At 40.4% G+C, this 144179-nt stretch overlaps 1 protein-coding gene, 1 long non-coding RNA gene and 1 pseudogene across 4 annotated transcripts; 2 read left to right on the top strand and 1 right to left on the bottom strand.

Annotated features, from left to right (window-relative positions):
• Positions 1 to 2640: 2640 nt before the first annotated feature.
• SERINC5 (serine incorporator 5) lies at positions 2641 to 102720 on the bottom strand. Of its 3 annotated transcripts, none has more exons than XM_037800695.1 (12): positions 102520 to 102720; positions 55571 to 55738; positions 33817 to 33995; positions 33273 to 33355; positions 31217 to 31310; positions 27021 to 27232; positions 25062 to 25157; positions 22654 to 22780; positions 16597 to 16663; positions 13804 to 13843; positions 12927 to 13071; positions 2641 to 7271 (listed from the first exon to the last, which is right to left on the bottom strand). In XM_037800695.1, exons 1-12 carry the CDS (start codon positions 102544 to 102546, stop codon positions 7124 to 7126), a joined length of 1386 nt encoding a protein of 461 aa, XP_037656623.1. In that variant the 5' UTR covers positions 102547 to 102720; the 3' UTR covers positions 2641 to 7123. The 3 variants fall into 3 exon arrangements, with proteins under 3 accessions (XP_037656623.1, XP_037656625.1, XP_037656626.1); XM_037800697.1 differs by lacking the exon at positions 102520 to 102720 and adding an exon at positions 57884 to 58687; XM_037800698.1 differs by lacking the exon at positions 55571 to 55738.
• Positions 102721 to 102861: 141 nt separating this feature from the next.
• Positions 102862 to 106721, top strand: LOC119508023. Its single transcript, XR_005211382.1, has 3 exons — positions 102862 to 104131; positions 105994 to 106050; positions 106250 to 106721. It is a non-coding gene; the product is annotated as an uncharacterized LOC119508023 (long non-coding RNA).
• Positions 106722 to 127333: 20612 nt separating this feature from the next.
• On the top strand, positions 127334 to 128802 carry LOC119508446 (annotated as a pseudogene).
• The last annotated feature ends 15377 nt before the right edge of the window (positions 128803 to 144179 follow it).

Here is a 144179-nt window from a genome sequence, read left to right on the forward strand (position 1 = left end):
CAAAGTGACTTTAAAAGGAAATAAAATTATATTACCTTCAGATTCCTTGACAGCAACACTTCATGCCAGAAAGCTTGGGATCTTATATCTAGCAAACCTTTCACACATAAAGGGGTCTGTCAAAGTGTTACCAACGTACAAGAACTCAGAAATATGGTTCCCATGAATTCTTCATGAGGAATCTACTAGAGAATGAGCTTCAGACAACCAAAGTGACTAGAAAGACATCAACGTAAGGACTGGTTATTATCATGTTTTAACAGTTAATTGTAGAATTAAGATTAAATTAACAAGGGTTAAAAGGAATGTAGTACATAATAGCTATAAGCACATACAATACAGATGTAGTACAACCATTAAAAAAAGTGCATGGAGAATGGGAATAGCATGTAGAGAATAACTGTTTTTAGTGATCATAATTGGAGGTGGTTGGTATTAGTAGTTATTTTGAGATTGCCATTTTGTGAAATGTGGGATGCTAACAGTAAGTTTAGGATATTCTAATTATACCATTCTATGTTCTAGAGAGCCAGAATTCTTGATATAGAAGGAGGTACTGATGTAATACAGGAAGGGATGTAAAATCTTATGTAGTCCTAAATTAGATTGGAAGTTATTTTAAGTTTTATGAGTATGGTTTATTTTAAAATTTTATCTTTCTGTTCATGGAAAATGCCTAGGGGTGTGTGCTCTGGAGTCAGACTGTCTTGACTTTTAACTCTGAGTCCACCATTTAACTTGTAACCTTGAACAAGTTACTTAACCTCTTTGTACCTCAGTTTCTTCATCGGTAAAGCAGAGCTAATCTACTTTATCTAAAGTATCTATGCTTTCTGCTCACTGGCAGGAACCTCCCCCTGCCCCCGCCCTGACATGTACAAAAACCCAACACATGGGCAGCATGTGTCCTTTAACACATGATATCTTGTTCTAGTCTGCTAATGCTGCCGGAATGCAAAACACCAGAGACGGATTGGCTTTTATAAAAGGGGGTTTATTTGGTTACACAGTTACAGTCTTAAGGCCATCAAGTGTCCAAGGTAACACATCAGTAATCGGTTACCTTCACTGGAGGATGGCCAGTGGTGTCCAGAAAACCTGTTAGCTGGGAAGGCACATGGCTGGCATCTGCTCCAAAGTTCTGGTTTCAAAATAGCTTTCTCCCAGGATGTTCCTCTCTAGGCTGCAGTTCCTCAAAAATGTCACTCTCAGCTGCACTTGGGGTTTTTGTCCTCTCTCAGCTTCTCCCGAGCAAGAGTCTGCGTTCAACGGCGTCTTCAAACTCTCATCTGTAGCTCCTGTGCTTTCTTCAAAGTGTCCCTCTTGGTGGTAGCTCCTCTTCAAAAATGTCATTCTCAGCTGCACTGCATTCCTTCTGTTTGTCAGCTCATTTATATGGCTCCACTGATCAAGGCCCACCCTCAATGGGTGGGGCCACGCCTCCATGGAAATTATCTCATCAGAGTTATCACCTACAGTTGGGTGGGGGTGCATTTCCATGCAAACAACCTAATCCAAACGTTCCAACCTAATCCCCACTAATATGTCTGCCCCACAAGATTGCATCAAAGAATATGGCTTTTTCTGGCGGACATAATACATTCAAACCAGCACACATCTCATGACATGAAACAGGGTATGCAAAACTGCTGACACTGATCTGAACAGTTGGCTTCCTTGGGGATCTATTCCCCTGCTTTTTAGACTGTGTGCTGTGTTGTAATAAAGTAGTCATTTGCTGAAAATCTCTGTTGTGCCTGAGTCTGTGTTCTCATGACATATTATGTAACAACTCACTCCACAAAGACCTTTCGTCTCCCGCCACCAATTGAAAACCTATTTACCTTTTAAGGCCTGACTCAAATGTCTCCTTCCCCAAAATGCCTTTCCTGTGTCCCAAGCCTTTCCATACATACATAGCAACCTCCTACCAGGATTAAAGAGATGGGTCACCATGCAAATTAGTGGTGCATAGCTCCATCTCTGCCTCTCCAGATAAGGAGAAATGATATCCAGGATGTTCTTGGTTCATAGTTGTAGGCTCATGCTTTAGTTGTAGTTAGACCATGCTCAGACATTTGTTGCACTCAACTTGCTGAAGGACATTTCTTTAGTTTCACCTTAATCATTTGCATCTAACTTGGGCTATGAAACCAAAATCAAAGGAGCTTCTTTTGAACCAGAAGGATGTGTTACTTTAACTGGTTTACCCAAAGCAATACTTCCTGGAAAATACCCAGGTATCCCTAAATATTTGCAGAATCAAAAGTCTAAACCCTAATCTTGGTCTCATCCTCTTCCAGACACACAGCAGCCATAAGATATTCAGGTATAATCTTCCTGGGAAAAGCAAAGGTTAAAGTACATAGTGTGGCCTGTATCCAACAATGGTCAATTTTCCAGTATAATCACATAAGGAGTGATTAAAGCAGAGAGGAAAAAGTAAGCATTCCACAGATGCTTTCAAGGAAGAATACAGAAGATGTGAGTTTTCATGTTTGTATATTCCTTGTCAAGAATCACAACAGACTTTATGATGCTTAGGAGAGAACTGATTAACATTTGAAGGCAAAATCTTATGAAAATACCACTTGGGAGACTTTAAATGCATGTATTTGACTGAAGAAAGAAAAGACAACATGGTTTTCAATTTTCATTTTATTAAAGTACAGAGTTAGCAACTTTTTGGATTTCTACATAAGAAAACAGTGGTCAGCTTCAGACACTTTATAGAAAAATAAGCATTCTAAAAACAAACAAATATGAATCTGTAGTTGGTTTTGTGACTAAAAGGAAAAAATAACTATTAAAAGTTACCAAAATCCTAACCACCTCAGAAACCATTATAAATTTCAAACAGTAGATTTACTACACATATTACATTTTGAAATTCTAATTAAGCAAAACATAATCACATAATTTGGCTACAGCTAATTGGTTTCAGAAAAGTTTTAAAAATTAACAATTTTGCAAAATTTACTACCTAAGACTATAAAACTTTTGTAGGTTTTTTTTTTTTTTGCAAAGTAAGAAAACTTAAAATCTTTAAAAAAGGAAGACAAAACAATCCTCTTAAATTTTTTTTATAAATACCTCTCAAGACATATATATTATACATCTGCTGTAAGCTTTCTTTACCTGAAAGAATTTCCCAGGATCTTTTACCCCAAAGGATTACCTTAAAGAGCTCTTTCATCATCTTACTCATAAAGATGATTAAACATCTATAGAAGTGGATGTGGACATATGCATTCTTAATCTTTTATTCTCTGCCCTTCTTCAATCGAGGTTTTTTTTTGAAAATATTTTGCTTTATTTATTTTTAAAGACAAATACCTCTTTGGTAAAAGCCAGTATTTCCCCCTTCAAAAAGGCTGCCTCTCTAAATTTGATATACTGAGAAAAAAATAAGAGTTCTTTAGAATGCCTAGCATGAGTTCTAAAGATCTCTGTAAACAGCTCTCCAGTATTGTGAAGTAGGTCTAAGATTAGAAGCTCCTCTCTAACTACAATGCAAAACTAAATTAAAATAGGACACTTTAAGAATAAAATAAAGGTGGCAGGAAACATGATAGCCTTAAGAACAAAGCCACAGGGAATTCGTTCTATTAGCAAGTTAACAGAGAATTCCGTGAGCCAAGTCCCTAATTAAGGAGGGCCCAGCATTCTTTCTGGTGTGCAAGGTCTTAGTCCAAGATCAGACCCTTTTTAGGTGTGGGTTAAGCCCTCTTTCATTTCCAAAAGGTATAGGACACAGATGTACAACATAATGAGATGCTATTTAGAAAAGCAGTAAAGGAAGGGGAAAAAAAGCCCAGGCAGCTTGAATAATGGGGTCTTGAATTCCCTTTATAGGGTTACATGAAGCACCAATGGTGATAAACTTCTGGAAAAAATTAAATAAGTACATAATTTTAAAAAGGGACAGGGTGACAATTTAGAGTACGGATGAGGGGATTAACACTACAGCAAGGTCATTCATAAAATAGAATCTTCTCAGGAGTTGGAAATAAAAGATGTGCTGGGGGAGCCTCACTGTTGGCCATTCCACATGAGAATCAAACTCCAAAGTCCCAGTAACCCCACACTCCAAACACCCCCCCACCCCTCCAACACACACACAAAGAACTATGCGGACAAGATCACAACTCATGAATCAACCAGTATTAGGGCCAAAGTAGGGTTTCCAAGTAGGTTTGACAGAAATAGTCTCTGACTTCAGCAGGCAGCATCTACATGCAACATTTCCATAAGAATCCATCCCTAACCTTAGTGTTTCTACTCATGAACACGAGAGGGCAAAACAGAGTGGCTCATTCCACTGTTTTCCACGAGACGAATGGCAGAGAGGAAACAAACACCATTTCAAAAATTCTTTTTCAGCTGTCATGGCATTCTGGGAATGCACTTTTTAAATTATATACAAAAAGTTGTAGGAAGCAAAGGTCTATCTTTTAAGAAAGGCATCAGTGAATAATCAAATTAACACCATATAGAAACTTAAAGCAATTGGCACAGTATTTCCAGTTTCTTACAACACAACAGCACAAAAGTATAGGTTCGTGAAACCCATGAATGTTACCTCATCACCTGAGTATTAATAATATTAAAGTCAATTTCTTATTGATGTATTTATGTCTTCTGTTCTCAGAACACATTCACCACACTTTAGAATATCCAGATAAACTTTCTAATGTCTCCAGTTGAGGATAAAAATCACAGTGACTATAACTTTTCCTGCTGGGTCAGACTAACCTTCAGAAGGGAATTTTTATGCTACAAACCAAATCTTAAGCAGCTGGAAAACATGGGTCACTGGGCTGGCTAAAGAAGTTCAAAGGGCCCTGCTACTGGCAACATCCTGTCATTTGTGATTCCCTGAGCTCCCTTCTGCTGGGTAAAGAGGGCCAACAAAGGCCAACCAAGGAATACGTGACGGGACTTTGATTTGGTGCCAGTTCTAAAGTCACACTCAGGTTGCTGACAGACCCAGCTGAGAAGGCAAATCAAAGATTCTACTAGACCCTAGGCAAGAGGAAAAAATGAAACTAGTTACTGATACCATCCTGGCTCCTGATCTACTTCTTCTCATGGTGTTACCTAAAGCTTGCTTGGCCAGTGCCGGCTTACCCAGAGCCCCCGTGTCACTGCACCAACTGCTACAGTGGAGCTGCTATAAAAACAGCCCCATGCTGCACTCCAGGTACCTCTGCTGGATCCATAGAGCTCCTACTGCCCTTGGCTTAATTAGGGTTTCTGAGATTAGCACAATTTTTGTTCATTTTGTGACTTCAGAAGGATCTCTGAACTGCTGAGCACAAAGAGGTCATGCCCTAAAACAAGAAAATTTTAAAGTTCACAAAACAAGGCTCATATATACACATTGGCACCGTGCCTTTAAAAGCAGAATCTCAAACACTGTAAATAAGGCAAGTTTCTGAAGGAATTCATCCATTCTATTTATTTCCTCCCGTATTTTGTCTTGGGAGGAAGGCAAGGGAGTGAATAGAAACAGTATTTGAGTACCTTCCCACGCCAGGATTTTGTTACATCGGAGCCTAGCTTGGGTAGGAACCAATTCTGCCCGACTTGTACAGCAGGGTACAGAAATAAAGTTGAAGCTGAGTCTTTTTATTCTCAGACCCTCTATTCCTGGGAGCTCAAGAGGATTCCTTCTCTCCTTACATGAAATTACAACAGCAGAGTCCCTAGCTCATCTCCATTTGTGTTTTAATGGACTTTCTGCTGAGTCAACCTCTTCACTGACTGAGAACAATACTGAAAACAGACATCCTCTGGGCAGCTGCCTAAAGTCAAATCTCTTGTGAATATTACTTTGTAAGTGTGCACTTTGGAAATTTCTGTGGATGTTGTTCATGGCTTAGTCAAATACCCGCCCAGCCCCCACCTTGCCTTGAGTAATAGGCTGTATCTGGTCTAAGGTGCCGCCTGGCACCCTCACCCCAGGAAATCTACTCCAAGGCAGCCATCACGGATGTTAACAGTGTGGTCACACACAGACCCAGAAAACAAAGGCCCTTTCGCTTCCACAATTTCAAAGGCCTCAAGGTAGAAGGGAAACTGAGGGGCTGACCTTAGCAACCAAAAAGGGTGTGCAGCAGCCTTTAGTCAAGAAGCAACTTTTCAGTGAAGGTCCTTAAAGGATTATTATTAATAGCATTAACAATTAAGAACTATAGTCTTCCATCGTTTAGGCAAAGAAAACTCAATATTGCTCTAGAGTCATGTGAAAACACAAGAGTCACAATTATTGCAGTAACTCAGATCGGGTAGTGACAGCGGTGCGGAGGCCCACACAGGTACTGAGAGAAAATTGTGCTTTTTCACATTATAACAAAGATGCTGAACCCAGAAAGACAAGGGGACCTCTGGGAAGGGCAGTGCAGAGCGAAGTCTGTGATTCCCAGCATCGTAGCTTTACAGGGAAACGTTTGGGGGCCGCAAGGAAACAGCACAAAGGGTGGAGTTACAAAGCAGGTGCTTCCTCCTTCACACTATAAATATCAGAAGGCTGTGAGCAGGGAGGCTTTGCTGTGAGTCCTGTCCTCGGACCCACTGGGGATGAGGCTACAGGAGGCGGAGGTGTTTGAGGAGGTCTCGAGATTTTGGTATGTCTTTCTATTCCAAAGATGAAAATTCTAGATCATAGGAAGTAGGTTTTTAATCCCTGTGAACCAATGTGCCCCAAACTCTGTTTGTTTTGGTAAAATCATGCAGAAGGAAAACAGTAACTTAACTACTATCCCACTTTCTGGGATGTATGTATGTATATATGTATGGATGAATATATATATCATACCATATTCTCTCTATATATATATCTCATATCATATATATGATATACATACATACATACATATATATACACACAAACACATATATCTCTATCACCCATGATCAGAAACTGGTAGTTCCTTTCAAAATTTCAGAATTAAAAACCTAATCAGAAGTTTTGCTTTTTTGTTTTTCCTGAAAGCTTCTTCAGACCCACTCAAGCCAGCAAGGCGATGCCAGCTTTTTAAAGGGCTCCAATCACTGCTCAAATACACACGACATTTGTTCAAATGACATCACTTCCAGAACCAAGGGCTTGCTCAGATCTTCACACAGAGAACTGCCGAGCAGGACAGCAGAGGGGTGCAACGAGTGTCCACAGGTATAACAGGACACACATCCAGCAGGAGGCCATCTTGACCCAGAAGATGGACCAGCTCCCACTGAAGAAAGTTTCAATGTTGGCGCTTTCATAGCTGTGGAAAAAAGAGATGCAGATGTGGTCAGAGCAAGAAGAGAGCGTGTGGGGGAAAGGTCTCTTCCATCAGGTGTCTCCCTGTTCCTATCTTTTTTTTTTTTTAACTTTCTTGAGACATAATTCACATATCATACACTTTATTCATTAAAAGTGTAGAACTCTAGAAGATGGCAGCATACAGAGGAGTGGAAACTAGTTTGTACCCCCGGAACAACTAATAAACAACCAGGAACAACTAGTAAATAATCGGGAATAACTGTGGGGAGACAAATGTGACTGTTCACTCATCATACACCAACCTGAATTGGGAGGAATGCCAAGATCACAGCATAAAATGTGTAAGTAAAAACTGTGGCTCCAAGCCGGGAGACCCCTCTCCCCACGGCCCGAACTGCAAAGCCTCATGGTGCTAGAGAGCAGCTCTCTCCGAGCAAGCGAATATAGCTCAGTTGAGCTCCAACTGGGGGTTTAATTAACAAATGTGGACTGCTCAATACAAGATATGAATCCCCAACAAGCAGAAGAGGCTTTGGGTGATGACTGACCTTGGAGAGCTGGAGGGGGGCCGCAGACTGGTCCTGAAGGGGCTTTCTGTCCCTTGGTTGGATCAGTGGAGAAAGCCTCAGCCATTTTCAGTCCCCAGCACTCTGACCCAGACAAGGGTGGAGATAGCACAGGCAGAGAGACTATTCAAATGTAAATGACCTCTCCCTAGAGGGTGTATCTTCCCTAAGAGGAAGATGGTGGGGCCCAGCTCTACTACCCGCCTTCCATTCAGAACCAGACCCCAGAGCATGGGGAAGACAGCCACAGGCCATACCTCCTTACACCAATCTGGAGCTACAGGCTGACAGGTGCCACCTGCTAGGCAGAAAAAGCACAATGACTTGAGGCCTCACAGGGTATACCAATCTTCTAAGACAGCCTCAGGGAAACCAAATACTATTCCCTCCTTCCAAGACCTTGAGCCCATTCTGGTCTGGGAAAACCTGATTGGGGTAACCAAGGAAACCAGATGCATAGACAACAGAAAACTGCAACCTACATTAAGGAAAACAAAGTTATGGCCCAGTCAAAGGAACAAACTTACACTTCAACTGAGATACAGGAATTGAAGCAACTAACACTAAACCAATTCAAAAAGTTTAAGGAGATATGGCAAAAGAGATGAAGCATATAATGAAAACTCTGAGCTTACATAAGGTAGAAATCAAAAGTTGGAAAAAACAACTGGCAGAATCTGTGGAAATGAAAGGCACAACATAAGATGGGAAAGACACAATGGAAACATACAACAGCAGATCTCAAGAGGCAGAAGAAAACACTCAGGAACTGGAGAACAAGGCACCTGAAAGCCTACACACAAAAGAACAGATAGAGAGAAGAATGGAAAAATACAGGCAACGTCTCCAGGAAATTAAGGACAAAACGAAAAGCAGGAATGTACATGTCATTGGTGTCCCAGAAGGAGAAGAGAAGGGAAAAGGGGCAGAAGCAATAATAGAGGAAATAATCAATGAAAATTTCCCATCTCTTATGAAAGAACATAAAATTACAGATCCAAGAAGCGCAGCGTACCCCAAACAGAATAGATCTGAATAGGCCTAAGTCAAGACGCTTAATAAGCAGATTATCAAAAGTCAAAGATAAAGAGAGAATCCTGAAAGCAGCAAGAGAAAAGTGATCCATCACACACAAATGAAGCTTGATAAGACTATGTGCGGATTTCTCAGTAGAAATCATGGAGGCAAGAAGGAAGTGGGGTGATATATTTAAGACAATGAAAGAAGAAAACCACCAGCCAAGAATCCTATATCTGGCAAAACTGTCCTTCAAATATGAGGGAGAGCTTCAAATATTCTCTGACAAACAGACAATGACAGTTTGTGAACAAAATATCTGCTTACAGGAAACACTAAAGGAAGCACTGCAGACAGAAATGAAAAGACAGGAGTGAGAGGTTTGGAACACAATTTTGGGAAATAGTAGCACAGCGATGTAAGTACACTGAACAAAGACGACTGTGAGCATGGTTGAAAGAGGAAGGTTAGGAGCATGTGGGACACCAGAAGGAAAGAGGAAAAATACAGACTGGGACTGTATAACTCAGTGAAACATAAGGTGCTCAACAACTGTAATAAAAGGTACAAATATATTTTTACATGAGGTATAACAGATGAATGTCAACATTGCAAGGTGTTAAAAAATAGGGTGGGATTGGGGGGAAAATACAATCAATGCAAACTAGAGACTCTAATTAACACATTGTATTATGCTTCCTCTAATATAACAAAGGCAATATACCAAAGATAAATGCATATGGAGGAAGGGGGAATGGGACATAGGGGAAGGGTATGGGACTCCAAGCATTGGTGATATTGTCTGACTCTTTATTCTACTTTAGTTTAATGCTATCTTTCCTTTTGTTGCTTTCTAGCTGTCATGTTTTTTTTCTCTCTCTCTTGTTCTTTTTTTTTCTTTTGTCCCTCTATCTTCTTTGACTCTTCTTCTTTCTTTGTGGAAGAAATGGAGAGGTCCTTATATAGATAGTGGCGATGGTGCTGAATATGTAAATACATGACTATACAGGGAACCCATGATTGTTTACTTAGGACAGAATGTGTGGTGTGTGAACAAAACCATCTTAACAAAAATGGTTTGATGAAGAAACCTTGAGGGCACTATATTGGGTGAAATAAGACAGACACATAAGGATAAATATTGCAAGGTCTCACTGATATGAACTAATTATAATATGTAAACTCATAGATATGAAATATAAGTTACTAGGATACACAACGAGGCTAAAGAATGGGGAGCTGTTGCTTATTATGAGCAGAATGTTCAACTAGGGTGAACTTAAACATTTGGAGATGGACAGAGGGGATGGTAGCACGTTGTAAGAATAACTAACAGTGCTGAATGGTGTGTGAAGTGGTGGAAAGGGTAAGCTCAGAGCCACGTATATCACCAGAAGGAAAGCTGGAGGTTAAAAGATGGGAATGTATAAAACAGTGAACCTTGTGGTGGACAATGTCCATGATTAACTGTACAAATATAAGTAATCTCTCTCATGAATTAGAACAAATGTGTGTCACCATAACTACAAGTTAATAATAGAGAGTCATACAGGAAAAAAATATATACCTATGGCAAACTATATACTACAGTTAGTAGTATTTTAACAAAATGTACTATACCAAAATATGAATCAATAACAGAGGGGGAGGTGGTTAGGGGTATGGGAGGATTTGATTCCTTTTTTTATCTTTATTTCTTTTCTGGAGTAATGAAAATGTTTTAAAAATTGAAAAAAAAAATAATTGTGCTGATGGATGCACAGCTGTATGGACAACTGATTAGACACTTTGGATGTGTGGATAATTGTATGGTATGTGAACAATTTCAATTAAAAAAAAGTGTACAACTCAATAGCTTTTTGTATGTTCACAGAATTGTGCAGTCATCATCACTATAAATTTTAGAACATTTTCATCAACTCTAAATAAATCCTATACTCTCTTTGGCTACCCTCTCTCCCAGTCCCATGCAATCATCAATCTAATTTGTCTCTATAGATTTGCTCTAGATATTTCATATAAGTAGAATCATACATAGACAATATGGAGTCCTTTGTGACTGGCTTCTTTTACTTAACATAATGTTTTCAAGGTTCATCCTTATAGCATGTATCAGAACTTTTTAGGACCAAAAATATTTCATTGTATGTATGCACCACAATTTGTTCATCCATTCATCAGCTAATGGACATTTGGCTCTTTTGGGCTATTATAAATAATACTGCTACAAACATTCATGTACAAGTTTTTGTGTGGAGCCTTTCAGTTCTCTTGGGTATACAACTAGGAATGGAATTGCTGGATGATACATACTTCTATGTTTAGCCACTTGAGGAACTGTGGGACTGTTTTCTACAGCAGTTGCACCATTTTACATTCCACCTAAAGCATATGAGAATTCCAATTACTCTACATCCTTGTCAACACTTGCTATTATCTGTCTTCCCAAGACCAATTGTTTCAGGAATTCCTAGAGCAAGTCAGATCACTAGAAAGCATTAAAAACACCAGTGGTTCCCTCCCCATCCTCCTTCAGGGGGAGAAAGAAAAGGGGAAGAATCTTCTCTGTGCTGTCTTTCCTGACCACTCTGTTTGAATCTGCCACCCTCACCACCCCCAACCCCACTGAGCACTCCTGATTCCCCTTCCCCATTTTATTCTCCTTCCCAGTCTCATCACCATTTGACACACTGTGTTTGATTTTGATCATGGTCTGTCTCCCGCACTAGAACGTAAGCCCATCTAGAATACCGTGGCATATAGTCGTCACTGAAATGTGTGTTAAATGAATGAATAAAAGAAAGTATGATGAACCTAAATGTCTATCTTATATCATCAGTCAAATAAATTATGACACAAGAGAAACTGAATCTATATGAAGAGAACAAATCTCTAGACAATGACAGGGAAAGTCAGGTCCATCATGTTTTGCCAAGTTAAATAAAAAAACCTCAAGAGGGAAAAACCATATATGCTTATATATATATACATCATATATATATGGATACATACCATATTGTTAGCAGAGGTTATCTGGGGAATGGGGGATGGTGGCAGAAGTGAAAGAAGAGTGTTACTTTGTTACTTTTCATACCCCACATCGGTTTGTGTGTTGTTTTTTTTTTAACAACCTATTTTACATTTCTGCAATGATAGAAAAAAGATAAGGACATACAAAATACAAAGTAGGAAAAAAATATTTTCTTTCTTAAAAGCAGATGATCACTTAGGAATTCTAAAAAATGTTTGTGCTGGTTTGCATATATTATATCCCCCAGAAAAAGCCATATTCTTCAATGTAATCTTGTAGGGGCAGATGTATTAGTATTGATTAGATTGGAATCTTCTGATTAGGTTTTTCCATGGAGTTGTGACCCACCCAACTGTAGGTGATGACTCTGATTAGACAATTTCCAAGGAGGTGTGGCCCCGCCCATTCAGCCTGGGCCTTGATTAATTCACTGGAGCCCTACAAAAGCTCAGACAGAAGGAGCTCACCGCTAGTTGCAGCTGAGAGACACATTTTGAAGATGCCTGTTGAAAGCTGAACTGACATTTTTGAGAACTCCATTTTGAAACTCAATCTGGGAGCAAGCAGATGCCAGTCACGTGCCTTCCCAGTTAACAGAGGTTTTCGAATGCCATTGGCCATCCTTCAGTGAAGGTACCCTGTGTTGATGCCTTACCTTGGACACTTTATGGCCTTAAGACTGTAACTTTGTAACCAAATAAATCCCCTTTATAAAAGCCGATCCATCTCTGGTATTTTGCATTCCAATAGCATTAGCAAACCAGAACAATTTTCCATCTTCAATTTTTCCCTCCATTACTATGTGCTTCAAGATTGCCCACAACAGAGTTAATCTTCTATTTTCTTAAAGTTACAGTCAGTATTGACAATTTTCAGGGTTAAAAAGACACTAAGGACTCAGAAACATTCTCTGGTGGAAAGGTTGTATGTACAACAGGAGAAGGAGTGGAGATGAGTTGCCTCTAGGAGATCTGATCTGTGTCTTATATCTTAAAGAAAAGTACTTTATGTCTTTTAACATCTAAGAAAATGGGCAACTCACTTGAACCAGTTGGTAACCGTCATCATCACATAGAGGGAAGCCAGCAAGAACACGAAGTGGAAATAGGAATAGCTATAGACGGTGCCCTTCTTCTCGTCGTAGATGACCCGCGGTCCCTCCTTCACATTCTGCTGCTCTTCAGCATCTGGGGGCACAAAGGACAGAGCAAGCTTGGTGTGGGAATAGATGCACATGTGCTGTTCTTGCAGCCAAACCATACACTCTAATTTGGAACACTGAGTAGAAAAGATGCCAAAAGCCACCTGTACATGCAGGCAACGTTTTGCAGTCAATTACAAAACTCCTGTGCCACCCAGCAACTTCCTACACAGGGCAAGTTACCTAATACCACAACTACTTTAAGAGTAGAGAAAGAGAACGCTTAAAAGTATAAAACTTCTCATAAGCTTAGAAGAAAGGGAGAGATACTGTGGCATTTAGTCGTCACTGAAATGTGTGTTGAATGAATGAATAAAAGAGTTCCCAAGCCCCTGGGATCCTCAACTGAAGGAAAGAAAGGATCCAAAAATGACGTGTCAGGACCTCTTGTTATTTTCCAAATCATTCTTTAAAAAAAAAAAAAAAAAAAAAAAGTACTCTCAAGCTTCTCTAAATCTCACTGTATAATTTAACTTAAACACGAGCCAAAATAAAAACTGCTTCTCCCCTGCCAGAATACTGATACCAACAAACAAAACCCAGCAACCCTCGAGTTAGAATGTACAAAGTATATAAACAGTACACCAGCTTTGGAATAATGTCTTTTCCCTTATTATTCAAGTTATTTGTATCTGAATCTCAAATGGTTACAGATTAGAGCTACGGGTCTTCAGGATCACATGTTTACAGAAGCAGAGAATGAAAGATCTCTACTTACCCTCTCCACCAGGACCAAAACAGAAACAACACCGAGCTACCTGTAAAAGCATAACCCACAGTCAGGCAGCTTGTTTTCTGCTTTTCTATCACCACATTAATGAAGCACTAAAGGTCATCTGCATGCCAAATCTTCACCTACCTGAACTACACCCCAGGCCCTCATTACATGCTTTATTCCTTCTGTTGGGTTTTACTGAGCACTTGCTCTTTCCAGTACTGTTCTGGGTGCTGGTGACAGGAAATACGATGGCCATGGAGATGTGCCACCTATATCCTTTCAAGGCAGGACCTAGGGCTCGCTCTAGCTGCTAAGGGTACTATGAGCAGACAGCCTCCAGATGTCACCTCCTCTGGCTTTGCCTTAGTTGCAGAGACTCCTGACCCAAGTGCAAGCCCTTCCTGAGCAACCCACATCACCTGACTGATCATAGAAGAGCTATAAAGGCCTGGCCATTTGCCTTCCCAGGAGACATCTCTGACAGGCCATATATGTTCTCAACCACTCTGTGGGGTTGGTAGCAGTTTTATCCAGCCTGCACTGCCCCTCAACACCCTTTGCCCAATCCTGCCTCCTCCCCCTTCCTTCCACAAGTATTGCCCTCTAATATTCTGCACTTCAAACTCTGCCTCAGTTTCTGCATCTGGAGCATTCAACCTACAACTCAAAGTGCCTGCTCTCATGGAGCTCAGCTTCTGGTGCTTTGCTCTACATGCCATTTCATTAAATCCTCGTAAGCCTATGAGACTGGGATTATTATTCTGTTTACAGTTGTGGAAACTGAGGTCAGGCAGGTTAAATAAGAGGCCTGAGGCCACAAAACTAGCTTAGTGACAGAGTTGGAATACAAATGCAGGATGATGACTCCATAATTCATGATGGGTGAGAGGCAGCATGCAATACTGGGAGCTGGTGAAGGAGACAGAACCTGAAATGGTAAAAGCCAAGTTTGGAAGCAGGAGGCCTACCCAGATTTCCTATTAAAATCCAGCTACTGAATTGCCTGCCTCTGTGGAGGGGAAGTGAGTACCAGAGATAGGGACAGGTGGGAAGCTTTACACTAACAAACAGTCTTTAGCACTTTCAAATTTCATACCACATGAGTGTTTTACTCAAACCAATACACCTAATTAAATTAGTTTTTCAGGTTATGAAAAACTTAACTGCATAATGACAGAGAGATTCTGGCAAACAGGGTAAGAAACATTACATGTACCAAGACGGTCTAGGAAGTACTGGAGTCCTCGGCAGTTTCCAGCTGAAGATATTTGACTAAAAGAACAGAGCCAGGGATGAGGATGTGGGGGCTTGAGTCCCACCTCATTTATACATCTCAAGGTAAGCCCTTGTTTCCATCCTGAATGGCAAAGGAACTTATAATAATAGAGGTATTAGCCTTGACAGTCTCTTGGACAAAGTGACACTGTCTAAAATTCACTAATTTCATTCAGTGGGCCCAGAACATTGTGTGCTGAGGTCCTAGTTCTTTTTATGCTTAAGTTACCAAAAGAAACTATTAAGTCTCTTTTTCAAAGGTGTATCCTTTGAAATGCAATGTAAAGAGAGCAAATAAACTCCCATTCTGTATGCTCTCCAGTTCAGACAGAAACCCTAGAATGTTTTTCTTTGAAACTAGAGGAGAAAAATATCTTTATTTCCCTCTCTTAAATCTAACTAAGAGACTTGCTGTTCTATGAGCTTTACCTCTGTACACAATAAGGATATTGAAACCGTAACTGCACAACCTCAGCAGGTGGCCACCCAGTCAGGGCTGAGAACAAACACTTGCCTTTAGAGACCATTCTCTTTAGAGTAACAGGCAGTAACCCTTTCAAACAGCACAGTTTTCTACTTCAAGTGACAGAATGAGCTGATGAATGACACTGGCAGACTGACAGCCCTTCACAATGTTTAACTATCTCCAGGTCCGATGCAGGAAAGACCATCCCCAGAGACCCAGCTGCAAAGTCAAGTGCTCATATCTGCAAAGATAATGGGGCTATTTCATCCATAGAAAACCATCAGAATGCAGCCAGTGGCCAAGTGCCAGGGAGGGTCAGCAGCAAAGACCAGGAGACTAGCAGCTGAGCTCTGGGGCAGCAGTGGATAAGAACACAGACTCTGGAGCCAGAATGCACAGTTTAGATACAGGCCAATTGAAACCTGCAGTGTTTTTCTATTCCTCCACTCTGTAAAACAGAGATAATAATAACAGCACCTCATAGGCTTTTTATGAGGATTAAATGAAATCACATATGCAGAGCTTAAACAGTGGTTGGCACACAGCAAGTCCTGTAAGTGTCAAGCTGTCGTTGGCAACCCCAGTTATTTCCATTTTGGGGGCCGAGGCTGAGTGTTTTTCTGGTTGCATCCATTAGATTAGGCTTTGTGGATGTTCCCTAGAGGGTCCCAGAAAAAAAACTTTTGCATAAGTAAGAATAATAGACATTCTGCTGTCTGATGCACAGCTGCAGACCACCTTAATCCTTGGACACACAGGGGAGAAACCTCACATGCTTGAAACCAATGTATTTATTGTTCATAATTCTTGATGGGGCTGCTATACAATTCAGTGAGCTAATGCATGTAAAATGTTAGCACGATGTCTGGCACAGAGCAGTTGCTTAATAGATGCTGTTTCCTTCCCTTCTCTGTCTGTCTTCCTTTAGAACAGTAATTATAATCCCACAGTTGCTATTGAGGGCTGGACAGACGCACGGTCTTGGAATTGAAGGCTTCCTTAAAAATGGGTCTTCTGAGATGAAGGAGGACCAGAAAGGAAAAGGAACTTACTTCAAGTTCAGGAGCTGCATATCGCCCCTGGAGAGCATCAGAACTTGACCTTGTTGTCGACGTCAAACTAAGAAACAAATAAACAGTCCAGCAGGGCATGTTAATGTGAGTGCCACACTGAACTACCAGGAGAGCTGCCTGGCTGGCACTCGAGGCAGAGGCTCACTGTCACCTACGGGGCTGGCTACATAAATAAAAGTCGTCTATCTTAATACCACACTTTATTCTAAAACTGGTAGACCAATTCTATAGTTGTCTTTTTATATGGATTATTCAAGGAGAATTTTGCAGGTAAAGAAATAAGAAGTCTTTTCATCCTGTATCTTAGTTTTCAATATTGTTTTTTTACTTTTTCCTCAAATTCCAAAAGCATTTTCTGATGTAATTTTTATCTTTCCCACCCCCTAACTAGTGTCATTTGGAAGGGGTCAAAAGCAATGAAAGGACCTAGAGATGAAAACATAAAGCAGAGATACATAAAGCAGTTATTGAATAAGGGATAATCAGTTGATGGCAGAACTAAGTTTTCCTGTCCGGAAATCCAACACTGAGTAGCTTTCAGTGTGATAAAAAAAAATCCTTCCCACTACTTTCCCTAAACCTAGAGAGGTAAAATGTTCTATAAAAATTTGGACTATGGGGTTAAAAAAGTTTTCTCCCTGAAAAAGAACTGGAACATTTTAAACAAACAGAAATATACACAATACGTAGAGTTCTGGCTAACTGCATAGACTGATTTAGCCAATACTTACTGAGCACCTGCTATGTGTCAGGCCCCCACCAAGTACTAGAGGTTCATCAGTGAACAAAAAGACAATCCCTGCTCTCCTGGAGCTGACACTGGCATGGAGATGCCCAGGGGGCAGAGCTGCTCAAGAAGCCAGTCCACTCCTGGAGAAGCAGGAATTAACAGACTCATTTCAACCAAATAAACCACATGGGGCAACACTGCCTTTTCTGCTCATTTTCATCCTCTTTCCCAAGGGGACAAGAGATCAATGGGATGCAAATAAACAATAAAAACCCTTCCTCACAAAGAGGTCCCCTGGGATCCAAGCTCATTTGTAGCCCAATCAAGTACAACAGCATCACTTTCATTTCTGCTTTGAACAGATGGATGCTAATACAGGTCCCCTCAGCTCACTCTTCCTGATTGAGCCTCATCAGAGGAATGACAGAAGCATTTCCCAAGGGCTGTGCAGCCAAGAAACACACATATCTTGTTTCCGCATTTAAGTGCATCCTATATTTTCTGCCCAAAGCAGAAATTATGATTTAGTACAGGATATAGTTTTTATGAGGGAAAATGTAATTTTTAATTTTAGGAAGAAATCAATATCTGAAATTTTCATCTAAAAGATGATATCCATTCTTTAAAAGTTATAATAAATATGGAAAAAAATGGCTTCAGAGAAACAAAGCTCTTGATTCTGGCACCTTTGTCACTTCACTCCCACCACCAGAGAGCACTAACAGAGGAGACTTTGTTTTTATTTCTAAAAATCCCTATATCCAGTTCTTCACTAGTGGCAACAAAACTTCCACAAGCAGATATTACCTTAAAGTCTTCAGTAATGACCTTCCCCTCAAAACATTCTACACAGAATTATCAAGGAAATGTTATTTTTATAAGCTCGTTAGCCTAGGAAACTGATATTGCCTACCTTCTGGTTATTAAGACCCATCTGCTTGCTTGGTCAGCACAGTTCTAGCTGCTATTAACCAGTTTCTGGCTTATCCAAAACCTCTTTCTTATAAACAATTTCCAGGTTATCCATAACCTCTTCCTACCAGGGCTAAGGGATGTGTGACTTTAACCCAGTACTTCCTGTGGGAAGGGGAGGGGGTAGATGGAGACGAGCAGCATTAGGTTGAGACAATGCTCCACTGCATGAGAATGTCCAATGCACTGTGGCATGTTTAGTAGTCCTGGACCCCACCCATTAAAAAGAAATAAAAAAGCCTAACTCCCCATCTCTTCCCCTGGAGACCACTGCAGTGCCCAGAACCTCTTCCATATTGGCAGAATGAGTCACACACAGGTGCCCCTAAGCACCTGCTTCCATTGCCTTGGCACTGCTCCAAGTCACAGAAAACTTTTAAGAACATGTCCAACCTTTCCTATTGGAGACCACAGATTCTGCACTGCTCCCCCAATCAAATTTACAGGGTTGGTCCGTGATGGATCTCATGACTGTTCCTAGACTTTGTGTGACGGAAGTTCAATCACATTCCCACTGTACCGTGTAATCTGTGACTCATGGCTTCCAAAGAAGACCACAGTCCTATCGGAGCTATCAGAGGCCATAAAATGCTCCCAGATGCAAAGCCACAAAAGCTGGTTTCCAGTTGGCAGGTTAGGGAGTAGTAGGATTCAATAAAGACAGAAACCAACCCTCTCTTCTTTTTTTTTTTTTCTTAAGTAAAAGTAGCAAGCCCAGGACATACCTAAGAATAAATACTCCTCAATTTGCAAACTTTCCTCAGTTTAAGCCAATCTTCTCTCCAATGCCTTTATACCAACCTTGTATCTATTTCCACATAGCCTGCTGAACTGCTGTGAATGTCTCGTTTCAAACTAGCAAATTATTTGACATTTGGCGTTCAAGGAGACATTCCAGACAACTTAAATAATAAGCAATTATTTTTTCTTTTAAGCATAGCTAAAACTGCAATACCAGTGAACATTTTACAGCACAATGCCTCCTAATACTATAATTATGCAAGTCATCCAGTTTTTCTTTCTCTTAGGAAACTTAGAGCCATCCTAGAAAAAACGCAACTATGAACAAAGGATCCAAGGAGAGGTTTCCTGATATGGGGTGGGGGGTGGGGGTAGTTAAGACCTCAGTTTCCATATGTATATAATGAAGATATTCAATTTGATTGGCTCCAGGGTCCTTTCTAGACTGCCAACTTGAAGTTGAAATTAACAGAGTAACAATTTCCATCATATTCTAGAGACGAAGGAGGTACTTAGGAGCAGTTGCTAGAGACCAGGACTGTATAAGGAAGATCTGGGCAGGGTGGTCAACCCACAGGAGCCACCAGGGACCACCTCCAAGGTGAGGGCCTGCCTGGGCTCCCGGCTGGGACACTCTTTCACAGTGAGGTGAAATAAGCTGTGGAGTAACAATACCTGGTGCAATGGAAGGGGGTTTTCAAGAAAAGGCTACCACAGTCGAAAGCCAGGGAGTACGGTTTTGGCTGGAGCCTTCTTCCAAGCTGAGACAGCAAAGAGTAAAATATACTTATAGAGCCCAGAATCGGGAAATGGGGCAGAAAGCGAGGGACTGAGGATGGGAGTCACCAGGAAACCGCCTAAAGAAATACATTTGGGGGCAGGGAGAGTAGGTGAGGTGGGGTGGGGAGGGAATCCAGAGGGTAAAAGAGAGCTCAGTGGACCTTCTATGATGTTACAAAAAATACAACCCCAGGTGATCTCAGACTTCCACTGAAAACGGATGATTTCTTCTTCTTTCATCTATACACTACCCAGTCTTCTGTAGTCTTGCAATTTCTATCAAGAATTCTAGATATTCCTGTAATCATGTTCAAATGACAAATCTCACCCAGATACACTACAGCCTCATTTTGTAACATCTCCCATACTTTAATTCCTCTGAGTCAGGGAGGAAAACATAAATGCTATAAGAAGTTAAAGATTTGAAAATCCCCCAATTAGGCTGACTCCTACCCCTAGCAGTGTTCCCTCCTTTCAAGGCCCTACAAAGCCTGAACTCACTTTCCTGTGAATGCCAGATGATCTGTTTCTAAAATTCTGAAAGCTGAGTCCTCTACAGTGGATAATTACAGCAAATATCAATCACCCAGACCCTGGCATGGATGCCTTGCTAACTCCTGGGAGGAATAAACTGCCAGGCACCAGGAAGTGTCCAAGCCCACGTGCTGCTACAGGCAACATCCCACAGAGAAACTGGTTATTCTTTATCTCTACTTTGTGTGACTTGCGGTTTTATGTCTCCTCATTCCATTGAGCTCTACAGTTTTGCAGCTTAATTAGTACCTTTCAATAACGTTTGCTGTTGGCATGCAGACAGATTTTAAGCAGCAGCTGTCAGCTTTGAAAATTGACATTTTGGGGGTATATCAGACTAGACCTTGCCAAGCTCCAGTAGGGTGTCTCTAAATTCTAAAAGGGACAACATTTTATCATCTTAGAATCAAAGATGGCTAAAAAGTGACTCTTATACCTGATAAAAACAGTAAGGAATTTGATAAGAGTGAAAATTCCATGCTGCCCAGAGAACTCTACAGATAGAAATTCTACACAGCATGCTAAGTAGAACTTTTGCCATCTTTTCCATTTATGGGTTGATAATAAATCTTGTTTTATCTAAGGAGCAGTATTTTTTTTATTTACTGTTTAGACATCCACCAACCCACAAAAACATACAATTTTATTCTGTCAAATACCTTCACGGTTATTTTTCTAATAAAAGCAATACAAAAACAAACAAAACAAAAAAAATGATAGCTCATTGCAAAAACAACAACAAAAAAACAACTAGGAAAAAAAAAAGAAAACTGGGAAAAAAGTTCTACCTTATACTATCACTACACACACACATACACACACACACACATACACACACACACAACTAAATTTTATTTTTATATGGAATAATCCTATGTGTACAGTTTAGTAACCTACTTTTTCCTCACTTGATTTAGAAACATTTTTTTCCAGGCCAATATAGAAAACCTGAGTGACAACTCATGAAATGTGTCTATATTACTGTCATTTTCCCTCAAAGCTCAAAACAATAAAAGACGCAGGAGGAAAAAGCTTGCTCCAGGAAACCAGGATTCAAAATTTTGGTGGTTTCATGATTTTTCTGAAAGCACTCATTGACTGGGGCCTGATTTGGACCCTGACCCCCATCTGCTACCTCATTCATAATAGTTGCTGAGTGAACAATTTATGCAATTAATAAAAACGAAAGGCCAGAAAGCAGTCGTCATGGTCCCTCTGCTGCAACAAGGAGAATCTGTTACTATGTAACAGACCACTCAGAATCAACGATATACAATAATTATTTTATAAACAACCTGCAACACACTAGAAAGGCCTTTCGGGCTTGATGCATGACTCTGAGCAAGTACTTTATAAAACTCCATTCTCCCATCTCTAAAATGTGTATGTCCTTGTTGTCCCCTTTCTGGCAGTAAGATGTTGGGAGCTGTATGAGAAAATGCTATAATGCTCAGAAAGACATTTTACTTATATAAAGCTATGACCACCAGGATTGTTCAGTTTCAGCAAAAGGATGATTATGATGTGCTTATGACAAGCTGAATTTCTTTCACTGAAATGTAACACACAAAAGGTAGAACACAGAAGTAAAACTTAAGTGTGAAAAGGTTATTGTCAAAGTGAAGCTTAATTATCAGTGTTAAGTACCTAACTATTTCTATGTTTTCCTTTTTTTCCCCTTAGCAATCTTTTCAATATTTTTTTAAGGTGGAATAAACCCCACCACAAGCATCTGAAATATAGCCTGCTTTTATATCACCCCTACGTTGGGAGGAGCTGTTTCACCCACTTAACAATATGGTGGGTTTTAGCATAAAAGAAAAGGGACATTTCCTGTCTTTCCTGACCCTGTACAAAATGAGGGTATAGGCAGTGCTTTGCATTCTTTCCATCAACAACAGAACAAATGCTATTTCCCTTGGATTAGAAAGCTGCCAAAACATTCTGGCACGCACTAATCTCTTCCTCACTTTGTGCTCCTTCTCCCTGCAACCGTGTTTTAGCAACTAATATTCAACTACTTTTTTAATGGGTGTTAGGCAATGGTGCTGCAACATCACCAGATATTTATTTTATTTACTCCATAATAAATACAAGTAAGGTAAATGAAATCCAAACACCTAGATTTCACACTGTAATACTACCTTTTATTTCTAGCTGTTTTCTCCCTCCCTCAGATGATATTTGTTCTGCTGCCTTTTTAGCTGCTGAAACTTTAAATTCTTCCCCTGTGCTTTTAAAGTCTGCAAAAATGGCCTCAAGTAACTCCTAAGACTTACCAAGAATATAAGATGCATAAAATCAGGAGCGTGGTACCCAGTCCAGTAACCAAGTTTTTATCTCTGTACAGGTCCTGACCAAATTCAGGCACACAGATTGTAATATTCTTCCCATGATTATCCAGAACTTGTAGAGAAAAAAAAACAAGGTAATCACAGTCAAGTTAGAAAAGTCTGTTGTAACTCACAGAAGTGTTCATTTTGGGAAAACTCATGTAGCTTTGGAGTACCTCCTTAGAAAAGTGAAGACTGATCACTGGGAACTTCTAGTCTACAGAGATTTGACTCAAGATTACATTTTCGCTATTGCTGTGGTGAGTCAAATAGCTATAGATTTCAAAGCAGCACTCTCCCACATTGGCACATCCTTCGAACAAGGCACTCAGTTTAATTTAGCGCTAAAAGGGTTCTATAGCTCCAGGACTTAAGAAGAGTGTTGCTCTTTTCTAATATTAGTAAAGAGAAGTGTCAGATCGATTTTTGGTTGATTCAACAGCCTCTGAAGAAAGAGAGGCAATGTGCAGATATACCTGAGAGCCTCCTCCATGTATCACCCTCTCTGCAGAAGTAGCCTGAGGCTAATCAATGACCAATCCAGAAAACCAGACAGCAGTAGTCTGCTCCAAGTCCTCCAAACCCCATGAGAAGTCATTTTACTGATGATTGTGACCTGAAGAGGTATGGATGTTTTTAAAAATTCTTTTGAGAGGCTACAGAGTGAAAACTTCTATTCTAATACCATCAGAGGTAAATTTCATTTACTTTTCATCTAACAGAGTCTCTAATTTTAAAAACCCAACCTAGTTAGGTTGCCAATTTTGCCCCCAAGTAAGGAGCATAAACTGAAAATAACAGTCTAAAAACCATTTTACAAACAAGCACATTCTAATTCTAAGTGTTTGAAGTTAAATTAAAGTTATTACTAGTAATCACATTTGAAACAGTAAACATTACTGTGTATGCTGTGGTTTAAGAAATCTTTAATTTTAGTCCAAAGAAAAATGCCAAACTACGAATTTTTCTATTTAAGTGTCACCATCTGAAATTAAACATACTTTTTTTTCTGTTTTTAAGTGATACCTCCCGTTTAAAAATAAAAATTTAGCCAGCCCAAAACACCATTGAGTCACACCTAGAAATTAATATATAAAAAGTCATGAAAGAAAGCCTTAAAGAGACTAGATTTAAATATGCTTGCAGAATCAAAATAGGTGTTTTTTTTTTTTTAATTAAATTCAGGATGGACTATACTTAACATAAGACCTCCAATTATATCACTTTTCACTGTAAATAGCATAAAGAAGGCTCATGCATAGTACATTTATACACTAAAACTTTCAAAATTATCTTTGCATTTGCTTTCTAAATTTGAAAGGAGAAAACTTCAATTTCCAATTCTAGAGAGAACAGACTATGTTTATTTAACTTATTCATACAAAATTGAATATACCCAAACATACATACATTTATATACTCAACTATAAAAGTGATAGAGATGATGAAATATAACAAGTTTGGAACTCAAACAAACAAAATTTGGTCTTTTACTGGCAAGATTCAGGAGCTCATAATAATACTGTAAAATATGCTAGTGCTTTTATAGTTTAAAACCTCTTCTTAAATAATCATCACAATTGCTCTACAATAATAATAGCAAAACATTATACAGCATCTACCACAAGCCAGGAACTAACAAAAGTGATATAAATACTTAAAATATATCCCATATATATATATGTATGTATCAATTACCTATAAAATAGATAGCTTATTTAATTATCTCAGTAAAATCATAATTAAAATTCTTATGAGTTGCCTAGGCAGAGAAAATAAGTAACTTTGTGCAAGTTACTGAAGTGGCAGAACCAGGATATAAACCCAGGCAGTCCCACTGCAAAGCTCATGCTCTAACCACTGTAGTCTCTGTACATAGAGACTGTATTTAAGATGAATGGCTCAAGGTTACATAGGAGCAAATGGCATGGAGCTGGGCTCAAATCCAGCCTCCCGTCTCCTACTCTCATGCTCTTTCAAATTCTCTGTTACAGTCAGAGAAATGATCACTGAAGAAAAGTAAATTAATGACCAATTGAAAAACAAAACAAACAAAGCAAAACAAAAATATTCCTTGTAAGCACAAAACGGGGAAATGCAGATCACCCCCAAAAGCGAACTTAATGGCCCACCTTAGTTCATCTGTCTTTCCTATATGCAGCAAGACACAAAAGAAGGAATTTTCATTTTCGCAGGCCGAGTTTAGGACTTTCTTTAATGAAAAAGTCTAGATCATCTACTTATTTTGATTTATTGCATCCCTTATAGCTAAATAATAGTGTACAGAGACATACGATCCTTCCTCCACAAACAAAAATGTTCATACCACACATTCCCTAACAAGGCGGGCTTACCTACTTCTACAGGTTTGCTGGACAGAGCTGAGAAAGTGAGATATGTGACATAGCAGCTTATGAGTCCCGACTGCAATAACCCAGAGTGTGGTTGTCCTGGAAGATGACAAGACACAAATTTAAGATAGTGTTTTAAATTTCAACAATAAGCAAGCACATTTACCAAAAAAAGAAACTCCCTCTCCATCATCCCACCACCACCACCCCTGCCCACTGCCCAGCAACTGATACTGCTCAAACTGGGGCCCTAACTTTAAAGGGAAGAAAAGTTGCACGTAATGTGTTTCTCAGATAAAACTAAAAAGATACTGGTGGGAGCAGGTGATATACTGAGCCTAACACTGCTATTTTAGAGATAAATTCTAACACCATCAAGTTCTCTACCAACACCTTATTAAGCCTACGGTTATAATTAAATATATTGCATAGTCTTTCTGAGGTTCACAATATTACTTCTTAAATTGCAAGATCAGAAAAAACTTTTACCATCATTATTTATGAGATTACATAGCTAAGTAAAGTGATAGGCAGATTTCATAGGGAATGGAGTCTGGTTCCTATAATTTACAATCCAGGGCAGGGAGAGGAGTGGGGGAGCTCTTATCTGTCAAAGGACAAAACCTTGGGGAATACCAAGTAAATACAAGAGCTGGTCCAGGCTAGAGAGGAAGGCTCAGCATGCATTAGAAGGGCTTCCCCAATGTTACATTTAAATTAAACTAAGTGTTTCAGATGCTTCAGAGTAACCAGGCTATAATAAGGGGATTTCTCTTTTTATGCGTGAAATTTTCAACCACTTGTTGACATGAAAGGATTCAGTTTTACTGTATTCTCTCCAATCAAGCTTCCGGAATTATCATTATTTAATTATAATGACTAATAAATGTGTGAAAACAGACCATTTTATAATGTTGCTCTTTGGCATGGGATTAAGACTGTCTTAGAAACTAATGGCATTAAACCAAATATTTCAAAACATTATACCCATTTCAAAGGAGATTTTAATCTGAATATCAATAATTTTTTTAGGAAGTTCTTAATTGACTAGCTAAAGGGATTGGGAAAACATACTCTCAATTTCAATAATGGACTTGAAATTTTTAGAACAGAAAATTAACTTTTAAAATTATTCAATACAAACTGCCTTTCTAAATTACTTTAGAACGAAGGGGGCTATAAGTTTATTGGCCATATTTTCTTTTCTCTACCTTGAAACATCAGTGTGATGAGTATTTTCATCCCCTGTAGAGTAAGAGGCCTACAAGAAACATTTGACCAAGGACATCTTTCTCTATCACCCCAAAGACAGCATGCTGGCATAAGACATCAGAAGTAGTTTACAAATGACAATTCACACCTATCCTTTCTAAAACACTTTCAAATCCCATTCTCTTCCTTTCAGCTTGGAAGCCACTGTGAGCAAGGTTAGGCTCATGTGTTTGCTGGCTTTACAGTGGAAGAACCTGGGTCTAAGGAAGATTAGCTCATGGAACCGGCTGCTGGGAGCTGGGATCGGATTTCCTGCTTCCTGCTTCCTAGACCACACTGTCCCCGCTTTCTGGTCCACAGTCCCAGAGTGAGAGATGACACCAGAAATAGCTCCTTCCTGGAGCCCTCTCATTCAAGCTTTACCCAGAGATTATCAGGAGGCTCATGAAAACCACATAAACAACAAGGGCATTTTCCATGTAAAGGCTCCTTGAGGAAATTATTCAATAGTGGCAATATCTACCTCCCTATTTATTAACTTCATTAAGTTCAGATTTTCCTAGGTGCTTCCGCCACGAGGCATGCTTGAGCAGTACATTCAGTCCAAGCACGGGACACAAAGAGAAGGCTGACATCCCACCTTTCTTACTGCCAGTCCTTCCATAGTAAGTTAAGGAAAGACCATAGTTTCAAATAGAAAACCACTGGAAAAAAACGTAAATAAGGAATAATGGAAAAAACTATGCTTACGATTTTGGACACAGGGAGAGATGGCTACCAGTGAAATAAGCAGACACAGGCCTCCGTTTACCCCCAGCAGAATTTTGTTTTCCACGCAGCCATCTCTCTGCGTATAAAACACCGCCATCAAAATCAAGCCTCCGGCAGCAATGGAATACATGATGAGCGTCACCAGGGCCAGGGAGGCGAACCAAAGCTTGTTACCAGCTGTGCCTGCAGTCCTGTTTCTCCAAGAAGTAGATAAGAGGGAGGGAGAGAAGACAAGTGAACCAAGCACACAATTCTCTGACAACAGTTACCATCCCTCAGGCATTAACTAATGCTATCAGGCTCCCAGGCAGTTATCACTGAGTTGTCTTGGAGACATATCATTTTAGCCATTAATATGATCCAAAGCTAGAAGGTTCTGGTATATAGGCAAACTTCTTGATTCAAACACATCATTTTCTCTAAACAATGAGAGAATTCCATTTCTGACCCAAGTTTATTCACCTACTAAAATGAATACCTTAAAGACCCCAAATCTAATTTCATTCTAGCTCTTCCATTCTGAATTTGAACCCTGAGATGGATTTTGGTAGTAGTAAAAGTGGTTCTTTGCTGGGAATCTCTTCTAGTTTTCCTCATAAACACAGAGCTCTGAGGGCCTTCCTCTCTTTAGGGAGAGAAACAAATGAACTTCACTCAGTGAAACACTGGCTGATCTCAGCTCTTTTCTCCCTGTACTGGAAAGGAAGATCAGTAATGGGACTGCTTCTGCAAAGTAATACAAAGTAATAAGTGGAACTATCAGACTTTGACATTTAAAAAAACAGTGGAGAACAAAATTAGTCAGGAAACAATTGTATAAAAATGTAGCTTATGAGGGGTGACAATGGGATTGGGAAAGCCATAAGGACCACACTCCCCTTTGTCTAGTTTATGGATGGATGAGTAGAAAAACAGGGGAAACAAACAAACAAACAGACAAAGGCACCCAGTGTTCTTTTTTACTTTAATTGCTCTTTTTCACTTTAATTATTATTCTCGTTATTTTTGTGTGTGTGGTAATGAAGGTGTCGGGGATTGATTTTGGTGATGAATGTACAACTATGTAATGGTACTGTGAACAACTGAATGTACGATTTGTTTTGTATGACTGTGTGTTATGTGAATATATCTCAATAAAATGAATATTAAAAAAAATCAGTCAGGAAAAAGCAAAACTTTTCATGGGATTTACAACAAAGGAACTAATAGAAGGAATTAATGTGCTTTATAGTGTATATAACTATTAAAGGGATGGAAGAAATAAGCAGTGCTTTAAATCTAGAGAAACTGTTCAGAAATGAAAAGTATTTATAAACAAAGTGAAAAGGATAGAACGATAATAAGGGAATGGACTGAATCACTGTCATCTGTCCCATGATTGAATTGTTCTTTGTAAGCACATTCTCACAAACCTTCTCAGAGCAAGCAACCTACTTAATGTTTTCACAGAACTGGAAAGAGTTCAAGCAACTCAGCTAAAATGTTTTAATGGTGAAAATGTTACTGCAGCCAGAGACAGAGAAAATATGGAGAAAGGGCCAAAATGATCATGACCATCGTATCCTTGAAACCACGCCAGGCCACTCCAACGACCACAGAATCATTCCAGTATAAAAGGCATGCAAAGGAAATGAAAGCAAACAAGACTCATGAAAAGAATAAGAAAAATCTAAGACCCAAATAAAATCAATGGCAGGGAGACAGCATGACTTATTTATATAAAAAAATAAATGCTTCTGACCAGTGTGGGCAGTTTCCAATTTTTCTCTACTCATCTTTTGGGTTATGGTATTAGTATATGAAAGACTTTCTTATACTTAATTTATACTTATATTCCCAAAATTAAATCTTCAACTCCAACCTTTCCCCTGACCTCTAGATTCATAATATCAACTGTTTACTCAACCTCTTCACTTGGAGGTCTAATGGCATCTCATAGACCTCTAACTTAGTAGGAACAGACTAACCTCCCAGGATTCCCATCTCCATACCCAAATCTGCATTTCTGCAATCTTCCCAATCTCAGAAAATGGCAATTCCATTCTTCCCATTGTTTATGATAGGAGATAAAAAAGAACCGCAATCGCTCTTGATTGCAGCCATTCTCTCTCTTCCAACCATTCGCCCCTCCCCAACCACCACCCCATCACCCATCAGCAAATTCTACTAGTTACATCTTCAGAATATATACAGAATCTGACCACTGCTACCAATTGGCTCCAAGCTGCCACATCTCTCACCTGGATTATCTCCAACTGGCCTTACTACTTGCACTGCTGGCTCCTTCTAGTCTTTTCCCAACTTAAAACATAAAGTAGCTTACATTTTTCCAGTTTTAAAACCCTCCAATGCTCTCTCAGTTTTAAAACCCTCCAATGTTCTCCCATCTCACTTAAAAACCAAAGTCCTTACAATGACCTCCAAAGCCCTACATGATCTGGCCCAGTGCATCTCTCTGATTTCATCTGCTATACTCTTCCCTCACCAATGGGTTCTTAACAAGCCAAGTGCAGGCCACACACAGCCCTGCTCCCGGCTCTCCCTCACAACTTACCACTAAGCCTTTCCCTGATGGCAAGACAGTAGCCTGCCCCACTCTCCACAACCCCCTCACCCTGCTTTTTCTCCACAGCACTTTTTATCATCAAACATATTACATCTTTGCTGGGTTACTTATTATCTACCTTCTCCCAGGTGAATGTAAGCTCTAACTTGGTTGTTCCATGAAGAGTGATATGATTACTGTATTTTGTAAACTAACAATCTCTATTAAAAAAAAAATCTAAACTAAAAACTGCCAAACTAGATACATTTAAATGAAAATAACAACACTGGTGAGCTTCCTAGCTTAGGCAGACAAACTATGAATAGGTTGACAAAAGGGATTTTCTTGAGACATCAGCCTCAAGGCCTGGGCAAGGGCAGCATCATTTGTTGCAAAGCTCTTGAGCCGTTCTTGTTGAGTGGTTCCTAGAAAATTTTTAAAGCAACCAAATACTTCCAAAATGCCTGTTAAAACTTGGCATTGATATGTGGTCCCAGAAAATGGCTTCAGAATCGATCAAAACATTAAAATCTGAGTGAAGAAGCAAAAGGATTCTCAAGGGAACACGCTATCAATGGACAAATCAGGCACTCAGCACCAAAGATGTTTATGTTTTACTGTGAAGCTCCCTATTGGAAGTATATGTGACAATTTTAGGAAAAATTGGGGATGACAAAATTTATTTTTTCCAACAAAAATTCAGAGTGAAAGTACATTAAGAATTATCATGGAAAGAATAATACTTAATCAATTAAAATGCACTCCCAGCTCATATTTTTTTTTTCTCTCTCTACAGTTTCGAAAACAGAGTCACATAAAACTATCACAAAAGCTTTATTGGGTGCAACAGGCAGGTATTTTTATTTGTATTTTACTAGTAAAGAAAATGAGACACAGAGTACTTAAGTGCTTTGACTAAAGTCATAAAGAGAGTCAACGTGGCCTTAGAACTTAAGGGGCTGGACCCCTCTCCAGTTGTCATTTCTTTAATGTGGCTCACCAAGAAATAAAACTAGCTATTAATAGTTTGGCATTTTCCACTCAGTCTGGAACGTGATTTCTATTTTCAAGGCACTTAGAGAGAGTCTTATCTTTTTACAAAGCAGGATCAGATTTCTGAATTAGCACAACAAATCTTCCTGATGAAGGGTGAGGGGTCTTTCCACTTTCAGGCAGTTGAGAAGGAACAAAAAATGGTGGGGAGAGAAGGTATTTTATATTTTATTCTTTAGGGAAGGTGGTGTAAACCTCTAGCTCCAAAGTATGTTTTCTGTCTTACAAGATGGGTGCATCTGAAGGTCAGCTGTTTCCAGCAACTCATACCATTGGTTGACTTAGAGCCCAAATGAGAGAGTACAGGGGAAAAGAAAACCAAAAAGTGAGAAGAAAGCCAGTTAAACAGAAGAAGGATAGGTAGAAATGACAGAAATAGTATAGGAGAGGAGGAGTAAATGAAGAGGTACAAAGGGCAGGAGTAAAGGGAAAGTGCCAACAAACACTGTTTTGGTGTAAGCAGCCTGATGATCCCTAGAAATACAAATCAGAGTGGAGCCTTTATCACACCTTACCATGGCAGTTTCTCTGAGTCAAGGAGATAGTTCACTTGGAAGCTTTTCATAAAGGCACATACCAGTTTTTGTTCCATTTATGTGCAAACTCCACGAGCAGGATGAGCTGGATGCCTATGAAGATGAAACTTCCTACGGCTCCCACATAGCGCCAGGCTGCAAAAGATGACCAACCAAAAGGAGATGAGGTGATTGATCCATGTGTTTACTTAAAAACAGAGAGAAATGACTACAGCTAATTTTTATTGAATGCTCACTGTACACATAACACATTTAATTCCCAACGAACCATATCACATCACTTTACAGATTAGAAAACTGAGAGTCTGAGGAAGTTGCCAATGTTTTATGCCCAGTAAAAGGTGTAGATGAGATGTGAACACAGGCAGTCTGGCTCCTGAGCGTCCCATCTTAGCCTCCATGCTATAACTGCTAGATCTCTAACAGATGCGGTAATTTATAAAATCCACCATAACCCTGCTCTAATATTAGGTAAAAAGCCACCAATGTCCAGTGTGGGAATGCGTTCCAGACTAGCGGCATGAAGACTCAGATTCTACTTCTGGCTTCACCACAAAGAAGCTGTAACCTTGGATGAACTGTATCACATCTCTGTGATGTGATGCATTACAGATTGCCTGTGAAAATGCCTGCGCTCAGCTAGAGTACCTCTAGGCCTTTTCCCATTCTACACATCTGACTCTAATATATAAAATACCTCTGTGGGGAAGAGATAACTGGTTAACAGTTTTTTGGGGTAAAATCAAGACATATGTCAAAAAACCCAGATCACTTTTTAAATTATTTTGAAATAATTTCAAACTTACAGGACAAATGCAAAAATAATACAAAACCCATATGAAAATTTCTAATATACCCACCCACCCACATACCCAGATCCACCAACTTTAAACATTTTGCCACATTTGCCGTGTCCTCCCTTACCTCCCTCCTTCATTCCTCTTTTTCATCTATCTACCTATTTCCTAAACATCTGAGAGTAGATTGCATACATCATGCACCCTGAATATTTAATGCTGCCATGTTTATTTCCTAAGGAAAAGGATATTCACTATGTAACCACCTTAAGTGCCGTTATCAAGTTCAAGCAATTTAATGTTGCTATAGAGCTTACAGTCTAAATTCCATTTTTTTCATATATCTCAATAATGTCCTTTTGGGCACTTTCTCCTCCGTTATTAGATCCAGTCCAGGATCGTGGGTTGCATTTAATTGTCCTTGCTCTTTAGTCTCTTTTTTAAATTGTGGAAACAGGTAACATAAATTTTCCCATCTCAACCACTCCTGGTGGCATTAATGATGCTTGCACTGCTGTGCACCATCACCACCTTCCATTAATGAACTTTCCTATCTCCCCATCAAAAACCCTGCACCCATTATGCATTAACTCCCCATTCTTCCCTCCCTAGATCACTTTTCAAAACCACATCTAACATCTGTAGACTTAAAACTTAATTTTTCAAAACAGTGGTTAAAAGGGATACAACTTCCTTGCTCCCTGTTTCAGCTATGATTAAAGGCTTCATATCCAAGTTCTCTCAACAAAGAATACAATTTAACAGCACACAGTTTCACACAAAGCAAGTTTACAAATGGACAGAAGGATGCTTTTCTTACCCATTCAGCTTTATAGCAGTAGCAGATTTATAGCTACTAAAGAGCCCTTCATTGTATGTTCTCGGGTTTCAGTGCTAAGAACAGGCTCTCCCTGGACCTCTGACCTGGCTGGTGGTGTCAAGCTGACAGGCCAAACTGGTTTTCAAACAAATTTTAAGTGCCTCATTTTCCCTTCAGGCCAATAACCTTACAGTTGTCATTTCAATTATTCAGCCAGCAGAGTAACAAAAGGTCCTCTTACACCCTGCTTGGAAGGGAGGGTTGTGGGTGAGGATGGAAAGATGGACAGTGAAGAGGGGAAGAGGGTAAGAGTGGGGGGTGGATAAAGGGAGGCAGGTAAGGCAGTAATTGCTTTTTTTTTAAAAATGACAAGAAAACCAGTACTTAAAAGTATCAAAGGCACTCTGGATTACACTTGTGAACCATTCTATAAAATGGGTAAAACAAAATAAATAGGTGCCAAAAATAATCCATTTGTACCGTTCAGAAAGGTCTCCTGATCTGGAATGAAGAAAGCTCCTGAGCACATGGCTCCCAACAGCAGAAGCTTAAAGAACCAAAAGCTGGAAGGGAGAAAAAAGGGAAATGTATTTAAATGCTACTGAAAGGACAAAAGACCTCTTAGAATGTACGTATGTCAATCCATGATTCTGTCATGGTAATGATCTCTCCAAAAAGAGGGGAAGTAATTAACTGACAGACTTGGGATGGCCTCTGATTATGCAAAACAAAATTTCATCACAGGGGTAGAAATGATGTGGAGAAAGACCTTGGTACAAGAAAAAAACAAAAAAACAATGCCATCTCCACAGAATTTATCATTACTGTACCAGGTGTTACAGAAAGGAGTCCAGCTCTCAGGACACTGTATGGAGACAAGTTCCAAGTTCCATCTCCTCTAAAATCAGGGTCAACAATGTCGGCTCGAGGAAGAATTTTAGAAGGGCCTGATAAGTAGGAGGGGTCCTGGGATACTCCTCAGAATATAAGGAGATGACAATCCCCACAAAGACCAGGGACTTACCCATTGTGGATATTGGCTCGGCAACCCTTACTATTGTTGATTTTGAGGGTCAATAGGCAGAAGATAAAGAAGAAGCAAGCCATTCCAAAACAGACTCTGTACACTGCAGAGTACCCCACCAGCTTCTCGCACATGTCACCAGCTTTAATGCCTTTACAAATATCTTCATAAAAAGGAATCTGAGGAAAGAAAAAAAAGTCATCTGGTTAAAAGATGTGCTGTCATGGGATGTTCATTCAGTCTACAAGCAGAAAATCCAGTTGTGGAAATGCATCATCTGCATAAAAAAAGGCTGAGGAAGACAATGTTATGTTCTAAAGACTTTTCCTTAAATGAAGACTTCTTTCATTACCACCCCAAAATTTTACGCCTCTCAGGAGAGTTAACAATTTGGTGGACATTTCTGGAATATCGAGCCCTTATAACCAGCTTATTCAGCCCCCCTGAAAGTGTAGACTATTTCCACATTGTGCTCTGAACTTGCCGCCATTCAGAGCAGCTCCTGAATCCATTCAGAGACGCTCCTGATTTCAGGGCAACAGTGACTCAACTTCCCTTTACATGTCTTCCACAATGAGAGAATGCAGTCAGCTGGATTTAATCCAATCAGTTAGACTATTAACTGTAAAGACTATTACACACACACATATGACACCATATGAATAGTACATATATACTAACAGCTTTTTAAATAGAAGATCTTATATATTCTGCAATTTTTTTCCACTTAACAATAAGCTGTGAGAGCTTTCTATATTAATACATAAAATCCCACTCCATTCTTCCTAAACTATGTAATATTTTACGGTACGTATGGCTAGATCAAAAAGGACAACTGCCTCCACAGTGATCTTGTTACTTTTGTTGGGGAGTGTTTTTTGTTTTATTTTGTTTGTTTGTTTGTTTGTTTGTTTATTGTCATGGCACAAGAGGGCTTTTGTAGCTGAGGGACTGAAGAAAGCACCAGATGTTCTGAGACATGAGATTTTATTCAGGGGGCTTACCTACAGGGTGGGGAAGTTGAGTCACTGTTGCCCTGAAATCAGGAGCGTCTCTGAATGGATTCAGGAGCTGCTCTGAATGGCGGCAAGATCAGAGCACAATGTGGAAATAGTCCGCACTTTCAGGGGGGCTGAATAAGCTGGTTATAAGGGCTCGATATTCCAACAGGTAATGAGAGCATAAGGTGGAGAGTGGGGTCGTGCAACGTAGGGAGGGATTAACTGTAATCAACAGGGAGGAGGGGAGGATTATAGATTATTTTGTAGATAACAGTATCTCAGGGAGTCTCAAGGAGAGGTAGTTTCGGGTATAGATTACATTTGGCACCTGATATTACAAGGAGAATAGGTGTGATGGTTAGTTTCATGTGTCAACTTGGCCAGGTGATGGCACCCAGGTGTCTAGTCAAGCAAGCACTGGCCTGTTGCTGCAAGGTCATTTGTGGCTACTTGGGAAACCAGAAGGCTGGTTTATTAAATCATCAGTCAGCTGGCTGCAGCCGTGACTGATGAAGTCAACAAAGGGCATGTCTTCCACAATGAGAGAACGCAGTCAGCTGGATTTAATGCAATCAGTTAAAGACTAAGCGAGACAGACAGAGGACCTTCACTTCTTAAGCTGACCAGCAAAGCATTTCCTGAGGAGTTCGTCCAAGTTACCAGTTAGTTTCCTGAGGAGTTCATCGAACACGTTCACTGAAGTTGCCAGTTCATTGCCTGAGGAGTTCATTGAACATATTCATTGGAGTTGCCGGTTTGCTGCCTGCCCTAAGGAATCTGGACTCACGCATACCCACAGCTGTGTGAGACATTTTTATGAATCTTATATTTATAGATATCTCTTACTGATTCTGTTTCACTAGAGAACCCTAACTAATACAATAGGTCAAACCTTAACTGTCCTAGGTCAAGCAAACTGCTGTGTGCAGTCTTCAAGACACTTGGGGGCCTGGGGATCCCTCATTCATTCATTCATTCATTCATTTTTTGCTGTTACTAACACTGATTCAACAAATACTGCTGTGCAGGCCTCACTGCATATGTGCCATTATTTAGATAAGATAGACTCCTGAGCTGGAAATGGAATTAGTAGGTCAAATATTATCTAAATTAAGAAATTGCAAGAGATAAAGCCAAATTATACACCAATTTAAATCCCACCAGTAATATCATCTTAGACTATCCATTCTCCCAATCTGAACATCCAATCCTAAAAGCAGAAAGATCTTATTTCAATATATACTGTCCTCATCATTAATGAGGTTCAGCATCTTTTCTTAAATCCATGGTCATTTGTATTTTTCTCTGTGAATGAGCTGTTAATTGGGTTTTATCTTGATTTATGGGAGCATTTTATTTATGGGTCTTAATGTTTCTGATAAATGTTGAGAAATGACACAAAGCCAGAGGTACAATTGAAGATAATAATAAAGAGAATTTACAGCTTCTCCCCCAGAAACGGTCTTAAAGGAACAATAATTAGTGAGGCTATTAAAATCCCCATAAATAAAAAGACTACATTTAATTGGAATTCACCTCTCTGAATAAGGATCCACTCCTCACCACCATAAAAAGGGACTCCAGTCATTACTACATCTGAATCTGAAGCACATTTTTTCAAACACTCCCAAATAAGTATCTTAGGCAAAAATGCACCACTTTTGAAACCCTACTAGTATAGCTCCATGTTCATGAAGAGATGCAAAAGACTTCATAAAGAAATGTCATTTTGTTTTCAGTTTCTACAAATTTTTTTTAGATCAGTAAAGCATAAAGAGAGAAACCGCAGTGTCTGACTGGGTTACAAAACAAACTAACTCATTTGGAGGGTCGCCAGGTAAAATACAGGACATCCAGTTAAACTTGCATTTCAGAAAAGCAATGAATAATTTTTTAGTGTAAGTACATCCCATGCAATATTTGGGACATATACCAAAAAAATATTTGTTGGCAAGAGACAAAGCTCAAAAGAAGTCAAGGCACCCAGGGGAGTGAATCTCCCTGGCAACGTGGAACATGACTCCCGGGGGGGGGGAATGTAGACCCGGCATCATGGGACGGAGAACATCTTCTTGACCAAAAGGGGGATGTGAAAGGAAATGAAATAAGCTTCAGTGGCAGAGAGATTCCAAAAGGAGCCGAGAGGTCACTCTGGTGGGCACTCTTACACACAATTTAGACAACCCTCTTTAGGTTCTAAAGAACTGGGGTAGCTGGTGGTGGATACCTGAAACTATCAAACTACAACCCAGAACCCATGAGTCTCGAAGACAATTGTATAAAAATGTAGCTTATGAGGGGTGACAATGGGATTGGGAAAGCCATAAGGACCACACTCCACTTTGTCTAGTTTGTGGATGGATGAGTAGAAAAATAGGGGAAGGAAACAAACAAACAAACAGACAAAGGTACCCAGTGTTCTTTTTTACTTTAATTGCTCTTTTTCACTTTAATTATTATTCTTGTTATTTTTGTGTGTGTGCTAATGAAGGTGTCAGGGATTGATTTAGGTGATGAATGTACAACTATCTAATGGTACTGTGAACAATCGAATGTACGATTTGTTTTGTATGACTGCATGGTATGTGAATATATCTCAATAAAATGAAGATAAAAAAAAAATAAAAGTGCTTTGAAAGTCTGAAGTAAAAAAAAAAAGAAGTCAAGGACTTGTTGGGAAGGTCCAGGTGTACTCCATGCTGTGAAAGACAACCTTATCCTATAGGTAATGAGAAACCACTATTTAAGCTGGAATACCTTTGGCTGAAAAGTGGAGGACATATTAGAAATGGGACAAATTTGAGAGAGGAGAAGTTAGAAGGACACTAGTTTAATAGTTCAGCTAATAGACGAAGAAGGTAACCCACCAGCAAGAAAAACAGATTCTACAGGTAGAACTCATAGTTGGCAGGACTATATGGATGACAAGAATGCAAATTAAGGATGGGGAGAGGGCTCTTTTCATTTTTTTAACACATTGCTTTTGGGGGTGAGCGGGGCTGGCAAATGACAAAGGATGGACCTGGAAGAACAGATCCGAAGTTTGTTTTTTAACATACAGGGTTTGAGGCACCCTGGGGCATGTCTGGAAATTGCTTCAGAGCAGTGACACAAAGATATAGGAAGCACCTGCACAGATACAGGAAGTCACACAAGTGATTTCTGAAAGAATCTGAAATTTTAGCTGTGTTTTAATCTGAGGAGCAACTGGTATAGTTAAAAGCTTCAGATATTGAAGCAATGAGTGATCATAAAATGAAAGTTTCAGAGACTCTAACCCAAAACAAAAGTTATACATGTAAGAATAGTACTGGTAATGAGGAGGTAAAATTACACTTTTAATATGAAAAAGCTATATTCGTGAAGATGAAACCACACAGTCTCATTTGTGATGCTGTTTGTTTTATTTATAAGGGATTCACTGCTCTATAATACTCAAACTTCCCTCCTTTTTCTCTTCAACTCCATCAGCAACACTACTTGCCCTTAAGCTACTTCCTGTCTCTCCACATCCACAAACAATACAAGGCAGCTGGCATCTCTTTTCATCTACACCAGCCCATGCTTCACCCTCAGGTTCCCCAACCCTAAACCTTTCCTCTCCTCCCTCCAAGATTCATTTCAAGGAGAATGTTAATACCTAATACCAGCAGGCATGAGCTTCTACCCTGTCATCCCCAATAAATCCCCTCCCTTGTTTAGTCCAGGCAAAAGCCCCTTAAGCTCAAAAGGGTAACTATGTGAATGCTGCATATTTCATCCAAACTAAAAGTAGGCTAACAAGTCCCTGCTCCAAATACTAACCAAGACCTCCTTTATGCTCTGTGGGTGACTTAACACACTTAAGCCTTCAATAAGGGCTGAGTATTTTTAGGCAACAAACTTCCAAGTTGAACAAGCTGACAGAGTGTGGCAGGGAGAAACTGCTCTGATTAAATATTTGCTGTTCCAGGCTCCATCCCAGTTTTGGAAAAAGAAAACATACATCACACACAGGTTCTACCACTGGGTGAATGGGACACGCCTGCTAAGGGGGTTGCCTCTTAAGTCTGGCTCTGGGTGTCCAAGGACATGTCCTGTGAGCCGGGCTCACACACTGCTGTCTGTGTTGTTTCTGTACAGACCTTTCTCCCTACCCTCCAAGCAGCCAAATCAAAGCCACAAATTATCAAGTAAGAAGAAATCGTCCAAGAGGACTTCCAATCCTAACTCCACCACTTAACGTGTGAACTTGGGCAAGTTACACACCCTTCCTGAGGCTCAGTTTCCTCATCTGTAAAATCAAATACCACCACCCACTTCATAAAGTCATCATGAGCATGAAATAAAAAAATCCTCATGAGGTGCAAACCACAGGTCTTAACACATAGTAGCCATTAGGTAAGGGTAAGGCACTATCCAGTGTATTAAAAAGGGGAGAAGGACAGAGTGAACCACTCTCCACGAACCACTGACTGTAAGGTGTATTCCGATTTTCAGAAGCACTTAACATGAGGGGAAAGTGAGCATTTTAGAATTGAGGAAATGTTCTACACACTATACCAAAGAATTCACTCCAGGGTAACTATCAGTAGGGTGAAGACTTCCCTGGTGCATATTAGAACCGAGTTCTGAAAAACAGCACCTATCGACCTGCCTTTCAGAGCCCTAGCTACCACACAAATATAAGACGTGTATTTGAACCCATACATCAGGGGAAACATCATCTCCAAAAATGAACACAAGTATTAAGCTCAAGAAGACAGAGCTAGAAGAAATCCCATGTCATTTTATCTACACAGGAGAGTTGCTAACTACACCCTCCAAACAACTTCAATCTCATAGAGAAATGACAGAAGAGTTCTAGGAAGACCTACAGGTCTACTTGGCCAGGGCCCAGGATGCTGCAAATTTAGAATAAAAAGTATAGACTTTGAGAGTGGTTCTTCCAGAGGTGGAGAGGGAGAAGATGAGAGCTGTGTTCCTATAATATTCAATCATTACTTGGGAGAGATAAGAAAATGCATTATTAGCAAAGCTAATTTTTCTTAAATTTCATTGTATCAAATTTCTAGAGCACCTTATGAAAAAAGCTTCAGGCAGCGCAGCATGAGCGACACCTTAGGTTCATGAAAACTAGAAGAACTAAATCTTCAAGTTCTGTTTGATACCGTCACTTAAAAACGAATTTTGGAACTGAGATCCTCTCTCAGAGTGCCAGTGCCGCTCTCTCACTCTCCTTTATTATCTTCAGACTTTCCAGGTGTGGGCCCAGGGCATTCCCCAAGAGCCTTGAAGACTGCACACAGCAGCTTGTGTGACCCAGGTCAGTTAAAGTTTAACCTATTCTCCTTGTAAAATTAGGTGCTAAATGTAATCTTTTACCTGAAACTACCTCCTCCCTGAGACTCCCTGAGATACTGTTATCTACAAGATAATCTATAAACATCCCCTTCTCCCTGTTGATTGCAATCAATCCTTCCCTATGTTACAAGACCCCACTCCCACCTTATGCTCTCATACCCATTGGAATGTTGAGCCCTCATAACCAGCTCATTCAGCCCCCTCAAAGTGCGGAGTATTTCCACATTGTGCTCTCAACATGCCACCATTCAGAGCAGCTCCTGAATCCATTCAGAGAAGCTCCTGATTTTAGGGCAATGTGGCTCCACTTCCCCACCCTATAGGTAAGCCCTATCATAAAAGCTCATGTCTCAGAATGTGTCTGGTGCTTTCCTTAGTCCTTCAGCTACAAAAGCCCTCTTGGGCCGTGACACCAGGACAGTCTTTTTTTACTGTGGAGTAATTCCAGGGTCAATGAAAGTGATGTCCATCCATTACACAACAGTAGACAACAATGGTGAAATGTGAAATACTAAAATCAGCTTCCATCCTCTCTTACACAGCCTCAGAGAAACCAAAGCTCATTTTATCTTTGAGTGACCCCCACTTTGGGATATGGAGGTTATTTTTTTAAAATAACCACTACTTGCTTCTCTTTCATTTGCATATCAACAATTTTAAGAGAAAAGCCAACGTTGTGTCATTATTAAAAGCCCAAAGAGGAACAAAAATTCCACAAAGACTCTGGTTTGATTTGACCCTGTCACCTCCCAATTTGGGAAGTTAATGTCCAAAAACTATCTCTTCAGAATCTCAAAAGCATGCATTAGACTGACGTTAAAGTTCACAGCTCCTCCTCCAGAAGAAATACAGGTTGTTTTGCCAGGATCAAAGAGCCACATATATGATAAACAGCTAGAAAATAACTAATCAAACTGTGAAACAACAAGCTTTCAGTCCAAACAAGACAACCCGAAGGGGACTGACTAATTATAAAGGTAAGAAGGGCTCTTCCACAAAAGGGGGAATCTCCGCTGAGAAAACTAGGTAAAATGGAAAGCAGAATATGCAAACAAGAACCACACCAATTACTGATCTTGAAGAAGGAACAGGAATTTATCCCAGTGAAAAATTACGTCACTCTTGAATAAGGCAACAGCAGTGGGACTGGGGAGATCACATGGACAGGACCTGAACAGAGGCAGAGGGACCCAGAACTAGAAATCCTGGTTTCTAGTTTGGCAGCTGGTCGTATGGTAGACAATCTTGGATGGGGAATCTCAGGAGACAAGCAGTTTCAGGGGAGGTGGGGTGTAATTCACTTAATGACAGGTTGCACTGGGGGTACTTCAATCAAGGGAAGTATGGACAGACGGCTGAGCAAGGGTGCTGTGCTCTAGAGCTAGAGGCCTGGAAATAAGGATTTGGTAGTCAACAGCACAGTCAGCAAAGGAAGACACCAGTGAAAGTTGATAAACTAAGCAGGAAGGAAGGGAGAAGGATGGAGCCAGGGGAGGGGGTTGCCCGGAACTCCGCAGAATGCAAACATTCAGGGGCAGGAAAGAAGAAAAAACTCCAAGGAGGAAAAGGTACAGAACAGGAAAGAAGCTGAAAGACTTAAGGAGCAGCGTGAAATGCTGCCAAGAGGCCAAATGTGATGAGGACGGAGAAGTAACATCGGAGTTAGCATTGAGGAATCCTCTGGGACCTTGACTAGAGTACTGAATAGAGCCCAGAGGGGGTAGCAAGTGGACCCAGATAGCTAAAGAGACTGTTGGGGTACCAGTCAGGAAGTAAACCCAGTGAGTGTCTGAGCATGCTTTCAAGAAACGTAAGTGCAAAGCTAAGCAGGGAGTGTGTCACCAGGGTCCAAAGACTGTTTTAAATTTTATTCGCAATTATACAAGCAATACATAAAATACTGCAAATTATAATAAAGATACAGATAACAGATTTCTCTTGCCCCCAACGCTACTCTAGACCCTTCAGTGTGCCATTATTCTACACTTATGCCTCGTGGATCGTTCCACGACCCAACAGATGAGTCTATCTGAGTCCTTTTTAACTACTATATAAAATTGCACACATGGAATCAACCGTAATTTAATTTCTTACTCCTGGTGGACATTTACATTGTTTCTGATTTTTTACTATTATAAATAATGCATAATGAGTATTCTTGTGTGTATATCTCTCTGTACACATGTAAAGTGTTAAGGATAGACACCGAGAAGGGGAAAGCTGGATCACCCAAGTTAGTACATTTTAAATTTTCATAAATACAACTGACAATGTTAAATTTTACCCAAGCCCTGTGTTTCTGTAAGACAGTTTAGTTTAAGAATTCCCCCATTCTTTGTGTTCTGCAAGACAGCCAACTGCAAAGCACTGCCCTCCCCATACGACTTACAAGACTCACAGGTGCCCTTTGGTTTACCTACGAAGAGGCCAGACACACGCCCTCCACGTTCCCATTCTCTGCTTCATAAATGATTAGCTGAACTGCTTGTCCTGACTGCTCAACTGGAACAAAACGCTTGTTAACCAAACATTGATTAAGAGTCTCTCCTTCCTCTAGATCCCTGAAATTTAAGGGTGATTCCCAGGAAACAGGCTGCTTCAGCATAAAATACTCTCAGATCTACTCTTATCTAGCCAGCCTTTCATCCCACTTCCCTACACCCAGTTGTTCCTCTCTAGATAAGCCCTGTCTGTCTGCCTAACTTTTGAGAAGCTTGTGGTCAGAGAACTCCCCCAACTGCAACAGCCCCTTACCCCAAATTGCAATAATCCTTTTAAATAAAGTCTCTCAAGTCTGGATTTGTTTTTTATTTGACACTGACACACTTTTCTAGGGAGTTATCGAAAACTCTGGGTTGGGGAGTAATAGGGAGAGTAGAAGAAAGGAACAGGGGTGCTGGTGGAGCAGGGGTGCTGGCGAAAGAGGCAGACCCACTTACACACCCCTCTCTCGGCCAGGTACACCCCTGCTGCCACTCCAGGGTGCCTGTCAGGAAGCACTGACCCGCCAGTCAAGGGGTAGCTGGGTGGGGGTCATGAATGGCATCCTTTAAGCATAAAGAACAAATTCGCTCCTAACCCCGCAACTTAAAACCACAGCTATAGAGGTCTGACTTTGTTTTGGCCAGAAAATATGGCTATTGCCCACCCACCCTCACCCCCTACTCCCCACAGATTTGACTATGTGCATGACTCTCCTGTAAGTAATTTTTAAAAAACCCAGTGAAGTTAGAGGTTGCATGTATATTCTTCATTCTGTACTATATACATTATATTTATTATACAGTTACCTTTGTATGTATGTGTGTGTATATATCACAGCACAGGATTTTATCATTCACCTACTATGTCTACTACGTGCAGGTACTGTTCTAGGTTATGGGGATATAAGCAGTGAATAAAACAAGAAAAGCCCTGCTATCACAGAACATACTTTCTAGTAGAGTACTGTACATACAAAATCATTGTGCTCTACTGTATCCATTAGTTCAAGTATTTTCATGTTTAAGTTTAATTATTCATGATTTTTGCCTTAGGTGGGACATTAGAACCTAACACCCCAAAAAAGATGTGAGACACTAGAACCTAACACCCCAATAAGATAAGACTTTCCCCCTTCCTATAACCCTAAGATTCTACGACCCCTGGTTACTTGCTCCCAACCCCAGCACTGGGAACCAGGCACTGGCAGACATTCAGGTTTCTGGCAGCGGCATTGTTCCCATTTTACATCCGACCTGGAACCGAGGGATCCCCCCACAGCAGGGAACTGGGGTGCCCACACACTCATTTCTCCATTCCCATCTCTTCCTGATCGCTAACATGCTTGGTTTGGCTACATAAAATGAATACTGATTATTTTCATTTGTAGATGATTTTATCATTTATTTCAAAATGCCACACAGACCAATAATGAAATATACTGTCAAATGGGTCACACCAAATTTATTGCTACATCACTCTTGCCTAGTTTGGTTCACACAGCCTGGTGCCCTGTAACTTTGGCAAGAACTCTAGTACCTTCAGCACAAATTTGAGGCCAGTGGAGATTCCCCTTTTGAGAGAAGGGGACAATAATGACATAGAACATGCATAGTGCCATTGAAGATCTAATACAGGGCAGTTCAGCACACTACAGACTGCAGGCAAAATCCTCATACAGCCTCTAGTTTGTGTAAATAAACTTTGATTGGAACACAGTCAGGCTCATTTGTTGACATAGCTGATTTTGCATTACAATGGCAGAGATGAATAGTTGGGTAGCCTAAAATGTATACTAGCCGGCCCTTTATAGGAAAAGTTTGCCCACCCTGATCTAATAGGAAGAACTGCTGAGGTGCAGTGCAGGGTGTTAACTGATGAAGTACAAATTAACACTTCAATGGAAAATGACAACTGGTGATAGCTTACTCTACAGATCAAAAGCCCGAGGAATAACAGAAAGCAGGGGTAAGAGCAGTGTGTCTGGACTGATTTCCTGGCAGCCCCAAGCTCAGCTCCAGCCTTCTTCACCTTGCTCACTGCTGTCCTAAACTGGAACCTGTGCTTTAAACAAATCAAGTGGTATATTGCCTATCATTTTTACAGCAGCAAATTAATGATTTTAATTTACCTACCTGCAAAAAAGTTTTATGGAGGGAGTGATAGAGGGGCTGGGGGCTGGGGCTAGGGAAGAACAAGTCATTTGCTTCCAATATTCTATGTGGGTCAGAAGCCCTCAGTAGCTCTATCAAAAAAAAGTCCCCACATCTGTTACACAGACATAGCCTGTGAAACCAAAAATAAAACCCACACTGATGAAAGCCAGCATGTCGTAAGATAATTTTAGACTTATTTTGCTGAAGAGGGCCTCCACTCCACTCCCACCTCCCCTCAGCTCCCAGTCTCCAGACAAGGACGAGGAGAAACCACTCCTGAATTCTACGGATGACCCCAAAGGTGAGAAGAAACAGGCAAGCAGACTCCACTGTCTCCAACATTAGCTAACAGGAGTCCACGTATTTTTAGGTTTTGAGCACACACAAGCGTATGCATATGGTCTAAGGTACAAAACCAAACTCTTTTTTTCCTCCCACCTGCATTCCAGCTCCCTGAGGACAAGGACTATAGGTTATTCATGCTTGTATCCCAGCACCCCACACAGCGCTCGGCACCTGTGTTTGAATGAATGAATGAATGAATGAATGGTGATTTAAAAAGTGTAGAAAAGAATGGATTCAGATTACAATTTAAGCAAGTAACATGATTGCCCTTATTAAATCCTGTCAAGAATATCAAGATTCAACCATTCACGATATATTTATGCGTCGTTTCCTGTTCCCAGCTTTTTGAGATCATTTTATCTTGTTCATTGTGTGCTGTGCCATTTGTGTGTTCTCTCATCCTCCATTTCTGTAAGAACTGACAGGGTCCTCTTCCAACTATAAGCTCTTGTCTGTTCTATTTATCCACTTGGTGCTCCAAGGCCCCTTTTGCGGACAGTTGCTGAACACATGCTTTTGATCATTAAAAAAAAAAGCATTAGGAAAACTTGAATTCTCACGGCTTCTCATTCTCCCCCACCCACAGCCAAATCAATCCTGAAACAGAGATCCAGTTAGTATCTGCTCCCCCCAGAAAGCTTCTGCGTAAGGGATCCTCATAAACCAAGGACAGTAACTATTGCCTGTTATTTTCTGGCTCCTGGAAGCTCATTATTACTAGACAGGCAGCAAACCTCTTTGTCCTTGTTTCAGACTCTAAAAAAGACTCCCAGCAGGGTGTCCATTAGTTCAAATTGCTGCCTCCAGTACAAAACTATTTCCCACCACCATTTTCCCAGCATTCGTTTGTGTGTGGAAGGGTGAGGCCTGAGCAACGAGCAGTGGGAGGGTTGTAGGGACTGTGGCTTTCTCCCATATGGTGTCATGTCTGGAAGGAATTTAGACCAGAGGTAGAACTGTTTAGAAACCTGTGTTCCAAGTCACCCTAACTTAAGGAGAGGGGACCCACAGGATTTAAGAGGTAGAACCTCAATGCCAACTCCCCCAGCAGGGACACTGATTAAGCCATAGTGATAATTTTTTTGGTATTTTCGACAAAGGGTTTGAGGTTCAATAGCCCAAACCCACTCTCAACTTCAGAAACTTATTCCTCAATACATCTGACATACATAAGGCACAACAGAACGGGGAACCCGGCTGCTGTTTCGAAAGAGAATTTCTGAAGAGCATTTGATCTCGGCTGAATCAAAGAACCGTGTCGGCAATATTTTTTGTTAATCTGACACATGTTCTAACACTAAAACATAAAAAGCCAGCAAAGAACAGAGAGTTCTACTTGGGGCTTAAACGTTCCTATTAATATCAGCCTGAGTGTAGGTGTCAGGTACAAAGTTCTCTTCCCATTCAACTAGGGGATACCAAATTCAGAACAAGAGCCCGACTTTCCAGCTTCGCCTGAATACCTGTCATTCTGTGCTGGGACAAACTATGTGGTCTTTTGGATCAAAGTGGAATATTTTTCACGGATGATGTTTGCTTTGAAAAGATGGCTACACCAAACACAACTTGAAAGTAGGCTCTGTTTTACGTTCAGAGTCACTGAATAAATAAACACACAGTTTGTGGCCACCCCTATTTTCTACTTCAGATTAACAGTCCTGCCTTGAACCCAGCGTTTAACCTCCACAACAGGAAGGTGGCAGTGAGGAAGATAAGCCAAGAAAGCTGCAAAAGGCCTTAGCTGGTTCTGTTCCAGGCAGTATGTTGTCTAAGGGTCATTCATCTGACCCACACCCAAACCTACTCATACAGCCAGAAAAGCACTGGCCAGAGGACCAGGATCCCGGATTCCAGTCCCAGGTCTACCTGGTGTCATGGCCTTGGACAAGACACTTTACTTTCCAGGGCACATCCTCTCACTTGTCAAATGAGGGGTTCAAGTGACCACTTAGGACTCTCCCACTTTTTAAAAATTCTAATGTTTTATTCAAATTTTACTTTAAAAGAGATAATCATTTTCTTCCGGGTAATACTGAATAACATATGATATTTGCTGTGTCTTCACAAGGCAGATCACTTACCGTAAGTGTGGGTTACATCCACCTCCCAACCCCTCTCTTCCATTTCTCACCCAACTAGATCCTTTAGGAACCTTGTTTGGGATATTTTTATATCCTCTGGGATTAGCACAGGGAGGGCTTCTCACAAACCAGTACTCAGTGTCATGCTTTCACATTCCTCTTATACTTCTAGTTTAAAAATAGAAAGTAAAGTAGTTACCTACCAAATTTCAGAGCCTCAAACATGTTGGATCAAAAGCTCTGTCAACCCTTTTTAGGTTCTAAAGAATTGGGGTAGCTGGTGGTAGATACCTGAAACTATCAAACTACAACCCAGAACCCATGAATCTCGAAGACAACTGTATAAAAATGTAGCTTATGAGGGGTGACAATGGGATTGGGAAAGCCACAAGGACCACACTCCCCTTTGTCTAGTTTATGGATGGATGAGTAGAAAAATAGGGGAAGGAAACAAACAAACAAACAGACAAAGGTACCCAGTGTTCTTTTTTACTTCAATTGCTCTTTTTCACTTTAATTATTCTTGTTATTTTTGTGTGTGTGCTAATGAAGGTGTCAGGGATTGATTTAGGTGATGAATGTACAACTATGTAATGGTACTGTGAACAATCGAATGTACGATTTGTTTTGTATGACTGCGTGGTATGTGAATATATCGCAATAAAATGAAGATTTAAAAAATAAAGGGAGGGCAAGCATTGTAGGCGAGAAATCTTAACTGGTACTTTGATTCATCTACTAGCTTTAAAAATATGATAAATGACTGGTTCACATCTTTAATCAAGTTCATTCTTTGTGTGTCATTTTATGAGCCAACTCGGAATATATCTTCAGTTTCCCTGCCCTTAAACATGAAAAAGTTTTGATACAGTTTATAAAAGGATGATAGCTTTCCAGGGCTAGGGTGTATGTGTGTACAACTCCTCTCCTTTACTTTCATTCAGTACTTGTTCATTGAATATTTGTTGAAAACATCCTGAGACCTAGACTACCTTTTTCTCTTTCTCTCCTTCGCTCCCTGAGTCTTCCCCTCATCCCCTTCTGCCACTTGGGTCTCCTTCCCTAGACACTACCCCCACCCCCCACCCCCAGTCTTCTTTGTGGAAGAAATCTTTTATTTACCCAAAGGACACAAACTCACGCGGTCATTTTGCCTACCGTCTAGTGAAGCAGTACCAGTGCTGTTCGGGTCAAGACAAGGAAGGAAGAAAACTTGAGAGTGAGGGTTAGGAAAGGGTATGATACAAAGACAATGAAAATAACCTCTAACAAAATGCAGATGGTACCAAAACAAAATTGACTTCAATCTTAATAAATGCTTACTAAATGCAGAAATGACCCAGGAAAAAAAAAGCTCCGTCAACAGGAACACCCTAAGTGCTATAAAATGTCACTAAGACGAACGGATGAAGAGTCTTTTGAAATCTAAGTTGTTTTTAAGGAAAGTGGCTTCTGTATTCATCTGTAGTCACCACTCTATGGTGACCCCAAAATTTGGAAATGGGGTAACATCTGGGAGAAATACAAGTAACAAATAGCACTCTCAGCTCTCTCATGGGATTAGTTATGTGGAAAAAGGAGTCTGAGGGATATGGACATGTAAAGCTGGGGACATTCAGGAATAACCCAAGGCCAAATAAAGTGACTGGAATGCAACATCAGGAGTCTGGAGTAGCTGGAAGACAATTGACCAGACTGCAGAGTAGAAACCTAACACCACTATGACCTTTCAGGGGAAAATACGTTCAGAGCTGGAACCAGAAAATGGAAGGTGAAAAAAAAAGTATCTCAGTGTGTCCCCTGCCCTGTCCTGAGAAAAGGGTGTCCTAACTAGCTGATACATGTATGAGAATAATCAAAGCCAGAAATAAATGAGCTGCCCCAGAGAAAGCAAGGAAGTGAGAAGGGCAGAGGGCAGTGTTAAGACAAAGAGGAGATGAACACTTCACACCCACTAGGTTGTGTGATAATTTGGAGGCTGCATGTACCCCAGAAAGGATCATGTTCTTTTAATCCATTCCTATGGGCACAGACCTGTTGTAAGTAGGATCTTTTGATTAGGTTATTTTGGTTGAGACCTGCCCCAGGGTGGGTTTTGTCCTCTTACTGGAGTCCTTTTAAAGAGGATAAAAGAGAAATACCCAGAGACCCTGGAGAGAAAAACCCTGGAGAAGCTAAGAGAGGACCCACAGAAGCTTACAGAGGCAGCCACTGGAACCAGAAGCCGAAAGCAATGAAACCCGGGAGAGAAGGACCAGCAGATGCCAGCCATGTGCCTCCCCACATGACACAGGAACCCCAGATACTGGCAGCCTGCCTTCAGAGTCCAGGTACCATCCTATTATGCTTTGAGTTGGGCATTTTCATGAACTCAGAACTGTAAATTGTCAGTTAATAAATAACCATTGTAAAAACCAATCCTCTTCTGATATACTGCATTTCGTTAGCTTTAGCAATTCAAAACAGATGACCATAATCAAAGACTAAACATGCTGGTGAGGATGTGGAGAAAATGAAACCCTCATACACTGCAGGTGGGAGTGTAAAATGGCACAGCCACTTTGCTAAACAGTCTGACAGTTCCTCAAAAGGTTAAATGCAATTACCATATGACCCTGCAATTCCACTCCTAGGCATATACCAAAGATAAATGAAAACCTATGTCCACACAAAAACTAGTATGCAAATATTCACAGCATTATTTATAATAGCCAAAAAGTAGACACTGAGGTCCATTAAGTGATGGACAAACAGAATGTGGTATATACATAAATTGGAATATTTTTTGGCAATAGAAAGGAATGAAGTACTGATATATACTGCAACATGGATGAACCTTGAAAATATTATGCTAAATTAAAGAAACTAGACACAAACCTATATGGTTCCATTTATACAAAATGTCCAGAATAGGCAAGTCTATAGAGGCAGAAAGTAGATTTAGTGGCTGCTTTGGGCTGGGCGTATTGGGGGGCAGTAGGGAGTGACTGCTAATGGATACAGGGTTTCTTTCAGGGGTAGCCAAAATGTAACTTTCTGAATATACTAAAAAACACTGCCTTGAATTCTTTAAATGGGTCGACTGTATGGCATGTGAATTATATCTCAACTGAGCTATTACAAAATATTTTTTAAAAACAGAGGCGATCCTCACCTGGGGAATTCCTGATATTCCCACAAGCATTAGGGAATCCCAATTTAATAAGTCAAGCACTCAATCTTGGGGCTTGCCCTTATGAAACTTATTCTTGCAAAAGAGAAGCTAAGCCTACTTATAATTACACCTAAGAGTCACCCCCAGAGAATCTCTTTTGTTGCTCAGATGTGGCCCCCTTTTTCTCTCAGCCAACTCTGCAGGCAAAATCATTGCCCTCCCCGCTACGTGGGACATGATTCCCAGGGGTGTAAATCTCCCTGGCAACAAGGGACAGGACTCCCAGGGATGAGCCTGGCCCTGGCATGGTGGGATTGAGAAAGCCTTCTGGACCAAAAAGGGATAAAGAAATGAAACAAAGTTTCAGTGGCTGAGAGGTCTCAAATAGTGTTGAGAGGTCAATCTGAAGGTTATTCTTATGCATTATATAGATATTCCATTTTAGTTTCTAGTGTATTAGAATAGCTAGGAGGAAATGTCTGATGTTGAACTGTAACCCAGTAGACTGACTCTTGATGATATCATACAACTATATAGCTTTTATTGTTTGACCATGTGACAGTGAAAACGTGGTGACTGACACTCCATTTAACCAGGGTATGGGCAGATGAGTAATAAAATAATGACAAAATAAATACAAATAATAGGGGGGATGGTTTGAGTGTTCTTTTTAATTTTTTTAATTTTTCAGTATACATTTTCATATTTTTTTTCTTTATTTTGGAGTAATGAAAATGCTTGAAAATTGATTGTGGTGATGAATGCACAACTATATAATGATACTGTGTGCCACTGACAGTATACTTTGTATGGATTATATGGTATGTGAGTATATCTCAATAAAATTGCACTTAAAAAAAAAAAAGAAGAGATGAGTTCACAGGTCTTGGAGAAGGCAAGGCCAGGTTAGAGTAAGAAGAAAGAGCAGGAGAGGAGGAAAAGTCAAGGAAGATACTAAAGGAGGAGATTCTCAGTGTCAAATGCGGAAGAAAGGGCCAGTTAGATAAGGATTTTGCAATTAGGAGGTGTCTGCTGAGTTTAAGGAAGGCTTTGAGAGAGAGAAAGAGACAGATTTGAAAGAAAGAGAAAGAGAGAGAGAGAGAGAGAGAGAGAGAGAGAGAGAGTGTGTGTGTGTGTGTGTGTGTGTGTGTGTGTGTGTGTGTGTGCGCATTCACCCATATCCCCTGTAGACTAGAGTTTTAAAAGGGGGCAGAGTGGGAGGGATTGGAGAAAGCAGAGAGAGAAAGAGTCTTTCTGAATGAGAAGGGAAGAGAGGTAGGATAGGAGCTGAGGGAACAGGTGTCAAGATTAAGTTTTGCTGTTGCTTTTGATGCTGGAGATGTCATTAATGCTGGTGAGGAATCAATGTGCCAGGCGCTGTCATGGATTTGTCATGGGTTAAAACACTGAATTTTCATGAAACAAACCCTATGAAATAGGTTACAGTTATAATATCCTTTTAGGTAGGAAATTGTGGCAGAGAGATCAAGAAACTTGGTATATGGTAGAACCAAGATTCAAACTCAAGTAGTCTAGCTCTCAAGTCCAAACTTCCGCACTACTCTATGCTGCCTATAAGCAGAAAGAAGGAATGTGGGTGAGGGAAATGCAGAGTGACAAGAAGCTGAAGACCATCCCTGGTGGCTGCAGAGTCAGTGAGGAGGAAAGGGATGTGGAGGGATGCTTGAGGAAGGTGGCCAACGTCTAGAATGGAGGAGGAGACAAAGGAAGGAAGCTTGGTGCTAAGGACCCAGTACACTGAGCTCTCGGGACAACTGCCCTTTCTTCTCCATGGAGCCTCAATTTTAGAGGCCTCTATTTCTGATCCCTGCCCTAGAAAAACCTTCCTTCCTCCTCCTTCCCAAAATGCCTGTTTAGCTTACCAGGAGGCAGTCATCATCTGCCTCTAAGCATAAAAATTATATCTGGAGTTAGTGGGGCAGGTCAGGGGGCTTAAACCTCTCCCAAACTCATTTTCTTGGGGGAGACATTCTACATTACAAAATGGATTTTTAATTCCCTTAGGCATCAAAAATTAAGACTGAACCTGCTTGAATTACATGCTTAATGACAAGAATTACCTGTAATATAATGGCTCCTGGGTTTTGAGATGGGAAAAAGCTCCAAGAGAAGACAGAAATCATGCCCTATTCACCCGGCACAGTAGAGCTTTTTCTCTGAGCCAAGTTCTCATGGGAAAGAAGAGTTTCCCTGGTGAAAAGCAGCAGGACAAGGCTTGGCCCAGCATCTCCTAACATGGTTTTCCTTTTGCAATTCCTTCTTGCTCAAACTTCACAGGCCACATTCTAAAACCAAGGCAAAAAACTAAAAGGGGAGCTGTCCACGTGTTCTTAACCCACATATCAAAGGCCCATGTGACCCTGGGCAGCGTCACATCCACTATGCATAAAGGAGAGAACACTGGTGGGAGGCAATTACGCACTCCCATCCCGCCATTATAAGCACACAGTTCTTTCTCCTCTTCCAACCACAGCCTCAAACCTCTCCACAGGCCAACAAAGAGGGGGCGAGGACTCCAGCAGAAGCCCAATATGCGTCCACACAAGGGGGCCTTTCAACGCCCACCCTCCAGCCCTGGCTGAGGATGAGGTCAGCCTCTAGTCCATAGGCCACAAAACAAGCTGACTTTGTGATGCGCTGGCCAACCCCCCGTGAGGCCCTACAGAAGGAAAAGGGTTGGTTCTGCCCACAGGGACTTCATTCTCCATGCAGGAAGCCCAACCAAACCATTTTTAAATAGGAACATTCAGGTGACAGACATGGAAACGTTTACAAGGGCGTCTATGATGCGTCAGGGCTGCCTTTCCCTCCCTCCCTCACCCCAAATCACCCTGTGCACATACCACTGTGGGGCTCCCCTTCTTAAACATCTCCCTCTGTTTCCAAGATGACAGCCTTCTGCTCAAGAATCTAGAATGGTTTCTCATTCAGCATCAAGCAGACCATGTTCAAACTCCTCACCTGACTACTGAAATCCCTACAGGATCTGGTCCATTTTACCTACCCAATGTCTATTCCCTGTTCTTCTATCTATACCGTGTCCTTGCTCTTTTCCCTTCTTTTTACCCACACAGCTTAGTAGCTGAAAATATACTCAGCCTGGGTTCAAATCCCAACTCCAGTACTTAGCAGCTGGAGATCCTGGGCAAGTATTTAAATGACTCAATGCCTCAGTTTCCTCACTTACAGAGCTGGGATAATCTTCATCCTCAGTAAGGCAGGGTTTGAGTGCAATGGTGGTGAAGTAAGGTGATACAGGTAAAATGCACAGAGTAAACCTAGCACATGGTATCATCCAATGAATATTAGCTATTAACAAACTTATTTTTTCCAGAAGCAGTGTTTTTGACAAGTTCACCAAAAAAAAAAAGATTACATTTGTATGGCTTCAGATTTATTTGTTTCTACTGAGACAAATTCTCTAGAGCAGGGACTAGACCACAGAAATATGACATACAGATTTCCTATCACAGAACCACAGTGTATCCTCAAACCAATGCTCGTTGAATTTAAAAGAGAACATTAAGCTACCTCAAAAACAAAGGTAGAAAATGAGAGATTAATGGGCCCTCAGAAAAAAAGTTAAAATCTACCTATCAGTTTCCCCCTTCTCTAATGCCTTGCCCTCTTAAACCATGGTAAGAGAAAGAGAATCAGTGGCAACCACCACTGAGGTGGAATAAAACTTAGTTTAGAACAATGAGCCTGTGAGTTCTTGGTCTCCACTGCCTACAAACTTTCACAGCACTTCACTCATCCTTTCATATGGCAGCTATTAATTCCTACCTTGTCTTATGCCTCAGAAGACTTTCTGTCTTCTCTTCTGGATTATATTCTCCGTTTCTCATGTTTGAATGCCCCATAGCTCCCAATACAGTGCCTGACCAAGCAGAGATCCAATGTTTAAAGCAATTACAGGAGAACCTAAAATTTGTAAGTTTTGAAAAGTTTCCACTATATTCAAGACCATACAACCACAGTTATAAAAGCACTACCCAACAGAAGTATGCAAAAAGGCCTACTAATTGATTAGAATATATCCTGTGCTTTTAAGAAAGTGGTTGTTTTGAAGTACTTCAGTGTCTTTTAAATAGTCCATTTCAGTATGTTAGGGAAAACTCTTCAGAATTTCCCTCAGGGATAATAGCTTTATTGTGGAGGGATTTCCACTAAAGTACTGCTCCCGGCCTTTCTCCCACTCCTCACCCATTCTGCCCCAGGAAATGGAGTGCTGAGCACCGAGTTCCTAAGGGGAAATGGGGTGTGTGTAGCCAGGCTATCCCTTCTCCCTCTGCTCCTCCAGGGCAAACCAGCACTATTGGGGCCTGGGTGATTGTCAGACTCATTCTGGGGTTCAGTAGTAGAAAGGCCACCTCCCTCCAGATATGGGCCACACTGCCTCACATCAGGTTTTTGAGCAATAAAGGTGAAGTTCTGGTATCTACCTGCTGACATTTTAGTCTTTTTTGTCAATTGGTTCAGAATCTGGGAGTGGAAGAGTGGTGTTATTTATCCGGTTCCTTCACATACCACCCCCACCCCCCAATACAAGAGGCCTACAATGGGGAAAAGAGGGAAATCCCAGAAAGAGGTCCTATATCTGTCTCCATCAGCATTATATATCAGGCCTACTTCTGTAAACATTGCCCAAGAAATGGCCGGAAATTCATCCTTCACCACTAGAGACACCCACTTCACAAGTATACTATCCAGAAAGGTAAAAATCACCCATACCTCATTCCCCATTATCTGTGGGGTTATCTAAACTGTATCATAATCTCCACATAGGTCAAATTAAGTGTTTATAACAGCTGCTACTTGAAATACTGGCAGCCATCCTTAATGACATGGGCTAAGTAAAATAGTCTATGAGAAAAGACTATATATGAAACAGCTATGAATTAGGCTAGGACAAAATACACAATCCTCTGATTTAAACATTCTCCATCAAAAGTATCAGACTTCAGCTAGGACTACTGCTAAGCACCACACCATTAAATGGTCCACCACTTGGCAGGAAGGCATGGAAGAAACCCTGCCTCCGAGGCTCAGAAGGAGCAAGTAGGCTCCAAGCCCCGCTGAGGTGGGTGGGTACTGTCCTCCAAATCAAACGCCTCCCATGCACTCCAATCAAACATTAAAGCAGGAAGGGGAAAGAAGAGGCCAACTTACATGTTCCTTCATCTCCATGGCCACAGTTTCTGACATCATGATGCAGCAGAGGACGACAACGAGAATGAAGTAGAGCGCGTACATGAAGCGGGTGCCCCGGGACTGCCGGATCTTAGGGCAGCAGTCGCAGCAAAGCGAACAGCCTGCAGACCCACAGCAGCAGGCCAGCTAGAAAAGGAACACAAACAGCCTCTTAGAGCCACAACTTCACGCACATACTCACACCAGGCTTCCCAAGGTGGCCTTCCAAGCTGTGAGATGACCATTCTACCGAGGCACCTAACATGCCTGAGCATGTAGGAACTAATAAATTCACTTATTAGTTCTAGTAGATTGTTTTGGTTTTCGTAGACTCAGTTGTTTTAGGCAAATAACATGTCATTTATGAATGAAAAGGGTTTTAATTTTTTTTTTCTCTTCAGTGTTTATTTCTGTTTCTCTTATTGCACTGTCTAGGACTTCCAAAATAATATTGAACAGAAGTGGTGTGATCAGGTATTTTTGCCTTGTTCGTGGCCTCATGGGGATTGATGAAGAATGTTGTTATTGGGTGTGATGTTAGTTATGTGTGTTTGTTAAATGTTTTTTATATTTGTAAAAAAGTCTGACTCCTTAAAAAAAAAAAAAGCACAGGTGTGCAGTCAGCCTGCCTGGGTTTGGTTTGCAGCCTGACTCTGGTACCAGCTAGCTATGTGACCATGAGCAAGTGTTTACCTTTTTAAGACTCAGCCTCCTCTTTTAAAAAGTGGGTATGATAACAGTTCTTAACCATCACAAAGTCATGTTCCCTTCCCTTCTATCAAACAAGGGTATTTGCACGTTAGTAGCAAATTCCTAAGACAAAAAACTTTTTCAAGAGTAAAGGAATGCAAATACAATTTCCCCATGTGTCCCACATATCACCCTTTAATCTCCAATCTCCAAATGGGAGAAACACAAAAGACCCCAGAAAACGATTTCAGAACTAATCACACTAAAATATACCATTCCTGGTTACCAATTCTAAAGAAATATGATCAACAAGAGAGTCATTTCCTGAAGCATCTATAATCACAGAGGTGGCAGACTTATCACCACCACCAAGGTTACATTTCCACTTTGCCTCCTTTTTTTCCCTCCTGGTTGGTTCCCTCTTTTCCTAACCATCCCTAATAGAAGTGAGTTAAAATCCACATGAAATCGTACTGAAATCTTTCCACTGAGGGAAATGATAGAATGTGTATTTGTCAATGGGGGAAATCTCAGTGGGTGGCATGGAGGTGTGCCACACAGACCTCCCTTCCAGAGAACCTGCAGTGAGGAGCCGACCTGGCACCTTCAGATCGGCCCCTGCCTTCCCACCAAGGCCGTGCTCTCTCAGGGTGGCTGACCACGTACAGTGGGCACACTGAGGCCAGGCGTTCCTGCCCACTGCTCCTAACCACTGCAGGACTCCCTGAACCAGCAATCTCTGAGCAGGGTCTCATGCGGACATGGCTGAGACTTCCTTAGGGCTGCTCCTCAGGCTAAGGCTCTTCCAGCCTTCCTTCCCTCTGTCTTCTCACAGATGTCGGATCTGCATCACCATCTGAAGGCTCTCCCCACCTAGGCCTGCCCCCTCTCCCCTCTTCAACCTTCAGGAGCTCTCCCCAATACACCTCTTGCACATCTAACTCTGACTTGTGTCTGTAGTCTCAGAAGATCTAAACAGACACACCTGGTACTAGGAAGGATTTCCATTAAGCATATAAGGAATTCACAAGACATGATCATAAACTGCAAATAACAACCAAACATACACATATTCACACTACACAAGATATAAGCCTAAAACCTTGATAATGATCCGGAAGGAAGTTCAGGACTTTGCATCTAATTGATGCAAACATCAATTAGAATGCCACATTATGAACATTATTTACAATGAGGCAAGACCAGAGGTATAAAAAGGTACAAGACAACAGGCTGCAATCACAACGATGTTATGACAGACCTTTGAAATGCAGCCATTTCTCAAGTTATTTCATCTATGTCATGAAACCATCAGTGTCTGTGACTGTCTTGGCTCCCTTTGCATAAAATGACCTGGGTTCAAGTCCAGACCACCACCACTAACCAGCTTTATTATCCTCAACAAGTTACTCACCCTGCACTCATTTTCAAAACTGGAGAAATCAATTCCTGGCCAGCATAATTTCCAAGGCTGTCACAAGATGGAGTAAAGTGCCAGCATCTTGCCACACCCCGGCTCCAAAGAGCCTAACCCAGTAGGTGATGTTTTTTATACTGCAGCCAGGATATAAAAAACAAATAAAGGAACAAAACAGTACCTACCAACAGCTCAATGAATGGATGCTGAATGAATAATGGATGGTGATGTCCCCATGACAACACCTCTCCAAGCTCACAAGTTTCCACTGTTCGCTAGCATTATGTCACAAAATATCGAGGGCTGAGATTTGTAGATACTGCACCAAGAGGTTCTCCTTGTCTACAAAAAAATTATATATTCAAAAGGGAGCCAAGACACTTTGGAGGGCAAGCTTTATGAATTTAACATTTTCTTGTAATTCTATGAATTCACCGCAGATACACTTTCACAAGGACAGAGATTTGGGCATAATGAGGTTCCTTACAAATACTGGAAATAGCCTTATTCTCTAACTACAAAGAACTTGTTAAATGATTATGGCTATCTATACAATGGAATATTGTATAAAAAAAAAGATATCAATATGCCCTGGCATTTATGTACATATAAATACACGGGGTATGTGTTTGCACACACACACAACATGCACCTTACTCAGAAAACCACCCTTCCCTCCATCTCATTTTATATGGTTCTAACAGCCCTGGCCACCAGGTTCTTGCCCACAGCAAATAGAAGAGACAAATGGGTGGGAAGAGCACAGATCTAAGAACAAGAGGACTTGGATTCAAACTCTTTGTGGTTCTGAGTAAGTCACCTTCCCCCTCTGGGTCTTGATTCTCCTCACCTGTAAACTGAAGGAGTCTGCAGACGATAGATGGTAGATTGCTAACACTGGTTACCCCTAGAGTGGGCTAGAATGCAGGGAGGAAAAAGGAGACATCTACTTCTCACTGTTCTGCTCTCCTGTCTGGATTTTTACCATGTGCATGTATTACTCTTATAATTAAAAAAAAAAAAAAAAAAAGAAAAATAGGAAAACAAATTTTAAAAGGAATCTAAGTCTGAAGATACCAATATAAAAGCATCTTGCAGGTGTGACATTTATTTATGTGAAAGTTCTGAAGAACCTTCCCCAAACATACCAAAAAGAATAAATCTTCACCCAAAGAGCCCCTCACCGCCTCCCCCAGCTAACTTCAGACTCTGCCTTTGAAATAGCAATAGTGTGAACACCAAAGACTTTTCTAAATAGAAGGTTCTTTGTCCTTGCCAGGGCAAAGGGTCAAAATGAAAGGATAAGCAGCTGCTTATTACTACCTGAAGCTGGCCCTCCCCCTTGGTGTTATTTTTCTTCCTTCCTGTCTAAGGACCACCCTACATACATGCACACGCACACACCAACAATAAACAAACATCAGTCTCTCCCTGCCCTCCCTACCAGCCTTGGGCACAGATGGTCCTTCCAAGGACTCAACCCAGTTGTGGAGGAAATGCTCACAGAAACATGAGCAAGGCAGGTAGTAACTTTCCAGTTTTCTTGTTAAATCAAAAAGCACAATACCTTTATTATCTAGAATCCCCAGCTGGCAACAACACCAATTGGAAACAGCAAAGAATCAGGAAGAAAGCCAAGCAGATGTCACAGAATCGGCATGCACACATGCACGCATGCACATACACACATACACACACAACATGCACCTTACTCAGAAAAGCGAGTAAGGTGCGTTTCCCCCTTCCCTCCATCTTGTTTTATACAGTTCTAACAGCCTTGGCCACCAGGTTCTTGCCCACAGCTGAGAGGAGAGACAAATGAGTGGGAAGAGCACAGATCTAAGAACAAGATGACCTGGATTCTAACTCTTTGTGGCTCTGAGTAAGTCACCTTCCCTCTCTGGGTCTTGATTCTCCTCACCTGTAAACTGAAGGAGTCTGTAGACAATAGATGGTAGGCAAAGAGGTTTTACCTCACATGTCACAGCCAACTCATAGCAGTGGCTTCCGATGCTGTGTTGAGGTGATTCTAAGGCTGAAGGTCTCAGCAGGGAAAATGCAATGATTAATGAGTACAATATGTAACAAGTATGGAAGGGAGAGTGGGTGACATCCATGCCACAGTCTTGCCCTCCCTGCAAGACTTGACTGGACATCCCTAGCAGTCCTAAAATCCTTACATGATGGAGGAAAAGCACACTGTGATAGACAAGCACCCTGAGTTAACCCCAAAGAAAGAAAGAAAAAAGGGGGGGCACTACCAAAAAGAGAAGAAAGCACTAAAAAGTGGAGCAGTTGAAAGCTCTTCAAGCACCCCACAGGAAATATGAACATCATTATATTGATGGAGGGTCTATGAACTGCCTGGGATTCTATCACACATGGCAGAGAGAAGACAGTGGCTGTGATGGTGGAGGTAAAGAACAACTATTCACTGAACTCTTGCTGCCATGTGCCGGGTACTGCCCCTTGTTGATAACTGTGCAATGGAATGATCCAGTCGGAAAGCTAGAAGAACAAAAACACACAATTCCTTTGCTCAATAAAGGAGTATTTTACCGAACAACCAGCATGGTTGCAGGTAGTCCTAATTCACAAAATAGCTGCGTCTTAGAAAACTCAGCATCTATTAAACATGTTAGTAAGTTGGTTTGTTTAAAGCTTACAGTGGATTTTTCCCATACAAAAGAATATAAGGAAACCTATTAAAGCTTACTTAATCCCTCATAACACTAGCCCTCAATAGCTAATACCTACTGATCTCTTACACTCGACAAGATACAACAACTTATGGGCTATCATCATCACCCCTATTTTATAGTGATGAGACAGAGGCTCAGAGAGGTTAGATAAATGAAGACCACAAGGTTAATTAAGTGGTAGAGCCAGGATGTGAGCCTGGCAAGCTGGTTCCAGAGTCCACGCTCCTTGCCATGCTGTTCTAGCTTCAGCTGGTTTAATGAGGATGAAAAGAATGGATTAACACTGGCCTGAGATCTTGCTTTCCTACAGAAGTGGCTGCCATGGGAAGGAGGAAGAAAAGGAAGCAGTTTTCTTTTCTGCCCTGTAGCAAGCATTCAACAAATATCGGAAGAAGTCATTTCACTTCCTGTGCCTCTTCCTCTCTCCTAGGCAACTTCTGGCGTTAGCAGATTAAACTGATCTGCCACAGGCAGCTCAACCACAACAAGCACTGCACTCCCTACCTCACCACCCAGCACCATCAAAAGCCCTACTCCTTACCCTATGGAAACAACCAGCCCATTCACCCACTCAACTAGTTTTCACTATACTATATACCTACTACATGCAATGTTAAATCCTGGGAGTACAGCAGTAAACAGGAGACTTTGTTTCTACCCTCACTAAGCAAGGTATAAAGATATACATAAGAATGAAGACATACTTGATGTTTAGAAGACAGTAAGGAAATAGGGATATTCCATGAAAAAGCACTGATCACTTAAATTACAACACATTCGTATTATAGAATACAGTAACCCACTGGTATGATTATACAGATTATACAGGTAAACTTATTGCCCTGGAAAGAGGTGCACACTGCATTAACTGAAAACAGTTGAAAACGCAATAATATACAATGTGACAGCATTTTGGGGTAAAAACATAACAAGACATAGCAACAACAACAACAACAACAAAACAACGTAGACAATTTCTAGAAGATAACACAGGAAAAAATCTAGGTGACCTTGGGTTTGGCAATGACTTTTTAGATACAGCACAAAAAGCACAATCCATGAAAGAAAAAATTGTTAAGTTAGATTTCACTAAAATGTAAAACTTAAAACTTCTGCTCTGCAAAAGACACTGTTAAGAAAATGAAAAGACAAGCCACACGACTGGGAGAAAATATTTGCAATATATATCTCCTAGATGATTTGTATCCAAAATATACAAAGAACTCTTCAAACTCAAGAAAAGAAACAACTTAATTACAAAATGGGCAAAAGATCTGAACAGACATTTCAACAAAGAAGATATACAGATGACAAATAAGCATATGAAAAGATGCTCAACATCATGTGTCAGGAAACAGCAAATTAAAGGAACAATGAGGTACCACTGCACACCTATTAAACGGCTAAAATCCACAAAACTGACAACACCAAAGACTGGTGAGGATTTAGAGCAACAGGAACTCTCATTGGCTGCTAGTGGAAGTGCAAAATGGTACAACCACTTTGGAACACAATCTGGCAGTTTCTTACAAAACACAGCATAGTGTTACCAAATGATCCAACAATTGCACTCCTAGGTATTTCTGCCAACACAAAATCCTCACACAACCTTTATGGTAGTTTCATTCAGCATTGCTAAAAACTTGAAGCAACCAAGATGTCTTTCAATAGGTGAATAAATACACTGTGGGACATCCATACAATGGAATATTATTCAGCATAAAAAGAAATGAGCTATAAAGCCACAAAAAAGACATAGAGGAACCATAAATGCATGTTGCTAAGTGAAAGAAGCCAGTGTAAAAAGGTTACATACTACATGATTCCAGCTCTAACACATTCCAGAAAGGCAAAATTGTAGAGACAATAAAAATGTCAGTGAGTGCCATGGGATGAAGGGTAAGGGAGGAAGGATGAGTAAGTGGAGCACAAGACATTTTTAGAGCAGTGAAACTATTCTGTATGATACCATAATGGTGGCTACATCACATTACGTATTTGTCAAAACCCATGGAACTGTATAGCGACTCCTAAAGTAAACCAGGGAATCTGCGATTGCTTATTAAGAACATCTCAATCTTGCTTAGTTCACCAATTGGAACAAATTATCACACTAATGCAAGATGTTGAGAAAGGAAGGGCAGATATGTAGGAACTCTACTTTCTACACAATTTTTCTGTAAACCTAAACAGCTCTAAGAAATAAAGTCTATTAAAAAAAAAATCTAGTGCTGTATGGACCCCACCCTGATCAAGATGGTGGAATGAGACAATTCAGGGCTATGGCCCCTCACAGAAACTGAACAACCAGCAGGAATGGGCAGAAACATCGTTCTAAAAGCTCCAGAAAACAGTTAAAAGGATTGCAGAAACAAGGGGACCACTGAATCAACAAAAAGACCACTTAAAAGCTGCAGCAGGATCTCATGGTGCCCTGGGTGGCTCCTACCATATCCCCTCACCAGCTCAGCACAGAGCCAGCTTCCCGTGCAGATCCCCAGTCCCAGTCCCGGAGGGAGCACAGTAACTCACGTGCACATACTAGAAGTATGTATGTTTGGACTTATCTGTCGTGGTGGCCTGAGGGACTCACCATCCTAGAACTTGCTTTGCATGCAGCAGGTGGCTCAAAGAGCTCTCCTATAGAGTGCTGTGGGAAAGCAGTCAAATCAGGCTGCCTGGGGCAAGGGACTGCTGTCTGCAGGGCATGTGAGTGCAGTTCCCAGGACCATGAGGAATTGTTACTTAGGCTAGAGGGAACATTCATAACCTGTGAAAACAGGAATTCCTAGAGCCACACATGCCCGCCTGAACTAGTCACAAGCACAAAAATGATCATGGAGGTCCCTATGCTTTGGCCTGGAGCTATTTCCCAAACTCACCAAAAGGATAAGCTCTGAAAGAGCACTGTCACAGATCAATCTGCAAAGACTGGGAAAAGTGTTTACTTTCTTTCTTTCTTTTTTTTATTTTCAGTGCCTGGCTTTCAAGGAAAGCTCTGTCATAATACTAGCCGGATACAAGCCTAAGGAATAGACACCCCAGAGTCCAAATTCCAGCAATGACATTAAAATATCAAAATGTCCAGGTTTCAACAAAAGTTTACAAGACATACAAAGAAACAGGAAGCGATGGTCCAGGCAAAGGAAAAAATTAAAGCATTGGAAACAACCATCAATGGCCCAAAATATGCTAAAATAATAAAAGGAAAACATGGACAAAGAACTAAAGGAAAACTTTTTAAATGAAAGATGAACACAAAGGGAATGTCAATAGAGAAAGGGAAATTACTAAAAAAACCAAGCAGAGCTGAAGACCACAGGAAAATAAATTAAAAATTCCTTAGAAGGGCTTGGCCTTGCAGAGCAACAAACCCAGATTTGGGAAGTACCCCTTCTACAGTTTTTGGCACCCAACGTGGGGCACAATGTCTGAACGACATGCTGCTCAGTGGATTCCTGGACCCCTGGGGAGCAATCCTGAGTAAAATTTTTCAGCAGCAAAAGGAGCCTCTGAAAGGTCCAGCTTTATGAGCAGGCCTACAAACTGCATTGAAAGATCCAGGTAAGCAAAAACTTCCTAACGAAGAAGGGCCATGAAAAATCCTCAAGGTGAGCCAAAAATGTGCAAGAAGTCATGGTGTACCCCCTTACACCATTACCAGCCTAGAAACTGTCTGGCTTTGCATCTGAATAGACCAGCATTCCCAGATTCAACTAAATTCTAAATGGAACTCCTGCCAAGGGCGATCCATTCTCCCTCAAAGGAAATAAAAAATATCTACAAGTTGTGGATCAGAAATTCTACCAGGTGACCCCTTAGCTACATCTCCCCATTTTTCAGCAACAAGTAGCCAGAATAAATGACAGCCCAATTCCCAAAATTGAAAATAGATATTGTTTTAAGAGGGAAATTGCAATAGTAATTTTTTAGATATAATCTTGAAACCGTAAGCAAGCTGGAAATTGTCAAGTAGGCTTAAAATGTAACGTTCAAAGCTGAAAGGAGGCTATAATGAGAGCTCTTAGTCCCACAAAGGAGCAATATGTAAATGTAAAGTCTGCAGCAGTATGTAAATATAAAGTCTGAGCCCAGACCTGAATAAGCTTTAATCTATTACCCCAAACTTCCCAGATACGAATAAGCCTTTCATTTCTCCCCCTAGACAGGGAGGCACCTTTCTCAGGTGTAAAGACGTAAATCCTGAAGGAGGCAGGCTACATTACTGAAATTCTCCAAAGCTGTGTTACCTGTTAACTAAGATGATTCTCTCTCTTTGTCTCTGATGGGTATAAAAGCCAACTGAAAAAATCACCTCGGGGAGGTTGATCTGGGAAACCTTTCCCCCTGTACTCCTGCCAGCATAAATAAACTCTCTTTTTCTACTAATAAAAAACAAAAACAAAAACAAAAACCTTAGAAGAATTCAACAGCAGAATAGAGCTGGCAGAAGAAAGAATCAGTGAACTTGAAGGTAAGACAATTGAAATCATCCAGTCTGAGGAGAAGAAAGAAGAATGAAGAATAGTGAACAGAGCCTGAGGTAACTGTGGAACAACATCAAGCATACCAGTATGTGTACTGTGAAAATCCCAGAAAGAAAAGAAAGAGGGCAAGAGGCAGAGAGGATATACTAAGAAAGAAAGGCTGAAGACTTACCAAATTTAACAAAAGACATGAATATACACATCTAAGATGCTCAAGAAACTCCAAAGAGGATAAATCCAAGTAGATCCAAACCACACAATATTACAATCAAACGGTAGAATGCCAAAGATAAAGACAGAATTCTGAAAGCTGACAAGAGAAGTAACATGCCATGTACAAAGGAACCTGAATAAGAGTAAATGTCCGTTTCCGAACAGATACCATGAAGGCAACAAGGCAGTGGGAAGATGCTGAAAGTGCTGAAAGCAAAAAACTCCAACCAAGAATTCTATATCCGGCAAAACTGTCTTTCAAAAATGAGGGAAGAATTAAGACATTTCCAGATAATTAAAAGCTAAAGAACTTCATCAACACTACATCAGCCTTACAAGAAATGCTAAAGGGAGTTCTGCAGGTTGAAAGGAAGGACACTAGACAATTGACTGAAGCTATATGAAGAAATAAAGATATCCAGTGAGGGTAATGACATGGGGAAATGTAAATACTAGTACTAATATATTTTTTATTTTACTCCACATTTTACATCCTATGGAATCTAAATGGCAAATGTATCAAATGTAATGATAAATCAGTGCTTTTGAACTCATACTGTATATAATTTGTGACAAGAACTACATAAAGGTGGGGTGGGGTGGGGAGTTATAAGAACACAGTTTATGCATGCTATTCAAATTGTTAAGTTCGCATCAAAGCAAATGAGACTGTAATAGATTTAGGATATTAAATTTAAGATCATGGTAACCACAAAGAAAATATCAAAGAGTATGCAAACTCATAGAGACAGAAAGTAGACTATAGGTTGGTTACCAGGAGTGGCATGCAGGGGCAATGGGAAGTGTGCCGGTTTGAAACTGTTTTATATCTCAGAAACGCCATGCTCTTTTAATCCAGTCTTGTGGGTGCAGACTTATTGTGGGGGAGATCTTTTGATTAGATTATTCCCAAGGTTGTCTGGTTTGCTAATGCTGCCATTATGCAAAATAACAGAAATGGATAGGCTTTTCTAAAGGGGGTTTATTAGGTCACAAATTTACTGTCTGAAGGCCAAGAAAATATCCAAATTAAGGCATCAACAAGAGGATACCTTCACTGAAGAATGGCCGATGGTATCCAGGAAATCTCTGTCAGCTGGGAAGGCAGATGGCTGGCATCTGCTGATCCTTTGCTCTGGGGTTCTGGTTTCAAAATGGCTTTCTCCAAAATGTCTCTGGGCTAGCATCTCCAAACATCTCTAAGTGTCAGCAAGCATCAGCTCTTAGCTCTTTTAAATACTCCAGTGAACTAATCAAGCCCACCCTGAATGGGCAGGGTCCATATTTCCATGGAAATAATTTAATCAGACTGTCACCCACAGCTGGGTGAGTCACATCTCCATAGAAACACTCAATCAAAAGATTATTGTCTGCTCTCACAAGATTGCATTAAAGAATATGGCTTTTGGGGGGACATAATACATCCAAACTGACACACATGGAGATGTGACCCTACCCATTCAAGGTGGGTCTTAATTAGTTTACTGGAGTCCTTAAGAAAGCTCAGGGAGACAGAGAGAGCTCAGAGCTGACAAAGATCCAGATAGTTGGAGAGGCAGACAGAAAGATGTTTGGAGATGCTAAGCTAAGAGATGAAGCCCAGAGTTTGCCCTGGAGAAGCTAAGTGAGAACCCACAGAACCTTAAAGAGAAAGACACTGAAATCAGAAGCTGAAAGCAACACAAGCCGGGAGCAAGGGACCAGCAGATGCCAGCCACATGCCTTCCCAGCTGACAGAAGTGTTCCAGACGCCATCAGCCTTCTTCAGTGAAGGTATCCTCTTGTTGATGCCTTAGTTTAGACACTTTCATGGTCTTAGAACTTAAATTTGTAGCCTAATAAATCCCCTTTATAAAAGTCAATCCATATCTGGTATTTTGCATTCCAGCAGCTTTAGCAAACTGAAACAGGAAGTTAATGCAAAATGAGTGTAGGGTTTCTGTTTGGGGTGAAGGGAAATCCCTAGCAATGGATGGTCATGAGGGTACTGCAACATCATGAATGTGATTAATCTCACTGAATGGTATGCCTGGGAGGAGCTGATATGAAAAGATTTGTTGTATATATGATTCCACAATGTAAAAAAAAAAGAGAAACTAAAGAGATAATGATAGTTAAATGCAAAACATGATACTGAATGGGATCTAAGAATGGAGAAGAAAAGACTCAAAAAGACATTATTGGGACATAAGAAAAATTTGAAATACAGCATGCAGGCTTTATAGCAACATTAAATTTCTTGAACTCGATAACTGCACTTGAGGTGATTACGTAAGGGTATATATACTTGTCGCAGGAAATGTAAGTGAAAGTATCACGTGCGCAATCTGCTCTCAAATGGTCAGAAAATAGATAGCTGACAAATAGATGATAGATAGATGATAGAATGATACAGCAAATGTGGGATCTGGTGGATCTGGGTATCTGGAGAGGTAGGAGTATGCCGAAGTTCTCTGTATGGGGCTTGTATTATTTTTGCAAACATCCTATAAATAAAAAAAATATCTAAAAGGATATACCAATATGCAACAGTAGGTATCAAGGTTATAGGATTATGAGTTATCATGCTTTTCTGTATTTTCTGATCTCTTTGCATCGAGCAAGTTATCTTATAATTAGAAAAACATTGCCACAAGTTTCTATTTTGGAAGAAAACAAAGCAACATTCCTCTTCTACCTCATAGGTGGTAAGCACTCAAATATATTTGTTCCACAAAGCAGTCAATGAGTAAATGAAACCTACCTCCCCAACGTGGTTGGTAAAAAACAACCAGTGTAGACTATCACTATAAATAAGGCTTTCCTTCCGGTACTTAAAAATTCATTTACATTTTAAATTTTTTAAATTCTAGTTAATGCAAATAAACCTCTGATTGATAGAATTTCAAGCAATAAAAATGAAATGAAAAAATTTTAAGTTACTTAAAGTTCAAGAAGTTGAATAGGAGGCTATATATTTGCTTAGCCCAGCTCTCATATTTGCTTTAATCTCTGCTTCTTAAATTTTCCTCTAAGTTCAGACAGACCCTGGTACTCCAAAGTTTTCACAACAGTTCACATAACCATGACTAAAGGTTCTGGGGGATTGTCAGCAAGACATTTCTGACAGGTGGTTTCTCACATAAGTTTCAACATACTAGAATGAGCTATTTTCCACCTTCAATAGTTTCCATGAAAAGCACTGTCAAGGGTCAATGTCCTGCCTTAAAAGGCACTTTGTACCCACAGCCATTAGAACAAAGTCTGAAACAGGACTAGGACACACTGGGGATACACTCAAAGCTGGCTAGGCTTTTGGGTTATAAGGGGCCTGAACAAATTATTCTCCTTTTTTGGAGTATCTGTCCCACAAGGCTAGGGTTACTTTCAGCACCAAAAGAATGTTTATCAAGTTCTGTTCTCAGACAGTAGTTGGAGAACAGACAGTAGCTGGATTCTTTGAATCATTCAATCACACCACCCTTTACTTACATACTTACACACACACACACACACACACACACACACTCTATTTTAAAATACCACACTTAGCAACTTTCAGTGGTTTGGTAGAGAGAATATTTAAGGTTTAAAGTTAAAATTTAAACAAACTCCACTCTCTTTGTGACTTTTCTCAGAGGGAGATCATTGAGAGCAAAGACTCTTTACTTTGGCACTGTTGACTTGTGGTCCAGATAGTTCTTTGTCATGCGGGGATGTTCAGCATGTTGCAGGATGTTCAGCAGCACTCCTCGGCTCTACCCACTAGATGCCAGTAGTACCCCCACCACCCAACTGTAATAATCAAAAATATCCCCAGACATTGATGAAAATCCTCTGGGTGGAGAACCACTGATCAAGAACAAGGACTGTGGGGTCAGACTGCCTGCATTCAAACCCAAGCTTAACAGTGCCTGGCTATGTGCCCTTGGACCAATTCACCTCTCTAGGTCTCAACTAGCTCATTTGTAAAATGGGAATAAAAACACCTACTTCACAGGGTTGCTCTGAAGATTAAAGTGAGATAATTCATATAAGATTGTTAGCACAGTGTCTGACAGAGTACTCAAAATATATATATATATATACATACATACACACACACACACACACATACAACATGCAAGCTGTTCTCATCATCTTCATCATCACAGTTGTCCATCTCCTTTGTGGTGGCTTGAAGCTGTATATACTCCAGAAAAACATGTTCTTAAAGTTAACCCATTCCTGTGGGTGTGGACCCACTGTAAGTAGGACCTTTCATGAGGCTACTTCGGTTAAGGTGTGACCCACCTCAATCAGGATGGGTCTTAATCCTATTACTGGAGTCCTTTATAAATGGGATGAATACAGAGAGAGAAAGAGAAAAAGCTACAGAAGCAAGAAGCTGAAATCAACAAAAGCAGACGAGGAAGACCAGCAGACACTGCCATGTGCCTAGACATGTGGCAGATAAGCCAAGGATCGCTAGCAGCCGGTCTTCAGTAAGAAAGCATCGCCTTGATTTGTACATTTACCTGGACTCTAATCGTCAGCAAATAAATTCCTATTACTTAAGCCAAACCATTTCATGGTATTTGTTTAAGCAACACCAGAAACTAAAACAACCTTCCTCCCCAGGTAAGCCCATTCTCCTCAACCATCATGGAGGTCAATAAGGAAAGAGGTGAAGATGAGAGAAAGATAGAATCAAATAATGAATAACTGATTTAATAACAATGTTCTTGTTTTCTGCTATAATATGGATGATAAGTACATCTGTTGAAGAAAAATACTTTTAGAAATAAAACTCCTAAGGTCTAAACCCAGGCGAGCATCCTAGAAACTTGGGAAAAAGCTGTTCCATGTGTGAACACACTTCCCACATGCCAGAAAGCTAAAGCCATCCTTGTACCTTTAGTTCCACTAAGGAAATAACGAGGCTGTCAGAACTTTTATTTGCACTCATTGAAGCTGCAAATACCCGCAGCTGATCAGGGCTGAGAAGGGTGAGCTAAGCAAGTTCTAGAAGAAAAAGGTGTAAGAAAATGAAACCTCAAAATTCAAAATGGAAAAATGAGGGATAATGGGAGGAAAAAGTGCTCATTTCAATCAATATACTTTAAAAATTAGTTTTAAGTATTTTCATAAAAAAAAGAGAGGGAGGGAATTCCTGCTTTTCTACGTTATGAGCAAAAGCTATCAACCAGCAGTTCATAAAACACAAAACCCCAAATTTGCCTATTGTGTCATGGAGATTATGACACAATGGAGAAATCTGCCCAAGCTCTTTCTAAAAGGTGCTTTATGCCAGCCCAACCCCCAAACACAGCCAAGCCACCGACTGCTTCATAGGCTGGTGACTTGTGGCCCACAGAGCCAACTAGATGTAATTAAGTCCCAGGATGGGAAACAAACACCAGCTCACTGGGCTGGTTCATCAAGCAGAATAACCTCAGAGCTCAAGTGAGCCAGCGGTTTTTCAAGGGTTTAACAGTGAGCTCCTTTCCCCACCAAATGAAATTCCATGCAGAACTCCAATATATAAAACATACAGAAGCACATTAAAAAAAAAAAACCTACAGATTTAGTTACATTTCATGCAACAACTATTAACCAAATGCTTACTAATCATCAGGCACTGTTCTAGGAGCTACGGATACGTAAGTCCCCGTCTTCAAGAAGCTTATATTCTAGTAAATTTATATCAAACTCAGCATCTAGAAAATTCTACTCAAACTGGGGCATGTCACAGAACCTACGTTCAAAGTCCAGTCCCCTCACTTTACTGATGTGAAAACTGCCCAGAAAAGTTAAGTGATTTGGCTCAAGAACAAATCTAAGTGATGGGCATCAGCGGACCAGCTAAAAATACATCAATCAGTTCAAACAACTCAGGGCAGTCTGCAAAAGTGACAAGCTAATAACTCAGCCTCTGGGACCCACACTTTTGTTTCTGTAGGGCAATATTCTAACAGATATTCCAAATAACAAAATTAACTCATCATAAATTGGTTTAAAAGATACCTTCTTACTTGTAAGAAGGCAATAAGTGTGTAGTACATTTTGAAAGGTTTCCATCACAGCAGTTAAAATGAAAAGCTAGCACATGATGAATTAACCACTGGGATGGCCACAAAACTGAAGGTTCTTGAACATACAGCCTATACCAAGGCAAATGCTAACCCCACTATGGCTGCCTTCCCCACCTTTCAAGAGTCAGACAGCAGAAAAGGCCCCAGCCCCCTACCTCCTCCACAAAGCCCTCGTGCAGAGTCAACTACTGACCACTCTTGCTCCCCCCCAGAAAGAGGACATTACTCTACTTCTAACCCACTGCCCAATGATGAGATGTTTCTCTTTCAAGGTTAGTCTAGCACCAGTGGACTAAGATATCTTAGATTTTCCAAGGCAGTCACGATTTCAGGTGATTCTCTTCTTTTCCATTCACAAAATGCTCAATAAAACAAGACATTTCAAATCTTTTTAAGAATTTTCATATAAATAAATATATAAATCAGAAAAAGAAATATCAAACAGGCCCTAATCTCTGGTTTGGAAAAAGTAGTGCACCACCCGGAAGGCCCCAGCACTCAGGAGCAGGAGAAGGGAAACAAAGGCTGACACTAATTTAGACTCCTGTTTCTCAGGGGAAATTCAGGACCCATTTCCCTCCTACAGGGTCTCCCTCATGCCTCTGACTCACTGCACGTTCCTGATGAAAGCCTGGCGCCAACATAGAAGGTCGCAGTTTATAACAGCTTTTAACTAACAGCTGCACTGTTTTCCTACAGCTGAGAAAACATTTTCTCACAGTTAATTTCAACATTTATCAGCCCCTCAACTTCAGAAAGCCTTCCTTCCAGCTCTCCTCTCCTCTCCCCCTCAAAATTCATCTCCTTCTCTTAACTCGAACTTGAAGAGGAAAGAATGAAAGGTGTGTGCCTTTCTCCAAAGTAGGGGAAATAATCTGCATTTAATTGCCTTTTTCAAATGAAGTGCTGCCTGGGCGCCAAGTAGATTTTATCAGCATTCCTCCACCCACTTCTGAAGCAGGTCCTCATTAAGCCAACTGACACAAAACCCTAGACAACCTTTCTGAGCACGCTTGCACGAGGTAAAAGGGCTGCTTTGCAGGCACCAACTGGTAGAAAACGACCACACATGCAAATTCCCCTTGTATCCCCAATGTTCTGTTAATGTTCTTAAAATACATTCGCAAAAGGATCCAGGGCCAAATAAAGGGGCACATGAATCATGTTTCCTCTATCGAACACCAACAGAAATGAAAACAGCTTTATAGGGGATCCTCCACCCCAACCTTTACCTTCTTTGTTCATCCAGGGAACTGGCTTTGGGTGAGTGTGGGGTCTAAAGAGTGATTTCCCCTGGAACATTCTTTTTAATAAAGAAGTCACTAATGTTAGTAGCAGTGTTCCCTTTACTCTTTACAACTACACACACACACACACACACACACACACACACACACACACACACACACACACACACACGAAATGAACTGTTACTGGGCTTCAAGGGAAAAAGGCCTAAACCCCTTATCTGCTAAAGTGTAAGCAGGTCAGGAAACAGACCTTAATTACTGTTATTTGTTCAGTCAAACCCAGCATTTCTCAAGTCAGCTGAGCGGAGCAGATGTGGGGGCTGAGAAATGAGGTCCCCTTTGAAGAGTCAAGATCTGTCTCTGCTCCTTCCTTTCTCCGGGGTAATTCAATTGAGGCCTCCAGATTCAGGCAGCTCCAAGGAGGGAGGCTGGGGCCGACAGACGGCACCTCAGAAGTAGGAAGAAGGAATCAGCAAAAGACCTGAGCTCCCCGAAAGAAGGCAATAAAGTGGTGAGCAACTAAGAGAAAATCTATCGGGACCCTGATCTGGTGGAGGGGAATTGAAAAGCTTGCCGGAGAAGGGCAGCGGTTTGGAGGCAGGGCGGTGTTGTGCAAGGGACAGCAGGAATCTTAAGCAGCCTGGATAATGGCACTGTGCAAGGAAAGCCCCAAAGCAGACTAGCCCAGAGTAGAACATGACAAAAAGCAGAGATTGCTTTGTAGCAAAGGCGAAGAGTGCTTATAATAAATAATAATCTAGAACGCCCTAGCTCAATGCTACTCCAAGGGTGGTTCATGGACCAGCAGTACAGACAGACTAGGGGCCTGACGGGTTTCACCCAGACCTACTAATCAGAACGGCTGGTGGCGGAGCTGCATTTTAGTAAGATTCCCAGGTGACCTAGAGGTACCTTCAAGTGTGGCCTTTTATGATACAAGGTCACATTCACCAATTAAAAAGTTCTTAAGAAGTGCTTGATAGGCAGGCATTTTAACCAATATCTGGTATCTCCAAAGAAGTAATGGGAGAAACTGGGGAAAGGTAGAGAAAACCCAATAAAATGGGCAGCAGAAACAACAGTAACAGAAGCGATACCTGACAAGTGTGTACACATATCAATTTACTGAGCACCGCGTATGTGGGTCATACACTGCACTAGATTCTTCATGTACATTATAGAATTTAATGTTCATCACAACCCTATGTCCCTATGTTATCATCAACCTCTATTATAGGTGAGACACTAGATCAAATAATAAAGAGACACCAAGTAAGTGGAAAAACTGGGATAGTCAGGTAACTCCAAAGTCCATGATCTTTCCACTCCTTATGCTCTTTATGTAATGCTTTGATCAGGATCACAAACCTCCTCTCAATTCATCCTTACAATCACCCTACATGGTAGGGAGGGAGAGTAGCACTGTTGTCATTACAGTGATGAAAATTTTGAAGGCTGGATAAGTTACATTATTTTAAAAACTCACACACATTCTTTCTAACATAGCACCCTACAGGGATGACAGTAATGAGCAGTAAACCCTTGGTGGTGCCAACAGGCAGCCAGGAACAAGGACGAAGACAGCAACCTTGCTGCCTTGATACTGCTTTGACAGCACAGGGTTATTCCATGTGCATGTGTAATACGTGCTTGCATTTGCACGCATGTGAGTGGGCACCCAAGGGCAGTGAATAGAGCCCCAGAGACAGAAAAAAGCCCCAGAACTCCCCTGAGGGCAGCTCAGCAGGTCCAATTCAGTGGTTTGGCCCAACTGTCCTCATCACAAGAAAGGTCAGTCAACCCTACTTCGAAGTGTCAATCTTTCCAGCAAGTTCAACAATTTAAGAAGGCACAGAATTACATGCTGTGCTTCCATCAAAACAACAAAAATTTAAGGTGGGGACATCCTGGAGAGCTGAGGAAATCCTTCCACCCAGTTTTCATAGTAAATAATAGTTATCTACCATTTCCCAAATACTTCCTCTCTACTAAGGCACTACACTAACATTCTTTCAAGATGCTCTTTCATTTCATAACAACCCTATGAAGCATGTATCACAATCCACATTTCACAGTTGAGGAAACCTGAGTCTCAGGAAAGTTAAGTGACTTTCCAAAAACACCTTTGGGAAAGACTTAAATCCCAATCTCTGATCCCATCAGAATTAAATAAAAGTTTTTATTTCACTGGATCTCCAGGATCTAAGTACACTGCTGTGCCTCTTCACCCACTTACCACTCTCTACCCCCATACAAAAGCAAAAAGCAAGACACTCCAAAACACTCGCAGCAAGGCCAGAGGCAGTCAGAAAAGCCCATTAGAAGCTGCCTCTTCCTCACCACCCTTATTGAGTAGTGCAGACCTCAGAGAAGTGCCATTTCAAATGCTTTCTCCGGAAACACAGCCATGGCCTTAAGTATCCCATCACTTAGGCATTCTTCATTATTCTAACATGTGGCAGAAGTAGTAATAATTTAAAAAAATACATTTGTGTGTGTGGTAATGAAAATGTTAAAAAAAATTAATTTTGGTGATGAACACACAACTACATAATGGTACTGTGAACAACTGATTGTATGCTTTGTATGACTGCATGGTATGTGAGTATATCTCAATAAAATTGAATTATTTAAAAAAAATAATGCAAACATTTGTGCATTTTCCATGTGCCAGGTTGAGTCCCAAGCTCTTGGCATGGACCAATTATTTCATCCTCCAATGATCCCATGTGGTAAATACTCTTATTGCCCCCATGTTTTGCAAATGAGAAGTAAAATAACTCTCCTAAGGCCCTGACATGTGAATTCCAATAGACAGTCCCTAAAACTTCCCACACTACTACGGCATCATCTCTAGAATGAAGGAGCCGTCAAAAGAGTTGCTGAACAAACACGTGGGATAAAATCATGTTCTAACAGGGGTGATGTCAGTTTAGAAGTTTACAGCAATTATTTTAGATTCTAGTTAAAAATACAGACACTAAGCATAAAATTCAGTGAAAACTGAGTTTAGCCCTTATCTGAAGCATAAACTTTAAACTACAAATCTCCTTTTATCATTAGCCTTCTTCATCCAGTTATCACAATAAGTAAAAAATTTTAAATTTGCCTTCATCCTCATTGGCCATTATTCTGCCACAAAATGTCCATTCCTAAAATGTCCCTTTCTAAAATGTCTCACGTGATTCACATGTTTCCCATCAGTAACATTTAAATACCTCCCACTTTATCCAAGATAAATTTTAAAAAGTCATTCCCAGGTTAACCATAGAAACAAAATATAAGCACAAAAAAGGGAGAAAAAATTATACTTAGGCTTAACACAAATTTAGTGAAAAGTTCAGAAAATTTCTTTTCCCTCAAAATATCGCCTCAATATTTTACAAATAATCGTAAACACATTTTTTGTTAATTTAACATCCTGGGAGTATCTCTTTAAAGGTACTGCTAGAATATGATAGTTTTGCAAACAATCTTTGTAGTTATCAAATATCTGAAAAAGGATCAATATAAACAAACAAGAGTCTGAACTCACCTACATTAAACATTCAAAGTTTAAGTCAATACTAGGAGAGGGTAAAAGTAAACAAATAACAGAAACTGGTTCCCTAATAAAGAAAAGAATCTCTTGACCAGTGAAACAATACAAAAACATAAACTTGTTCACCCGTAAAGTTATAATGATGAATCTCTATAAGGATTACATGAGATCAGCCATATCTGGAATAAAATGCTTGTTTTTAACCTTCAGTCATTAAGGCTACTTAATGTCTCTATGCCTCATCTACAAAACAAAGATAACAGTACCTCCTACATCATAGGATTATTAGCGTTGAGAATATATACAAAGCACTTAAGCAGCACTTGGAAGCCAGTGCTTGATGTCAACTGTCAATATTATTCCTAATGCCCCCGAACAGGAAGCTCGGAGGTTTACAAGACTGGGACCTGAACCTAGTCACCCCAAAGCACTAGCACTTCATTTCCTCAGACTCAACCCACAGCGCTAAAACACTTTCTCAGGGAGATTTACCTGGTTGCCAGCTCCTTCCCACTGCTCAAGTTAATTCTAGAGACTAGGAACTGAGATTCTCCTGATCCCTTGGCAGTCCAACCTGCTCCAGCAGCTCCCAGCTCTAGCATCTTGAGCTCCATCACCCAAACTTCACATCTGACCAAAAAGCTGTTCATCTTTGTACTTTTGTTTCCCAACCACTGGTTTGTCCTTTTCCAAAGAGAGATGGGGGTGGAGTCTTAAAACCACCTAAACAAGCAACAGCAGCAGACCCTCTCATTTATGGAGCACTCCCTGTGCGCCAAGTGCTTTGATAGACTATTACTTGTGTGCCATTTCTCCCAACCTATGAGGTAGGCACTATTTATTATTAATCTCACTGTAACAATGAGAAATTTGGGATCAGAGAAATAAAGTAAGTTGCCCTAGGTCATAGCCCATAAGGGTTGAGGACAGGGCTCAAACCTATTTGTGATTTCAAAGCTGGCTTCTGAACTCAGCAGTGTGGAAAACAACAAAAAGAGGGAATGGCAACTTTTTAAAAATAATTACTTCGGAAAACTCAACCAAAATTCATTTTCCATTTAAATTATTGCTTAATATATGAAAATATTAAATAAGGAACCACTATTGCTCCATGTCAAGGAAGTGTACTTGAGTACTGACAACTCCATTACTCAGGAGCACAGTTGAACTGTAATATATGGATGGTTCCAGCTATTATGGCCACAATATTTATATTTTGTGATTTGTATAAACAAAATCATCTCTTATCCCTCTAACAGCATCCACTGTAGCCCCGTGTAACTTACAATTAACACTCTGTAAATAACTAACCTCATGATCACACAGAGATGAGTCAACCATCGGCTGGTCACCCTTCCCTGAACTGCAATCTTCAGCTAATGACTGCCAGTCACTGTGTCTAAATACCAGAAGAATTATTCCTCCAAAGTATACTCATTAAAAAAAAAAAAAAAAGAGTTGAGAATCCAGAGTCCGGAAATAATCCTTACATTTATTGATTTTCAACAAAGGTGCCAAGGCAATTTAATAAGGAAACAAGTCTTTCCAATAAATAATGCTGAACTAAATATCCAAATACAAAAGAATGAAGCTGGACCCCCTTCCTCACACCATCTACAAAATTTAATTCAAAATGGATCTAAGACCCAAATGTAAGAGCTAAAACCATGAATGGAGAAATTTTCATACGTTGTTGGTGGGAATTTAAAATGCTGCAGCCACTTTGAAAAACCATTTGGCAGTTCCTCAAATGTTCAACGTAGTTACCGTATGACCCAGCAATTCCACTCCTAATTCTCCTTCAACTGACAGATGGAAACAGGTGCGCACACAAAAACTTATACTTGATATATTATATTTCACAATAAGGAAATAACTAAAATTGTGGAACTGTAGCCCATAACATTCTTTGAAATTTGCTCTATAATTACTTGTTAAATTGTACTTTGAAAGTTATCACTTTTCTATACATGTTATATTTCACAAAAAAATGTTAAAAATACACTGTTCCTAAAAATTAAAAAAAAAAAATTATACATGAATGTTGATGGCAGCATTTTTTAAAGTAGCCAAAAAGTGGAAACCATCCAAATGACCATCAATTGATAAATGGATGAGTAAAATGTGGTATATTCCATAAAAGGTATGAGGTACTCATATGTTCTACAACATGGATGAATCCTGGAAAAATGCTGAGTGAAAGAAGCCAGCCACAAAAGACTGTATGAATCTATTTACATGAAATGGCCAAAATAGGCAAATCTATAAAAACAGAGAGTAGATTAGGGTCCTGAGAAAGGTTGGGGGGAAGTGAAGAGCAATTGCTAATGGTTACAGGGTTGACAAAAATATTGTAAAATTAGATTGTGATGACGGTTCCACAACTCTGAATATGTCAAAAACTACTGAGCTGTACAATTTAAACATGTGAACTATACAGTATGCAAATTATATCTCAATAAAGCTGTTTACAAAAATTTTATAAAGAATTTATTTAATTTAAAAAGAAATTAAAATTTATTGTGGTAATATTTTTAAAACTCTAAATAAATAATAACTTTAGAAGTTTGGAAATTTCTGCTCAATGGGAAAGGAGGAAAGGCTGTTATATTACTCCAACTCCACTTTAAGAATAAAAATAAAACTTTGAGGTTTTTTTTGTACACCTGCTAATTTAAACAAGAATATGATGTCCCCAAAGGCAAATTCCCAGCATTTTAGGAGCTGAAATTGTCGCATGTGTTTCTCAAGGTATTGGTCTGCTGTAAAATGCTTTGCAAAGTTTACATAAAATATTTTATGGATCTTTCAACATTAAGTTTCCTTAAGAGACTGAACATTTGAAATGGCTGAATCTTTGCTCAGGAGGTCTCATTTCTCTAATAATTTTCTCATCTTGTACCAAAGCAACCCTTTTAATAATACTTCCTAATAATCCACAGCAAGCTAGACCGTCTGACAAAGTTTGATTTGACAGCTTAACTATAATTTTGGTACCCACTTTCATGAATGGCATACATCTTTTTTTCCAGTTCTATTCACCTCAGTACAATTTAGTTAAGAAAAATGTTCATTTGTAGATATAAATTATGGAAAATGCAGGGGAAAAAATAACTTACACCACATATCAATATTAAGTTGATAATCTAAGTTTTCTTTCCTCATACAAAAATGAGTTAAATCTGTAATCTCCAAAACTACCCTCCTAAATATACAAGACACACCCACACATTCCACTTTCACCTCCAGCAGCAGGGATAATATCAAAAGGAAAACAGAGCTGGAAAATGCAATTACACAACATATTGAATTTCACATATTTAAGCCTGCTAAAACAAGTTTTTTAAAATTAACCAACATATTCACATAATAAATTCAAACAACACAGCAAAGTGTCAAATGAAAAACAAATATGCCCAACACTACCCACCCCCACCTCCCTCCCCACATCCAACAGCCATACCCCACCACAGTGACCACTGCTAGTGTTCTTAAAAACATGCTCGGAAATAGTTACATAAATGCAAGCACCTACATAAATAGATGCGTATGTGGCTATCCCTTGTGAAAAGTGGGTTCATTTACTGTTCAACTTCCTTAAAAACAAACAAAAAAAAAACCCTACTTAAGGCTGTCTCTTGGACAGCTCTCACTCTGGACAGACACAAGTTTACTTCATTCTTTTTTATGGCAACACAGTATCCACTGTATGGAAGGCTAGTACCTTTTAACTTTAAATTAGTCTGCACTTATAAATGATCAATTAAGATATTCAAGCGAAATTGCTTAATGCTAATTTAAATATTTCTCCAAAAGTGAACAAACATGACTATTTTTCTGTCACATTGCCAATTCTGAGTAGTATACTTTTCTGATTAGTGGAAACTATCTTGTTTTCAATTGTAATTAATTATTAGTAAAACTTCTTCGGACATGAGTAAAACTGCATCTTCTGACATGTTTATTGGGCATTTGCGCTTTTTCCTAAACTACCTATCCCTGTCCGTTTTTATTGGGTTGTCTTTTCTGTTGATTTATAAGAACACTTTGTCAATTAAGGAAAGCAAATCTCTGTCCTATGAATTAGAGTGTGTCATTTGTGTTTTGACCTTATTTTGCTATGGACAGTTTTTTTATAGTCTAATGCACTAATTTGGATTAAAAGAATGTTGGGTCATGCTTGAAAAACCTTGGCCATTCCAAGTTTTTTTTTTTTAAGTCAGCTATCTTTTCTCTTAGCTCTTCTGATGGACCCATTTTTAATTTTTATAGCTCAATATTGGATTTACAACATTATTTTACTCTAAGGAGTGTGGATCAAACTTTAAAAGACGCTTATTCACAATTTACAATTTGGATATTGTTATTCCAAGGGAAAGTGGTAGCCCTTCCATAACAACAATTAACATTAACTCATGAAATGGGCACCAGCTACTGTTGCATGTGCTTTTTATGCATCAACCTGTTTAATCCAAACAAAAATCCTATGAAAGAGGTACTAGTGATTCCCATTTTACAGATGTGGAAACTAAGGAAAAGACATATGAATTTGATCCAAGACAAACCACTGGTAAGTTGCAGAGCCTGGATCCGAACTGGGGCCACCTGTCACCACTCAGCTATACTGCATTGGGTCTAACTAACAAAAGGAAACTAAAAATGAACACCAGAAATGTGTTTAAATGAATTCTCTCACTAAAAAGCATGCTTTCCCTTTTTTTTTTAAACTAGCTTAGCTTAAGCACTAGATTGGAAAATGGGCAACATTTAAAAGTAAACCACATATAAAGTACATCTTTGGTTATATATGTTAAGGCAGTGCTGTGGTGGAATCATCTACCTTGCTTATTTTTGTCCTTTTTCCTCTCTATAGATTCAGTTCTAAGTCGTTCTAAGCTGTATTTTAAAAATTACTAAGTTAAAACCAGTGAGGGGTCCTTACTAGAGGCAGTACCATCCTCGTAAGGCCTTGTGGGTAGTTGCTTATAAAGGTGGGGGCAGTGTTTTAACAGCAACTGGTGAGAGCTATGGCATCTGGGGGGGACGCTAAATACTAGCTACGCACAGGACTCCTTTATAAAAAAAGAATTGCCACACCCAAAATACCAACAGTATCCACGTTGGGAAACAATAGCTGATATCACTCCTTCTAAATGCCACAGCTCAATTATAAATTTACAGCTTTTTCTTTACATGCTTCAAATAATATGCTTGTAGAATAATACTTTTTTTGATCTGGATCTCCTGCTTTTGTTTATAGTACCTACTTTTCGTTTGTCTCCAAGTCTTGCAAACATCAGGAAAAGGGAATGGAAGGCTAATGCTCAGCGGAAGAAAGGAAGGGGCATCTCTAATAACCCAGGAATACTTTCAAACCATTAATGAGGGGCAAATGGAATGAGCATCAGCCTTCCTCCGAAGCATTCTGAGCCCTGCTTTCTTTGTGCCACATCACAGGAGGAAAAGCAAACCAGAGCCACAGCTCTCTCTCTCTCTTCCAAGAAAATTCAAGAAAATTCAATCGCGTGACAATCCTCATCCTCCCTCCCCCCATCATAAGGAAATAATTTACTGCTTCATGCTGTTCAAACCCCCCAGCCAGAAGCTGCCGCTGGGCAAAGAGATTTGCATACAGTGCCTCATTGGTTAACGGCTCTTTCTAAATGGCCAAATACTCCTTACTCAGCAACCTGCAGCTTCTACAAACTACAGTTGCTGGTTAAGAAAACACATTCTTACAAACCACTTTTGGTTACATTCTATGATCCACACACAGAGCAAAACTTTCTGGGGAAAAAAATTTAAACTACTTGGGAGTTTAAGGGAGAAACAAATGATTTTAAATGATTTTATGTATTATAGCAAAATACAGTATAAAATAAACTGTTTGAGATGTAAACCATAAGAGTATGTTTTTAATCTGTGGCCATGAACTCTGTTAGACTGCTCTGCAAACACAGCAGATACCTTCTGAAAAAAAGCCAAAGTGTCAACTGTGTGCTGGGCACCGGGGAATGGCAAAGTCCAGGAGAGCAGAATGGCCATCCCCGCTGGGAGCTCCTTGGCTGGGAGAGGGTCCTCCACTCTGGGGGCTTGTTTCCTTCTCAATAATATGAGAGGGGTGGACATGGCACTCCCTTGAGGATCCCTCTAGCTCCAGAAGGCTGTGTGACTTCCTGGATTCTCAGTACCACTCCTCCCATTCACAGTGCATAAGGCGTCTGAGAATGGTAACCCACAACCAGGAGTGACAGGCATCAGAAACCCCATCACCTGCAGAGAGACTCTGATTTGACGCCAACCACAGACCTCCCAAGATGGTTCTTATTTCAAATTGCCTGACCATTATCCTTAAAAACTAGCTGAATGTATTAAAAGTTGTAGTGTATCAAAGTTAAACATATTTTAAAAATGTATTCCAAGTGAAATTTTTCATACTGAGACAAAACTCTTTGTCAGTGTTCCAGTTTGCTAACGTTGCCGTAATGCAAAATACCAGAAATGGATTGGCTTTTATAAAGAGGGTTACTTGGCTACAAATTTACAGTTCTAAGGCCATAAAAGTGTCCAAACTGAGGCATCAACAGATGATATCTTCACTGAAGGATGGCAGATGGCGTCTGGAAAACCTCTGTTAGCTGGGAAGGCACGTGGCTGCCATCTGTTGATTCTGGGTTGCGTTCCAGCTCCTCTCTCAGATCCTACAAGTTCTTGGTTCTTTCTCTCAGGACATTTTTCTCTAAGCACCTGGGGGTCCTGTCTTACCATAATCTGGGGCAAACTTTGGGCTTCATCGTGTAGCTACACGTCTTCTGTCTGCATCTCCAAGTATCTCTAAGTGTCAGTGTCAGCAAGCATCTGGGTCTAATCCTTTTAAAGGACTCCAGTAAACTAACTAAGACCCACCTAAAATGGGCGGGGTCCATATCTCCATGGAAATAGTTTAATCAAACTTTCCCACCCTAACCAACAGACTCATCAGTCTGCTCCACAGGTTGCATTAAATAATACAGCTTTTGGAGGACATAATATATCCAATCCAGCACAGTCAGCATGGTCCAATTTCCAGTTAATTATTTGGGTGGACGGTGGAAATTCTCGTAACCAAGAGCAGGAACATCAGCCCAACTGCAGTCCTCTATGACCCATGAGGACCATGTCCACCTTCAACACTACCTCTTCAGACTTTATTATCCAAAAACTATGTATCGGCAAGTTATGTTAGCCTTGGCAGAGTGGATTTTTAGGATGGCAGGAGGAAGAATTAAATCACAGGTCTCTAAGAATGAAGTAGAGCTGCCTCCAAGATAGGAAGTTCCTGTCTCTGGAGTTGTTCACTTACTGTAGAATAAGATACCTGAGTGCAGCTGGGTCAGAGGAGCAGATGATCGTTCCAGACACTTCCAGCACCAACTTTCTGTGAGTTGGTCCAAAGGGAGCCAGCATGGCCAGTTCCCTTCCTCTCACACAGCTAATAGGAACTGGTGACGCCTATCTAAAGAAGGTATGGCAATGGATCCAGGGCTTCTGAGCCACTCATCCTATAGTCATTCTGCTATTATGCTTGCTTTAAAATGCAAATCTGCTCCAACAGGATTAATACATTAAGGAACAATTAGCATAACGGGAATGCTAATGTGCAATTTTGTCTGTGAGAAACATCAGATGAAGTTAGAAAACTGCAGACAGGCAAACCGAGGTACATAGGAACACACGAAATGCACAAACCTGAGTTCACCACGTGTGCTGAGCCACACTCCCCCATATCTGGTGTACCACTAACTTTCCATCCAATTTCAGATAACCCCCCAACCCCGACCTCACAATCACTCATTAGCTATAATCCTTCCAATGCCCAATTCCACAAGCAAACTTCAAGTCTTTTTCAGAAGAAAGTACCAATATTTACTGCAGCTTTTGTGTATTTCTTAATTTAAAATTTATTTGGAAAAACATAACACCATTTTATTAGGTTCCTTTTATTTCAGGTGTCACCACAAAGTTTTTGAGTGCTGTGTCCCTAAACCCGTTTCCCCATAAGATTTGTGGGTTTTACTGGGCAATTCTGCATAATGCGGTGATTTTTAGGAAGGTACATATTATGTTCTGTTATGGCAGAACTCACTGTACTTTTAAGGCCCCAGCCTAAATAGGCACAGGCAAGAAGAAAGATCACATAAGAGTTATTTATGATAGTTTTTAAAAAAAAGTGTACTGAAAGTCCAGTATGATGGTTAGGTTCATGCGTCAACTTGGCCAGGTGATGGTGTCCAGGTGTCTGGTCAAGCAAGCACTGACCTAACCGTTACTGCAAGGACATTTGTAGCTGGTTAATAAACCAGAAGGCTGGTTTATTAAATCATCAGTCAACTGGCTGCAGCTATGACTGATGACATTAGCAAAGGGCATGTCTTTCAAAATGAGGGTATGCAATCAGCTGGATTTAATCCAATCAGTTGAAGACTTTTAAGCAAGACAGATAGGGGACCTTTGCTGCTTCTTCAGCTAACCAGCAAAGCGTTTCCTGAGGAGTTCACTGAGGTTCCCAGTTCATTTCCAGAGTTCATCAAACATGTTCACTGAAGTTGCCAGTTCACTGCCTGAGGAGTTCATCGAACATCTTCATTGGAATAGCCAGTCTACTATGGAATTTGGACTCATGCATACACACAGCTGCGTGAGACACTTTTATAAAATCTTATATTTATAGATATCTCATGTTGATTCTATTTCCCTAGAGAACCATAACTAATACGGTCCAGTAAAAGGCAAATGGTGAAAAAAAAAATGCTAACATCAATTTAATGTGATATAGCCATTAAAATGTTTGCTTTTTAAGAATTTTTATGATGTAAAAATGTTTACAATGATATGTGAAAATAAGTTAGTATATAAAAGAGTACATATAGTATGGTCCTATTTATTTTATCTTAAATACTAACAACAAAATGCTAACAGGGTTTGTTTTCTCTCCACACTAGTATTACAGGTATTTATTTCCTTCTTTGCACTGTTCTATATTTCCCAAATATTCTATGACAATTATATATTATTTTTCAAAGCAGAAAATATTGTTTTAAAAACGCTTTCTCTTATATGTCACCACAGGAAAGCCAGAAGTTAAAACATGGGACTGTATAGCTCAGTAAATCTTGTGGTGGACGATGACTGTGATTAACAGTACAAAATATAAAAAATTTCCTCCATGAACTAGAACAAATGTACAAAACCATCACAAGGAAGGAGTTAATAACAGTGTCATAGATAGGGGAAAAACACACCTACTACCTATTGCAAACTATGGACTACAGTTAGCAGTAATATTTAATATTCTTTCATCAACAGTAATAAATGTACCACACCAACACTAGGGATCAATGATGGGGGGAGAGGGATATGGGATGTTTAGGGTTTTCTCTCTCTGTTTTTTTTTTCTTTTATTTTCCCTGGAATAATGAAAATGTTCTAAAATTAATTGTGGTAATCCCTGCACAACTATATGACAATACCATGAGCCAATGATTGTATACGTTGGATGGACTGTATGGTATGTGAATACATCTCAATAAAATTGCAATTAAAAAAGAAGAAAAAATGGACTTTCATCTAATGTTAGTACTAATTCATCATCTGGTATAAAGATTCAACCAGTACTGAAACTGATCCACCCATAAGCTCTTCCATCACTAATTGTGAAATTCTGGCTCTCATTCCTTCTTCAAGGTGCTACATACTCTAGACTATCATCTTTAAACAACAATTAGAAAAAGCAATAGAGGAGATAGAATACTGAAAAGCATTTGTGCTGGTTTGAAGCTGCTTTGTACCCCAAAAAAGGCCAGGTTCTTTTAATCCATCCCTGTGGGTGCAGACCTGTTGTGGGTGGGACCTTTTGATTAGGTTGTTTCACTTGAGATGTGACCCAGCCAATTCAAGGTGGGTCTTAATCCTTTATTGGGGTCCTTTATGAGAAGAGAAAAGGCAGAAAAAGCCAAGAGAGAGCTTAGAGAGAACCCTGGAGATGCTAAGAGAGGACTACAGAATCTCAGAAAGCAGGCCACTGGAACCAGGGGCTGAAAGCAACAAGACTTAGGAGCAAAGGAGCAGCAGATGCCAGTCATGTGCCTTGCTATCTGACAGAGGAACCCTGAATGCCAGCAGCCTTTCTTCAGAGAGGGCATCTTCCTCCTGATGCCTTAATTTGGACATTTTCATGGCTTTAGAACTGTAAATTTGTAAGCTAATAAATCTCCATTGTTAAAAGTCAGTCCATTTCTGGTATATTGTACTCCGACAGCCTTAGCAAACTGAAACCGTGTTCAGTTAAGACCCCTCAAAAAAAAAAAAGAAAAAATGAAGAATAGAAGAGGAAATGGAAAATTATTAGCAAAATATAAACTTCAGGTCTGTGCTGGTTTGGATGTAGTATGTCCCCCAAAATGCCATTATCTTTGATGTAGTCTTGTCTGGGCAGGAAATGTATTGTTATTGATTGGGTTGCAGACTTTTGATTGGATGTTTCCTTGGAGATGTGATCACTCAACTGTCGGTGAGATCTTACATCGGATAATTTCCATGGAGGCATGGCCCCGCCCATTCAGCATGGGCCCTGATTAGTTTATTGAAGCACTACATAAGCTCAGACAAAAGCGAGCTTGCTACAGCCAAGAGGAACACTTTGAAGAATGCACAGAAGCTGAGAGAGTAGCTGCAGATGAGAGATAGTTTGAAGACGGCCATTGAAAGCAGACTCTTGCTCCAGAGAAGCTAAGAGAGGACAAACACTCCAAGAGCGACTGAGAGTGACATTTTTGAGAAACTGCAGCCTAGAGAGGAACAGCCTGGGAGAAAGCAATTTTGAAACCAGAACTTTGGAGCAGATACCAGCCACGTATCTTCCCAGCTAATAGAGGTTTTCCAAACACCAATGGCCATCCTCCAGTGAAGGTACCCAGTTGTTGATGCATTACCTTGGACACTTTATGGCCTTAAGACTGTAACTGTGTAACCAAATAAACCCCCTTTATAAAAGCCGATCCATTTGGTGTTTTGCATTCCAGCAGCATAGCAAACTAGAACAAGGTCAATAATAAATAATTATGTTAAGTGCAAATGACCTAAATAGCCAATTAAAAGGCAGAGATTGTCAGATTCAACTATATATAATGTTTATAAGAGATACTTTTAAATATAAAGACACAGATGAGTTAAATTTCAAAAGGGTAGCCTGACCATATTAATATCTGACAAAGACAAAAAGACAAAGAGCATCACCAGAGATTAAAAAAAGGATCATTTTGTAACGATAAAAGGACAACTTACTAAAGAGACATGACAATCTTAAATGTGTGTACACCTAACACAGCTTTGAAATACATTAAACAAAAACTGACAGAACTAATGGGGAAAAAGATAAATCCACAATCATACTTGGAAAATTTAACATCCTTCTCTCAGTGACTTTTCAAGTTAGAATCCCATGCACCCACCCCCACCCAAAAAGAAAAAATCATTAAGGATAGAGAAGATTTGAGCAACAAACACTATCAACCAACTTGAACACTAATCCCAATACTTGTAGATATACATTCTTTTCAAGGGCACATGGAACAAGCCATATTGTATTCTGGGCCATGAAACAAAAAAATATGAAAGGATTGAAAACACACAGAATATATTTTTTGACCACCACAAAATTAAATTCAAAATCAATAACAAAAACTTGAAAATCCCTAAATATTTGGAAATTAAACAGCATACTCCTAAATATCTCATAGGTCAAAGAAGAAATCACAAGGGATATTAGGAAATATTTTGAACTGAATGATAATGAAAATACAACATATCAAAATGAAAACACAACATAGCAAATTTATGTCTTTACCTGTTTATTTTAGGGGGAAAAAGATTTAAAATAATAATCTAAGCTTGCACCTTAAAAATCTAGTAGAAGAGCAAATTAAACTCAAAGTAAGTGAAAAGGTGAAAATAATGAAGAACAGAAATCAATGAAAAAAAAAACAGTTAAACAACAGAGAAAACTAACAATGACAAAAATTGGTTCTTTATAAGACTAATAAAATTGATAAATCCCTAGGCAGATTCATTAAAAAAATAATAATACAAATTACCAATAACTTTAATGACTGAGTGGATTTCACTACACAGATGTATTAAGCACACTGCTATTCAGAATAAGAGTTTTCTTGATACAAACTCCTAACAGAGTCCTACAAAGGTCTTAAATTTTAAAAATCCATTATATTCATCCCCAAGTGGGTTGAAAAATCAGACATGAGAATGACATGAGTAGAATTAGACTTTAGTAGAGGGATCAATCTGCTGGTGGTGAGGAAAATCATCATGCAGTAAAGGAAGGAAAACCAATAAGGAGTCATTTCCTTAGTGCAGGTGAGGAATGAAATGTTTATACGATACACATTTCAATCTGCCTGTCTCCAGACCCAACCCCCTCAATACTTGGGCCTTACTTTTGCAGCTGCCATTTCCCTTTTGGTCAAGCTATGCCTGGCAGCAAGTGTAGTATTCACTGTGGGTAGAGCTTAACATAATTCCTCGGTGCTTCTGCTGGACATAGCCAATTGCCTCATTCTCTCCATCCCTACGTCCTTCTGTGTGTCTTCCAGTACTGCAGAACCTGGAAAGTTAAACCACACTTCCCAAACTCCCTTGCTGTAAGAGTCCTGGCAATTTCCAACACCCACGATATCCATTAGAATACAGAAAGTGAAAGTGAGGTAGAGGCCACTTTCCGGCTGTGGTGCCTGCTGCCAGGCAAGGTCCTGGGAGAGGACAGGCAGTTGCAACAGCCAGACTCCTGTGCCGAGCCACCAGCTGCACAGGTGTCAGGTGGCAGCAGCTTCCTGACCTCTGGATCAGGTGGTATGTTCTTGCTATGGGAATGTGTTCTTAAGTACAGGAGTTCCAGGAGTGACCCCCCCCAATTCGTGCTCCTTTTTTTTAAATGCCTAATTGCCTACATTAAATCCCCTTCTGGTTAAAATACCTAGAGACAGCCTCTTACCTGTATTTTGATCCTTTCAACAATCGCATGAGAGAGGCAAGAGAGGAATCTTCTCCCATTTTACAAAGAAACTAAAGTTCAGAAAAGTTAAGAACTGGGAACAATAGTGCACTCCCCCATCACTGGAAAGGTTCAAACAGACCAGATGAACGCTTAGCAGCAACATTAAAAAGAACATTCAAGTATCAGATGGGGACTTACCAGGAATGATTTTTAAGGCCTCTTCCAACCCAGAATTTCTTCAACTCCCTGATCTGCCTCAAATCTCACCAAGCAGTAAGCAAACCTAGATATCTTTAGATATGCCTCCCTAGCATTTTCCAAAGAAGAAAATCTCAATCAATTAGATTCAACAAAAATAAAAGAAAAAACGGGGGGTGGGGGAGAAAACTCGAGGATAAAGGCTCCCTCTGGACTAAATTTTGGCAGAGTACATGTGAGGGGGGAATTTAGAGTAAATGAACTCCAGCAACCTGTGACTTGAGGGTAGGAAGTAACCTTGTCTCTTTTCTCACCCCATTCAAATACACCCTCCTTCAAGGGCTGGCCAGAAACCTCCGCAAGCTTGTGGATGGCCTTTCTCTTCACTTTGGCAACCTGCTCAGATCCCTCTCACCTGAAATGCAGACTCCCTCCTGCACTGCCACATCTCAAAAGATAATAATCTACCTCCCTTCTCCTCAGCTCCCCAGGACTCCTCAACTCCCTGCACTCATAGCTTGTTCCCTGGAAACTACTGCTGCAAAAAACCCAGGGTACTCACTTCGTGGACTTCTCCGACTCGACTTCTCTGACTTGTCTTCTGACAAGGCCCACAGCTCCTTCACAGCCCTGCCCCTGCAGCCTCTTTCATCTCCTGGCAGGTTCTACTCTCACTTCGTTTTCTTTCTCTCCTTATTTGTTACAGGAAAAATCTGTCCTGTAAATGGAGATGTCTCTCAGGGTTCCATTGTTGGGTCTTTCCATTCTATATCGTAAGATTCCTTGGAGAGGCACCTGTTAGGTGCCCCTTGAGGAAAGGGAGGGTGGGTGCATGGAGCCTGCAGCCCGGGTGCTTAAACACCTCATTTGGACACCTTCTGTCCCAGCAGAGCCAGGTGAGAATCGTACTCAGGTGATGAGGGACCCTTTGCTCACCCAGCGCAGAAGGCCACTGCCGCAGGACACCTCCACCGTTTGACCACAACAAGGGCCGGCCTCTCACCCAGGATCCTAAGGCTTCTGTAGCCCTTCGGCCACTGTGGGACCTGCCTCTGCCTATTCTTCTGGAACGTCTTGGGGGCTCTGACTCCTGTTACTGTGATCTGCAAATCCAAGTGACACATCTCCCTGGAAGATAAGAGAGCTTCATTCTCAAGATAAAAAAGGAGACTGGAGTGATTCCTATGTAGGGAATCCTCACCAAGAAGGATTGATGTACGTGGAATCCAAAGAGCTTGCTTTCTGGAAACACTGCTTGTCTGATGTGCAGGAGGCAGAACATCACACTGACACTTCACATGGAGGCTGTAGGGCATCAGGACCAACAAGCAGTACCTCACCCTCAACTATAGGGCACTGGGCAGCACTTTCTCTAGACGCGAGAAGTACAAGATTATTCATCAAGAAGAAGAGTATAAGGGCTTAAAGAATTAAGGTTCACACTTGGGGAGCCCCTTGGAATACTGACCACTCAGGATCTAAAAGAAAGCTCAATATTAATGACATGCAGAATTCCTGGGGAAGTTAATGTCACTTTATAATCAGTAATAATACTGAGTGAGGAACACTATGCAGGAAGAAGCCTTCCATAGAAAGACAGGCAGGGAAAAGCTTAGGCCAACCTTAAAATCACCGAACACAGCAAGCCTGAGATAAACTGCCAAAATGGCCAAATAAGAGAATTTATGAAATAGCAATCCTGTAACTATAGTAGTTGCAAGGAAAATTTATCCTCTAAATCACAATACCAAATAGGAAAAATGATCTACAAGTGCCCCATGTGTAGGGAATTCTTCTGAGAGAGCAGATCTTTTTATGCATCAGAATATTCACACAGCTGAGAAGCCCCATAAATGCGACAAGTATGATAAGGGTTTCTTCCATATATCAGACTTCATATTCACTGGAGAGACCACACAGGAGGGAAGGTCTATAAATGTGATGATTGTGGTAAGGATTTTAGTACTACAACAAAACTGAAGAGACATAAGAAAATCCACACAGTGGAGAAACCCTATAAATGTTATGAGTGTGGAAAAGCCTTCAATTGGAGCTCACATCTTCAGATTCATATGAGAGTTCATACAGGTGTGAAACCCTGTGTCTGTAGTGAGTGTGGAAGGGGCTTTAGTAATAGTTCAAACCTCTGCATGCATCAGAGAGTACACAAGGGGGAAAAACCCTATAAATGTTATGAGTGTGGTAAGGCCTTCAGTCAGAGTTTGAGCCTTTGCATCCATCAGAGAGTCCACACAAAGAAGAGAAACCACCTCAAAATTTCAGTTATATAAAAAGTTTAGCTAAGAGTTAAAAAATCTTAAAACCCCTAAGTGCCACTAGGAAGGAAACCCTGTAAATACCCACATTGACTCAAAAAAATACTTACAGCAATCCCTAGCAGAACATTCTTTTTGAAGAGGCATATAAGAGGTTGATTTTTTATTCATGCCAAGTGTGATCCACAACTTAACTTTGAATACAAGATCTCTCTGAATATCAGCCCAAGACAGGGCCATCAGGTTCCAGTCACAAATATGTGTTTCCTGAAATTCCAGCACTATCCCTCAAGAGGTGAAATATTACATAAAAAATCATGATCATTGCCCAACTTCCTGTGTCACCTTTGATCTCTATTTAAAAATTACCTCAGGCACCTCCCCCTTTAGGAGCTCTTACCCTTCATTCCTCTTAATTCAAGCATACTGGTTAATGCAATTGAAACGGACAACTCCCACTAAGATAGTGTTCTGGTATTTCTAAAGTTACCACTTTAGATAGCTCCTGTGTATCTTCCATATATTCCATTATTTCTGAACCCAAACCTAACTATATGTTCTCAAAGTACCCGTAAATATCCACCCCTTTCTAGATGGCATTGGATTTCATTTTAGGTTTTAGGTGACTTATCCATTCACTTGGCCTATCAGAGAAGTCTGTGGCCGGCATAATGCCCTTGTACTTTTCTTGAACTTTTTTTCTAATTTTGTGATTCTGCTAATCACTGTGCCTCTATATTAGACTTATTTTCTAGTGGCTACATCACATTTTTAACTTGAATTATTTTTGGAAATAGCTGAACGTAAACAGCAGGGAGGAAGAAGCAAGCAAAGTTATAACTTTTCTCCACACAGAACTGCCCTCTTCAGCTGCTTTTATACCAAATGGGAGCCCCTTATGCAGCTCGGGGGAGACAGTACGAGAAGTGGATGGTAGGAGGAGCCACAAATAATATGTAGTCTCCGGTTCTGTAATTTGGGCAATAATGTGTCAAAGTCCTCTATGCCGCTTCACTGAGGATTATGTATCAGTTCCTTTTTAAGCCTGATTGTCCACTGTTAATCCATCATTCTTTTCTTTATTCATTCATTCATTCAACAATTATTTATTGAATGCCTCCACTGTGCCAGGCACTGTGCTAGGTGCTGGGAACACCACTGAATAAGACAGACAAGGTCCCTGCCCTCACGGAGTTTACTTCTGGTGGAGACAGATGATAAGCAAGTAAACAAATAAATAATGTAGTTTGCGATAGTGATTAAAGTGCTATGAAGAAAATAAAATAGGGTGGTGATGTAGAGTGGGGGGTGGGTGGGGGTGGGGCAACATTAGGTAGCAGTCAGGGAAGGCCTCTCTGAGGGTGGCCTTGGAGCCAAGACAGAAGGATGAGAAGCACCAGCTGGCAGAACGCCAAGGCCTGGGCCAGAGAGGACTCACTGGCGCAGTGATGGGGGAGAGGGCGTGGGGCTGGACTGCAGTGAGCAACGGGGAGGGGCATGGTACTGAGTTCTCAGTACCTTTTTATAGGCCTTTTTTATTTTTTTTATTTTTTGGCTAGATTGATATTAAGAACTCATGTGGAGGAACTCAAGGAATGTTTAGAAGACCAAAAGTCTCCAATGACAAGAACAAAAAGCAAATGATTTTTAACTTAGTTTCTCTTCTCATTCCTGTTTTCACTGATTTCCCACATGTAGTCCTTTTGCTCAGGAGTCTATGGGGAAATTAAGGATCTCTGAAGCTCTGAAATGGGTGATCAGGTTAGCAATGTCTGTCAGCTGGAAAATGAACTACTCAAAATAGTCATTGAAATAGTGAAACAAAGTTTGGTTTTCTCTCTGTATTTGAATTATTTCTTCTGTTGGACTGGAAGGGGTTTTTGTATAACTAAAACCTTAACACATAAAGGAGATTTAAAAGGAGCACATGATTCAGTGGGTGGGCCATGAAACTAGAGATGGGATTTTGGTGGTGAATTTGTCAATATCTGGATTTTAATCCAGACGTCTCTCCTAACAAGCCTTTGGTAAGTCACTTCACATACATTTCCCCTTGAAAAAGAGAGGGCTGGCTTAGTTATTTAATAAAGCCCCTTCCAGGCCTGCATTCTGAGACTATGATTTATGGTAGTGTCTTATCACTCCTTCATGTCACAGTAGTATGGAGAATTAGAGAAAAGCCTAGACTTTTAGTTAATAGAGAGCCTGTTGAAATATCATTGATAGAACTTTAGTTTTAGGAAAAATTGGTTTGATTTATAGCCTTATTACTAGTAGGTATGTGAGCTTGGGCAAATTATTTAATCTTTGAGTCTAGTTTTCTCACTTACAAAATGACAGTATTAGGCTAAACAATTTCCAAGTTTCCAGCTAGTCCTAGAGTTCTATATTTCTACATAGTTGAATTATTTTATCATGCTGTTGCTGGGAATATGACTAACACTTTTGAAGCTACTAATTTTATGTCACACTTTGAAGTCCATAATTGTTATCTTTGGGAAATATTATTTGACCTACAGTATGTCTAAATCAATTTGATAAAATCACTTTATAACAGGGGAAAAAAAAAGATTCCTCGGAGAAACTGAGAAATGGCATGGACCCACTCCTTGGTAAAGTATTCAGAATGTAAACACACATATGCAAAGGAGTACGTAAGTACAGGGCTGCATGGAATCCTATACTGGTTTCCTAGAGCTGCAGAACCAAGTACTGCAAATTTGGTAGTTTCAAACAACAGAAATTTACTCTCTCACAGTTCTGGAGGCTACAAGTCTGATATCAAGGTATAGGCAGGGCAGTGTTCTCTCTGAAGGCTGTCAGGGGAGATGGAGGATTCTCCCCAGCCTCTTTCTAGCTTCCGAGCCTGCAGGCAATTCTTAGCTTTCCTTGGCCTGTAGACACCTCACTCCAATCTCTGCCTCCACGGCCACAGGGCCTTCTTCCTGTGTTTGTCTGTCTGTGCCTATATTTCCCTCTTCTTCTAAGGATACCTGTCATACCTCCTGATCCAATGACTCATCTTAACTAATTACATCTGCAAAGACCCATTTCCAAATAAGATTATATTCCCAGACTCCAAGTGGACATGAGTTTGGGGGGAAAGTATTCAACTCAGTACAAATCCCTAAGGTCTATTAGTGGGGATCCTGGCCCTCCACATGTTCCCCTGAGTAGGCTCATCTATTCACTGGGGTAGTGTTACCCCAAAGGATCGCCTGCCTCCTCCCCTTTCCTGGGGTAAAAGGTACAAAGCTGGGGTACACACACCCTCTGTCCAGTTTGTGAAGTTCTGACCCAGGACAAATCTTATATTGCTAGAAAATCCAGCATCAATTCACACAATACTCCCAAGCATAAAAGCAGGCCTAGTCTTTAGCTAATAGTAGGATTATAATATTATTTCACCAATTGTTAACAAAGGAACCACACTAACACAAAATGTTAAAGGGAAAACTGTGTGTGGGGAGGGGGGGTGGTATATGGGAACTCTGCATTTTCTGCTTGATTTTTCTATAAACCTGAAACTGTTCTAAAAAAAAAATTTAGAAGGAAAGCGAGCCTAGTGACTGCCTTTGAGTTCTATTATTCTAAGTACCCAATGAATATTTATCAATTGAATACCACTTTAAGGGTTTTGTTGGCTTTTTTTCCTAAAAACAAAACAAAACAAAACCAGCAAATGAAATGTCAACAATTTCCTAGAGTCTTTAGGAGATAATGCTGCCAAAGCCAAGAAAATTCATACTGATATAGAATACTATCACAGAGAACAATTTCATTACTCTGGTTGCAAAATACTGCCATTGTTTCCTAAAGGCCACTGGAGGAGATCAATGAGCATCTAGTCAAGAACAAAAGATGCTGAATTCCTCCCCAGTTTTGGTGAAATGCACATGTCATGGTTCAGAGCGTTAAGAGACTCAACTCTCCATTAAATTACTGAGATTTAATGTGAGAACAAAAAAGCTGGAAAATACATTCCACAAAGACCTCGTGGGCTTTGTTTCAAAATACAATTGGCAGGTTTATAAAAAAGGTACTTAAACAGAAGTCTGGTTTTCCATCTTCCCTAGTTATCTTTGCATAAATAAGATTTAAAGGGTTGTATATATGTGTTTTTCCTGCTTTTGTTTTGACTAGACAATAGACAGTTTTCATGAGGGGAAAAGTGCTGTCTAATCACTATATACTGTAAACTTACTTCAAACCCACAAGTTTCAAAATTTGTTCTTTGATAAAAACCCACTCGAACTAAAATTTTCCATAACAGCTGCTTTCCTTAAACACAAGCTCAAGTTTTAATCTCACAAGGCATGCCACAGAAGAAAAACCAAAAGTAAAATACTGTTGCCTTTAAAAGTCAAACAGATGTTTTATGTAATCAAACCAATCCACTATTTGAGTTTCCTACACGCACTGCTGACTCCCAGATTACGTTCTAAAATCTTTTAAAATATCAATACATAAGCTAGACAATATGACGATATGCCCCCGGGAAATCTGTTTTAAAATACATTCTAACCAGGGTTGTAAGGGTTTGCTTTGAACTACTTAGGAAACCTGATATCTTGGGACAATCACAATGGTTTACATCTGTAACTTGATCAACATTGTTCTAGTCATCCAATCTTAACCCTCATTCAACTGACAAGAACAATATGTAATGAAAATTCTCTAATAGTGTTGCTGGGCTTAGGACAGTGACAGCATACAGGATAATTAGGGCAGGATTACAACCTTTTTAAAATACATAAAGCAGCTTAGTCCAGGAGCATAAAAAGGAGTTGCATCCCAATGGCTAGTTCTGCAGACATACCAGCTCATATAAGGACTTCCTGTTAAATATTAAATTATCTTAGATGAACTGGCCAGGTAACTGCCATGTTCTGCTCTGAAATACAAGTAAACGATGCTATAACTACTGCTATACCTTTTCTGTTTAAGTGGTGATTTACATTAAAACACCTGGGAAACTGAAACGTTAAGCTTCCCAGTCTCATAGTGGACTCACTGTCAATAGTCAATGTCTGTGGGAAATCTACACGCAAAGTTTATTCAAAAAAACAGGGGCGGAGAGCAAGCAATAGGGGCTAGGGTGTTTCTCATTAACAAAGAGGGATGCGTCAGGGGCTGCCTCCCCTCAGTCCTCCCAGCAAAATCACCCCACTCAGACTTGCCGCAGCCCAAAGCTATTTGTCAGCTTGCCCAGGTCAGCTATAAAGCAGCCCAAGAAAACAAATGTGAGTGAGCAACCTGCATGCTAACTGTCCAACTAATACCACAACCTCCACTCTACTTACTGTTCAAAGTTAAGTGAGAGACCTTTCCAACAACCTGAACTTGACTACACTACACAAGACTTCCAAACAGTCTTCCTACATCAGCTCACCAAAGAGCTATAATAGCAACAATTCAACTTTGGCAAAATCACCACCTTCCTAGGTACAGTAAGAGCAATTATGTGGGCATTTTATTGCATTTTGCCCTTGTTTTATAAAAATGAATAGAAAAATACAAGTGCCCATACTAATGATAAGAAGCACAGGGCTCAAACATAATGCAACTGAGACCAAAATGGGCATGATACAGCAGGAAAACAGTGACTCTTAAAACACCATTTGGACAGACAGTATCTGTGTAAGCAACTGAAAAAATTAAATATAAAGAAAATACTGAAAATGAAATATATTGTTGAAGATGTCATCTAAAGAGGGTGTAATTAGGGATTTTTTTCATTACTTTTAGTTTTGGGGGAATATAAACACACATCCATACCTATTAACACACAAGCCTCTTAACTGACTTTCACACATCCAACTTTCTGAAGGAATCATCATGTTCAAAGGTAGGGGAATACCTATATCTGAATGTAAGCCAGAAAACATGTTTGCAAATTAGTAGCTAAGGCATGTTAAAAACTTCCTTGATCACCCCATAATTCAGCAAAAGAGAACAGGATCAAAAATAGATTCTACAACATAATCCCAATTTTGCTAAGTAAAGTTATATATATTAAATATGAGTGGCTTGATTACAAAACATCAAAATACAGTTCTCTCTGGGTCATCATCACCCATGACCTGTGTAATTTTGCCCCTGTATTTCACAAATATCCCCCATTGTTCGGAAAAGCATCAATCATGGAAAGAATGAATTTGAGGACCTGGTTCCCTTCCATGAGTGGAAGTAATGTGCTATAATGAGGCTCTAACATTTCCAACCACTATAAACAAAGAGCTGTAGGGAAAAAGTTTTGTAACCAAAAGCACTCAAAAAGCGGTTCAGCTAAGTCATGGTAGGTGCTCTGCCTAGGAAGAGAGAGGAAATGCATGCATGCAGTAAACAGGAAACAATCCAGTGTATCACATGATCAAGTACTTGGTGGTGTGGACAGGTCTACGTTTTAAGGAACTTCATCCTGAGTTGGGCCTTAAAAGTACTAATGTGGTTTTTACAGAGAAGGAAGGAAGGGCATTTCAGGGGAATCATTACTATCATATGGTCTGTAATTTACTTTTTAAAGCATTCTACATTGACACTGTATGAGTTTTAATCTACAATCTGCAGGTGGTGGTCAATTGCCCCAAAGGGGAGGACCCATTCCAGCTAATATTTAACCAGATGCTATACTCTGGAGGAATTACCTTTATCTCAGATCAACATCAGAGATACTGTTAACCAGCATAATAAAAATGAGAAATGGAGAGTCCCTAGTGGCATTTCACAGCTTTGTTAATTAACCTAACAGCTATTAGAAACAGGCTTTCATTGAGGAAAATCTAAGTGTTCAAGAGCTGTGAACTGGCTGAAATTTCTGCCCCCGCATGAACTGGCTATAAGGATCGAGTGAGTCTTCACCCTGTGAATGGCATGGTGGACTTCTGCCATCAGTGCGGTCCTCCTGGTGGGGCAGGTGCTTGATGCCGGAGTCGAACCAGAATGTTAGCCAAGTCCTGCCAATAGAAAGTAGTCACATCTGCCTTGGGTGAACTTTTCACACAAGGTGAATGTCAGAGCATCAAGAAGGGCAAACAGCTAGAAGTTCAACATGCCTCAGAACAGGCTGCATCACTGTTTTGTATCCTGCCAATAAATGTCTGTATGGGTGGCAGAATTTGGCCTGAGACTTGCTTTCTTTATAACCTCGGACAAGTTAAGAGGGAGAAGCTAAACCTCACCTACCCATAACTAGTGGTAGCCACCAATATCTACCACAAACAGCCTAACAGCTGTGCATTCAAAACTGCCATATGGCCATTCACAAGAGTTACTCATTATTTCTTCATATTGTAGTAGTAATAGTAGTAGCAGTAGTAGTACTAGTAGTAGTACTAGTAGTAAGTAATCTAGTAGTTAAAGCCCCAACTCTACGAGTCAGGCAGATGAGTGTTCGAGGCCTGGCTCCATCACTAAGTGACCCTGGTCAAGTCAATTCATTTCACTGTACTTCAGCTGCCTCATCTGTAAACGAAGGCCAATTAGAACGTTACCCACCACACAGGGTTGTTGTGAAGAATGAATGACATGATATAAAAGCAAAAAGAATAGTGTAGGCATGAAATAAACTTCAGTTATTATTATCATTAATACTGACACTTACTTACAGTAAACCCTGCCAAGTCTTATTCTCAAATTGCCTTAGAAGAGTTGCCTACATTGTTCATGTACACATTTCACCTCTGACAGTGTGTACTGTCATTTTCTGTGGCTAACTTCCCCCACACCTCCACCCTCCCAAGAGGGCAAGGAAACTCCTTGGTTCATCAGCGTCTCCTCAGGGGCTTGTCATAGTGCTCTGTCCCCAGAGGTGGAGAGTGACCATCCCCCTGTTATCTCTGCCTCCATTATCCATTAGCCAATAACTAAGCACAACCTACAAAAAATAAAATAAGACGACCTGGGGACTCTCCTGGAACAAGTGTCCACTTACAAACTAAGATTTGGGGAGTTCTTACTATGTATTAGAGATCTGATGTCTATTATCACATGTAATCCTCATAATAACCCTAGGAAATATCACACCCATTCTACAGTTAAGGAAAACTGAGGTTTAGGTTTATAGCACCTAAGAAACTTTGTCCACAGTCACGCCAGCCCTGGCTGTTGGATTTCCCAATTCAAACCCAGGTTTGAGTCCAAAGCACAGGCTCTTTCCCAACGGTACATTATTCTGATGGCTCTCAGCAAAAGAGGACTCAAAATGTCTATCTCCAACCTCAAACTTCTCTCCTGACTTAAATATCCAACTGTTGACTTGCCACCTCCATTTAATTTATAACAGGCATCTCAAATACAGTATAATAAAGCCAAAGGGAAACTGTGGAAACTCCTCACCAAATATGCCCCTCCCTACAAGCCTCCTACCCCACCTGAGGAAATGGCACCATCATCTATCCAGTTGCTCATGCCAAAAAACAAATCCCTCCTCCTAATTCCACACCTCATATCTAATCTATGTAAAATTCAACCTCTACCTTCAAAGAATATCCCGAAGCCAACAATGTCCCACTGTATCCACTATAACCACCTTAGCGTACAACTAAGATACACACTCCCTTCTCGGACTACAGCAACGAGCAGACTGCCAGGACTCAAGCTCCATCAAAGAGGGGATGTTGTTCACCACCGAATCCTAAAACAGTGCTTGCATGCAGGAGGCAGCTAAAAAATATTCACTGAATGAACAACCCTGACAGCACTCTTTCCTCTTATTTCTGATGCAGTCCAGTCTTCACAGCACCCAAAGTGATCTTCTAAGTGTGACTTTAGCTTTACACTTACAAGTAGTTGTATTTACTTAAATCTGCAGATTTAGACTTAAAATTATACCCCCACCACCCCCACCCCAAATCCTCTAAAGAACTTTCACTACAAGCAGAATAAAATCCAAATGCCAATCATGGCCAATAGTCTCTGGCCACATCTGTCTCCGCTCACCTCTAGGGCCATCTACCTCATCTATGATACTCTGGTCACCCTGGCCCCCATTCAGCAACTCTAACATCCCAAGCCCAGAAGGCTCCATACCCAGTTCCTGGCGTGGGTGCCTGCTCTCATTGATCGGTCTCAGTTCCAGGGGCATCTCTTCAGAGAGCCTTCCCCAACAACCCTACCCAAGGCCGCTGCATCGCACTGTCCTGTTATATTACCAGTACGTCTTCCTATTTATTATTTACATGTGGACAGAATGCCCCCCCCTCCTCCATTTAAAATGACTCACTGCTATATCTGCAGCTCCTGGCACATAGTAGATGTTCAAGCGAAGAAAAAAAAAAGAATTGGTAGACTTAGACAGCTTTGATGGTGCTGTGAGTTGTTTTGTAATACTCAACTTCTTCAGAACCCCACCCACATTAAATCATGGGATCGCCACCTAGCTGCAAAGGAACCCACCATGCCTCAAGCAGCCCAGAAAAGCAGAAGTTTACTTTCCTGTGATGAATGGCCAGGACTTGGTCCTTTCCAAAGTCATGGGATGGGGGATTTTAGAAACAAGTTGTTAAATACCGCCAAAATATCAACCATACCAATATTTTTTAGAAGATCCATTTAAGCAATTGTAATAATTTGCCAAGCATTAAATTAGGCACTTGAGGGGGGAGGAGGTCACAGAAAGGCTCAAGAGGTTTCCAAGGGATCAGAGGACAGAAGATGCCTCTAAATATTCATAATCTAATTACTACATAGTGAAAAGTGTTGCATCAAATTGGATATAAAGTGCTTGAAAACAAGGACAAAAGATCTGCAATGCTTTCTTGAGATTCTGAACATTCAGAAAATAGCTTTTTCCGTTCCTCCTTGGTCTCAAAAGCCCTGGTAAGGTGGCAGACACCCTCGGTCTTGCCTTGTATGACTGGCAAAAATCATTTCACCTCAAGTCAATAGCCTCAATTTCCTCATCTCTGAAAGGTCAGTTCGAACGCAAGCCAAGGAAAGTTTTAGACCCCGGAAACCAAGCAATAACTCGACAGAGCCACTGGAAACACGACGGAGTATATTTAATGCCAGTTTAATCCGAGGGTTCCGGAAGCCCACAGCTTCAAACCTTTTATCACTTAAGGAGTGGTCTCAATTGTCGTAAGGCTGCATTTATTAGAATGCAAAAACACCCTTATATCTACCTGAATGCCGCCGGGAGCATTCATTGGTGAAAATACTCCACTCAAACTGTACGCAAATGCTGATCTTCAGTATGGATGGGAAGAGAAGACTAACCTCGACATACAAAAGATTTTACCCACTTCGTTGTTTGTTTTTTTCTCAGATTCTGCAGGAAGGCATGAAATTAGCCTTGAAGGGGTATATCTATTAATTCTGCTTAGTAACAAATACGAGCTTGTCTATGCCAACGAGGCATATATGTTTTAAGATATCATCGGTATAACAGGCAAGAGTTACAGAACAGGTTCGGGCAAGTTCTGTAGAAAAGAGAGACGGGAAGGCTCACCCTTTACCCAGGCGGCCGCGTTCGCGCGAAGCCAGGGTTGGGTCGTTAAACTCGGGAAGCAGGGCTGAGTCTTCCGTGCTCTCAAACCTGCGCCTGGTAATTAAGGAATCCCGCGTCAAGACGTTCTCGAGGTACAGGGTCAACGTTCTAGCCTTGCGAGATGCCAAGCGCAACCTGCCTGAACTGCTTGACCTGAGTTTGGGAAAGGAGACGTTCCCCAAACCCACGTCTTTTCCTAGGTTCACCTGGCAGCCAGAGCCGGGTTCGCTACGGAGTTCAGCTCCACTCACCAGCGCCCGGGTGGGAAGCGACATGCCCCTGAAGCATTCGGAATCCTCCGCCTGAGCCCTGCCTGAGCCCTGCCTGATCCGCCCCCGGAGGCCAGGCGGGAAGGTCTCGGGATTGCCACTCGGGCTGCCCCGGTCCCTTCCCACCCTCCCGGCGGCAGAGGATTTCCCCGACAACTGAGCGTCGCGCTCCGACCGAGGCGCTCACTGAGGTGACCCACCACCAACCACATCTTCGGCCACGGGCTGGAGCGCCTGGGCTCCTGGCCCCGTCTCCAGATCCGCCGACCCCCGCGCGGCGCCCAGCCCCGCTCACCTGGCCAGCACAGCACCGCGCAGACATCTCCGCGGCCGACGGCCACGAGCGAGCCCACTATCTGCACCCCTCCGCGGCTCGTGGTTCTCTCCAGCCGCCAGCGGTCCTCCCCAGACCAAATCACCTTCCCACGCCAAAGAGCCCCTGCAGAGCGCCGGGGCACCAGCAGCCAGGATAAAAACAACCGCCGCCAAGCCCTGCCCGCCGCTGCAGGCCCCTCCCCGCCCGCCCCCTCGAGCCGGGGCCGTCGACAGCCCCGCCCCGCGCCCGCCCCTTCCCGGGCGCCCCACAACCGAGCAGGCTCGCCCGGAGCTCGCACTTCCGCTGGCGTCAGGCGGCGGGGCTGTGGCAATTACTTCCCGGTGGAGCCCAGTGCTCCGAAGTCCGCCCGCCCACCGACAGGCGGGCTGGGCGCCCCGGGTTCGCGCGTGGGGTTGGCCACCCTCTGCCTCTGGTGGAGGAGGGCGCTCCGACTTCAGCTACGGCGGAAGAACTGGTTGCTGACTCCAGACTTGCAGCCTTTATTGATCGCTCCCCGAATACCGCGCACTGAACCGGCGCCGTGGGGTCTCCGAGGATCCGCGGCTGCTGGTTTGCGCCCCGCATCGCCCAAACTGGGACATCCATGGAATCCCTGTACCTGAAATCCCTTTACCTCCCTCATCTGCCACCTTTTGGACCGTCACTCGAGCTTTCTCGAGTCCCCGGGCACTTGGCTGTTCTGCCCTGACGTTCCCACGGCACTTTGAGGGATCCATGGAGAGCCCTTACCGTGTTCCTCTGGATATTGCTCTGTTTTTTGAGCCTTTCCTCCCGAGCCCAGCTGACAGCACATCCCGGTCCAGAAGGCGCATCTTTGCCCAGCGACTCAGTATGCGTCCCTGCTGCCTCTCACCCGGCCTCGTTCGGAGGGTGGAGGGTGCCTTGAAAAGGCAGGGAGGGCCTCCCTAGCTTTCCTCCCTACCGATATCTACTCTCCTCTCCTCGCAGCCACTTACTCAAGAAGAGTAAAGGAACTTTTATAACTTGCCCAAAGCCTCACAGCTGGGAAAGAGCCTCAGCTAAAACTCACGTGTTTGGTCCGCATGCGCAGGATGTAAGGCTTGACCTTAACTAGACTCCCTTGCAGATGGAGCCTTTGGCAAGGAAGTGTCTTGATGGACAGATTAGGAGTTGGGGACTAGGAGGAAAGTCACGTGGGTACCAGTCCTCGGGTTATGAGCTGCGCAGGATCTCCCAGAATCTCAGATCCCCGCATTTAGAGGGAGAAAAGTAATGGAGCAGGCCCTACGCAGATCCACAGAAAGTAATGAGAGGAGTTGGCTCTAACTTAAAACAACAGCATGAACAGAATCCGACCAACGCAGCAACCTGCTTGGCGACGGTCTGTGACTCTTCAGAAGCCGAGGGTCTCACCAGGACTTTCTAGCTGGCTTTGCCAGTCTCTTCACTTACCCAGTCCTCGCCCGATGAGACCGGTTCCGGAGCCTGGGGACTAGCCTGGCAGCTTCCAGGGAAAGAGACCCGGTGAAATCTACCTTGTAAATTTACATTTGTTTGAGCCATAAGGAACTCAGAGGTCTCCTCGCCTTTTAGGGAAACTGGAACTCAGGTTGGCAGGAAACCCTCAGCATAGACCACAGGGTTGAGGGCAGAGCTGGTACTAGAATCCGGGCCTCCTGACTCGCAATCTTGTGCTCTTTTTGCCAGATCGATGCTAAAGTGGAGGGTTCTGTGTATATGTCAATAAGAGCCTGGGGGTGGGGGGCCAAGTTGGTATAGACAGAGACAGAGAGAACCTGCAAGTCTTAGGAATTGTGGGGATTTGCAGAATGTGCCCCAAGGTACCCCAAGGGGATAGTGAAAGCCTGAGCTTCAGGAGCTAGGAATAAGCAAATTCTAACTCCCAAGTACTAGCTGGGTGACCTTTCTAAGCCTCAGTTTCTTCAACTGTAAGAAGGGGCTAATAGTACATTCTCTTAGGATGAGATAAATTTACCCAAACAAACCCTTCTGTGCAGGACCTTGCCCCGTGGTAGGCACTGACTAAATGGTTCCCCTGATTAGTATTAATAAACAAGTTACAAAGACGTTAAGAAATAATCTGTGCACACTCATTCCCTCTCCCTGCTGGAATATCTTAAAGGAACATGGCCAGATTTGGAGGTTTACCAGCTCCTGGCTCTGAGGGCTGAAGAGTTACAATTGAAGGTCTGATTTGTAGCATACTTTGCATCTGTAGTAGGTTAACAAGAATAGAAGTAATGTAAGCAGACATAACATGAAATATTGGCACTTTAATTTTTATTTAAAGTACTGTACAGACTTTTTCAAAGAAGACAGTTGTATGTGATGTTCATTGATCTCTTTTGATGTGGATTTTTCAGGACTGAGCAGTAGCAGTCCTGTTTTGAATAAGACTGTGGCACTTGGCAGACCATGTGAAATATTTCTCCCTCAAAAATTTTCTTAAATTAACTAAATTAGCTTCTTTTCTACAGCATAATTATATATCTCTACATAACATATTATAAATAACACACATAATTTGCATTTTTCTTCTTGAATTTGAAGATTTTTCGGTTATTTTTTTATGAGGGAGAGGTCAGTTTTGAGTTTATAAATACATAGTGCACACTTAACTGAAAACAACAGTGATACACATATATTAAAGAAAAATAATAATCATAGATGCCCACTTTTTCCCTACCTTTAATGAATTTAGAAAATTTGATTACAAATTTAATTTCCATGTCAAGAATGATTTAAAACCAAATAATTATTCTAATTCTCCTTTTGAACTTACACAATTTTGAAGAAACCTAGTTCTGTGTTCTTTTGGGTTTTAAATGTAGAAAGAGAAATTTCCCTAATCTTAACTTATAAAGTCTCTAGGGACCTCAATCTAGTGGTTGAAGTTTAATTAATTTCAATTAAAAGTAAGCAAACTATTTAGTTGGCAACAGCCATAAATTTGGGGCCCCACCAAAAATAATCGGAGCCCTGTAGTGCTCTCACCCCACTATTCCTTCTGGTAACTGTACTCTCCTTTATTTCTATTAAATTAAAATATGCACAATGTTTTTAAGATGTCAATATTATCACCAAATTTAAAATGACTAACACCATCTTTCTCTATACCCTACCTTGCATTTCACTCCCCAGAGGCAACCACTTTCAATTATTTTAGCAGCTTTTTTCTGTTACTTAACCTCCATATTTTCAAATAACATTCTTATCCTGTTATTTCCTGATTTGTTAATTGTATTTATTGTATATCATCTTTTTGTTCTGTGTGGACTGAACTCTTAATTCAATAAGCATCTCCCCTTAACTTCCTCCCAATCCAATTATATCACAGTTTTTCATAAAATTAACAGCCAACGTTTGTATCATTATGACTAGACTATTCACTGCATAGCCACAAAGCGTATAATGATAGCATTCCTTTCTTGTTAACTTTTTATTTTTCAGCCCCATCCCTCTCTCCTGGAAAGGCAGCATGCCACTGATTAGCGCTGGGACTTCTAAGTAAGTGATTAATCTCTCTGCATCTCAGTTTCTGCCTCTATAAGATGAGGATTCATAAATTTACACACATTAAAGCACTTCGAATAGCACCTGATATGGATTGAGTGATTGTTATGTTTTACTCGTATGATTTTCCATCTACCTATCTTTGATTTTTCTCCATATGTCCATCTGATCTGTCATTATTCTTTTTTCCTAGATGATCAACCATGTCAGATAACCTATCAATTCCATTCTCCCCAAGAGCCCTTCTCATGTGAAACTACTCCAATCTTGGTCCCTCCCTCTAGGCTACTGCTATACCACCATCATCCTGAGACTCCCCTTTGTCATTCTCCTTGGCTGGATGTCTGACTTTCTGGAACCCATATCCTCTTTCTTGGTTTTCTCCCTTGTTTTGGTGGAGTACATACTCTGGTAGCTTCCTGACTCCAGAATCCTTGCTTGTAACCTGATACTGACCTTCTTTGAGCTGCCCAACCTAAAATTGGTCATCCTTTTTAACAGTAATCCTTTCATTGTCCCCTCATTCAACCTTCAATTTGATTACCTCCTGCTTCCTCAATTTTCCCTCTTCAAAACATTTTCAATCTTCCTTTCCATTGGATCATTCTTCTTAAGCTAAAAACACGGTCAAATTTCTCCCAAATTAAACAAAAACTACTCTTTGACTTCCCTACTACCCTCTCTCCTCTTCTTTGTCTCAAAACTTCTAGGAAACAAAGATTAATGCTTGCTCTCCTGAATCCTTTCTAGCCTGCCTTCTGCCCCTCCAGGCACTGGAACTACTTCTTCCAAAGGCACATGTGTTCCCTGTTTGAGCTCCTCAGCATCCCACTAGCTTTTTTTTTTATAATTCAGTTTTATTGAGATATAGTCACATACCCTACAATCATCCACAGTGTATGTTCTAGTTTGCTAGTGCTGCTGGAATGCAAAACACCAGAGATGGACTGGCTTTTATAAAAGGGGGTTTATTTGGTTACACAGTTACAGTTTTAAGGCCATAAAGTGTCCAAGGTAACACATCAGCAATCAGGTACCTTCACTGGAGGATGGCCAGTGGTGTCCGGAAAATCTCTGTTAGCTGGGAAGGCACATGGCTGCATCTGCTCCAAAGTTCTGGTTTCAAAATGGCTTTCTCCCAGGATGTTCCTCTCTAGGCTGCAGTTCCTCAAAAATGTCACTCTTAGTTGCACTTGGGGTATTTGTCCTCTCTTAGCTTCTCCAGAGCAAGAGTCTGCTTTCAATGGCCGTCTTCAAAATGTCTCTCATCTGCAGCTCCTGTGCTTTCTTCAAAGTGTCCCTCTTGGCTGTAGCAGCTTGCTCCTTGTGTCTGATCTTATATAGTGCTCCAGTAATTTAATTCAGACCCACCCTGAATGGGCGGGCCAACACCTCCATGGAAATTATCCAGTCAGAGTCATCACTCACAGTTGGGCGGGGCGCATCTTCATGGAAACACTCAAAAGAATTACAATCTAATTAACACTGATAGGTCTGCCCACACAAGATTACATCAAAGATAATGGTGTTTGGGGGACATAATATATCCACACTGGCACAGGGTACAATCAGTTGTTCACAATACCATCATATAGTTGTACATTCATCACCACAATCTATTTTTGAACATTTTCCTTACTCCAAAAAAAAAAAAAGAATTAAAATAAAAGTGAAAAAGAACACCTAAAGCATTCCATCCCCCCATCCCACCCTATTTTACATTTAATTTTTGTCCCCATTTTTCTACTCATCTGTCCATACACTGGATAAAGGGAGTGTGAGCTGGGTTTTCAAACACACTTACACCGTGTAAGCTACATAGTTATACATTCATTTTCAAGAATCAAGGTTCCTGGGTGCAGTTTGATAGTTTCAGGTATTTCATTCTAGCTATTCCAATGCACTAAAAACTAAAAAGGAATATCTATATAATGCATAAGAATGCCCTCCAGAATGACCTCTTGACTCTATTTGAGATCTCTCAGCCACTGAAACTTTATTTTGTTTCATTTCATGTCCCCCTTTTGGTCAAGAAGATTTTCTCAATCCCACAATGCTCAGTCCATGCTCATCCCCTGGAGTCATGTCCATGTTGCCAGGGAGATTTAAACCCCTGGGAGTCATGTCCCATGTAGGGGGGAGGGCAGTGAGTTCCCTACCAAGTCCCCACTAGCTTTTGACTGTAGAACAATGCCTCCTTAAACTGTTTTTCTTTTTAGCTCTATTTATCCAGAGGCAGAAGGAAAATTGACTGTAACCCCACTAATTCCTCTTGAGAGGAATTTTTAAAGAGAAGCACTGTTGTTTTCCAAGTTCAAGTAGTGACTGCAAAGAGGTTACCAATGTGTCACCTGGTCAAGATTTTTAGGGGGATGCTTTAAGGAACTGGAGACATATTCTGTAATTATCATTAGTTATTTTGTAAGTATGGGAAAGCGAATGATTCTTAAGCACTGGAATCATGATTTAAGAATTTTGCATCAGTAGTTTAAAGATTCTTCCTTTAGTTCACTTCACATTATTAATTTGCTTGACAAATCCTTTGAGTATGGATAGTACAAAGGAAAACACTGCTTTATAACACCCCAGGGAACCTAAATTCCAAGTTAATGACCAGAGTTGCTCAACAAGTTCTTCAGCCCCGCTCAGCCCTCTAGGAACAAATTAATTTTTTAAACCCTCTTAGAATTAGAGCTAGTTTGAGATTAGTAGATGGATATGCACACACACATATATCTACATCAATAGTGCTTCCCACTCCCCTTCTCTGAGTTTTATCAGGGACACTCAGATTTTAAGTTAATCCTTTGTGTTAGGAAAACAGGGTAGGAATTTTTAGAGAGGCTTTGCCTCTTTAATTTAATTAAAATATGTATTAGTCTTTCAATAGATTTTTAAGTCTCCATTTTCTTCTCAGAAATAAATGTTTGGGTAAATCAGACAAATAATCATTGAAGTCACTATTATATTCACCTTTATCATAACATTTTAAAATCATTTCTGAAAACAGTTGATTTCTGTCCTGCACATCAAGGAAAACATTCTGGCTTCTGTAGTTTTAAAATTCAATCCAAGAAACTTTCCATATCCTGACTTCAAGTAAACACATTCTTATGATAAGTCTGAAGCTGAGAGAAAAAAAGAAAACAAAAAATGACCAGAGAAAGAGCAGTTACTCTCTTCAGTTTTCCTGGTTAACTGAGGACCAGTGAGACCACTTCTTCAAATAAAAGCATTTTGTGTTGTCTTTCCTTTTTAATGTTTATTTTAAAAGACTACTCCTGTTGGTTTCTTTTAAATGCACTTTTTATGCTGCATCTTTTGAAGTAAGGACTTCTCAGAGGTGATTGGTTTTAAAAGAACCACAGCCAGCTAACTGCCTGTGCAACCTTATATTTTCACAAAAATCAATAAAAGGCTTTCATTGAGGGATTCACTTGAAAGATGCTTATGTTGTTCTGTAAAGGAAAAGTGGAGGGAGCTTCCTGAAGTTTTACGGGAAGACAGCCCAGCCTATTTATTCAGAATGGGATTTCGGCTACAGAAGATCATTTTAGATTCAACAGTAGTGGAATTTTAAATGCTGAAAAAGATGTTAAGAAAAACTTTTTGTTCCAAGACTATTTCATTTTTGTTTACCTCTTTAATGTAAAAGGAAGAGGAAATGAAAACACTTGAAGAATGATAATGACTCTGAAACCCAAAGGAGAGGTTTAGAAACAGCAGCTTTTTAAAAAAAGTACACATTTATTGAACTGACATCAATCAACCAATCGATCAATTGATTGATTACTGTGGATATTTTCTTTTGGAGATTTTTTTCCTTCCCAGTTCTACAAGTTGAAAGCAAGATTGAACACTCCTGCTCCTTTGCTTTATTTAAGAGCAGTGGCTTCCATTCCACAACAGGACTAGATTTTCTGAAGAAGTAAATGGGGCATGTTCCTTTCAGATCCACCAGTTAAAGAATGAAATCCAACATGGGGTTGTGTGACTGCAGCCACAGTAAACTGAGTCAGGCAACAGGCACCAAATATGTTTTGTTTTGTTTTGTTTTTGTTTTTGTTTTTGTTTTTGCTGGGACATGAGACCAGATAGTGGAAAACACAGAGTTAAAGCCACATTGTAGACTTGGGGGTGAAGAGGTAGAGATAAGAGGAGAAAAGCAAAAGACTAGGTTTTTTGTAGAGAAAGGGCTCACTTGAAATCTCTTCCATTTAGCCTTAGGGAGCAATTTGTGAAAGGCTTGTGAGGTTGTCAACTTCCAGATTTATCATCTAGCTTCTGGAAGGCCAATGGTGATGACTTCACACCCTCATCAAGAAGATAACTTTGGGAGATTTCTCTCTTAGATGAACAACACATCTTGGTGCTGTTATTTTAAAATTTCTTTGGAGCACAAAGGCTTTTGAAATAGTAGGAGAAAGAGTGGAATGTTTTCAGTTCTACCCTAAGAATAAGTGCAAGATTCAGTGCTTGGGAGGAGGAAATGCCAGTAGATGTAAAACCCTCTTAGTTTTATGTCTTTAAGAAAGTCAGATGCTTGCTGCCTCTATCTATATGTCCACTGCAACTAGATGTTTAGGCCAAAGTGGAGGTCATCCTGGATCCCAGGAGAGTTGTAGAGTAGGTGATTTTTGCCTCCATCTTCCCTCTAATCCTACTGCAAGGGAATCCCTGAGAGGAGATGATGCCTTAACCCAATTGGGTATTCTCTAACTGGGAGTCATTCACACACGGAGTCTTTTGAGGCAGGCAGTTGAGCATCTGTTTGGGAGGGATCAAAATGTTAGGATGTGAATACCAATGGGCTCTACTTACCATAGCTTATATTGGGGCCCCCGGATTTCAGGGATGAGCCTGAACCAAGTACCACCTCTTGTTTGAAGAGAGACTATAGCAAGGGTATCCAATCATGCCCATTTATTTCCAAAGTTATATCTAGTGCCTTCTTTCAGTTCTTGTTGTCCAAGCAGAAACGGGTTCACAAATGCACAACATCACAATATTGCCTTATATATTTTTTTCTGGTGAGGTAATTTGGAAACAAAGAGGAAGAAGTTTCAGGTTTAAAATGGCAGAATGAGTGACAATATTTTTCTCCTCTTTTTCCTAATATGCACATTTATTCTTTTAATATGATAAAGGAATAAGTTCCCTTCATTAAAGCAAATGGGTGGATGAGTGATTTTGACATATTTCTGGAAAACAGAAAGTCTAAAAAATGATAAAAATTAAGTGTAGGCATACTAGCTCAAGTTACACAAGCCAAGGGAGATGCCTCCTGGAAAGTCAATCGTCTGACAGAAGAACCCTGGATAGGCCCTTAGAAATAGACAACAGAAGACCAGGATAAAAGGGGATGAAAAAGCAAGGAGAATAATAAGAATTCTATAAAGAGCAGTAGGTGCTCCACCACCCGTCCCTATCTCCACCTCTTGTGGAGAAAGCACTTAGGGGCAGGCCTTCTCCTGCATCCCTACCAGCCAAAAAAAAAAGAAATAATTTTAGCATCAGACATCTCATTTGCAACACCATATGTTAGTAAACAATGACAACACCTTTAAAATGCTGAGGGGAAATAATTTTGAGCCTAGAATTATATTATATAGTTACAATAAAGTAAACTCTGTTTACTTTTCAGCTTTTAGAAGGAATCCAGAAACAAAACACAAAAGATTCCTTTTCTAGTTGGCTAATGCTGCCAGAAGGCCAAACACCAGAGGTGGATTGCCTTTTATAAAAAGGGGTTTATTTGATTACACAGTTACAGTCTTAAGGCCATAAAGTGTCCAAGGTAATGCATCAACAATCAGGTACCTTCACTGGAGGATGGCCGATGGCGTCCGGAAAACCTCTCTTAGCTGGGAAGGCAAGTGGCCGGCGTCTGCTCCAAGTTCTGGTTTCAAAATGGCTTTCTCCCAGGATGTTCCTCTCTAGGCTTCAGCTCCTCAAAAATGTCACTCTTAGTTGCTCTTGGTTTGTCCTCTCTTAGCCTCTCTGGAGCAAAAGTATGCTTTCAAAGGCTTCTCCAAAATGTCTGTAAGCTGAAGCTCCTCTCTCAGTTCCAGTGCATTCTTCAAAGTGTCCCTCTTGGCTGTAGCAAGGTCAGTCCTTCTGTCTGAGCTTATATAGTGCTCCAGTAAACTAATCAAGCCCATGCTGAATGGACGGGGCCACACCTCCATGGAAATTATTCAGAGTCATCACCCACAGTTAGGGAGGGCACATCTCCATGGAAACACTCAAAGAATTACAATCTAATTGACACTGATAGGTCTGCCCACACAAGATTACATCAAAGATAATGGCATTTGGGGGGACATAATACATTCAAACTGGCACAATTCCATTATGGCTACAGAATGATGTGTAAACAATACGGAGTTTGACAGGGTCAAAGTATAGAGTAAAGAAGGCAGAGGATGGGGAAGATAAAAAAAGGGTAGAAGCATTTATATCCTTGTCTTACTCACTGGGAGCCAAGAGATATTCTCTATAGTCTAAGAAATGATAAAAATTAAGCGTAGGCATATTAGCTCAAGTTACACAAGCAAATGCTTACAGGTCGTAGGCAGGTGATAGGAATGTGTGAAGAAGGCAGGATATAAGACAATAGAGACAGTGACAGTCATGACCAACTGACCAGTGACTGTGCACTACTACCCCATCTAAAGACTTGAAATTTAATTTTAAGATAACTGTGGATAAAATTTGGCCAGAAGATTTCTGTTCTGAGACCCCAACAATAAAGAAAAGTAAATGGTGATAAGTTCATTGGGAAGAGAGAGGCAAAAGAAAGACAGGGCGCTAGTGAAAGTGAATAATTTCTCATCTGTCACAGCAGGAAGTAAAAGGATAATGCCAAAAATTTAATTAACCAATGAATACTGAAATAGAGACATTAGTTTTAGATAAGGGGGTAACCACCCAAAGAACTAAAACAGAAACAGTTCAAGATTAATTATTTGCCTCTAAGAAGTAAGACTGGTGGTGAGAAGTGGGGTAGGGGAATTTGCTTTTCAATATCAAGCTCTTTTTTACTGGTTGATTTTTTAACCATTGTGCTGGTTTTAATCTATTGTGTATCCCAGAAAAGCCTATGTTGCTTTAATCCAGTCTTGTGGGGAAAGACCTATTGTGGGTGGGACCTTTTGATTAGGTTGTCTCCATGGAGATGTGACCCTGCCCATTCAAGGTGGGTCTTAATCTTTTACTGGAGTCCTTTATTTTTTTTTTTTTTTTTTTAATCATCATTTTATTGAGATATATTCACATACCACGCAGTCATACAAAACAAATTGTACTTTTGATTGTTTACAGTACCATTACATAGTTGTACATTCATCACCTAAATCAATCCCTGACACCTTCATTAGCACACACACAAAAATAACAAGAATAATAATTAGAGTGAAAAAGAGCAATTGAAGTAAAAAAGAACACTGGGTACCTTTGTCTGTTTGTTTCCTTCCCCTACTTTTCTACACATCCATCCATAAACTAGACAAAGTGGAGTTTGGTCCTTATGGCATTCCCAATCCCACTGTCATCCCTCATAATCTACATTTTTATACAACTGTCTTCGAGATTCATGGGTTCTGGGTTGTAGTTTAATAGTTTCAGGTATCCACCACCAGCTACCCCAATTCTTTAGAACCTAAAAAAGGTTGTCTAAAGTGTGCGTAAGAGTGCCCACCAGAGTGATCTCTCAGCTCGTTTTGGAATCTCTCTGCCACTGAAGCTTATTTCATTTCCTTTCACATCCCCCTTTTGGTCAAGAAGATGTTCTCCATCCCACGATGCCGGGTCTACATTCCTCCCCGGGTGTCATATTCCACGTTGCCAGGGAGATTCACTTCCCTGGGTGTCTGATCCCACGTAGGGGGGAGGGCAGTGATTTCACCTTTCAAGTTGGCTTAGCCAGAGAGAGAGGGCCACATCTGAGCAACAAAGAGGCATTCAGGAGGAGACTCTTAGGCACAAATACAGGGAGGCCTAGCCTCTCCTTTGCAGCAACCGTCTTCCCAAGGGTAAAACTTATGGTAGAGGGCTCAACCCATCAAACCACCAGTCCCCTATGTCTGTGGTCATGTTAGCAACCATGGAGGTGGGGTAGGCGAATACCCCTGCATTCTCCACAGGCTCCTCAAGGGGGCACTACATCTTTTTTTTTTTTTTTCCTTGTTTGTCTTTTTTCTTTTTTTTTTTTTTTTTTAACTTTCCCTTCTTTTTTAAATCAACTGTATGAAAAAAAAAGTTAAAAAGAAAACAAACATACAATAAAAGAACATTTCAAAGAGACCATAACAAGGGAGTAAGAAAAAGACAACTAACCTAAGATAACTGCTTAACTTCCAACATGTTCCTACTTTACCCCAAGAAAGTTACATAATATAGCAACATTTCAGTGAACTTGTTCCTACTACATCCATCAGAAATTAACAGACCATAGTCATTTCTGGGCATCCCCAGAACGTTAAATAGCTTATCTGTTCTTCTTGGATTATTGTTCCCCCTTCCTTAATTGCTCTCTACTGCTAGTTCCCCTACATTCTACATTATAAACCATTTGTTTTACATTTTTCAAAGTTCACATTAGTGGTAGCATATAATATTTCTCTTTTTGTGCCTGGCTTATTTCGCTCAGCATTATGTCTTCAAGGTTCATCCATGTTGTCATATGTTTCACCAGATCGTTCCTTCTTACTGCCGCGTAGTATTCCATCGTGTGTATATACCACATTTTATTTATCCACTCATCTGTTGAAGGACATTTGGGTTGTTTCCATCTCTTGGCAATTGTGAATAATGCTGCTATGAACATTGGCATGCAGATATCTGTTCGTGTCACTGCTTTCCGATCTTCCGGGTATATACCGAGAAGTGCAATCGCTGGATCGAATGGTAGCTCTATATCTAGTTTTCTAAGGAACTGCCAGACTGACTTCCAGAGTGGCTGAACCATTATACAGTCCCACCAACAATGAATAAGAGTTCCAATTTCTCCACATCCCCTCCAGCATTTGTAGTTTCCTGTTTGTTTAATGGCAGCCATTCTAACCGGTGTTAGATGGTATCTCATTGTGGTCTTAATTTGCATCTCTCTAATAGCTAGTGAAGCTGAACATTTTTTCATGTGTTTCTTGGCCATTTGTATTTCCTCTTCAGAGAACTGTCTTTTCATATCTTTTGCCCATTTTATAATTGGGCTGTCTGTACTATTGTCATTGAGTTGTAGGATTTCTTTGTATATGCAAGATATCAGTCTTTTGTCAGATACATGGTTTCCAAAAATTTTTTCCCATTGAGTTGGCTGCCTCTTTACCTTTTTGAGAAATTCCTTTGAGGTGCAGAAACTTCTAAGCTTGAGGAGTTCCCATTTATCTATTTTCTCTTTTGTTGCTTGTGCTTTGGGTGTAAAGTCTAGGAAGTGGCCTCCTAATACAAGGTCTTGAAGATGTTTTCCTACATTATCTTCTAGGAGTTTTATGGTACTTTCGTTTATATTGAGATCTTTGGTCCATTTTGAGTTAATTTTTGTGTAGGGGGTGAGGTAGGGGTCCTCTTTCATTCTTTTGGATATGGATATCCAACTCTCCCAGCCCCATTTGTTGAAAAGACCATTATGGCTCAGTTCGGTGACTTTGGGGGCCTTATCAAAGATCAGTCGGCCATAGGTCTGAGGGTCTATCTCTGAATTCTCAATTCGATTCCATTGATCTATATGTCTATCTTTGTGCCAGTACCATGCTGTTTTGGCAACTGTGGCTTTATAATAAGCTTCAAAGTCAGGGAGTGTAAGTCCTCCCACTTCGTTTTTCTTTTTTAGAGTGTCTTTAGCAATTCGAGGCATCTTCCCTTTCCAAATAAATTTGATAACTAGCTTTTCCAAGTCTGCAAAGTAGGTTGTTGGAATTTTGATTGGGATTGCATTGAATCTGTAGATGAGTTTGGGTAGAATTGACATCTTAATGACATTTAGCCTTCCTATCCATGAACATGGAATATTTTTCCATCTTTTAAGGTCCCCTTCTATTTCTTTTAGTAGAGTTATGTAGTTTTCTTTGTATAGGTCTTTTACATCTTTGGTTAAGTTTATTCCTAGGTATTTGATTTTTTTATTTGCTATTGAAAATGGTATCTTTTTCTTGAGTGTCTCTTCAGTTTGTTCATTTCTAGCATATAGAAACATTACTGACTTATGTGCATTAATCTTGTATCCCGCTACTTTGCTAAATTTGTTTATTAGCTCTAGTAGGTGTATCGTTGATTTCTCAGGGTTTTCTAGATATAAGATCATATCATCTGCAAACAATGACAGTTTTACTTCTTCTTTTCCAATTTGGATGCCTTTTATTTCTTTGTCTTGCCGGATTGCCCTGGCTAGCACTTCCAGCACAATGTTGAATAACAGTGGTGACAGCGGGCATCCTTGTCTTGTTCCTGATCTTAGAGGGAAGGCTTTCAGTCTCTCACCATTGAGTACTATGCTGGCTGTGGGTTTTTCATATATGCTCTTTATCATGTTGAGGAAGTTTCCTTCAATTCCTACCTTTTGAAGTGTTTTTATCAAAAAGGGATGTTGGATTTTGTCAAATGCTTTTTCAGCATCTATTGAGATGATCAATTGATTTTTCCCTTTTGACTTGTTAATGTGTTGTAATACATTGATTGTTTTTCTTATGTTGAACCATCCTTGCATGCCTGGAATGAACCCCACTTGGTCATGGTGTATGATTTTTTTAATGTGTCTTTGGATTCGATTTGCAAGTATTTTGTTGAGGATTTTTGCATCTATATTCATTAGGGAGATTGGCCGGTAGTTTTCCTTTTTTGTAGCATCTTTGCCTGGTTTTGGTATTAGATTGATGTTAGCTTCATGAAATGAGTTAGGTAGTGTTCCATTTTTTTCAATGTTTTGAAACAGTTTGAGTAAGATTGGTGTCAGTTCTTTCTGGAAAGTTTGGTAGAATTCCCCTGTGAAGCCATCTGGCCCTGGGCATTTATTTGTGGGAAGATTTTTGATGACTGATTGGATCTCTTTGCTTGTGATGGGTTGGTTGAGGTCTTCTATTTCTTCTCTGGTCAGTCTAGGTTGTTCATATGTTTCCAGGAAATTGTCCATTTCTTCTACATTATCCAGTTTGTTGCCATACAGTTGTTCATAATATCCTCTTATAATTTTTTTAATTTCTTCAGGATCTGCAGTTATGTCACCTTTTTCATTCATTATTTTGTTTATATGGGTCTTCTGTCTTTTTGATTTTGTCAGTCTAGCTAGGGGCTTGTCAATCTTGTTGATCTTCTCAAAGAACCAACTTTTGGTGATATTTATCCTCTCTATTGTTTTTTTGTTCTCTATGTCATTTATTTCTGCTTTAATCCTTGTTATTTCTTTTCTTGTACTTGGTTTAGGATTGGTTTGCTGTTCATTTTCTAGCTTCTTCAGTTGATCCATTAGTTCTTTGATTTTGGCTCTTTCTTCCTTTTTAATATATGCGTTTAGTGCTATAAATTTCCCCCTTAGCACTGCTTTTGCTGCATCCCATAGGTTTTGGTATGTTGTGTTCTCATTTTCATTCATCTCTATATATTTAGCAATTTCTCTTGCTATTTCTTCTTTAACCCACTGATTGTTTAGGAGTGTGTTGTTTAACCTCCAGGTATTTGTGAATTTTCTAAGTCTCTGATGGTTATTGACTTCTAATTGTATTCCATTGTGGTCAGAGAATGTGCTTTGAATAATTTCAATCTTTTTAAATTTATTGAGGCTTGTTTTATGTCCCAGCATATGATCTATTCTGGAGAAAGTTCCGTGAGCACTAGAAAAGTATGTGTATCCTGGTGATTTGGGATGTAATGTCCTGTAGATGTCTGTTAAATCTAATTCATTTATCAGATTGTTTAGGTTTTCAATTTCCTTATTGGTCTTCTGTCTGGTTGATCTATCTATAGGAGAGAGTGATGTGTTGAAGTCTCCCACAATTATTGTGGAAACATCAATTGCTTCCTTTAGTTTTGCCAGTGTTTCTCTCATGTATTTTGTGGCACCTTGATTGGGTGCATAGACATTTACGATTGTTATTTCTTCTTGCTGAATTGCCCCTTTTATTAGTATGTAGTGGCCTTCTTTGTCTCTCAAAACATCCCTGCATTTGAAGTCTATTTTATCTGAGATTAATATTGCTACACCTGCTTTCTTTTGGCTGTAGCTTGCATGAAATATTTTTTTCCATCCTTTCACTTTCAGTTTCTTTGTGTCCCTGTGTCTAAGATGAGTCTCTTGTATGCAACATATTGATGGTTCATTTTTTCTGATCCATTCTGCGAATCTATATCTTTTAATTGGGGAGTTTAATCCATTTACATTCAACGTTAAAACCGTGAAGGCATTTCTTGAATCGGCCATCTTATCCTTTGGATTATGTTTGCCATATTTTTCCCTCTCTCTATTAATATCCTTTATTGTACCCATACCGAATCTCTTTAGTACTGAACCTTTCTCCAAGTCTCTCTGTCCTGTCTTTGTTTCTCTGTCTGTAGGGCTCCCTTTAGTATCTCCAGTAGGGCAGGTCTCTTGTTAGCAAATTCTCTCAGCATTTCTTTGTCTGTGAAAAATTTAAGCTCTCCCTCAAATTTGAAGGAGAGCTTTGCTGGATAAAGTATTCTTGGCTGGAAATTCCTCTCACTCAGAATTTTAAATATATCGTGCCACTGCCTTCTTGCCTCCATGGTGGCTGCTGAGTAGTCACTACTTAGTCTTATGCTGTTTCCTTTGTATGTGGTGAATTGCTTTTCTCTTGCTGCTTTCAGAACTTGCTCCTTCTCTTCTATGTTTGACAGTGTGATCAGTATATGTCTCGGAGTGGGTTTTTTTGGATTTATTCTATTTGGAGTTCGCTGAGCATTTATGATTTGTGTATTTATGTTGTTTAGAAGATTTGGGAAGTTTTCCCCAACAATTTCTTTGAATACTCTTCCTAGACCTTTACCCTTTTCTTCCCCTTCTGGGACACCAGTGAGTCTTATATTCGGACGTTTCATATTATCTATCATATCCCTGAGGTCCATTTCGAGTTTTTCAATTTTTTTCCCCATTCTTTCTTTTATGCTTTCATTTTCCATTCTGTCATCTTCCAGGTCACTGATTTGTTGTTCAACTTCCTCTAGTCTTGTACTATGAGTGTCCAGAATCTTTTTAATTTGGTCAACAGTTTCTTTAATTTCCATAAGATCATCCATTTTTTTATTTAGTCTTGCAATGTCTTCTTTATGCTCTTCTAGGGTCTTCTTGATTTCCTTCATATCCCGTACTATGGTCTCATTGTTCATCTTTAGTTCTTTGAGTAGCTGCTCTAGGTGCTGTGACTCTTCTGGTCTTTTGATTTGGGTGCTTGGGCTTGGGTTATCCATATCGTCTGGTTTTTTCATATGCTTTATAATTTTCTGTTGTTTTTGGCCTCGTGGCATTTGCTGAACTTGATAGGGTTCTTTTAGGGTTTGTAGACCTATTGAAGTCCTTATCTCTAATTTATCAGATTTACAGCTTCGTGGAGTACACTTTCTCTAACTAACCAGTAGGTGGCGTCCACGAGCCACCTGTTCTCCACAAGCCAGTTCTCCCCTGCTTAGCCTTTTTGGTGAGTGGGGGAGTGAGTCTTGTGGGGCCCAATTGGTGTACCAAGCTTGCGTGTGTAGTTGGTGTTGCCTGCCCTGTATGTGGGGCGTGTTTCTGGGCAGTCGGGGAGGGGGGGTGGCCCTAACAATCAAATCTCCCTGATGATCCTAGAGTTTTAAAGCTGCTGCAATAGTCTAATCCTTCAGTTCAGTCCTGCCACAGTTTGTCTCTGCCACTGACCCACAAGTCTTTGGTATTGGCGTATGGCTCCTGAGACTTGCAAGTGGGCCCCTCTTCCAGGCTGTGCACCCCGGGTCCTCTGTTGAGGGATGACTGTGCTATGTCACAGGTGAGTGCCGTCCCCCCAGGGCAGTTCTGGGCTGCTGGGCTATGTAGGGAGGCTCCCAGTCTGCTCAAATGATGGCTGAATGGGGCTTTGTTAATTCACACTGCTCCACCTTCCCAGCTCTGGGACATTCAGCTGAGGTTGCAGGGAAGGCTAATGTCTACGCCCAGTTTTGTGGTATGTGCCTGTTATTTGAAGCACTTCCGTCACACTGGATTGTCTGGGGCAGCTCTGGGCTATGGGGCTGGCGATGGGCAGGAGTGTTTCCTGTCCACCAGGATGGTGGCTGTGAGTGGACACCCCCCTTTTCTTGGGAAGTTGTGTTGTTTAGTGAATTTTCTCAGCCACTGGATTATTGCCTTTTGTCTCAGAGCTCTCTTAGTTCTGCTCTTGACTTGACGTGCCCAAATTGCAATTCTTTGAAGCTTTCTGTATTGAGCTTCTTAGAGTAATTGTTTTAGAAAAAGAAAAAAGGATTTAAAAAAAAAAAAAAAAAAATGGCCCTCCTCAGAGATCTAATGGGTTATTGAAATGCTAATAGACAAAGCAACCAGGGCCATTAAGGAAAGGTGCACAGGGCAGAGAGATCAGCTTTGCTTCGGGATTTGCATATGCGCCTCAAGGCCTGAGCTCCGCCCTTCCCCTTTCTGTGTTCACCAGAACTCCAAAAATCCTCTGCTTTTATTTTGGAGTTTTTCGTGTTGTTTTTTTTTCTATGCCTGTCTCCTCTCTGCTGGGCTGGCTGCTCTCAGAGTCTCTGGTGTCTGGTCTCAGTCTATCTATGGTTGGAGTTTGAATCAGTAGAATGAGTTTTCGATAAGAGTAGCCACTGCAGTTCTCCCTTCTCCTTCCCGGAGCTGACAGCCCCTCCTCCCCCGGGACTGAGCCTGGCAGGGAGGGGCGCGGGTTCCCTGGCCGCAAAAACTTACAGATTTCGCTGATCTCAGCAGTTCCACGTTTTCATGAGTGTTGTATGAAGTATGCCCAAAGACAGATTGCTCTGTGGTGTCCAGTCCACGCAGTTCCTGGCTTTTTACCTACTTTCCTGGAGGAGTAACTAAAACTTACAGCTCACCAGTCTGCCATCTTGCCCCACCTCCTGGAGTCCTTTAAGAGAGCTCACAGAGAGAGAGCTCAGAGAAGCTAAAATATGTAATCCAGAGTTTGCCCGTGGAAGAAGCTAAGAGAGAAGCTAAGACAAAAGACCAGGGACATTTTGGAGAAAGCCACAAAAAACAGAGGCTAAATCTGGGAGAGGACGAGCAGACTCCAGCCATGTACCTTCTCACATGACAGAGGAATCCCAGATGCCCTCAGCCTTTCCTCAGAGAAGGTATCTTACTCTTGTTGCCTTAATTGGGACATTTTCATGGCCTTAGAACTGTAAATGTGTGAACTAATAACCCCCCAATGTAAAACCAATTTATTTCTTGTATATTGCATTTTGGCAGCTTTAACAAACTGAACAACCACATGCAGGTGTAACTCTACAAATAAAAATAAAAATAAATAAAAGACCAGGTGGAGGTATAACCACTGGTTTGAAAAAGGGCATCACAAAGGCCCAAAGGATTTCAGATTTTCCTAATCCCAAGATTGACTCTATCTGGGAACTTCTTTAAGAGGAGGTTGATCTCAGACCTGGAGACCAGAAACACACTGTAAGTTCTGATGGATATGGCAGGTGAATGACAATGCATTCCCCAATGTTTTCTTGGACATAGGGAAATGAGTGGAGCCAGAATTGCATATTTCTTTGTTATGCCATGGGAGGTGTCCCAGGAGTGAACATGATCCGTGAGGGATGTAATGACCAGAGCCCAAGAACTGTTTTGCCAGAAGACTTACCCTAGATAAAGGGCTAGGATAAAAATCCACCTAAAAAAAGAATTTCACCCACATTTCCATCCCTGAAACAGTCTTCAAGAGCACATTGTTTGGGGGTATATTAGTTAGAATTCTCTAGGGAAACAGAATCAACAAGAGATATCTATAAATATAAGATTTATAAAAGTGCCTCATGCAACTGTGGGTATGCACGAGTCCAAATTCCGTAGGGCAGGCAGCTGACTGGCAACTCCAATGAAGATGTTTGACGAACTCCTCAGACAGCGAACTGGCAACTTCAATGAACTCCCCAGGAAATGCTTCACTGGTCAGTCAAAGAAGAAGAAGGTTCTCTATTGGTCTCGCTTAAAAGTCTTCAACTGATTGGATTAAATCCAGCTGATTGCATCCTCTCATTGTGAAAGACATGCCCTTCACTGATATAATCAGTCACAGCTGCAGCCAGTTGACTGACAATTTAATAAACCAGTCTTCTGATTTATTAACCAGCCACAAATGTCCTTGCAGTAACGGTCAGGCCAGTGCTTGCTTGACCAGACACCTGGGTACCGTTAACTGGCCAAATTGACACATGAACCTAACCATCACAGGGGGTACCTGTCTAAATTTGTTTAAGTGTAAAATATATCATTTTTTGTTTAAAACATATTGGTAGCATCTTGTGTTCATGGATTGGAAGACTTAATATTGTTAAGATGTCAATACTACCTAAAGCAATCTACAAATTCAGTGCAATCCCTTTAAAAATTCCAGCAGCCTTTTTTGCAGAAATGGAAAAGCTGATCCTCAAATTCATATGGAATTGTAAGGGGCCCCAAGTAGCCAAAAGAACAAAGTTGGAGGACTCACAATTCCTGATTTCAAAACTTACTACAAAACTACAGTAATTGAAACAGTGAGGTCCCAGTATAAGGATAGATACATAGACCAATGGAATAGAACTAAGAGTCCAGAAATAATCCTACACATCTATGGCCAGTTGACTTTTGACAAGGGTGCCAAGTCCATTCAATGGAGAAAGAATAGTCTCTTCAACAAATAGTGCTGGCGCTACTGGAAGTACACATGCAAAGAATGAATTTAGACCCCTTCCTCTTACCACATACAAAAATTGATTCAAAATAGATAAATGACCTAAACATAAGAGCTAATACTATAAACCTCTTACAAGAAAACATAGAGAAGTATATTCAGGACCTTGTATTAGGCAAGGGACATTTGGATTTTACACCAAAAACACAGGCAACAAAAGAAAAATATAGATAAAATGGACTTCATCAAAATTGAAACTGTTGTGCTTCATAGGACATTACCAAGAAAGTGACAAGACAACCTACAGAAAGGAAGAAAATACATGGAAACCATATATCTGATAAGAATTTAATATCCAGACTATATAAAGAACTTCTACAACTCAGCAACCAAAAGTCAAACAACCCAATTTAAAAATGGGCAAAAGACTTGAATAAACATTCCTTCAAAGATATGTTTATGGCCAATGAGCATATGAAAAGATGCTTAAATCATTAGCCATTAGAGAAATGCAAATTAAAACTGCAATGAGATACCTCCTCACATTCATCAGGATGCCTATTATTTAAAAAAAAAAACAAAAATAATAAGTGTTGACAAGGACATGGGGAAATAAGAACCTTGTTGGTGGGAGTAGAAAATGGGCAGCCACTATGGAAAACAGTTTGTCAGTTCCTCAGGAAGTTACATACAGAATTACCATATGATATCATATTCCTAGGTATATACCCAAAAGAACTGAAAGCAGGGACTTTAACAGACACTTGTACACCAATGTTCATCACAGTATTATTCATATATATATACATATATATGTATTTTGTTGAGATTGTTCACATACCATACAACTATCCAAATATCCAAAATATACAATTAATTGTCCACGGTACCATCATACAGCTGTGCATCCATCACCACAATTAATTTTTTTTCAATTTTTAGGACACTTTCATTACTCCAGAAAAGAAATAAAGACAAAAAAAGGAAACCCAAATCCTCCCATACCCCTAACTGCCACTCCCCCTCCATTATTGATTCACAGTTTTGGTATAGTACATTTGTTACTGTTGATTAAAGTATGTTAAAATACTACTAACTGTAGAATATAGTTTGCAATAGGTATATATTTTTTCCATATATGCTTCTCTATTATTAACTTCATTATACTGTCATACATTTGTTCTAGTTCATGAGAGAGATTTCTAATATTTGTATAGTTAATCACGGACATTGTCCACCACAGATTCACTGTTTTATACATTCCCATCTTTTAACCTCCAACTTTCCTTCTGGTGACATACATGACTCTGAGCTTATCCTTTCCACCACATTCACACACCTTTCAGCACTGTTAGTTATTCTCACAACATGCTACCTTCACCCCTGTCCATTTCCAAACATTTATGTTCACCCTAGTTGAACATTCTGCTTATAATAAGCAACTGCTCCCCATTCTTTAGCCTCATTCTATATCCTGGTAACTTATATTTCATGTCTATGAGTTTACATATTATAATTAGTTCATATCAGTGAGACCCTGCAATATTTGCCTTTATGTGTCTGTCTTATTTCACTCAACATAGTGCCCTCAAGATTTCTTCATCAACTCATTTCTTTTAAGATGGTTTTGTTCACACACCATACATTCCATTCTAAGTAAACAATGTTGGTTCCCTGTATAGTCACATATTTATGTATTCAGCATCATTGCCACTACCTATATAAGGACTTCTCCATTTCTTCCACAAAGAAGGAGGAAGAGCCAAAGAAGGCAGAGAGACAAAAGAAAAAGAGAAAAGAAAGAGAGAGAGAGGAAAAAACAAAACAAAACATAACAGCTAGAAAGCAACAAAGGGAAAGATAGCATTAACCTAAAGCAGAATAAAGAGTCAGACAACATCACCAATGCCAGGAATCCCATACCCTTCCCGTATTCCCACCCCCCTATGCATTTAGCTTTGGTGTATTGCCTTTGTTATATTAAAGGAAGCATAATACAATGTTTCTGTTAATTGTAGTCTCTAGTTTGCATTGATTGTATTTTCCCCCAATTTCACTCTATTTTTAATACCTTGCAATGTTGACATTCATTTGTTTTACCTCATGTAAAAACATATTGTACCTTTTATTACAATCATTGAGCACCCAGGTTTCCCTGAATTATACAATCCCAGTCTTTATCCTTCATCTTTTGTTCTGGTGTCCCACCTGGTCCCAACCTTCCTCTTTCAACCATACTCACAGTCATCTTTGTTCAGTGTACTTACAATGCTATGCTACTATCTCCCAAAATTGTTTTCCAAACCTCTCACTCCTGTCTTTTCCTTTCTGCCTGCAGTTCTTTCTTTAGTGGTTCCTGTAGAGCAGGCATCTTGTTCACAAACTGTCATTGTCTGTTTGTCTGAGAAGATTTTAAGCTCTCCCTCATATTTGAAGGACAGTTTTGCTAGATATAGGATTCTTGGTTGGTGGTTTTTCTCTTTCAGTATCTTAAATATATCACCCCACTTCCTTCTTGCCTCCATGGTTTCTATTGAGAAATCCACACATAGTCTTACCAAGCTTCCTTCGTATGTGATGGATCTCTTTTCTCTTGTTGCTTTCAGGATTCTCTCTTTATCTTTGATGTTTGATAATCTGATTATTAAGTGTCTTGGCATAGGCCTATTCAGATCTATTCTGTTTGGAGTATGCTGCACATCTTGGATCCATAATTTTATGTCTTTCATAAGAGATGGGAAATTTTTATTATTTCCTCTATTATTGCTTCTGCCCCTTTTCCCTTCTCTTCTTCTGGGACACCAATTACATGTAACTTCCTGCTGTTTGTTTTGTCTTTAAGTTCCTGGAGACATTGCTCACATTTTTCCATTCTTTTCTCTATCTATTCTTTTGTGTGTAGGCTTTCAGATTTCTTGTTCTCTAGTTCCTGAGTGTTTTCTTCTGCCTCTTGAGATCTGTTGTTGTATGTTTCCATTGTGTCTTTAATCTCTTGTGTTGTGCCTTTCATTTCCATAGATTCTGCCAGTTGGTTTTTTGAACTTCCAATTTCTACCTTATGTATGCCCAGTGTTTTCATTATGTGGTTCATCTCTTTTGCCATATCTTCACTAAACTTTTTGAATTGACTTAGTATTAGTTGTTTAAATTCCTGTATCTCAGTTGAAGTGTAAATTTGTTCCTTTGACTGGGCCATAACTTCATTTTTCTTAGTGTAGGTTGTAGTTTTCTGCTGTCTAGGCTTGGTTTCCTTGGTTACCCCAATCAGGTTTTCCCAGACCAAAATGGGTTCCGGTCCCAGAAGGAAGAACAATTCAGTAACTAGTTTCCCTGAGGGTGTGTCTTAGTAAATTGGCACACACTGTGAGGCCTCAGGTCACTGTGCTTTTCTGCCCAGCAGGTGGAGCCTGTCAGCCTGTAACTCCAGACTGGTGTAAGGAGGTGTGGCCTGTGCCTGTTTCCCCCCAGGCTCTGGGTCTGTTTCTGAATGGAAGGTGAGTAGTATAGCTGGGACCCACCTCCTTCCTCTTAGGGAAGATAGACCCCCTAGGGAGAGGTCATTAGCATTTGAATGGTCTCTCTCTGCCTGTGCTATCACCACCCTCATCTGGGTCAGAGTGCTGGGAACTGAAAATGGCCAAGGCTTTCTCCACTGAGCCAAAATAGGGACAGAAAGCCCCCTTCAGGGCCAGTCCATGGCCACCTCCAGCTCTCCAAGGTCAGTCGTCACCCAGTACCTCTGTCTGTTTGTTGGGGATTCGTAGCTTGTATCGAGCAGTCCATGCTTGTTAACTAAAATCCCAGTTGGCGCTCAGCTGAGCTGTATTTGCTCGCTCAGAGAGAGCTGCTCTCTAGCACTGCAAGGCTTTGCAGCTCAGGCTGTGAGGGGAGGGGCTTCTGGCTTGGATCCACAGTTTTTACTTACACATTTTATGCTGCAATCTCAGGCATTCCTCCCAATTCAGGTTGGTGTATGATGAGTAGACGGTCACATTTGTCTACCCACAGTTATTCCAGATTATTTACTAGTTGTTCCTGGTTGTTTATTAGTTGTTCCATGGGGATTTATCAGCTTCTACTCTTCTCTATGCCTCCATCTTAGATCTGTCAGTATTATTCCTAATAACCAAAAGGTGGAAGCAACCCAAGTGTCCATAACAGGAGAATAAACATAGCCATACAATGGACTATTAATCAGTCATAAAAAGAAATGAAGGGCTGATACACAGTAGAGCTTAAATGAACCTTAAGACATCATATTGAATGAAATAAGCCAGACAAAAAAAAAAAAAAGAACAAATATTGCAAGATTTCTCATACTTAGAATAAGCAAATTCATAGAGGCAGAAAGCAGAACAGTGGTTACCAGGGGCCAGGGGGAGGAGAGAATGGGGAGTTATTGCTGAATGGGTATGAGTTTTGGTTTGGGATGAAGAAGATATTCTGGAAAGTTACACAATATTGTCAGTGTTCTTAATGTCAAGAAATTGTTCACTCAGAAATGGTTAAGATAATTTTTTATATTATGTATATTTTACCACAATTTTGAAAACACATATTGGTAGCAGTTTAAGTAAAAATGAGACTCTGTGTATATAAAGGTTTTCAAAATTTTTACAACTTCCACAACAGCTTCTGACACCAATTATATGGGTACAAAAGTTAATCAGTGAGACAGCTGACTGTCACCCACCGAGCTGCCCCCTTCGCTGGGCCGAGAGATGCAGGCCTTTGTTTGCCCTTCTGGTCAAGGGGGATGCCTCCCTTAGCAGGATGCCAGAGTGCTGGGATGGGGAGCATGACATTGGGACACCTTGTGGCCTTCTGCATGTGGTAATCTGGGGCTCCATCAAGGGGAACTACCCAGTCATCCTTACCTACCATGACATGGGCCTCAACCGCAAGCTGAGCTTCAACACCTTCTTCAACTCTGATGACATGCAGATCAACGAGCACTTTGTGGTGTACCATGTGGGCACCCCCAGGCAGCAGGTGAGGGCATCTCAGTTCCCTCAGGGGTACCAGTTCCCCTCCATGGAGCAGCTAGCCACCACGTTCTCCAACATGGAGCAGCATTTTGGGTTGGAGTATGTGATCTGCATTGGAGTGGGAGCCGGAGTCTATGTCCTGGACAAGTTTGTGTTCATCTTCCCAGACCTGGTGGAGGGGCTGGTGTTAATGAACATCAACTCCAACAGCAAAGGCTAGATCCACTGGGCTTCCACCAAGCTCTTCAGCCTGACCAGAGCTTTAACCCTACATGGTGCTATCCCACCTCTTCAGCCAGGAAGAACTGGTGAACATGGAGTTGGCCCAGAACTACAGGCAGCAGATTGGGAAGGCGGTGAACCAGGCCAACCTGCAGCTCTTCTGGAACTTGTACAACAGTGACAGAGACATGGATATTAAAGGGCCTAAAAAGGTGCCCAATGCCAAGATCCTCCGCTGCCCCATGATGCTGGTGCTCAGGGGTAATGCATCTGTGGAGAATGGGGTGGTCCAGTGCAATTCCAAACTGGACCCAATCACCACGACCTTCCTGAAGATGGCAGACTCCAAGGGCCTCCCTCAGGTCACACAGCCTGGAAGACTAATGGAAGCCATCACCCAGATGGCCTGCTCATGTACCATGTCCCTCACCAGTGCCAGCTTGGAGGACAGCAGCCACCTGCAGGCCTGTACCCACTCAGAGAGCAGTGAGGGCCTGGGCCCAGATCGACCACACTGTGGAGAGGTCCTCTTGAAGCCTCAGCCCGCTGAAGATGCCCACTCACCCACTCACCCTCATCCACTCGCCATTCCACTGCTATCCTTGTGCCTGCTCATTTTCCCTTTAGTTTATTTTTGTGAGGGTGTAAGGGAGGAAGCAGGGTTACTTCTCTTTTGTTTAAAAAAGTGAAAGATCCATTATAGATGCTGCAGCAGAACAGTCTCCAGATGGTTTGAGGGGCTTGCTTCCGCCTCCCGCCAACTTACTCAACTTGTTAACTTGGCTGAATTAGACCGTCTCGTCCGATTCCCTATGGCCCAAGCACAGACAGACAGGTGGTGGTACAGGAAGGAAGGGGAATAGCTAAGGAAAGAATTGGAATCATTCTCTGGCTAGGATCCAGGATAGTATCCTAGATGCAGAAAAGAGCACAGACAGGAAAAACCTTGGACAGGCAGGTTTGAGGATGGGTGGGGTTTTAGGGAGTGGTGGATGCTGAGACCACAGAAACACGGGGTCCAGTTTAGGCACTGCCATGAGAACCAGGAGACAGCAGCAGAGAGCACTGGATGGTGAGGAGCCCTGGAGCTCTGAAGACCACTCCTCCAGCCCCCTCCACCAGCACACCTGTGTTGGTTTTGTAGTAATGTGACAATCATCTGAACAATAGCCATAAGGGGGCGCTCCTAACAGGCCGCCATTTTTCTGGATTTGTGCTGCAGGACCTAGCAGGCAGGGGCTGAAGGGAGTTTCGTTGTCCAAGAAATCAGAATGTGGAGGAACCTGAGGGCAAGAACCTCACAAAATGGCACTTCCAACCTGAACACTCTGCCACCTGCTGATCCTGCCCATTTCTAAAACAAGGTCCTGAATGCTTGGGCCTTCCTGAGGCAGAAGTCTGCCCAGTCTCCATGGTGACCTGACAGGGGGCTGAGGGAAAAGGCTGGGATCACACACGCGTGACTGTCTTTGCTGAGAGTTGCCATAGATTCCTTTTTTTGCCCCCAGGTTCCACAGAGAACATCCTAATCAGCAGGCGGTGGTCTGTGGTGTTTCTAGGGAGAGTTCTGATCAACCTATGCCAACCTTTCACAAAGGTATCACTGAGGAAGGAGAGTTGACCTGGGGAGAGCTGGTCCAAGGGAGAAAGCCTTCTGCAGACCCACATCTTCTCCATCTCAGGTTGCTGAGACGGCTGGGGCTTGAGCCTGGGCTTGCTGGGTTCTGGGGCAGGAGATGAAGGTTCTTGAAGCGGACAAGGACCATGTAGAGAAGGAGGGTCCACACACACCTCAGACCCCTCCTGCCACCTGAAGCCCAGGACTGTGCCGTGTACTTCCCATCCACCTGCCTTACCAGGTAGAATCTCCAGCAAAGGAACCAGGAGCTATTTCTCTCAGAGCCAAAAACAATTGCCACAAGACTCCAAATGATTAAAAAAGAGAGGGAAGTCAGCAATAAAAACCAAAGGGCTATGTGTGGGATGTTCTGAGGCTGAGAGGATACCCATATTCATGTTTCCTCTGCACACGTCACGTCCCCTTTATAACCTTAAGCCATTACCAGACCACTCTAGAGCCTGGTGGAGTGTTAGTCTGCTCCCAGTTCTATTCACTCTTGTACTTCCTTTGAATATTTAACATGACTGAAAAGCTGATAGAATTAATCCCCTTTATTGTAGATAGCACTACCAACCTCAGCATTTTTTTCCTGTTCTTTCAGATGAGATATCTATAAATATCTATACATTCTTTATATATATATATATATATATATAGATAGATAGATAGATAGATAGATAGATAGGTATAGATATATAGGGTCCTCCTGTGTGTGATTTTCCATCAGCGGTAGTCTCTGCTTTCTTTGGTCAAGGTGAACTTTTACTGGAGTTCATTATTTTCCTCTCTGTACAAAATGAAGGGTGTAATTTTGTGTATTCTGTTGGCTAATGTCATGAGACATTGAGATGAGAAAATGTAAAACAAATAAAAATCCTTGTCAGTGTAGAGTTAACTCTGCTGAAAAACTGATAAGCAAGAAGAAAGCAAAAAGTTAATCAGTAACTGCAAAACTATAGTAACTCAATTCAGTTCAATTCTGACTCTACCCAAAGTCAGGCGGGACTCCACAAGCTAAGGACAATCCTCTACAACATTGTCCTTCAGGCACAAGTTGCAAGTTTGGGGCCCAGCTCACCTGCACTTCAGACCAACTGACTACAAATTCGGGGATTCCCACCCTCCCCGTCAGGTTTGATAATTTGCTGAAATGACTCACAGAACTCACTGAAAGTACTGTATTTAAAGTATAGCTTTATTATGGTAAGTAGATGTAAATAAGAAGCCAACAGAAAAGACTCATAGGGTGAGGTCTGGAGGGTCCTCTCTACGTGGAGTCAGAGCATGTCACCCACGTGGCACAGCGATGTATCTTCTCAACCATGGAAGCTCACCCTTATGTGCCTATTTGATGTGGCATTTCATTACATAGATATGATTGGTGGAATCAATGCCTACCTGGTTGGACTCAAACTCCAGGCCCCCTCCGTTCCCAGAGGTGAGGGAAGTGGACTGATAGGGGTTGATGTGACTTGGCTCAAAGCCCCACCCCCTTAATCACATGGTTGGTCATTCTTGTGTGGCTAGCCCCCATCCCAAGGCTGCAGGCTTGGCTGGCCCCACCCTTTAGCTATCAGGTGTGGTCCTGGGACCACAATAAACAACAAAAGATGTTCTTATCACAGGAAATTCCAGATCCAGAGATTGCTTCCACAGGAACTGGGGTCAAAGACCAGCCAAGTTTTTCAACACACTAGAGTGTATATCCTCTTGTTCTCTTCCAAAAGTAACTGCTATCTTCAATTTTACCTTAATCACCTCCTTTGCGTCAAAGAAACTACTCATTGAATACATTTTTAAGATCAATCTGTTTATGCACATAGCCGTAGTTCTTTTTTTTTAATTAGAGAAGTTGTGTGTTCACAGAACAATCATGCATAAAATACGGGCTTCCATTTACTACCTTATTATTAACACCTTGAATTGGTGTGATACATTTGTCACAATTGATGAAAGTACATTTTTATAATTGTACTATTATATATATATACAGTCCATAGTTTAACTTAGGGATCATTGTGCACTTCCATGGATTTATTTTATTTTTATTTAGTACCATATATACAACCTAAAATTTTCCCTTTCAACAACATTCAAATATATAATTCAATGCTGTCAATTACATTCACAGTGTTGGGCTACCATCACTACCATCCATTACCAAAACTTTTTCATCATTCCCAAAAGAAATTCTGTACATTTTAAGCCTTAATTTCTTTTCCCTATTCCCACCCCAGCTCCTGGTAACCTATATTCTAGATTCTGACTCTATGAATTTGCTTATTCTAATTATTGCTGATCAGTGGGCTCATGCAATATTTGTCCTTTTGTCTCCGGCTTATTTCACTCAACATGATGTCATCAAGGTTCATCCATGTTGTCACATGTATCAGAACTTCATTCCTTTTTATAGCTGAATAACATTCCATTGTGTGTATATTTGCCACATTTTGTTTATCCATTCATTGGTTGATGGACACTTTAGCTGCTTCCATCTTTTGACAATTATAAATAATATACTCTATGAACATCAGTGTGCAAATATCTGTTCAAGTCCCTGCTTTCAATTCATTGGGGTAAATACCTAGAAGTAGGATTGCTGGGACACATGGTATATAGCTCATTAATTTTCATGGCTGTAAAATATTCCATTGTAAGGATAAACTAATTGATTTATCCTTTCTACCATTGATGGGCATTTAGGTAGTTCACAAGTTTGAAGAATGCTGCTATGTACATGTTGGGAGAGGCAATTTACTCTGAGCCTTTAGTGTCCCTGCATTTCATTGCTGGGTATGCAAAGAATACAAGGCCCTGATTGCTCTTTGCCTGAGCCATTTCTCAGGGTTGTGCTTGCAGGGATCAGTCTTTAGAGATTTGATAATGTCTCCCTCTGAGAAAAGAATAGGCTGCTATAAAAGAGACTGATTCCTTAAACTCAATTTCCGAACATCACTCAGCTGCTGTATAAACCCATTATGTGCTCCGTATCCATCTGAAATCCCCAGTGTCACCTCTTTGGGACTTGGGGGACAAGAGGAACCCATATGAATATGATACTCATACTGATTGCTGTGCCGTGAGTAATAAACTCCTTTGTCTCAGACCCAGGAGTCTCAAGTTTTCTGCCAGAATCCATGAAATAGTAACAAGCTAACTTCTTAACTTACCATTAGGGTAAAATCTCAGATCCTGTCATTCTTGTCCTTTTCTTTTGGTGCACATGCACAAGGAGTACAGAATTGCTTGGCGGTAGTGGAGTTTGCACATATTCAACTTTACTAGGTAGTGGCAAACTCTTTCCATAATGGTTATACCAATTTTTATTCTCACCAGCGTGGATAAAGACTCTGGTGTGCCTAGAGCTTGTAAATTATGGTTAGATACTATTATTATATCCTTTCTCTACATAAAGGAACTGAAGGTGAGAGAAGTTACATATTTGCCCAACTTTGGCATTCAAGTAGTAAATGGGGGAAGCCAGGATTTGAATACAAGCAGTCTCACTCCAGAGTCTCTGCATTTAACCACTGCACTGTGCTGCCTCTTAGCAATTGTGCCATTTTGTACATTTATATCCCCCCAAAAAAGCCATATTCTTTAATGCATTCTTGTGGGGGCAGATGTATTAGTGTGGATTGGGTTGGAACCGATTGGTTCAGTGACCATGGAGATGTGACCCACCCAATTGTAGGTGATAACTCTGATTGGATAATTTCCATGGACGCGTGGCCCACCCATTCACCATGGGCCTTGTTTAGCTTACTGGAGCACTACATAAGCTCAGACAGAAGGAGCGCAAAGCTGGCTGGAGCTGATAGAGACTTTTGAAGATGGCTGTTGGAAGCTGATGCAGACATTTTGGAGAATGTCATTTTGAAATGTAACCTAGGAGCAAGCAGACACCAGCTATGTGCCTTCCCAGCTAACAGAGGTTTTCCGGACACCAATGGCCTTTCTCCAGTGAAGGTACCCTTTGTTGATGGACACTTTATGGCCTTAAGACTGTAATAGTGTAACCAAATAAACCCCCTTTTATAAAAGCCAATCCATTTCTGGTGTTTTGCCTTTTGGCAGCATTAGCAAACTAGAACAGCAATACACTGAGTGACAAAAAGACATACACAAAAGATATATATAAAGCTTACAATATTTAAAGCACTCTTAGATGTCAATAATGGAAGAAAAATCTACTTTAAAAAAATTACCAAAAGAGGCATTACACAGAAGAGGAAACAGTAATGGCTCATAAACATAGGCAAAGGTGCTCAAATTATTTAGTAATTAGAAAATGAAAATGAAAATCACAATGAGATGTCATTTCACATCCACCAGATTGACAACATTTTGTCTTATTTAAGAAATTCTTCCCTATATGGGATGGTAAAGATAGTCTTCTGTATTATTGTTTTAGTTTTCTGGCTGCCAAACAAATACCATACAGTTGTGGTTTAAACAATGGGAACTTATTGGCTCACAGTTTTGAGGCTAAAAGAAGTCCAAAATCAAAACATCCTTAAAGCAATGCCTTTTTAGAGTAGACTATGGCATTCTGGGGTAAGATGACAGCAATTCTTGGTCCTTGGCTTTTCTGTCACATGACAATGCACATGGCAGCTTCTCCTGGCTTCTTTGAGCTCTGTTGACTTCCAGCTTCCTCCTGTGCTTTCTTTCTATGTGTCCAAATATCACTCTGCTTATCAAGGACTCCATGAATAGGATTAACACCCATCCTGATTTAATTGGACCACCCCTTACTTGAAATAACCTCATCAAAAAGTTCTATTTGCAATAGACATATTGATCAATGGAACCAAACTGTGAGTTTAGAAATAGACCTGCTCATTTATGTTTAGTTGAATGTAACATAGTACAGCTTCTATGCAAGACAGTGTGGTGGTTCCTTGGGAAGTTTAAGTATATAACTGCCATATGAACCAGCAATCCTGCTACTAGCATTATACCAAGAAGAACTGAAAGCAGGGACACAAACAGACATTTGCACATCGATGTTTGTAGCAGCATTATTCCCAATTGCCAAAAGATGGAAACAACCCAAGTGTCCTTCAACCAAGGAATGGATAAACAAAATATGGTATATACATACAATGGAATATTATTCAGCTGTAAAAGGAATGAAATCCTGATGCATGCAACAACATGGATGAACCTCAAAGACATCATGTTGAGTGAAATAAGCCAGACACCAAAGGACAAATATTGTATGATCTCAATAATATGAACTAAATATAATGAGCAAACTCATGGAGTTAATATCTAGAATATATGTTTCCAGAAGATAGAACAAGGGTACAGAATGAGGAGCTGATGCTTAATTTGTGCAGAATTTTTAATAAGGTTGATTGTAAATGTTTGGACATGGATAGAAGTGATGACAGCACATTATTGTGAGTGTAATAGTGCTGAATTGTGTGTGTGAATGCAGTTGAAAGGGGAAGTCTAGGGTCTTCTATGTCACTACAAGGAAAGCTAGAGGATGAAACATAGGGTTGTATAACATAGTCAACCCTGTTGTGGACAAGGAAGGTGGCTAATAGTACAAATATAAGAATGTTCTTCCATAAAGTAGAACAAATGTATGTCACTATTACAAGGTATTAATAACAATAGGGTGGTGTTCCAGTTTGCTAATGCTGCCATTTTGCCATTTTGCAAAATCCAAAAAAATGGATTGGCTTTTACAAAGGGGGTTTATTTGGTTATGCAGTTACAGGCTTAAGGCCGTTAAGTGTCCAAGGTAAGGCATCAACAATCAGGTACCTCCACTGGAGGATGGCCAATGGCATCCAGAAAATCTCTGTTAACTGGGAAGCCTCGTGACTGGTATCTGCTCTGGAGTTCTGGTTTCAAAATGGCTTTCTCCTATGACATTCCTCTCTGGGCATTTGCTTGCTCCTGGGTTGGATTCTCCAAAATGTGTCTGTAAGCTGTAGCTCCTCCAAAATGTCACTCTCAGTTGCTCTGAAGTCCTCTGTCTGTGAACTCCTTTATAGGACTCCAGTGATCCAATTAACACCCACCCTGAATGGGCAGGGTAACACCTCCATGGAAATTATCCAATCAAACATTTCACTCACAGTTGATTGAGTCACATCTCCATGGAAACAATCAAAGAATTCCAATCTAATCAACACTAATATGCCTGCCCCCACAAAACTGCATCAAAGAACATGGCATTTTGGGGCCCATAATACATCCAAACTGGCACTGGTGGCATATGGAAAAAATTCACCTAATGCAAACTATGTATTATAGTTAACAGTCGTATTTTAATATTCCTCCATCCATTGTAACAAAGGTACCAGACCAATGGTAAATGTTAATAATAGGAGGTTATAGGGAGTATAGGGTGTGTTTTTTTTTTTTTTTTTTTTTTTTTGGAGTAATGAAAACATTCTAAGATTGATTGTGGTGATGAATGCAGAATTCTGTGATTATACTGAAAGCCATTGATTGTACAATTTGGACAGATTGTAAGCTGTGTGAATAAAACTTCTTTAAAAAAACTATGATGGTGCTATGAACATTCATGCTCATGAGATTTGTGTGTAGTTTCTGGAGGACAGGTGCAAAAATTTTACTAGAAAAAATATTTTTCTAGAAAAATTTTTTAAGTATGGTCTGAGGGTGCCTGGGAGACCTCAAGATCCCCTCAAGGGGTCTGCAAGGTCCTCCCTTTTCCAAATACATATCTGTGTGCCTTTAGATTTTCTTCATATTCTTAAATCAAAATAGTATATAATGACAGATTGAAAGCAGAAACAGGTATGAGAATCTTGCTATCTTCTATTAAGCACACATTGAAAAGATTACTTAAAATATAAAACAATGCCACTTTCTAACTAACTTTTGTTTTGGAAAATATAGATATTTTTCCATAAAAATGTTATTTATGCTAGCATGTAATGGGTTTATTATTATTTTTTAAAGCACTAAATTTTCTGTTTTAATTTTTTATTCCATAAATATCAAAAGATGTAACCCATATAACCTAACGCTCTTGGGGTCCTCAATGATTTTTATGGGTGCAAAAGGGTGCTGCAACCAAAAAGTTTAAGACCTGATCCTCTAAGGCCTGGTCTTCATGCTGGGTGCACTATCCAAAATGTATACAATGTATGGATAGTTTTAAAGGGAATGTATTTCCAGATCCCTAATTTCCATTTGTCCTCTGGTCTATACTTTTCAATTTTCAGATGTTCTTTTTTTTTACTCCCTCACATTTTAGTATTTCTGAAATCCACAGGCCATTCTCTACTGGCCAAATGGCAGCGTTGCCACAGTTGTCTTTGCCTGACACCTTCTGGTAAGAATAAGAAAATGCAAGCATCAAGACAAAAAAAGAGGTTTCTGCAACTTCTAAGAAAACCCCTGAAACAGGAGTGGACCAGATTTTAGGAAATTCTGCTTCACCAATTTGATCTTGAGATGCTGAGACAATGTTGTTTGAAAAACAAAAAGATATTGATGCTGAGTCAAAGGGTGATTCAATGAGCCAGACTACTATGAAGACATATTAAGAGTACTTTAGCTTATTTTACAAGGTTAAAAAAACAGCAGCAGCAGCAACAACAACAGTAACAAACCTATGTCTAAATAAGTTTTTAGAAACTCTTTTAACAACTCATTTATTATAGTCTAATTAACAGTGTTTTTTTACTTCCTTATTGGTCCATAAAATGAGAGTATATTCTACAATTAATGGAGTTTAGATTCAATGAACTACAATAGTGCTTCTCCCATTTTACAAATGAAAGACATTCCCTTCACACATTCTGCATCTGCTTAAGGTTCACTGCCTTGCCCTGGGGGGGGGGGGGCTGCATATATAATTTTATTCTCTCCCCCAATTATTTTGGATGTGTTGCTATTTCACACTAACCTGTACAGACCTACAATATCTCACTTCCTATTCAAAGTTCTATGTAATTATGGTATTTGTACAAACTGTATGAGTTAAATTGTTTAGGAAATATAGAACCTGCACCAAATAAACATCTCTTCCCTTGGTCAAAAAAACAAAAACAAAAAACAAAAAACTTCCAGGGAAGCCTCCTCCAATGGTTAATCCCATCAAAGGTTTCCTGCCTTTCCCAATCTGGAATGGATGCCAAATGGCTTTTTAAACATATTCTTTTTTAGTTCAATAGTCATTTGTAGGTCTGGGAATGCAAAGCCATGAGCTCTGAACCAGTACAACACAGTGACACTGCTTCTTTTAACTGGAACAGGCAGTTTTCTTTCACTACCAAAGAGTTGCAATGGATGTGAGAAAACCCACAGGTAAAATTTTCCTGTGATTTCTTTTAGATTGGAAGACATCATGCAATAAGCTAATTAAAACACATTTATTAAATCATTTCACAAAACATTTGTTCTGATAATAGTTAATCCTCAATTTATTTCATTTTAAAAATGTTTGATATTTTCTACCACCTATTAAAAAAAACTAAAATTAATTGCTAGCTGGGGGGGGGGGACTCAGTCGTTTTATTTACACTTACATATAATTTTAATTCTTTCATTAAGTACATAGAAAAATTTTTATCATAACAGCAGATGGAACTGATGTTATTTCTGAAATTGTATAGGTCTTTTATTTAATTATTTCCAAAGGTTAATACCAAAATTCAATGCACACATTCATATTTATGGAAGAAATACTACATTTAAAAAAATCATCTTGTCCTTTCATAAATAATGTATAATTTTGGCCATGCTTTATATTAAATAGTCAAGGCAGGATAGAAAAGGTCATCAAAGCTGTGGTCCCTGGTCTTCTATTCAGCTTCAAAAGAGTTAATGCAGACCCATGATCTTCTTGTGGGACAAAAATTTCCCCTAAAGCCCTGAAACCTCCCCAAATCATAAACACTTGTAAAATCATGGGCCCAAGGCAAATTCTTTGTTAATGACAAAAAGCGTAAAGTCATAAAGGTTGTTAAACATCTGTCCAAAGACAAATTTAAGATATTTGAGGGCAGATCACAAATTCTGATAACCTGATAACCGTGATAACTATCTCCTCCTAGAACAAAGAAGACACCTGATGTTCAAAGGTTGAGATAAAAAGATCACTGTAAAATTTTCCTATATAACAAGCCAACCCACTCCCACTCAGTGCAGGCTTCTCCCTGGAACATGCCCAGGTTATCTCTTTAGCGTGGAATCTTTCCCTTTTCTTCAATAAACTTTACTGCTTATTCCTACTGACCCCTCTCAACTCTGAATTCTTTCCATGGCAAGAGTCCCAAATCGGGAGTTGAGTTCTGCCTGGCATTGCTGCCAGCAGGGTGCCAGTTACATTATTACAAATTAAGTAATGAGAAACAGCATACAAATGTATGCTTCTATAATTTTCCAGCAGTACCTTATTTTAATGATAACCTGACTGCTTTTAGTAATCTATCTTTTCAAATGCATTTAGTAATTTTATTCTCAGTGATTATTAAAATATTCTGTGAAGTGCATAATAACACATTTATTAATATAACATTTTTTCCTGAGAGAAATTAAGCCTGATTTTGTAATCGAGAAGTTAGGATTCAAGGGATGATTAGGATTACTGAATCATTATATAGGCATTCCTTTTTACTTTCTAGTAACACCTTCACTTGTAACCATTTATCCAGTTTTTTGACTTCAAAGTCTTATGACCACTAAAGACGGCCCCTAATGTTTATTAATGAAGGTTCTTGGGTCATCCCAGAACTATCCCACCCCAAGTTCAAAGTTATCTTGATAACTGAAGCTGGCACTAACCAAAATCGGCCACCTGACTTGTGCAGTAGCTTAGACTTTAACCTATAACTCACCTATACCTCATTGTAATACTAAAAATCATGCCCATCATATTAAGGCTGCCATTTTCTTACACATGTTCTGTGACTAAGCATGTAATCAATCTGTGCATGCTCAGTAATTAGATCACCTCTAATTACATCATATAGAGCCACTGTGCTCATTATCCTAAAACCTGACCATCTTTTGATACTATAAAACTATCAGTATTACTGCAGTTCGAGGAGATAGATTTTTAGGCCAATAGGCCATTTGCTCTCCTGCTTTGCACCTAGCAATAAATTCTTTCTATCTTTGAAACCCCAGTGTCTCAGGAATTGGTCACTTGAGCATAACAGGCAAAGAATCCACCGCCTTGGTTCAGTAACAATTTGACTGCTTGCATGGGAGGACTAGCTTTGCTAATTACCCTATATGGTAGGCATTTTCCATAAAGTAAATGAGAAAATCTGCAGCTCCAAGGCTTTGACAAAAAAGCAACCACCCATAATATAAAAGCATTTCATCAAAATATGCTCTATTGATAATGTATATTAAAATTAACAATATTTTAATTTTTTTCCTAACTCTTTCTGAGGGTCAAACATAGGACCTCTAAATACCACTCACACATACATACACACATGAAAATACAGTCAATTGCTAATTTTTTGTAAAGACTTTTTGGTTAAGTTCCTAGAAATGGAGAATGTGAGTAATCCTTATGATTAGATGGCAAAGTCTATTGCAAATCAGATGCTTTTTAGTTTTTTGCAATCAACAAAACTGAAACAGTATAACTGAGAAGTTAGGATTTAGGGGATGATTATATATACTGAATCATTACATAGATTTTTTTTTGTACTTTCTGGTATATTAGAGTAGACAGAGGGAAATACCTGAAATCTTTGAACTGTAATCTAGATGCCTTGATCTCTGATAATGATTGTATAGCCTTTATCTTGTGCCCTTGTGATTGTAAAAACCTTGTCACTTGGATAAAACCTTTATTCATTTTTTTTTTTTAACTTTAGAGTCCTATAATCACAAGGGCAACCCCCTAATGTTAATGGAGGAATTTGAATCAGCTCAAAACTAACCATTGACTTGTTCTTGTAGTTATTAGTTTGGTTATAGCATAGCTCCTCTCCTTGCTAATACTTGCTATTGAGATACTAAGTCCATCTCCCCTCCTTTCTGCTTATACTTGTTATTGAAATAGTAACAATTCCATTTCCCCCTTATTTCTGCTTATACTTGCTATTGAAATGGTAACGACTCCATCTCCCCTTGTTTGAATCCATAAAAACCTTGAACTCCTTAGACTAGGGAAGTCAGATTTTGGGACTGATGGTCCATCTAATCTCCTGCTTTGCAGCCAGTAATAAGCTTTTTCTCTCTTAGAAACCCTGGTGTTTTCAAGAATTGGTCATTTGGGTGCATTGGGCAGAGAACCCACCACTTTGACTGGTATTAGAAGGACCTAATCTATTTGTTTACTCTTTAATTATTTTCAAAAAAATAGTTTTTGATGAAAGATCACTAGCTGATTTTTGACATATAATTTAGAAGACATAAAAATTAATAAATATTACTATTTAAAAAAAAAACTTCTATCCCCATGTCCTTTCTGTGAGAATCCTACAGATGGCCTAAGAATAAAATCAATGATGAATCCTCTGTCATTCTAGCAAAAAATGAATTAATTGAAAACTTCGCTCCATTCATTTTCATTGAGCTGCTCTCCAGTAACACTTTAGTTTTGGTTTAATAGCTATAAAATTTTGTAATACAGTTATGTTTTCTGATCAATTTTATGTTACTAATAATTGTCATTTACAAGACTCAGAGCCATATAGTTACAGGAAATTAAATGAACATTAAAATTGCAACTTATATGTACATTTTCATTGCAGAGAATTATGAGAAGTGATATAAAAAAGACTTTTAAGCATAAATACATATTACATTAGAATAAAATTCTGGGGGGGAAGTAAAATGGAACTATGAATTCAAGGAGAAAAAGGAACGATATACAATTTCTCATTTTCAAGAAAGAGCTTGTTTGTGTATTTTTTAAATGGATGATGGTGTGTATCAAATCACTATACTATTTAGATTCCATTAGAGACATTTAAAAGTGATATAGCAGTACATTAATGATGTTCATAGTGGCATTTTCCACAATTGCCCAAAGATGGAAGGATGGAAGCAACCCAAGGATAAACAAAATGTGGTTTATTCATACAGCATACAATATTATTTAGCATTAAAAAGGAATGAGGGGAAGATGGTGGAATAGGTGAGGCAGAGGGGCTTCTCCTCCATCAGAGTAACCAGAAAGGGGCTAGAGGACACCAGGGACCACGGTTCTGAGGGTGTGACTGGCCATAGAGGGTCCCCACAATATGTGGAGGGGACACCCAACAAAAATGGAGGATAGATAGCAGCTGGAGGGACATGGGGAGTGTATTCTTTGACTGGATGCCACCCTCCCACCCAACCCCAACCCCCACTGCCTGCCCAGGGCCGGAAGCAGCAAAACCACCGCTGGGCAAGGGAGTGAGCAGCAGCTCTCCGCTCTCAGCCACCTACCTTGACAGTGTACTGGGTGGTGATCCTCCACAGCCAGACAGCAGGGAGCTCCCGTGAAGGAACCAGGCAGGCTGCAATTACTCTCCCCCCATGGAAATGGGAGGGGGGGTGCAAGGCAAAAAGCGAGGAAGGGAGAGGCACCATACCAGAGATCCAGAGCCCCTCCCACACCCCAGAGACTCATGGGCATGAGGCAGAGAATCAGCAGGCAGGGCCCATGTCCCACTTGTAGGGTGCCCTTGATCAGGCTCGCTGCCTACCTGCTTGGGGCCCAGGTTGCAGCCCCAGGACCAGGATTCTCCGAAGCGCAGGGAGATCCGGTGGACTGACTGGTTTCCCATTTGGTTTGGACTCTGGCGACCACACAGGAGAAATTAGGGGAAGACCTACTTGAGAGGCTACCTGCTGGTGGGTTAGGGAAACTGCACTCCAGCAAGCTGTATCTCAAGAGCGCCACCTTCTGGTAGAATTTGGAAACTGCACTCCAGAAAACCAAATTATATGTAACTACTCAATTCTGCACTGCCCCAAATAACCCTATCAAGATAAGCAAATGCCCTGATGCCAGCAGAAAATTACAAAGCACTTGAAGGATATAGAAGATATGGACAAGCCAAATGAACAGATTAAAAAGCCAGAACAGACACAAAATTTGGAGCAATTAATCAAAGAAGTACACACAAATATCAATATTATGGCTCAGGATATAAAGGACATGAAGTAGACCCAAGAAGAGCATAAAGAAGAATTTGTTAGAGTATATAGAAAAAAAGTAGATCTTATGGAAATAAAAGATACTGTTGATCAAATTAAAAATATTCTTGAGACACATAACACCAGATTTGAAGAAGTAGAGGAACAAATTAGCAACCTCAAAGTTAGGGTGATGGAAAATGAAAGCACAAAAGAATGAATGGTGAAAAAAATTGAAAAATTTGAAATGGATCTCAGGGATATGGTGGACAACACGAAGAACACAAATATAAGAATCATTGGTGTTCCAGAGGGGAAAGAGAAGAGTAAAGGGCTAGGAAGACTATTCAAAGAAATTGTTGGGGCAAACTTCCCAACCCTACAAAATGACATAAATATCCAAATAAAAGATGCCCAAATGAGCTCCAAAAACAACAAATCCAAATAAACATACTCTGAGACATATAATGATTAGATTGTCAAATTCTGAAGAGAAGGGGAGAGTTCTGAAAGCAGCAAGAGAGAAGTGATTCACCACATACAAGGAAAACAACATAAGACTAAGTACTGACTACTCAACAGGGACCATGAGGCAAGAAGGCAGTGGTACGACATATTTCAAATTCTTTATCCAGCAAAGCTTTCCTTCAAAATTGAGGGAAAGTTTAAAATTTTCACAAATAAAAAATGCTGAAAGAATTTGTTAACAAGAGACTTGCCCTGCAAGAAATACTAAAGGGAGCTCCACAGCTGAGGAAAAAAGAATGGAGAGAGAGGTCTGGAGAAGATCACAGAACTGAAGAGTTATCAGTAGGGGTAATTTAAAGGAAAAAAGCAAGAGGGGAAAAATAGATCTAACAACTAAAAACCAATATGACTAAATATTGTTAAGATGGCAATTCTATCCAAACTGATCTACAGATTCAATGCAATCCCAATCCAAATTCCAACAACCTAATTTGCAGACTTGGAAAGGAAAGGGGCATTGAATGGCCAAAACATCCTTAAAGAAGAAGAACTAAGTGGGTTGAAGCCTACTATAAAGCTACAGTGGTCAAAACAGCATGATATTGGCATAAAGACAGACACATTGGTCAAAGGAATTGAATTGAGAGTTCTGAAATAGACCCCTGGATATATGGTTGACTGATTTTTGATAAGGCCCCCAAATCCACTGAACAGACAGAACAGTCTCTTCAACAAATGGGGCTAGGATAACTGGATATCCATATCCAAAAGAATGAAAGAGGACTCCTACCTCATACCCTATACAGAAATTAACTCAAAGTGGATCAAAGACATCAATATAAGAGACAGTAACATAAAACTCCTAGAAGATAAGGTAGGGAAACATCT

This window comes from Choloepus didactylus, chromosome 13, assembly GCF_015220235.1.
Source record: "Choloepus didactylus isolate mChoDid1 chromosome 13, mChoDid1.pri, whole genome shotgun sequence".
NCBI lineage: Eukaryota > Metazoa > Chordata > Mammalia > Pilosa > Megalonychidae > Choloepus > Choloepus didactylus.

What these genes read in the sequence shown, in the direction of transcription:
- SERINC5 (XM_037800695.1), bottom strand. Translation starts at nt 102,546, where the DNA reads ATGTCTGCGCGGTGCTGTGCTGGCCAG. An exon ending in CGAGCCAATATCCACAATGG is followed by an intron (nt 33,356 to 33,816) that starts GTAAGTCCCTGG and finishes TCTCCCTTCCAG; the next exon opens with CTTTTGGTTCTTTAAGCTTC. An exon ending in CAGCAAACCTGTAGAAGTAG is followed by an intron (nt 22,781 to 25,061) that starts GTAAGCCCGCCT and finishes TTTCTCTACAAG; the next exon opens with TTCTGGATAATCATGGGAAG.